This window comes from Diabrotica virgifera, chromosome 1 (genome assembly GCF_917563875.1).
Source record: "Diabrotica virgifera virgifera chromosome 1, PGI_DIABVI_V3a".
NCBI lineage: Eukaryota > Metazoa > Arthropoda > Insecta > Coleoptera > Chrysomelidae > Diabrotica > Diabrotica virgifera.
The window spans coordinates 59,905,396-60,034,902 of record NC_065443.1 but is presented as its reverse complement, the minus strand read 5'-3'; the positions used below and the strand labels follow the sequence as shown (position 1 = coordinate 60,034,902).

Here is a 129,507-nt window from a genome sequence, read left to right as displayed (position 1 = left end):
TTAAAGATGTTCAAAATTGTAAGAGTTCCATAACAATATATTATTAAAAAATCACTTTAACACTTTTCCTCTTTTCTCGATTGAGTATTAGTCTTTGTTGTGCAAATAAATTATTACAATCACTGAATACATAGTTAGTGAAAAAATTATCACATTTATTAACTGAATTAATAATTTGCAATTATAAAAATAACAGTTATCCAAGAACATTCAAAACCCATCTCTTTAAATGAATGATGACATTTTCAAGTAGAATGACATTCTAGTAATGTTTACATATCCATACCAGTGTGAATTTTACTACACGTAATTTGCCGTGTAAAGACAGAAAAAGTAGGGTTACACGTAAAATATTTGCGAATTATGTACCCATAGCCTTAAGAATATCGCTGTAACAATAGTGTTGCTAGACAGGTAAATTTTCATTGTATACCGGTTGTACCAATCAAACTGTGATTTTTTCTCAAAGTTCACTTGATCTTGTGGAATATTCTAGCAACATTCTGTTTTTTTTATTCATTCGCTTATGTTGGATAATAAAAAAGTTAGGTACTTTAACAACTAGCCTTGTTTTCGTCAATACAGGGTGTTTTTAGGCACAAAGAAAGAACAAAGAATTGCATTTATAAAATACCTTGTGAATGCGAACAATTTTATTTAGATGAAACATCAAGACCATTAAACGTTAGAATAAGTGAACATCAGTCTTATATTAAAAATAGAGAATTCGATAAATCTCAAATATGTCAACACGCATGGGATAATGAACGTAGAGTTCAGTGGAGAGATTCAAGTATAGTCCTGAAATAATCAGATAGTAAAAAGAGAAAAATCAAAGAAGCGGCTCTAATTATGCTAAATGAAACCAATTGTGTCACAAATTCCTCGGTAGAATGCAGTAGGATGTGGTTACTCATACTGAAAGAGGAAGTCAATAGAAAGAAAAGACCACGATTAGTAAGTCAATAACAAATCGAGTTAGTGCAAATTTTATATTTTAGTATTACTTATTGTATATCTATGTATTATTAATATTTATAATTTAAACATATTAAAAGTCAGAATTTGGTATTAGTTTTTTGAAAGTAAATTAAATGTAAGACCAAATACTTACGATGCGTGATGTCGGGATAGTATCACGAGGTTTTTTCCTGGTTTTCCCTCGTGATTTACTATGGAATCTCTAACGCGAGAATTTTACTGTCATCGTTGCATTTGGTTGTCTTTTTAAAGACATCACATGCTATGATATTTTTTGTGACAGATATTCTTGAGTTGGGATTGATTTCATGTAATCGAATGAACTATCTTTTAGTAAAGTCGTCCCAGGAACGCAACTCATAAATATTGACGATATCATTTTAAAGTGTTCTACTTTAAAATTTGTAATATACGTCTGAATTGCCAATATAAATGAGTCAGATTAAATAAATTATTGGAAGAATTTTTTTTACTTAGCAACAACATTTTTGTTATTTTAGTAATATTTTGTATTTTGACAACGAAACCCGATTTGGGCTTCGAAACGTTAATAAAATCTTTTTTTGGTAAAATTGTGGATTATTTCCCATTATAAATAGTTGATTATAAAATTGCCACAAGGAAATAGCTTCAGAACAACATGGTTTTATAGTTCATTTCGTATACAGGGTGAGGCATTAGTCTGACAAAGTCCAATCACTCGTTTGTCGTAAGAGATACGAAAAAAAGTTATTTAGGTAAAACGTGGGGCAAAGAGAGGATCATAATTTAAAAATAGTTTCTAATATACAGGGTGACACAAACTTATGTTTTTTAATGGAACACCCTGTATATAATTTTAAGATTCCTAAGATAATTTTAAGACAATTTAACACAATTCACATAATCCAAAAATGTTTCCTAGGGGAGCTAGAGCTCTGTGAAGATGGCGTCTTGTAATTTGATTTTTTTTATCTCCAGAACGCTTCCATTTCGATAGACAAAAACTGGTCCGCCTTTTTATCTTCCAGAGATAAATCGATTCCATAAATTGCGAATCTCTAGTACCGATCATAGGAGTCCGTTTTGGGCAGGGCAACGGTTATTTTATCGCATAACTTTTTGTCTTTAACTTTTAAGCATTTTTGACACTATATTATTAAATTGTGAGGTATTGTAGTACTAAACTCTTGCCTTAAGTGGGTAGGATGCTTTTTTAGAAAAACCAATTTATAAAAATTTTTCGTATTTTGAATTTAAGAAAAATTTGAAAAAAAAAGAATAAAAAAACAGGTGTATTTACCGACTTAAAGAAAGAGTAACTTTTAGTACTAGAATACCTCATAATTTAATACTCTACTGTCAAAAATTATTAAAAATTAAAGCAAGAAATTCACAATTGATAAAATATTCATCTCTGGAAGAGAAATAAACGTACCAGTTTTCGTTTTTCTGAATAGTTTTTTTTTATTTTTTTTTTCAAATTTAAAAACCGAAAAAATTTTCAAATCGATTTTTCTAGAACACGGCTTATCCTACCGACTTAAAAAGCAAGAGTACCTTTTAGTACAAGAATACCCCATAGTTTAATAATCCAGTGTCAAAAATGCTTAAAAGTTAAACACAGAAAAGTTATGCGATAAAATAATCGTTTCCCAACCCTAAACGGACGCCCATGACCGGTACTAAAAATTGACAAATGATGGAATCTATCTCTGGAAGATAAATAGGTGTACCAGTTTTTGTTTTTCTAAATCGAAATGTTCTGGAGCTATTTAAAAAAAAACTAATTAGAATACGCCATTTTTAAAGAGCTTAGCTTCCTTAGGAAGCATTTTCGGACGAGGTGAATTGAGTTAAATTTTCTTAAAATTATCTGTGGAATCTCCGGGGTTCGATTGTTAGAAGAGTTTCTGGACACCCTGTATAATAGGTACAATTCCTACTATATATTTACAATTAATTGTAAAATTATTGATTTTCTTCCTATTACTTTTATTACGTTTACTTAGATACAAATATGATCTAATCGCTTAAAATAAATATGTTACAGTTTTAGGTCTGCATCCCGCGTATAAAAAAAAGTTGATTAATAGCAAGCTGAAAATTTGTTAATAGCTTAAGGGTGTCTAGTCGGATAAACTTTGATATATGGGAACACTGGAACAGGGGCAGTTTTAATTGTGGAACAGGTTAAAAATTTGGAACGGTTATTAGAACACGAAAACGGCACATTTATTTTGTCCGACAGAATAGACTTAAACTCTCCGAACAGAGATTAAACTCTCATGCAAAAATCAGACTGCTATTTATCACCTGTCATAATTCCTGTCATTTGACATATTCTACATGTTCCACTCATTAAAACGCCCATTTTGTGATAAATAGCAGTCTTATTTTTGCATGAGAGTTTAATCTCTGTTCGGAGAGTTTAAGTCTGTTCTGTCGGACAAAATAAATGTGCCGTTTTCATGGTCTGACCGTTCCAAATTTTTAACCTGTTCCACAATTAAAACTTCCCCTGTTCCAGTGTTCCCATATATCAAAGTTTGTCCGACTAGACACCCTTAAGGTATTAACAAATTTTCAGCTTGCTATTAATCAACTTTTTTTTCATACGCGGGATCCAGACCTATTTGGTGTTAGATTTGAAAGGTGTGTAAAAATCCCAGACATTACTCAGGAAAATAATATTTAATACCGTACGATTCTTTTAACGATATAAAAATTAATTTTTATGTATTAAATATCTTTGCGGTTATCCTGCCACGTTGTAAACGGTTTTAGATTAGTGTTTTTTAAGCACACTTGACATGGCATGCATGACTCAGAAAATTGTGGTGATATGAATATGTTTGTATAACAACCTGCAATAATTTTACTAACTTAAAATTTTATTTTTATATACGAAATAACTACCTGCCTATTTGTAAATAGCTTTATACAGTAAAACCTGTGTTAACGGCCACCTGTCAACGTCGGCCACCTGTCCTAACGGCCAGTTTAAAAATTTCCCAAACCAATTATATGTAGACTACAAAAACTGTCAATAGCGGCCTCCTTTCTATATCGGCCAATATAGTCCTTTCATTTTTAGTGGCCGTTACTGACAGGTTTTACTGTATTAACATTCTTGAGATATGTCGAAAATGGCATGACTCAGAAAATCGTGTAACTTTCCACGAATTTTCTTACACATTTTTTAACTATGTATAGTAAAAAAGGTGTAACTAAACATCCTGCCATTTTGAATAATGTCTACTTAAATTATTTATTTTATAATAAAATTTATTTTATGACTCAGAAAATCACGGAACCAGGGTGAAAATTTTTAAGTGCCCAGTGCAGTTAAACATTAGTAGACGTCATGCCAACATTTTTTTCGATCATTTTTAAATAATTATGTTTAATTTATTAAGTTGGCAGGACTCAGAAAATTATGAAAATTGCATTATTTTCATTACATGTTCGTATATCCATATACTCCCTTTGCAACCCTCCTGCCCAAAAAATTTTCTTCATAAAATTGATAGTATCCTGTCATTCTATGGATATGGCAGGACTCAGAAATTCATCGCAACTCCCCATTTCTTTCCTCATGGAAAATCTAATTTTCACAAGAAAATGTCACAGGAAACCCGTGGATTTTTCCATAAATTGTAAGTACCTTTTCTAACCTTCCAGTATTGCAAAGAGCAGGACTTAGACAATCGTGGTTGAAGTTCTGTTAATATCTCCCGGTTTATAATTGTTAATAAATGCTTTAAAAAAATATTACTAGAATATTACAAATAAAAATTTTAACATTCAAAATGTATAAACATTTCAATTTCGTTGCAACCCGAAGATGCAGCAGCATTACATCCCAGTTCAATCAGAGAGTGCAGCGAGAGTCTACACCGGTTTCGGGGCTTTTTTCCCTTCATCAGTAGACACATATGCTCTTCTCTCTGACTGAACTGGGATACTCCGAAGCCTGCCGTCCCGGATTACAACGAACGAAATGGCTGGGATGTCGTAGCGACATCTGCTAAGAAACAAACTAAGTTTTCAATCTAATAATACATAAAACGACAATAAATATTCTACATATTACCAGATTGAAAACAGTGGGAACCTTCTCTGGTAACAGCCTCCGAGGCTATTAAAAATTATAAGCCATGCGGATGTCAAGACTATCAGAAGATGAGGGAATTTTAAAATTTGTAATTCACGTCTCATCTACTCAGCGTGGTAAAGCTTCAACGAGAAGGTCTCCTACGTACTTCAAAAAGAGTAAATAAATTAATCATTACAAATGTATAAGGTACATTCCATGTCAAATCACTCGGGCAAAAACTTTTGGATCTCCGATTTGTCTGAAACTTGGTGTATAGCTTCTGTGGGACGTAAAAATAAGATATATAAGGTCAAAAAGTTTTCTTCTTTTATTTTCTCAAAATGTTATTTTATGCGATTTTACAGTAATTTGGTGTTTATAAATAAATTTGCATTTTCTATCGTAAAGTATCAGTGGAAAAAATAATATTTTAATAGAAGGGACTCAAAAATGTCATTATATGGCAAGTTGTTTTGATTCAAAACAAATACATCATAATAGATGTGGCTGAAAATTTGCCCACAGATAGCCCAAACATAGGACTTTCAGTGGTTAAAAGGATTTGAATTATTATATTACAATAACAAAAAAGTTACATGCAATAATATCAGACTCAAAAGTATAGTAAAGTCGGGATAGCATTTGACCTTGCATGCCGAGCTGCCCAAAATTTTATTTTTCTAATCTTTAGGAGGGTCAATAGTAACCTAAATTTATAATCGCGAATGAATTCCTCCGTTACGTTAGCCGCCATCTTGATTTTAAAGGAGAACCGTTTTTGCTCAACATCTCTGCCATTTTTAACTTTTCGACAAAAATGGTAGGAATTGAAGTTGTTCCAAGTAAATCGTATTTACAATATTACAATTTCTTTTTAACAGTTTTTGTCGTGAAGTCGATATTTTCCGAGTTAATTTTACTTACAGTAGACGCCTATATTTTTGACTATGATATTGCATGTAACTTTTTTGGTATTGTAATATAATTCAAATCCTTCTAACCACTCAAAGCCTATGCTTTGGCTATATGTGGGCAAATTTTCAGCCAAATCGATTATGATGTTATTTGGAAATGGAGGAAAATGTAAAAACGGTATTTTAACGTTTTCTACACTATAAAATTTGCTCAAAAACTTGTTTTGAATCAAAATAACTTGTTATAATGCCATATAATGGCATTTTTGTGTCCCTTTTATTATTAGGTTTTCCATTGATGCTTTATGAGAGAAAATGCAAATTTGCTTAAATAAATACCAAATCACTGTAAAATCGCTTAAAATAACATTTAAGAAAAAAATAAGAAGACAATTCTACCTTACTTTTATTTCTACATCCCGCAGATGCTACATACCAATTTTCAGACAAATCTGAGATCCAAAATTGAGTGATTTGAAATGAAATCACCCATAAAAATGCAGCAGCATTATATTCCAGTTCAGAGAGTGCAGTAACAGTCTATACCGGTTTCGTGGCTTTTTTATAACTTTATAATTTATAACTTTAAGAAATTTTTTTAAATATCAACTGAAAGTCTATTAAAAAATGACCTTTTCAGTAATTTAAAGGAATGTTATACATAATTCATGTAATTAGTTACTAAAACACAATAGTGTTGACAATCTATTTGATTTGGTACTTTTGGTAAGTAGATCACAAATGTGTTAATTGATTGTGTTGAATGGTTAATATATACAAGTTGTGTTGTGGGTCATACCTATATTTAGATTTTATAGTAAAGTTTTTTTTAATAACAGTTCAACCTTTAATAGTTATTTATGATATAAGTGTTAAAAGTACACGTTTAAGGCACGCATGTGAAAGTTTGCAGAATGAGCGATAGCGAGTTCTGCAATTCATGAGTGTCTTATGGTAGGGGAGCCCAAGCGAAGATTTTTGCAGTTACTCGAGCGCGTCAGATTATCATATGGGGAGAAACCTGGTTCCCTGCAGATGTACGTCTACCATATATTGGCTCTTAACACAGGGGAGTTCGTTAAGGGGGGCCCGAAAAAAAATATATCCTTAAAAAACTCCACATTGTCAGATTAATTGTCAGATATATTTCAAAAATCTGACGATTTGAGCCGGGCGTAAAGAAATGGGCGAGTCCCAAAATTTCACAAGAAAAAAGCGAATATTTCGCGAAATAAATGACAGATCGAAAAACTAAAACATTTGTGCTCAATATTTTTTAAAAATCTATCGAATGATACTATACACGATCTCCCACGAAGAGGGGTGGGGGGTAAATTTAATATTTTAAATACGAATCCGGCGATATTTCGCGAAATGAACATCAGATCGAAAAACTGTTAAATACACTTATTCAATATTTTTGAAAAATCTATAGAATGGCACCACACACGACCTCCCACGGAGGTGGGTTGGGGGGTTACTTTAAAACCCTAAATAGGAGCCCCCATTTTTTATTGAAAATTTGGATTCCTTACGTAAAATTCCTTACGTAACTTTTATGCGAAACATTTTTTCGAATTATGGATAGATGGCGTTATAATCGGAAAAAACGATTGTTGGAAATGGAAAATTAAATTAAAAAATGGCAAGCGCCCACTAAAATGGAAAACTTTACTTAAGTTTTTTTGGTTTTGGGACCTACTTTTCACAATAACCCAATATAGGTTCCCAAAGCGCTCGAGTGACTGCACATTTAGCATACTTTGCTCCCCTACCATTAAAAATGTACTTTTTAACACGCATATTATACAATATTTTTCTACAAACGTAATTACAGGACAATATCTACAAAAACTTTTACTTGAACTTGACTGACATTTCATTTTTATATTTTTTTTACATTACAACAAAATTGTCTATACGGTCAATAAGAATTGCAGTGCCATAAAAATTTTAAAGCACTATAGTTGATTTTTTAACCAAGAGGAGTAAACTAAAAAGACAGATTCACACCCAAGAAAGTTACTAGAAAAGTCACCAAATTCATCTTCATCTTCTTTTTTCGTTGATTATATCAGCTTTCGATGACAATCCATACCTATTATATTATACTAACGCATCGCTAAAGAGTTCTAAAAACAATTGTTTTTATATAAAAATAGACTAAAAATCTAAAAATTAAAGGAATAATGCAGAAAACACAAAAAATCGCCGATATACTTAATTAACCTATAAAATGACAGAAGTGCTAAACTTTCATAAATGTCATTAGTGTCAAAATTTAATAACAGTGGAGTAAACTTGTCTGCGGTTGGACCAATTAGAAACATGCATTACGGCGCGGTAAATTTGAATCACTCCTCTTGTTTAAAAAACAAACTCTAGTTCCTTAAAGTAGCATTTTTAACGCTCGTATGGAGTGCTAAAAATTGCATTTTTAACACGGTTGTAGAAAAATTAATTTTTTTATCTCAAAGAAATCAAACAGTGGTTTAATATCTCAAATAAATATATCTAGACAAATTATCTTTCTTCTTTAGGCATTCATTAAGAGCGCAGGTGCAAAATTCCGGGTCAATGCTTTTTAAATGCATTCATTTTTATCGAGTCCTGAGTAAACTAATAAGATTTTTTTTTTAATTTAAACGCAGAATGAGAGATTACATTATTACCAAGCGCCAAAAGTCCCCGAGAATCTTTATTAAGTTACAGGGGTGAAAAAAAAAGAGACAATTGAGTGGGATTTTTAATTTCAAATATCTCATTCAAAAAAAACTTTCTGTTTATTCTAAGGGACTTTCGGCCCTCGGTCTCGGTAATAATGTAGTCTTACATTATGCGTTTAAATTTGTCAAAAATATTTATTAATTTTTTCAGGATTCGAAAAAAATAAATGCATTTAAAAAGCATTGGACCGAAATTTTGCGCCTACTCTCTTAATGATATTTCATATTATCACATCAGTTTTTCCGTGGATGTCGATTCTTGATTTTTATGAAAAGTTAAGTAAACAATATCGGTACCTACGAGTGTCAGTATCCAATACTGCCATAGTCCGTCCCATAGTCCTTATGAGAGTTTTTAGCGCGGTAATACCGATTTTATCGAAAAGAATTTGTAATCAAACATTAGAGAGATTAAATTAAAACTGTTTAAAAAGACAATCTACAATTTTTCGAATTCGTATGCGTTTAAGTTTATTTAATATACCTACTTTAGTTATTACGCATATGAATCCTAAAATTGTAGATTGCCTTGCTAAAACAGTTTTAATTTAATCTCTCTAATGTTCGATTACAAATTCTTTTTGATAAAATCGGCAACACCGCGCTAAAAACTCTCATAAGGACTGCATTACCTATGTTCCCTATACTGTAAAGTCAAGGTGGGACGGACTATATAGGGTCCTAGCCCCTGCCTGTCGCAAGAGGCGAATAATAAGATGGAATGAGAGGTGGCAAGCCATCTACAAAGGTGTCGAGACCTTAGAAACTCAGAAACGTAATCTATCACTTCAATGCATGTAAGAACAGTAACGTGGACGACGTTTAAGGTGTCCTTAGTCCATATGGAGGCCACTAGAAGCAAGCCGAGATTAGTCTTACTAGTCACCGGTCCGCGCTCTTAATATCCGAAACGAACTCACGTGGGACCACTCTACTCTCATTCCACATAACTTCTGTGCTGAGGACTTTCATATGTCTAATCCCAAGCCGGACGTAGGTACACTTGCAGGACGTACCGCACTTTGGACATGAGTGATAGAAGAGTAGGCTCCTCGGCGGTGACCTGCCCAACGTAGCGGTCGGGACCTTTATTCCTACATGCGTTCACCGCTTTGCATAAACAGGGATACCGAGCAGGTATTCATGTCGCAACAATGTCAGACAAAACTCGCTCTTATGCAGTGTTCTACCCAAACCTGGGCTTGTCTGCGTTCATGAGATATCACCGGATGGGGGATCTTCGTTGACAGGTTTCTATTCTTGTTGACACATATTTCTTGAATGGGGAGAAGGTCCGCACATAGGTCGGAAAATCGCGTAGTCATACGGGTCTTAGCAGCTCTTGGAAATGCAATCTTAGCAATTATCGCCTGATCTTTGTAGTTAGATTTATACACTATACCTGATTTTTAAAAAATTCCAGTTTATGCTTGAACGAAATATAAAACTTTGTTGCAGGTGACGTCTCCAAAAGCTTTGAGGGCTTGAATGCCACATTTTGGCTTATGCCGTACCATTAATTAATAAAAATTAATTTCAATACATGGTTGTGTTGGTATTAAATAAATGGTACCTACGCATGTTCTTTGGCAGTTTTCCCATATTTTTGTAGCAGTTTTTATTTATTCTGCGTAGTTTTCTAACTAAACAAATAAAGATAATTTCTATTATGCATTCACAGACAAAACAAAATAAATTTCAAACTATAGCACAGCGTAAGGTCCTAGGTCCTAGACTCTAGACCAACTGAATCTGCTAGAATGTACTATGTCACAGTGATCATTCCTACGAGAAGTTTGCTGAATATTTCAAGATATTTCTGGACGGTTCTCATGGATTATTATTATGAACGAATACAGCTGGGGAGAAATAGGCTAGACCAAAGGTGATGCATTAATAAAATATAACAAAGAAGGAGACATCCCTGTGCAAAATTATTTAAAAATAAACTACAAATTAGATGGACCTGGACAGGATATAAAGAAGCAATTAAACATAAAATAGGTTATATTCTATCCTCAGCAAAATAATTCACAACAGACGTAAAAGAACGTAATTTTTCATCTATGCAAACAATTTTTGAACTTGTAATACAAAGTTCTTTCGTGTACCTACTTATTCATTATTATCATTAATTATTTATTATTCTCATATAATTATACTTTTAGACTGTTTTATTAGTTTTGCATTAGTTTCTTATACTTTAAGCTTTATTCACTTGGCTATATTTTTGATATCTCTATAAACTATCCGTTTTCCTCGTCTATATTCTCCCAACAATTTGTTGGTAGATCTTCCAGACAGTCAGGTATTAGAACAGTGTCATCTGTAAATCGTACATAGTTGATTATTCAAACTTTTACGTTTTTAATCGTCAGTGATTATTTAATTAAATTACTGTTCCTGGATTATTTCTTATAAATATAAACGGGATAAGGACAACTCAGTCTGATATCTCTTTTAAGATATACAGTCTGGAATTAAATGCCGTAACGCGCCTTATTATCACCAAAATCTTATCAGTTCAGTCTCAGTCAGTAGATTTACATATTTCATGGTAGATGAATCTAAAAAATTATTGTTAGTTTGTTGTATGAAAATTATAAAAAACGAAATACGGAAAGTGAATTTGTTACTTTATTTTATAATATATTCGACTATCAAGACAAATTTGATCAATACTTTAGAATAGGGAACTGAATAGCTCAATTTTTTTTATTAGGTATCTTAATAATGTTCAGTTTTATTTAAAAATGAGATTTCCATTTCACGATTCAAAATATCATATATAATAACTTAAAAATACCAATTTAAAATCATCTGCGATTTAAAATAGTTCATACGACCCGTGACGTCACATAGTTTTACTAGATTTTTATGTTCATGGTTATATTTATTCATCGTCGGGGAATAAGGGAAATTTTAATGCCATTTATCGTATGTCATTGTAATAATATATACCAGTTTGTTGAGATTGGAGTTTAATACAGTTTTTGAAGGAAAGGATAGAAGGTTTACTATGGAAAATAAAACCATTTTGTAAAAGTACAAGTTTTCTATGAATAGTTTAAAGTTTAAACGATCAAAATTACTTGTGACATCATATAACTGTATTTTCTCCTGACGTTTATAATGTCTAATTTAAAATTGTATACATACATAGTGCAGTCACTGAAGGTGGATATGAGCTATTACCTCCGATTTCGTTGAACCTCTATCGATTTTCATGAAAATTGGTGAGTGGTTAGAGAATGTCTCAAGAAACAAAGGTGACATGGCGCTTTTACCCTGAGGGTGGTTGCCACCCCTTCTCGGGGTGAAAATTGTTATCTTAAAAATAACCCCATACTTCGATAGAGGGACAAATTCTAAGCCAAATTGGTTATATAAAGTTATTAAAATAAATCAAAACTTTTTGAGTTATTAAAGATCAAAGTTTTTAATTTTTCGTGAGAAAAATGCACGTTTTTCATCGATTTTTGATAAATAACTCAAAAACTATAAGTTTTAACAAAAAAGTTATTATTACCAAAACTGAAACCAATAAAAAATAAAATAAAAACCTTACTGGAAAAACCTTTTAGTGTTAACAAAAAGTGAGTTGTAAATAACTGAATGTATATTTTTTTCGGCGAGTACCCAAATCTAAGTATTCAAGCCTAAATAACGGGAAAATGATGCATTTTATAACATAAACTTATTAAACATTTGTGAAAGTACTTAGAAATATCTATCAACTGAGCCCCCGAACAAGTTGATTGCATTTAAATGTATGCTCCAAAATTTTTTCAAAATTTATCATTTAAAAATTTTTCCAAAAAATGTTACATATTGTGTTTTTTTTTTAAATAACTTCATTAATTTTTATGATATCAGGTTCACCTGAAAACCATTTGAAAGGTAATTCCAAGGGCTATTAAAACGCGTTAAATTAAATCTTAAAACTTCTTTACTTTTTTAAAAATAAAAGGTTAAATGGCCCCGGTTACATGGTTCTCGCAGCAAAATTTAAACTTTAAACGTTTCTATGTCTAAATATTAAAACTGATAAAACATTCAATACAGAAAAATCTAAAATTTAGTTATATATTGTCCTTTTCATGATCATTTTTCAGTGCGTAACAAATGATAGGAAAAAGGGTAAGTCCGTGATAATACACATTTATGACATTTATTCTAACATGACATTTTAATTAAATCTGACAGTTGCCACATTTTATTTTCAATTTGGAATAAAAACAAATCAAATGTGTTTCTTGCAGTTATAAAATGGTATTTTCTTTGATTTGTATAGTCTTATAAATTATACAGATTATATTTGTAATATTATTATCTAATTAAAAAAAATATTTTTTATTATGGCGCCTTCTATCGACAACTAGAATAACTAGAAGAAATGTTATAAAAATGTCACCGACGAAATGTAATCACCGACGTGCCTTTTTTTCTGTCACATACAATTTAATGCGTTAGAAAGAAATCGAAAAACTGTGACGCACTGAAAGATGATCATGAGAATTACTGTATCATTTTTTACGTATATTGAGTATTTTTGGAAGTATTATGAAAAGAAAATGAAAATTACGATAATTTTAAAAATTCAGCTTTTTTTAAATTATACCTTTTTTTCAAAATTATGCATTCTAAACCGGTCAAAATTGTTGAAATCATTACTTATGCTAGTATAAAGAAATTATAGTAAGGATTACTATAAATTTTAATTTTTGTGGAAATGGCGTATGTTTTTATTTTTCACTTTTTCCTAAAAAATTCAAAAGCGTTCTCTTATTTTCATCATAACTTGCGTAATTTTAATGCTATTAACTTCTTCTGGAGCTGATTTGATAGGTATTCCGAAGTACTTTGACAAGTGTTTGGCAGGTATGTTTTATAAAATGCATAGTTACCCCGTTATTTAAGATTGAATACTTATATTAGATATCAGTACTCGTCGAAAAAAATATACATTAAATTACCCATAACTCACTTTGAATTAACATGAGTTTAGTTCTTCAAGTGAGGAGTTTATTAAATTTTTTATTATCTTCAATTTTGGTAAGAATAACTTTTTTGTAAAAGCTAATAGTTTTGGGTTATACGTGAAAAACAGCTTTAAAACATGCATTTTTTTACGAAAAAATAAAATCTTTGATCTTTAATAACTCAAAAAGTAGCGATTTATATTAATAACTTTATATGTATAACAAATTTTGCTTATAATTTTTGCCTCTATCCATTAGTGGTATTTTTATCCCCGGGAAGGGGTGGCAACCAGCCCCAGGGTAAAATCGCAAGTTGGTATCATGTCACATTTGTTCCTAGAGGTATCCTCTAACTACCCACCAATTTTCATGAAAATCGATGAAGGTTCAAAGAAATTGCAGGTGAAAACCTTCAGTTACTGCACTAACAGTTTTGTTTACTTTGTTGGTTCAGAATGTAAACATATAATTATATGACGTCACGACGCGTTTTGAGCTAGCTGCTTTAATTTGAATTTGGAATCGTCTTTAGGGGCCAAACGGAACACAAAAACAACTTTTTTATTTTTGATACATGTTTTAAATTATGTTCTGTTGTGATTTATAACATTTTTTTCGAATTTAAAATTTATGCAAATTCCCTGTTAAGCTAAAGTTTTACTATTAGCAAAATTAAAATAATATCAAAAACATAACTTTATTGGGCCAAGTTTCCTGGTAACACCTTCGTGGTCTCTAAAATTTGCAAACCAACGAATTGCTGGAGCAAAGAAGGCTGAGGGAGATCTAAAAGTGGCATCTCACTTCTCGCCTGTCCAGCAGTTAGGAATAAAACTAATATAAATAAATAATCATTTCGTTGTAAAACGGAACAAGAGCCGTTTTATATTTCAGTTCGTTCAGATAGCACCATAAGCATCTTAACCGGTAGCTATTACACGGGGAATAATACTCCTAGATACTTCAGTTTCTTGTTTTATTGTAGTTATGGACAAACTAAACTGATTTCATACTATTTATTTTACTTTTTTTGAAATATATTACGTTCCTCTTAGGGTTTGACAATTTAGTGAATATAATAGCGATGTGACAGTAGTGTGACATAAACAGTGACTTGTGTATATATTTTTACAAGTACCTACGTAACACAGGTTTTAAACCTTATTAGGTTATCATCAGAGATTGGTCATAAATTATACCACAGTTTCTGGGGTCAAAAATAGGTTGATTGAACCTGACTTACCTATATACAATAGTGCACACAAAAAAAGTTACAGCCCTTTGAAGTTACAAAATGAAAATCGTTTTATTTTCATATATCAAAAACTCTTTTCTATCGAGATTTTTGATTGAAAATGGACATGTGGCATACTTATAGCAGCAACATCTTAAAAAAAATTAAAGTGAAATTTGTGCACCTCATAAAATTTTTATGAGGGGTTTTGTTCCCTTAGACCCCCAAACTTTTGTGTACTGTCCAATTAAATTATTATTGTGGCACCATTAGTTAAACAGAATGTTTTTAAAACTTTTTTGCCTCCTAGTACCTACTTTTTCGATAGTTCGCCAGTGTTTATCGAGATATTTTGAATATTTGTCGAATCCACCACATATTTGTATATGGTTAAGTACGATTATAGAAACCTGTTAATAATCTGAAAATTTATTTATAATTTATATTTTTAGGTATATTTTGAAAAAGAAGCCACATCTCGATAAAAGGTGACTTTTCAAAAGACTAAGAGGCAAAGAAGTTTTAAAAACACTGTGTTTAACTAATGGTACCGACCGGGTACCGCAATAATAGTTTAGTTGGAACGTACACAAACATTTGGGGAGTTTAAAAGAACAAAACCCCCCATAAAATTTTTATGTAAACAAAAGAAGGCGCATCTCGATAAAATCTGGCTAACCGAAAAATACTAAGAGGAAAAAAGTTTTAAAAACGTTGTGTTTAACTAATGGTACCACAATAATAAATTAATTGGAACGTACACAAAAGTTTGGGGGGGAGGGGGGTTAAAGGGAACAAAACCCCCATAAAATTTTTATGGGGTGGACTAATTTCACTATAATTTTGTTTTAAGATGTTCCTGCCATAAGAATGATGCATGTCCATTTTTCATAAAATATCTCTAATAGTTTTCGATATATTGAAAAAAATCGATTTTCATTTTGTAACTTCAAAGGGCTGTAACTTTTTTTATGAGCATATTTGTACTAAGGTAAGTTAGGTTCAATCGAACTAGTTTGGACCCCAGAATGTGTGGTATAATTTATGACCAATCTTTTCGGGACACCCTGTATGATTATCTCTGGACAAACTAAAAATCGGGCTGCCAGTATCGATTCACAATGGAATAACATGTTGATAAGGATGTCGTGGCGACATATCTGTTTAAAACAAGCGAAGGTTTTACTTTTAATAAAATTAAAATAATATAAAAAATACAGGGTGTCCAGAAACTCTCCCGACAAACGAAGTCCGGAAATTCCTCAGATGATTTTAAGACAATTTAACCCAATTCATCTAGTCCGAAAATGCTGTTTAAGGGAGCGCTACAGCTCTTTAAAGATGGCGTTTTGTAATTAGTTTGTTTAAAATACCTCCAGAACGATATGGAGTCTTAATACAGAGGCGTGCATTGAGAGCACTCCATAAAAAATCTATCCTCAGAAAAACTCAAAAACGTCAGATTAAGACAAGGTAAGTTAATTACATAAATAATAGTGTATATTTCAATATTCTGACGATTTGAGCCGGGCCTAAGGAAATGGGTGAGTCACAAAGTTGTAAAAAAAACGTCATTTTTGAATACTCCTTTAAGAGGAAACAGTAGCGATTAACAGGTAGCGAAAACGCGTTCCAAGATTGCGGCTGTAATTTTGAATATTTTTTCGAGATATTTGGCACACGTATTCGTAATATAATAAAGAATGGCGGTACAGAGCCCAATTTGAAAAATATATTAATATGTGGAAATTACTCTGTAATTAAATACAATATTAAAAAAACGAGCCTGTACCACCATTAAGAAGAACAAAAAAATACACTTTCTTCAAATTAACTTTTTTATCCAATGCCTAGATTTTTATTTCATTAGTATTAGATTTTTATTTCATTAGCAAAATTTTTTATTTCATTAGTAGTTCCAAAATGACACAAAATCTAGTAGGCATCGGATAAAAAAGTTTATTTGAAGAAAGTGTATTTTTTTGTTCTTCTTAATGGCGCTACAGGCTCGTTTTTTTAATATTGTATTTAATTACAGAGTAATTTCCACATATTAATATATTTTTCAAATTGGGCTCTGTACCGCCATTCTTTATTATATTACGAATACGTGTGCCAAATATCTCGAAAAAATATTCAAAATTACAGCCGCAATCTTGGAACGCGTTTTTGTTACCTGTTGATCGCTACTGTATCACCTTAAGGATTATGGAAAAAATATAATCTGGCACTTTTCATAGGGTGATGTAGGGTGAGCCATATACAGTGAGCACGTAAAGGTTGGAATAAATTCATTTTTTCGAGAACGGACAATTTTGGAAAAAAATCCTGAAACAGCTAAATTTTATTTTTAAATTACGACTTTTTGACATATATATTATACTAGTGACGTCATCCATCTGGGCGTGATGACGTCATCGTTGATTTTTTTAAATGAAAATAGGGATCGTGTGATAGCTCATTTGAAAGGTAATTCAATTCTCTATTCAGTAATATAAACATTAACATAATTTTTTATACAGGGCATCCAAAAACAATTTTTTTGAATTAAATTTATTGACATAAAAAGAAGAATGTGTGTAATTTATTTAATTCAAAATTCATTTTACTGTTATCAGAAAACAGGAAAAAATGTTTATTTGGCAGATAAATATTGTTTTTTGCTTAAATTAAATATTAAAGCAGCCACCCACCAGCCTCGTGACAGTTTAAACATTTAATTTAAGCGAAAAGCCATGATTATTTTTCAAATAAACATTTTTTTCTGTTTTCTGAGAGCGGTAAAATGTATTTTGAGTTAAATAAATTGCATACACTCTTCTTTTTATGTCAATAAATTTAATCCAAAAAATTTTTTTTTGGACACCCTGTATAAATAATTATGTTAATGTTTATATTACTGAATAGAGAATTGAATTACCTTTCAAATGAGCTATCACACGACCCCTATTCTCATTTAAAAAAATCATCGATGACGTCATCACGCCCAGATGAGTGACGTCACTAGTATGATCTATGTGCCAAAAAGTCGTAATTTAAAAATAAAAATTTACCTGTTTTGGGATTTTTTTCCAAAATCGTCCATTCTCGAGAAAATGAATTTATTCCAACCTTTACGTGCTCACTGTATATAGGGTGAGCCCAAAGTAGCGGGAAGGTCGAATATTTCGCGAAATGAACATCAGATCGAAGAACTGAAAAATATGTGTTAAATATTTTTCAAAAATCTATCGAATGACACCAAACACGACACCTCAAAACACGACCCCCCACTTTGAGGTGTCGTGTTTGGTGGATGGTAATTTTAAAATTTTAAATAGTAACCCACATTTTTTATTGTAGATTTGAATTCCTTATTTAAAAATAAGTAACTTTTATTCGAGACATATTTTGTCTCGAATTGTGGATAGATGGCGCTATAATAGGAAAAAAGATTAAATTTGTACCGCTGCTCCCCCCGTCCCCCAAGTAAAAGGGAAAACTTAACTTCCTTTTTTTGCTCTTAAGACCTAATCTGCACAACCCAATAGGGTCCATGACGCTTTAGTAACTGCAAATTTAACATCCCAGACTCCCCTACTGAAAAATTATAAACTTACTTATAGTAGTACTTATATAAACTTACTTATAGTAGGTATTGGAAAACATTTATGTATTGGTCAAACTCGTCTTAAAGTAAACTATTTTTTATATCGGCAAAGTACACTTTGCTACTCATAACAAAATAAGTAAACTATTACAATATTCTATGGCAAGTGCTCCCAATAAAAATATAATTCTTGTATTTATATTAGAGATACAAAAGATGTTTCTCTTTACTGTTATGTTTATTGAATTTTTAAATTTCTTGTACACTTGATACAGTTGGATAAATATAAGATGAAGCCCTTAATACGAAACAGTAAAGCAGTTATAAATTTGTTAAAAAAATCAATTATAAAACGTTTTCCAGGTCTTGAGGTCATTTCACCAGTTCGACAAAATGTTTTGAATCATCTTTTTCACTCCCAACGGAACTTTCTCTTACACTCTTTCAAAAAACTACGTAACCAGTACGTCTACCACATTTTCTGGAAAATCCTGAAATATCTAGAATATATTTAGATGATAAAGGGTATATCAATACCTCGATTAAGTTTGAATTTTATCTGTTTTCTTTGAATACGTATTTGGGTACCGCTGGTGTCGAAGACCGTACAGCTTTGAAGGAAGAGGTAAGTGGGTCATGTATATAAACTCAAGTTCAAGGTATTTAGAAGTCATTTGGTAAAGATTTCTTTTACCGTGAGTACTAGTGAGAGAGTTAAGAACGGTTTAGTGACATCTTCAATTTAAATTTCGAAAAGTAAGTGCATTTAAAACATTTAATTTTTTTTTGTATTTTCAGAAATATTTTTAAAGAAAGAAGAAATAACTGTTTCACGGTTTTTAAGAAATTTTTAACAGTTGCGTCACTTTTCCGGGTGCCCTAATTATTTTTGTATGATGCACCATTTAAAAGTTTTGCTTTTTAAGGAAAGATAAGACTCATGTATTAAATTGACGCATTGGAAAATGCAATAAAATCATATTTTGTTTTCTCGATTTTTTATTTGATGCAAATATATTTACACAATATTTCTTTGATATTGTTGTGAAACTCGACCATACTTAATAGTTAAGGTACCAAGGGTATTATAAGGTTAATAATAACGCTTGAGGTCAATGGGGTAAAGACCGAGGGCCTTCGGCCCGAGGTATATACGTTGACCGAAAGCGTTATTATTATAATACCCGTGGTGCCTTCAACGTTTAATGTCCGACTAAATTATTCTTTATATGCAAAAAATTTGAATGAATTTTGAATTAATTAATTTTCAAATAAGTACATTTACCAGAAATAGTCGTAACGTAATTGTGGTAACCATAGTTTTACTTAGAGTTTTATTTGTCAACTTGACAGTATTTAACTCTTTATTTAAATTTAATAGGCCCTAGGTCGTTATTTTTCAATAATACGCCTTTGGGCGTTATATCGTACTTAATAGACTTCGAAATAATGTCATTATTTGTCAAATAATAGACCAGTCGGACATTTAATAGGTACATCACGACCAAATTCACTTTATATTTGAGATTTGGATGCGCACTGTTGTTGACGTTCGTTTTTTCCACATTTTCTGAATTTAATTTGATGAGACGTTACCAAAATTAAATTCAAAAAATTTGAAAAATCCGAACGTCAACCCCAGTGCGCATCCAAATCTCCAATAAAAAGTGAATTTGGTCGTGCTGTACCTACTTCATTTAACTCTTAGGTTTTCAGATCGCAAGCCGGTTTTAAAATGCATTTTTTTCGGCTTGCATCGATTTACATAAAAATGTGGGATTAGGATCATCTCACCCTGTACTTCATATTCTATATCATGCTTAAGGGGGTTAATTATTTTTAGGGGTGTAAACTACCCCCTATTGTCAAAAATTATATAAAAACATTGTAAACTTTAATATGGATAAAATTTGGTTTTGATTGGTTAAATAATGATTGTTTTATACTTTAGGATATAACATCATAATATTTCAACCCTTAAAAATCACCCTTAATAACATTACAGTTTTTACAAGTAGACATTTTAATAGATTATACAGAAAAAAAAGTAGAATTAAAGAATTACAAAAACATTTATTTACACAAAAATACGAATTTACAAATATGTGCAAATACAAATGCAAATAGTTTTTAAGTCATCTTCCAGTATATGAACCTTTTCTGTGGTATTATACATACATTGAAAATTATCCATAAGGGGACTATCCGAATTTTTCGAAAAAAAAATCATTTTATAAACATAGCTCCTTCATTTTTGGCGATAAAAAGTTTTTTAAAAATGACTTTGTAGGAGTTTTGAAGAGTTATAAGACTGTGTAAATTAAATTCCGTAAGATCCCTTAGTTTTTAATTAGGGTGGGTTTAAAGGGCTCGAATAAGGGGGTGTTTGCTCGTAAATAGAGGTTTTAAATAGCTATATCTCACTAACTGTTCACTGTAATGAAAATCTATGCACAAGGAAATTTTGGTTATTAAAAAAGCTACAATTTAGTAGTCCATCATTTTTTTCGTATCTCCAGTATTTTCGGAGATATTTTGAGGTAAATGGTAAAAAATGGGTAATTCCAAAAAATTAATTTTTCTTTACACTCCAATTTTTCTAAAATTAGCCCTTTTAAATAGGTCAAACTTCTTATGTGTATTGATAATACAAATATAAAATGAATTACAGAAAAGTGAAGACCAATTTTTAATTAGGAGGGTAGTTAGGGAGTTGTTTTCACTAATTTTTTCATAGAGAAAAGCAGGTACCGACTTTTTTTGATCATAAGTCGCTTAATTTTCATGCTAGAAACTTTTAATTATTATTTTTTAAAAAGTCTAACTGTATGCTTGAAAAAATATAATTTACGTTTTCCTCGAAAAATGCAAAGTTTTTCCGTTATTTTACTTTGAATATTTCAAATTATGCATTTGACGAAAAAAGCTAACTTTTAACATGCCGTATCTCGGTTTCTATTGGTCTTCAAAGATATAACAGAAAAATAATTTTGGTTTGTGTTACTAAGAGATACAATTTTGATATCTACAGTTTTTGTGATTAAATGCATATTTTTCGAGGTATTTTCAAAAACCCTCTAAAAAAGTCGATTTTTTCATCGAAAAACTGTTATTTCAAGCGCGAATAACTCGAAAAATATAAGTTGTACGAAGAAAATGTAAAAAACATTTTTTTCTTAGAATTACTTTTTACATCGATTTACATGGTTAAAAAATAATAAAAAGTTCCCGCCCCCGAGATGGGGTGGCAACTACCCCCAAGGTTTTAGCGTACAGCGGCATGATATAGAAAATGATCCTTGGACTATTCCCTACCTTCTGTGAAAATTTCAAGTAATTCCATGCTGGACGAAAAAATTGCGAGCCAAAATGCTTAATTTCCTCGACTATTACATTTGAAACAAAAAATAAATTTACTATTCTAACTGGGAAATAAGCCACAATTTAACTTAAAAAACGATTTTATTGACGTTTCGGCTTCCACCTCATAATAGTAAATTACATAAATGCCACAAGAAAATAACTTCAGAACAATATTAAAAAAATAAATGTTCTGGTAAATAAACCTTTCTATCTCAATTATACTGACAATTTAAATATGTTGTTAAATACATTTTAAAGTATAGGATATCTGGATAAAAGAAAGACTTTCTGGCTCTACTTTATTTGATCATAACAATTGGTTTGACCAATTAGTTGGTTTAGATAAATAAGATTAATTTTAACTTATACGTCTATCGGGCCAACTTTTGGCCTTTATTATTTCTATGCATTCTGTAATATCCATTCACGCCATCAAAACCCTATTGTCCAGTAATTTGATTGTAAACATTGTGGTTTACAAGAAACCCCGGAAATCTCATGATACTATCCCGAAGTCATGTACCTATAGAAACTCAAGTTCAATGTACTTAGAAGTTATTTGGTAAATATTTCTTTTCCGTGAGTACTAGTGAGAGTGAAGAACGGTTTATAGACCAGGGCGCATCTGTAAAAATATGAGTACATTTGGACGTTGAGAGGTGACTCAAATTTTTTTGCAGAAATTGCTTGAAAATAACTCAAATAATAATATTTGAGTTATCCTCCCTCTCAAAAAGGTCCGGAACATTGTTTAAATAATCAAAATGTCAAAAAATGAAGGAAAAATCGATTTTTTCTTCGTTTTTTGATTATAACTTTAAAAGTATTCATTTCCGGGAAAAGTTGTACTAACATAAAAGTTGCGAAATTAAATTTCCTACAATATAGAATTAATTCAAAATTTAAAATATGGTCACCCTTGTTGCAAAATAGCAATAATTGCGAAAAAAACATGCAAAAACAAGTATTCGCATTTTACGTTTTTCAACCATTTATGCTACACTTAGGACCTTCATATTTCACCCAGAAAAACTTTATGATACAGTAAAACAATATTGTAAATTTCATTAAGATCGGTTCAATAGATTTTGCAAAATAAATTTTGCAATCCAGCTTTCGCAAAAAAAAATCATTTTTTCAAAATGTTACAGGACTGAAAATAAAGCAGATAGCAAGTTGAATTTTTTTTTACTTATAGAAGTGTACTGTACCTTTCATTTGCAATTTGCAAAACTAAAATCGATTAACCATCACGGCGTCAGAAATTTTTTAAAATAAACATTAATTATTGGTGCTACGCGCAGGACAGCGGATAGTTTGCTCTGATTGGGCATTCCAATGACCTTTGATATTGATTGATACATTTTATTTTTTATTACATTTCGATATAAATAAATAAATTTGTTTATTGCAAAATAAAAACACATACTCTATCCTTTGAAATAACACTTTTTTAGCAAAAACTTTCTTTATTCATATATTTTAACTTAAAGAATAAAAGTTTATTAATTTTAAACATATGCAATTGTTTAAACAATATTTCACAAACAATAAAAAAATTAGTTTGATTTTTGTGGAATTAAAATATTAAAATACAACAGCATATAGAGTAAGAAAATAATATATTAGATAAAGATTCGAAGAAATTTTGGTGGAAATCAACTTGTGTGAATCGAACACCGCTGTCCTGCGCGTAGCACCAAAAATTAATGTTTATTTAAAAAATTTCCTGACACCGTGGTAATTAATCGATTTTAATTTTGCAAATTGCAAATGAAAGGTACAGTACACTTCTATAAGCAAAAAAACTTCAACTTGCTATCTGCTTTATTTTCAGTCCTGCAACATTTTAAAAAGTTAATGAAATTTAAAAAAATGTAAATGTAAAATGCGAATACTTGTTTTTGTATGTTTTTTTTTCGCAATTATTGCTATTTTGCAACAAGGGTGACTATTTTTTAAATTTTTAACCCATTCTATATTGTACGAAATTTAATTACGCAACTTTTATATCAGTACAACTTTTCTCAGAAATGAATAGTTTTAAAGTTATAATCAAAAAACCAATAAAAAAATCGAATTTATCCTTCATATTTTGATATTTTGATTATTTAAACAATGTTCCGGACCATTTTGAGTAGGAGGATAACTCAAATATTATTATTTGAGTTATTTTCAAGCAATTTCTGCAAAAAAATTTGAGTCACCTCTCAATGTCCATCTCAAAACAGATGCGCCCTGGACTATTAGTGGCATCTTCAATTTAAATTCCGAAAATTAAGTGCATTCAAAACATTTAGAAAAAAGCGTATTTTCAGAGATATTTTTAAAGAAAGAAGAAATAACTATTGTACGGTTTTTAAGAAATTTTTAACAGTTGCGTTAAGGTCTGGAGAACGAGCAGGTCATTCTATGAATCATCTACGACCAATCCATTGATTTGGAAAATATGCATTCAAAAAATTTCTAACCCGTCGATAATAGCGGGGAAGCGCTCCATCTTGTTGAATCCAAAACAAAAATTTTTAGTAAATAGTCATTCTATTGAAATGCAGTAATAATCTGGTTATTTAGTAAATATAAATACTTGTCACTACTCAAGTTTCCGTCTACGAAGGATGTGCCTATACGCCTATTTTAGACAATTTTCATCCAAACATTCAACTTTTTTAGATGCTGTTCTAACACGATTATCCTAACCGATCATTACTAATATTTCAATACGATATTTTTCACTTAAATCAGCCATTTTTATTCTACAACTTATTAATGTTGTGTGGTATATTGTGTTATATCTTTAATACCATCAAAACAAGAAAATTAGAATATCTCGGATATACTACACGTGGAGAGAGATACAACTTGATCCAATTGATTATGCAGAGAAAGATTCAAGGAAAAAGAAGCATAGGGAGGCGCAAAATATCGTGACTGCTCAACCTGAGAGTACGGATATAAAGTGTGCACGTAAAGGTTGGAATAAATTCATTTCTCGAGAATGGACGATTTTGGAAAAAATCCCGAAACAGGTCAATTTTTATTTTTAAATTACGACTTCTTGGCATATATATCATAATATCATACTAGTGACGTCACCCATCTGGGCGTGATGACGTCATCGATGATTTTTTTTAATGAGAATAGGGGCCGTGTGATTGCTCATTTGAAAGGTAATTAAATTCTCTATTCAGTAATATAAACATTAACATAATTATTTATACAGGGTGTCCAAAAAAAAATTTTTTTTACTAAATTTATTGACATAAAAAGAAGAATGTATGTAGGTTATTTAATTCAAAACACATTTTACTGCTCTGGAAAAACAGAAAATATGTTTATTTGAAAAATAATCTTTGCTTTTCGCTTAAATTAAAGGTTCAAGTTGTCACAAGGCTGGTGGGTGGCTGCTTTAAAAAAAAAACAAAATTTATTTGCCAAATAAACATTTTTTCCTGTTTTCTGATAGCAGTAAAATGTATTTTGAATTAAATAAATTACACACATTCTTCTTTTTATGTCAATAAATTTAATTAAAAACATTTTTTGGACACCCTGTATAAATAATTATGCTAATGTTTATATTAATGAATAAACAATTGAATTACCTTTCAAATGAGCTATCACACGACCCCTATTCTTATTTAAAAAAATCATCGATGACCTCATCACGCCCAGATGGGTAACGTCACTAGTATGATAAATATGTCAAAAAGTCGTAATTTAAAAATAAAAATTGACCTATTCGGGGTTTTTTTCCAAAATCGTCCATTCTCAAGAAAATGAATTTATTCCAACCTTTACGTGCTCACTGTATAATCGGATGTACGGATGTATAATGTTATACATCAAATGAACTTTTCAGACCACTCGTCTCTAAAGTCTGTATAGGTATGATGATTGTCGACCTCCGTCGCGGAGATGTCACTTTAAGAAGAAGAAGGTAATGGAAAGATCCAAATGAAAGAAGCTTCTTGCCGAAGAAAATCCTCATGGACGACATGGCAGATGTTTCTGTCTGTGCTGGACAGTTTCATGTAGATATGCTCGTGTATCTCGAAACAATTCTTGCCAGACGTCCAAGAACAGTTCTAGGACATTCTGGTCGCGCTAATAAGTAAAGAATCTGAACACGCATCTTTTAAGTGCGCATCCACCAAAAACCACCATTTTTTGACCTGATTTTTTTGCATGAGGTTATCTAAATCCACCTGATTACATTAGGCGTTCAACATGTTACCAGGATTTGAAACAAAGAAATATTGATGAATGTGAACTAATACGTCTTGAAAAGACTAACTCACGATCACGAATTCAATACTATGCTTGCACATTTTCAGGAGGTGAAAAGCGAGCATTTTGAACATTTGATATTTTGGTATTTTGTAATATTTTCTCACTTTAACAATTTCGATCGACGTTTAAATGTACCATTTATTGTCAAATTATATAACCTTGTCTAATGATAACAATATCATAGTATCTATTTATAAACCTAAACATAAATTTACATATTAAATATATGAAGTTTCTCGAAAAAAAGTTCATTTACCTTTATCAAAAGAATTTAAAAGTAGAAATCGTCAATGGATGAATCATTTCTGTTACACGAATAATTAAATAAAGTCTCGTAAGTTAAAGGATGTAAGTCTGATTGTTTATACGGATTTCAGTTTAAACATTGTACTTTGTAATTACTTTATACTTTATACAAGGAGTACTTTGAGCTATTTTTGCTACAATTTGTCAAAATTTAAAAATAAGGTTCGATCATGAATATTTCGAGTCTCAAATGGAATAAGACGAAAATGTAGCTAGATAAAAGAACTATAAAAAACGCATGACAACTTCAATCAGCACAAGAAACAGAAATACCATACAGACACAGAAATAACAATATTAATTATCTATTATATTTAATGGAATAAAACACAATTTTAATTAAAATTATATTATATTTGACATTTCGATTTTCACAAATCGTACCATCTAAACAATTCTTCTAGAAAAATTTCCGAAGTTGGAATCGAAAGGTCACATCACAATAATATTATCCATTAATCTGGTATTGGATTATACTGAATGGATATTATCCATTCGTCTGGTTCTTAAACTGATAACGTCAATGTACGTTTATTTTGACGTGTAAGTTTCCACTTCGGACTTTCGGACATCGTATTTTAAGTGGAAGTCGAAACTTCAAAAAAAAATAATTTATAGAAAAATTGTGGTTAGTTTCCATTACAAATAGCAAATAATAATTTAAAAATGCCACAAGGAAATAGAGTCAAAACGAGATCAATGGATAGTACTGTAAGAATAATACTGAACGTACCAGGACCTGATAATTTCCATTCAGAACACAGAACACAGTCAATTTGCCGGTTACGCTATATATATTATGTAGTGTTATTAAGGGACCCTGCTGATCTATTTGCTCTTTGTACTTGATATCTTACTTCTTTTTCAGCGTCTCCATACCTGGACAATGAAATCCGTAGATACTTATAGCTGTTACTTGTTCATTGCTAATTACATGAACTTCCAGTTTACATCTTATTGGTCCTTCACTGTTGTTCTAATTTTCTTAGTTTAAATCGTCTTGTTAGTTAAATCTGTGAACTAGTCTTTGAAGGCTATCTTCATTTTAGGTTATCAATATTGCATTGTCTGCGTAAGAGAGAATTTTAATTTCATTGTTTCCTATTCTATATCCTCCTTCTTTCCTTTCTTGACGCTCTTTATTACTTCATACATGATAAGATTGAATAGCACAGGGTTTGAATAACCCCCTGTCTTATACCATTGCATGTATCTATAGGTTCCGTAAGTTCTCCATCTATTATATACAGGGTGGTTGAGTAATGAGGTAAAGCTCCGTAGATCTGTTATAGTAATAGATAGCTATAAAAGTTAATAACAAACATTGTAGCCAACCTTAAGCTTTATATTACACAATTAGTTAGAATGTTACAGTGTGTTCGATAACATATTGGCAATATGTTTTTTTTTTTAATGGAACACCCTCTATTTTATTTTATATTCGAAATTCTGTTAACTTTTCTATCACACAAATATAAAGGATGGCTATGTTATACAGGGTATTTACAAAGTTATAACCAATTTTATATGAAAATCGTAACAAGTTCAACTCCCTGTATAAATAAAAATAAGAACAATGGCAATGGTTTATTGATGCCATATTTTTTTACTTATTGTCAAGACTTTAAAACATGATTGATATTGCTAATTTTCTTTATATTGAATACAGGGTGAGTCAAAACGCACGTACATTATCTTCTCAGTAATTTTAAATAGAACATCCTGTATTTTATATCACTATCGAAAAGTATTATTACCGTACTTTAATTTTTATATAACATTCCCTATGTCTAAATTTATTAGTTTTCTAGATATTTTTATTTTTCAGGGCAAATTATTAATTACGGGTCTAAATCTTTCCAAATTTTCAGTAAGCCATGACTGAATTGTCTAAAACTGACAATTTACGATTACTGATTATCAATCCGGTAATAAATTTAACAATGTAGCAAATAAAGAAAGAAAAATAATTTATTAGTAATAAATTTTACAAAAAAAACACAACCACAACATACATCATTTTTGAAACATTTGGAAACTACTTTTGTAGGTAAATGTAACAAATAAAGAAAGAAAAATAATTTATTAATTATAAAATTTACAAAAAAAACACAAACGCAAAATACAACATTTTGTGAAAACAATCAAAAACTTTGTATTGTACGTTGTTTGCTTTTGTACGTAAATGTAACAATGTAACAAATAAAGAACGAAACATAACTTATCATTAAAAAACTTTACAAAAAAAACATAAACACAAAATACAACAATTGTGAAAAAATTAAAAGCTATTTTTAATAAAATATTTTAAATATTTAATTATATGAAGTGTTCAAAATGACCTCCTAACACATATATGCATGTCTAAAAACGGTCATTGAATGAGTTACACTACGAAGCATTTGTAAATTAACACTTCGAAATACACTTTGTATTATTCTATTTTTCATCTTATCCCTTGTTGTTTGAGTAATTTTTTAACCTTCATTCTTAACGTAACCCCAAAAAATCAGTCCAGTTTATTAAATTCTGGTAATCTGGGTGGCCACGCTACTGGTCCATTTAAAAATTAAAAATATGTCGAAAACTAATAAATTTAGACATAGGGAATATTGTATTCAAGTCTTAAGTACGGTAATGGTATTTTTCAATAGTGATGTACTTGGGTTTTAACTCACCCTGTATTAGATGTAAAGAGAATAAGCAACATCAATCATTTTTTAAAATTTTGACAATAAGTAAAAAAATATGACATCAATAAACCATTGCCGTTGTTCTTATTTTTATTTATACAGGGAGTTGAACTTATTACGATTTTCATATAAAATTGGTTAAAACTTTGTAAATACCGTGTATAACATACCCAACCTTTATATTTTTGTGATGGAAAAGTTGACAGGATGTTAAATATAAAATAAAATAGAGGGTGTTCTATTTAAAAAAAACATAAGTTTGGTCTGCCACTATGTTATCGAACACCCTGTAACATTCTAACTAATTTTGTAATATGAAGCTCAAAGCTGGCTACACTGTTTGTTATTAAATTTTATCGCTATCTACTACTATAGCGGATCTACGAAGCTTTACCCCACTAATCAATCACCCTGTATATTCTATATTGAATAAAAGGATTAGCTCGATTGTGCTCCATTTTCTGGTATTTTAATGTACTATTTCTCTTAAATACCTTCTTTAGATAGTCAATCCATACATTCTTTCGAAGTGTGTCGGGTCTATTATTGGTTCATTCACCTGCAGGGGTCTAGAATAGGTATATTAGATCTCTTATAAAGCGCCATAAATATTTTTGTAAACCCTAAAAATCAGGATCTAGGACATCTGGGCGTCGCTGTTTCGGCGGGGCCATTTGGGCGTCGCCGTTTGGGTGTCGAGCCAAGTGGACGTCATCCGTTTCGGCGTCGGTCATTTTGGCATCGGAATTAATTGGTAACGTTATAGATTACTTCTATCAGTTGTTTTCACCCAATTTGGAAAAAATGTGAAAACTTTATTATTTACGTCCGTCTGTCTGTCTGTCTGTGAACACAACTCCTCAGTCATTATACCAGGTAGAATGGCAAATGAGGTGTCAAATGAAAGCTTATAATCTAAGGATGGTACTAAAGGTGAGAAATTTGACCTAGACTGTCTGTCCGTCTGTCCGTCCGACCGCGAATATAACTCCTCCGTCACTATACTAGGTAGAATGACAAATGAGGTGTCAAATGAAAGCTTATAATCCAAGGATGGTACTAAAGGTGAGAAATTCGACCTAAGATGTCTGTCCGTCTGTCCGTCCGACCTCGAATGTAACTCCTATACCAGGTAGAATGACAAATGAGGTGTTAAGTGAAAGTTTATAATCCACGGAGTGTACTAAAAGTGAGAAATTTGACAAAGGCTGTCTGTACGTCCGATCCCGAATATAGCTCCTCTGTCATTATACCAGGTAGAATGACAAATGAGGTGTCAAATGAAAGCTTTTAATCCAAGGATTGTACTGAAGGTGATAAATTTGACCTAGGCTGTTTGTCCGTCTGTCCGTCCGAGCGCGAATATAACTCCTCCGTCACTATACCAGGTAGAATGAAAAATGAGGTGTCGAATGAAAGATTATAATTAAAGGATGGTACTAAATGCGAGAAATATCGACTTCTAGTTCTACTTTTGGTTACATTGGGTGAAAACCTAGGACTTACGAAGTCCAATTACTTGTTCAATAATTAAAAAGTTTATTTGATCTCTATGAACATTTCATTTGTAGTGCGGCAGATTCGTGCAAATAATTATAAGAATTGTGCATTTATTGATAGAAGCATATAATTTGGACCACATATACTACACATACAAAGGTTCAAATTTAGATAGAAGGCCATCTCAGATTTTGCCTTTTACAAAAATGGCTGGGATTCAAAATGGCGACTATACATATGTGACTAATAGCACGATAACTTTTGAACGAGACTTCAGATTTCAACCAAATTTGGTATATAGGTTCTTTTTTTGATGTATAATATCGTGGTATTGAACAGGAAGAATAGGTTTACCAGAAGTTGTGTTTTCCTGGTTTTTACGTAAAAATATGTTGTTTTTTTTCTCAATTCTTTCACCCTGTATGTATTAATTTTTCAAAAAGTTAACACTGCCATTAAAAAGAGCGTAAAAATAGTTTTTAGAAAATATTTGTATCTTTTTAGTTATGTTAATTACCATTTAATAAATGCAAAACGTATCTTCACATGTACCTATATGCGGCAGATTGGTGCAAATATTATAAGAATTATTGTGCATTTAATGGTAGAAGCATATAATTTGGACCACATATGCATACTACACATGTAGAGGTTCACATTTAGATACGAGGCCATCTTAGTTTTTGTTCCTTTTATAAAAATGGCGGGCATTCAAAATGGCGATTATACATATGTGACTAATAGCACGATAACTTTTGAACGAGATAACAGATGTAGGTTGGATATACACACATAATATTCTGTAATATGTGTAATACGATATTTACAAATAAAATATTTTTTATAGTGGTACTATTTTTTGTTTATTTAAACAACGCTGTAGAGTGCGTAAATCGAGTTTTCTAAAACGCGCGTGTTTTAAAGTGACAATGCTGACATCAGTAACCTTAGAAACGTAAAGTCTAGAGTCAACTTTTTTAATTATTGAAGTGACAGAAGTAACCTATAACGTTACCAAGTAATTCCGATTCCGAAATGGCCGACGCCGAAACGGCTGACGTCCATTTGGCTCGACGCCCAAACGGCGACGCCTAGATATCCCATCCCCTAAAAATCATATTCCAATTCAAAGAAGCATTCCAAGTGTTCGTCTTTAATTTTTCTTACAAATGTATGTGTTTTTTTATAATTCCTCTTATTTACTAATAAAGAATAAGAAAAAGAAGATGACCAGATAATAGCTGAAGAAGAACTGTGACAAGAGTTCATGAAATAATTGGCCTAATATGGAGAAAGGTCTACCAGAGAGCTAGAAATAGAGAGAACAGTTGTAGAGGAAATTGCGAAGGAACAAAACAGAAGAAAATGCGCTGCTCCAGCCGATCGGCCATCTTTCACTTTTGGATAAGAAACGCAAAAGCGACCAATACTCCATAAGAAGGGAACACAGTAGAGAGAGACGATTTTACTTATTAGTCCATTTCATTTTTTTGTCGCAACACACATCTACGGACAGAAACAAAGACCAAGATTTATAGGACAGTAGTTAGGCCTATAATAAATGCCTGAATGGAGAAAAGATACCATCCGAATGGAGAACTGCAAGCATAAGCTCCATACACAAGAAAGGGAGTAAACATGACTGCACAAACTACAGAGAACTCAGTGTTATAGCTTCCGCAGGTAGACTGTACGGCAGAATACTACGAGATAGAATAGAAAGTCAATATGAGGACTGGGAGGAACAGAGTGGTTTTAGAGCAGGAAGATAGTGTATTGATAACCTGTTTCGTATAAAACAATTAACTGAAAAATCACTAGCATATGGGATTCAGCTACATCTAGTATTTATAGATTTGAGGAAAGCCTATGACAGTGGACCGGTAAATAAACTTTGAGAATCTCTAATAGAGAACAATGTACAACCACAGTACATTAATGTGGTGAAAAGTTTTTACCAAGGAAACAGTAGTTATATAAAAATGAGAGATGGACACTCAGAATACTTTCAGGTTAACAAGGGTCTAAGACAGGGATGCTGCCTGTCCCCTACCCTCTTCAAAATTTATATAAACACGGCTCTGAAAAAATGGTTCAGAAAATGTAAGAAAATGGGAGTACAAATAGAAGAGGGTAATCTGATTACTTTGTTATTTGTTGAAGATCAGGTGGTTCTAGCGGAGGATACAGAGGACGCTGCTTATATGGTTCGAAAACTGATAGAGGAGTATGAAGATTGGGCTCTGGAAATAAATACAAACAAAACAGAATATATGACAATAGGCTGCACAGGCAAAGACCTAGACTTAGAAGGAAAAATAATAAAAAACACTAAAGAATGTAGATACCTGGGAGTTACATTGACGGAAGATGGAAACGACGAAACAGACATACAACCAAAATTAGTTAGAGGAAGAGCCATCACAAGTCAGATAAACTCATTACTATGGAGTAAAGATATACGAGAAAGTACAAAAAAACAACTATATAAAACATTTATTGAAAGTACAGTTACATATGGCTCAGAAATCTTTACAATAAATAAGAAAATGCAGAACCGAATAAACGCAGTAGAGAACAATTTTTAGCGAAGATGCTGTAGATTAACATTACCCGATCATGTAAGAACCGATAGAATAAAAGAAATGATGAAGGTGGAAACAACATTAACGGATACGATAGAGAGAAAGCAACTATCCTGGTACGGACACATGAGAAGAATGAATGATAAAAGATTACCGATTAAAACCTGGAGGTGAATCCCAAAAAGAAGAAGGAAAAAAGGAAGACCAAAAAAGTCTTGGGAAAAAGGGATCAATATTGCCATGAACAGAAGAAATATAGAAATAGATTTATGGCAAAACAGAAAACAATGGCGTTCGAATTGCGATAAACGGTCTATGATGCTGTAAAACGGTCGCTATATACAGGGTGTCCCGAAAAGATTGGTCATAAATTATACCACACATCTGGGGTCAAAAATAGTTCGATTGAACCTAACTTACCTTAGTACAAATGTGCTCATAAAAAAAGTTACTGTCCTTTGAAGTTACAAAATGAAACTCGATTTTTTTCAATACTTATATCGAAAACTATTAGAGATTTTTTACTGAAAATGGACATGTATCATTCTTATGGCAGGAACATCTTAAAAAAAAATTATAGTGAAATTTGTCCACCCCATAAAATATTTATGGGGATTTTTTTCCTTTAAACCCCCCAAACTTTTGTGTACGTTCCAAGTAATTCATTATTGTGGTACCATTAGTTAAACACAACGTTTTTAAAACTTTTTTGCCTCTTGGTATTTTTTCGATAAGCCAGTTTTTATTGAGACGCGGCTTCTTTTTCAATATATTTACGTGAACATTTTATGGGGGTTTTGTTCCTTTAAACCCCCCAAATGTTTGTGTACGTTCCAATTAAACTATTATTGTGGTACCATTAGTTAAACACAGTGTTTTAAAACTTTTGCCTCTTAGTCTTTTTTTCATAAGTCACCTTTTATCGAGATGTAGGTTTTTTTCAAAATATACCTAAAAATGTAAATTATAAATAAATTTTCAGATTATTAACAGGTCTCTACAAATCGTATGTAACCATATACAAATATGTGGTGGATTCGACAAATATTCAAAATATCTCGATAAACACTCGCTTATCGAAAAAGTACTAAGAGGCAAAAAAGTTTTAAAAACAATGTGTGTAACTAATGGTGCCACAATAATAATTTAATTGGAACGTACACAAAAGTTTGGGGGGGGGGGGGTTTAAGGGAATAAAACTCCATAAAATTTTTATGGGGTGCACAAATTTACTTAAATTTTTTTTTAAGATGTTGCTGCCATAAAAATGCCACATGTCCACTTACAATCAAAAATCTCTGAGAGTTTTCGATATATGAAAAAAAATCGATTTTCATTTTGTAATTTCAAAGGGCTGTAACTTTTTTGTGTGCACTATTGTATATAGGTAAGTGAGGTTCAATCAACCTATTTTTGACCCCAGAATCTGTGGTATAATTTATGACCAATCTTTTCGGGACACCTAATATATAGTTAGGCCAATTATGACTTACACTGCGGAAACAAGACCTGACACCACAAGGACAAAAAGACTGATGGAAATGTGTGAAATGAAAATAGTGCGAGATATCACAGGAAAATCATTATGGTAAGGACAACGTAGCACAGACCTCAGGCAAAGCTGTAATATAGAGAACATAAATGACTGGACACTGAAAAGAAAAAAGAATGGTATAGCTATATAAGTAGAATGGGAGACGGAAGACTGGTAAAAATACCACGAGACAGATCACCAAACGGTCGAAGAAGTATAGGAAGGCCTAGGAAGAGATGGAGTGACAACCTGGATATCTGATGAGGAGGCATCTGAAGATGGAACAGGCGCGAGCCTATTAAGGAAGCAGGAAGAAGAAGAGGAATATTTTTTTGTCAAAATGTATGTCGCATACGTTAATTTGGCTATATAAGATTTTTAGTACCTAAAAAAGTACGTAATTAATAAATAAAAAAGCATGGTTGAAAATATTACTAAATTACTCGACGATGCAATGACTGCAATTTTTGTTTCCTATATTTATAGAACAATCGTGGTATTATATATAAAACAATGAATTCTGGTTCTGCTACAGAAAATATTGTATAAGCTGCAATAGGAAATAGTCGAACAATAAGATCATTTGGCAAAAAGTAAAATTCGAATAATATGATGTGATATTTAGTAACTTAGTCACCAAAATTCATCATTATCCTAATTAAATTCCTCCTGCTACCTGCAAGACAAACTAACTTTCATAACCTATCATATAGACAGACTTGGGTCGATAAACTTTCCCCTTCTTGCCGATACTGATGTCAAAAAATTTCACATTTCACCATATGTAACACAAGAAAATTATTTAAAATAAACGATGTATACGCCTTCTTTAAGATGCTAGTTTTAGCTCAAAGGCATGGTTGCGGTTTAATTTTTTTTAATGACAAATAATTATACAATAAAGAGACATTCGAGAGGTTTGTAGTAGCATTGTAATTCATTAGATAAAAGCTGAATGGGCGAATATTGTTAATGAGTGAAGTTTGTTCATCAATGGTCCTCTATCGCGTGTAACTCGGAACTTTTGGCATTCTTTTTTTTCTTGTTAGAAATAATAATAGGAAAGGCGTAATTTACTTATCTAAAATAATTCCAAAAACTTAACAATTTGAGGACATTGAGGAGAACTATTTGAGACTTAATGATTAAAGTGTAGGAAGTCCTCATCTCACTAATTAATGATTCTTTTGAGAAACGTAATTTTCCAGAGTGCCTAAAGACAGCCATCATTAGTCCTCTTCATAAGGGTGGTGAAAAATCTAATACCTACAATTATAGACCTATTGCACTACTACCGGTACTCTTCAAAATTATTGAGTGACTCATAAAAGCCCGACTTTATGTCCTTTCTCGTTGAAAAAAACATTTAATCACAAAATCAGTTCGGCTTTTTAAATAATAAATGCACCACTGATACCATGTTTTCTGTACTACATGAGGTTTATCAAACACTGAACAATAATCTTCCTTCACACTGCCACAGTTTTTTGTGACCACGCCAAAGCTTTTGATTGTGTAAATCACGACATTGTGATAAAAAAACTGAATTTCTACGGAATTCGAGGCATTTCTTTGAAGAGGTTCCAATCTTACTTGGATGATAGGAAGCAACTGGTTAGAGCAAATGATACAGACTCTAGTCTCAAAACCATTGTATGTGGCGTACCTCAAGGTTCAGTATTGGGTCCTCTACCTTTCCTTGCCTTTATTAATGACATCAATAGTTCAAAAATAGATGAAAAAATCTTTCTTTTTGCTGATGATACCAGTATCACTTGGATCAACTCAAATATTGCAACTTTTCATTCTACTATAACTTCTGATCTACTTACAATAAAAACCTGGTCCGACTTTAATTTACTCTCGTTTAACGTAGATAAAATGTAACAATAACTTATAAAGGAGCTCTTCAACCCTTACCTCTTAATAACAGCCAGGTCAGTACCGTTGATTCTGTAAAATTTCTTGGTATTTTTTTAGACAGCAACCTTAAATGGTCCCTTCATATCGATTTGTTAAGGAAGAAACCATCTTCAGCTTGCTATGCTATAAGATCTATTTCGAAGGAACTCAATTTAGCATCTTCCAAAATAACGTATTTTTTTTTGTTCGAGTCACATCTTCGATGTCTTACTTTTTTTGGGGTTCTGGTACAGCTGCCCAATCCGATGTTATTTTTAAATTACAAAAAGAGCAATAAGATATCTGTTTGGCCGCAGAAGAATAACACATTGCAGAAGCTACTTCAAAGATCACAGGATTTTAACACTTGCTTCTTTATTCTTCTTCTTCTTATGCAATCCACTAATGGATGTTCGCGATCACGTTTGACCATTTTTCTCTATCGCTTGCAGTATGTATTAGGTCTCCTACGTTTCTTATTCCTGTCCATTGTTTGACATTACGGAGCCATGACATTTTCTTCCTGCCTACTCCCCTTCTTCCTTCGATCTTTCCTTCAATTAAGGTTTGCAGAAACTGGTATCTTTCGTTTCTAATTAGGTGCCCAGGTATGCCGTTTTTGTCTGTTTAATTGTGTATAGCAGTTGTCGTTCTGTACCAATTCTTCTCTATATATTCTATGCTTCTTTATATATTTTAGAAACTGTTTGCTTAATTCGTAAACATCTACATGTCTTTCCAGCAAGACCTAATCATGACTATTCCACCAGAAATTCTACTTTTGACGTCAATTTACCGACCCCGTCCTCTGAGTTAGTAAAGAAATCTATATTATATTCCGCAAAAAAACTGTACAACCATCTCCCTCTTCAACTTAAAGCTTTCCTTTCCCCAAAGCATCTTTCCCCAAATTCCGTAAAATGACAAAAGCCTACCTATCTGAAAGACTTATTAGTTACTAAGGTAGATTATATAGTTTGCAATTTATTTAAATTTTGCAATTTATTGTTTCTGTTTTACTTCATTATTATTTTTTTAATTATATTGACAATTTATGTAATTTTAGTCAATTGTTTTGTTCTTTTTCATGAGTTTTTATAAGCTTTGCCGATAAAATTGTACAATTTTCCATGACAATAAAGCATATTTATATCTATCTAAGTGACTCTTTGTGTGATTTTATTCCGAAGAAAAGATACTTAAAGTCTGATAAGATATAATGTTAAGATTTCATACTATGCATTTCTGTTTTGTTTTTCCCCTATGCAGATAATCTCACCCCATTACATTGATAGTGTCTCCAATGGTCTGAATTTTGCAATACATGAGTTTATTAGGTCCAACTACCACATTTTAATCTGAGTTAGGATCATAAGAACAACAGCTATTTGGCTTATTAATAATAATAATAATTAACGCGTCGAGCCTATAGGCACATGTATTGATTGACCATTCTCCTTCATTGCTTTTATTCTCCAATTTGTGATGTTGGATATTTTTAGATCGTCTTTTTGACCCGTAACAGTTGGTCAGGATGTCGATAAAAATGTTATATAAACAAAAAACTTGCAAAATTACATTATTCTAAAAGCCATTTTGCGCAAAACAAAATATTTGTTTGTATTTTTTGGACGATTCTAAGCAAAAAATGTGCTTACAAGTTTTTTCGTAGGAGGCATAGTTTTCGAGATAATCGCGGTTGAACTTTAAAAAATTGAAAAATTTCAATTTTTAAACCCGAATAACTTTCGATTATAAAATAAAATAGCAATTCTGCTTACAGCATTTAAAAGTTCAAGTCAAAATATACCGGTTTTGATTATTTGCATTGCTAAAAATTAATTTTTTTATTGTTAAACAAAGCTATAAACAAATAGTGTTTGAGCGTTTTGACGCATGTCCGCTATGCATGCTACGCAGAAATTGCCTGTTTGCGGGCGCTTGCACTTGTACTACTGAGGTTTATAGATTTTAAATGAAAGTACATTATTGAGTAAATTGTTATAAATTATGGTTCTATCATATATTTAATTGTCAATTATTTTACAGACTGCTCTCCATTTAATATTGAAGAATGCAGAAGAATTTCTAGTTAATATTACTAAGACTGTTGATTGCGATTGTTAATCATTCAATGAATTGAGAGTTTGTATTTATAAACACAAAAATTAATTAACAGAAAATTTGCCACCCACCTCTAATTCAATGAAACTTCATATTTTGATAGTTTTTATGTTGTTTACATTTAGACAAATGTTTTGAATACATATATGGATGCATTAGATCCGACATCATATGGATTTGTTATAGAAGATAATTTATTAATGGCACGGAAAATAAATATTTTAATTCCTCTACCTGAAAATTTACCAGCTGCGTGTAATTGTTCATTTTGCGGTCCAAGATGTAACTGCCGCAGGTGCGCGACCGCGTAGAGTACAAGTGCAAGCGACTGTAAACAGGCAATTTCTGCGTAGCATGTCTAGAAGGCACGCGTCCAAACGCTCAAACACTATTTGTTTATAGCTTTGTTTAACAATAAGAAATTTAATTTTTAGCAATGCAAATAATCAAGACCGGTATAATTTGACTTTTATTACTCCAATTTATTTAACAATCTGTTCCGTTAGGAACAATCAGTTAAAGTTATGACTTTCTTAGGCTATGACATGTAGGTAAGAATTCCAATGAAAACTTTCCTTTCTAAATTATCAACAAATGTATAGATAGTACTACTAGTAAAATAAAGTAAAACTTAAAATAGTTCTAATTTATCTAAAATCTATTTGGTAAGTCAGTTGGTTTATAACGCTTAAGTCTGCGAACTTCACCCTCCATGTTTAATAATTCACTCGCGAAATCATTTTAATGCGCACTAAGTCTTTCTTCATACTTTTCACTGTATTTGCTGATTTCTTCTTTGATGCTGGGAACTTTCAGGTCTCTTTCTATTATTGCGTTGGGGACGTACAATGGAGCGTTTACTATGGTTCTTAATGCCTTATTTTGAAAACGTTGTATGATTTCCAAGTTAGAATTGCTGGCTGAGCCCCATAGCTGTATGCCATAGGTCCATATGGGTTTAAGTATGGCTTTGTATACCACTAATTTATTTTCAATTGACAGTCTTGAATGTCTACCCAGAATCCAGTACATTTGTTGAAGTTTGAGTCCAAGTTGCTTTCTTTTGGAGAAGATGTGTTTTCTCCATGTTAGTCTTTTATCTAGATGTATGCCCAGGTATTTGGTTGTATCTACTTGTAATAATTGTTTGTTGTTTATGTATACTGGTGGACAGCTCTCTCTTCGCATGGTAAATGTCTTGTGGGTCGATTTTGTTTCATTAGCTTTTAGTTTCCATTTTTTAACCATTTTTCTATTTTATTTAAGTGGGCTTGTAAGTTATGCGAATCTCTTTGGGGGTCTGTGTGAGATGCGATAATACCTGTGTCATCTGCGAATGTTGCGATTGTTGTCAATATAGTTGTAGGTAGGTCAGCAGTAAATAACAGGTATAGTAAGGGACCAAGTACACTACCTTGTGGGACACCGGATTTTATTTTAATTAGTTCTGAGCGAGCATCTTGTTGTTTAACTAATGAAAAGCGATCTGTCAGATACGATTTTATAATTAAATAATATTGATATGGAAGATTTTTCTTCAGCTTATGAGGAGTCCTGTATGCCACACTTTGTCGAATGCTTGGCTGATATCTAGAAAAGCTGCACTATAGTACCTCTTGTTTTCTAGATCATTGCTGATTTGTTTGACTATACGATGTGTTTGCTCTATTATTCCATGTTTGCTACGAAAACCAAATTGGTGTTTTGGAATTAATCTTATTTCTTCTATTATTAATTCTAATCGATGTAGAAACATTTTTTCAAATAGCTTAGGTAATATAGGTAAGAGACTAATGGGTCTATATGAGTTCAGTTCTTTGGGGTCTTTTCCTGGTTTTTGTTACATTATGATCTCTGCTACTTTCCACTGATTAGGAAAATGTGCATACGTAAGTATTGCATTAAATATATGTGTTATTGCCATGATTGTTTTCTTAGTTACGTTTTGCAGGATTTTTCCAGTGACGAGGTCATTTCCAGGAGCCTTTTTTGGATTGATTTCATCCATGATTACCATTCGGATTTCTTTAGGTTTAAATTTTTTGATTGGGAGATCCATTTGAAAAGATATATCAAGAAAATTTAAGATTTCATTATTATCTTCGTCGTTTTGGTCCATGTTGTAAGGTTTAAAGACGTTGCTTAGGTGTTCAGCAAAGGCCTTTGCCTTTTCATTATTACTTCTGGCCCATGTTCCCGCAGAGTCTCTAAGCGGAGGTATTTGTTGTATTGGTCTTTTCATTTTCCGTGTAGCACGCCATAGAGAATAATCTGTTGCTTCCGTAGGTGTTAGTTTTTCGAGGTACTCTTATACATTCTGATTCCTTATTGTGTGTAGTAGTCTTTTTAATTCAGATGCTGCTCTGTTATAATTCCTTTTATTGATTTCAGTTCTATTGTTTTGCCACTTTTTACGAAGTCTTCGTTTCTCAATGATTTTTTCTTTTACAATAATTGGATTATTACCTTTGGATTTATTATCGGCAACATTGGGAGTTGCGTGCCAGGCTGCTGTTTGAATTCCTTTTGTTAGATTTGCGACGGCTTCATCAATGTTCTGTGGTGCCTTGAGTGGAACGTTTAGTTCAATGTTCTTTTCAAGTTTTTGTCGAAATAACTCCCAGTTGGTCTTTAGGTTGCATAATTGAGGTTCTTGGTATTTTCTTATTAGTTTTGCATGTAACGTCAATAGGAGAATGATCTGATGAAAGATCATAGCTGCTTTCAATTTTTAGGTAGTTTGGGTTAATACCTTTTACGATGAAGAAGAAATTTCAAATGCTGCAAGCAGAATTGATATTTTAGTTTTTAATCGAAAGTTATTCGGGTTCAAAAATTGCAATTTTTCGATTTTTTAAAAGTTCAACCGCGATTATCTCGAAAACCATGCATCCTTTGAAAAAACTTGAAAGAAGTTTTTGCTTAGAATGACCCAAAAAATACAAAAAAAAATGTTTTGTTTTGCGAAAAATGGCTTTTTAGTAATTTTGCAAGTTTTTTGTTTATAACAATCTTATCGACATCCGGACTAACTGTTACCCAAAAAATTCGTGTCTACTGGTCAAAATACATAAAAAAAACTTGGGTAAGTTCATCTAAATAAAAGAGGCCATTGTATCCCCTTGGCGACAGCACTAAATGTGTGATGTTTAAAATATTCCTAGATTTTACATCAGGCAACGTAGGACTCCCCACAACCAGTGGCGGATCCAGAAATATTTTTAGGGGGGGTTATGGGTCTTGATTGTCTATATACTTGGTATACTTGTCTCTGATGCTAGGTCAATTAGTCTTACCAACCCTAGGATAAGTGGGTATAAAATTTGGGGGAGTCATGACCCCCGTGACACCCCCCTGGATCCGCCAGTGCCCACAACACGTGGGTTGCTAGTTCTGAGAGTCAGAACCTCACATTACTGACTCTATATAGCAACTCAGTTGATTTATATACAGTGGAACCCCGATAAGTCGGCCTCCGATAACCCGGAAGTCCGGCTAACCTGGGCCGATTTTCATCAGACAAAACAAACATTTTTTCAGTTTGACTGAGTGTTTTAATAAGAAATGAACAAAACTGTAGTGTAGTATACAACTTACGTATTTTAGATGTACTGTGCATATGTATTTCAATGTTTTTGCAATTATAATGGAGTTTATCTCGAAGTATAGTGTATTTTATCAATTCTTACCACATTCTCCGGCTAACCAGGATTTTCGATAACCCGGATCGGCCGCGGTCCCGATTAATCCGACTTATCGAGGTTCCACTGTATAGATTTTGTGTACAGTAGCCAACTTTTTTAAGTGGAACTAAAGTGTAAATGTCATAATCGAATAAGTAGAAGAGGAAACCAATAGGAAAAGTTCGTGTACCATTAAAATTAACACATTGAATGAACAATTATCACGTTAAAATTCAAATTCTTTCCACACAATTGACCAAACATGCTCTCATTTAATCTAGGATATGTAACGGAGAAATTATAGGACTTCAAGCACGACGCAACGGACAATATTTTCATTGCAGTGTTTACCAGAGTATAAACAGTATAAAGATGAAATGTTTAATCTTATTTTTTAGATTTTGAAATAAATTTTGTAGAAAATAGGAAGTTTATATGAAGGTGATGATCACAATTAGCTTGTTTATGACAATATAGTAGAGCAGAGATCACCAATTATGTTCCGTGAGGGTCCGTTTCGAAAACCTATGACACTTCCGGAGTCCGAATTTAATGCTGTCTGTTTCTGGTTGTTTTTTTTTCTGGAACTATAGTGTTTAACAATTTTATGGAATAAATTTGAAAAACAATACATTTAAGTGCGCCATTAAAAACGCACGTGACAATTTTACATTACAGTTTACTACTTAAATTCAAAATTAATGGTCAAAGTTTTCATGTAATAAAAATATTTAAAAATATTTTTAAAATATATTTAATTGAAAGCTTAATGGACCATTTTCCTGGTAACACCTCCAGATATTAATTGCACTACAAGCCTTAAAGTCCCTTGCCGTCGATAGTCTTGACTAATTTCTTCCACTTTTTGTGGTCCTGTACTTGTCCTCTCCAGTCTCTTGTATCCATTTCTTCTAGGTCAGTCCGGACGGCATCAAACCACTTCCTTCGTGGTCTCCCTCTTCTTTTCTTCCCTTGTTCTCCTGCTGATAAAACTCTTAGGACGTTTCTTTCTTGTGGCATTCGTAAAACATGACCCAACCATCTAACTCTCTGTGCCTTGATTTTCTGAGTTATTTTAGGTTTCTTATACATCTCCATGAGCTCCTGGTTTGTTCTTCTGCGCCATTCTCCGTTAGCCTCCTTTATACCACCAAAAATTTTTCTCAATATTTTTCTCTCCCAAATCTCTAGCTTTTTTCTTCTTTCTGGTTCATTGTCCAAGTTTCACATGCATACAACACCGTTGGTCTCACTATTGTTTCATACGCTCGGATCTTGGCTGTCCTGGACACGTTTTTTGCCTTCAACAGTGCGTTTAATGAACCTACTGCTTTGCTACCTTTCAACAACCGTTTATCTATCTCTCTCTCTCTCTTCGTCTCCTCTATTTGTAACTGTTACTTCAAGGTACTCAAATTCAGTTACCTTCTCAAATTTATAATCTTTGGCATTTGCCCTTAGAGTAATCCACTTATTTTCTTCAGCATTTTCTCCTCTCATTTCCATATACTTGGTTTTTCCTTGGTTTATAGTCAGGCCATATGTTTTTGCTTCTTCTTCAAATTGCTTGAACATTTTTTGAAGTTCTAGTCTTGAACGTGTCAGAAACACCAGGTCATCTGCAAAACCTACACACTGTTGTCTTCTGTTAAGAATCGTGCTGCTTGTCTGGATATTGGCTCCTCTAATTATCTTTTCTAGTACTAGATTGAATAAGTCTGTTGACAGGGGTCCCCTTGTTTGATCCTCTGTTGACGTTAAACTGCTTTGAAAAACTGCCTTCTATCATGACTTTATTGACTGTGTTGGTTAACTAATCGTATAAGTTTCTCTGATATCCTTAGTGCTCTCATTGCTTCGTATAGCCCGTTTCGTGAGATGGAGTCGTAAGCCTGATTAAAATCGATAAAAAGCATATGCAAGCCTAGATTTTGTTCATAACTATTGTTTTGTAATAATTTTAGCAAAAAAATTTGATCGGTTGTTCCTCTTCCTTGTCTGAAACCAGCCTGGTATTCTCCTATTATCTCTGATTCATAAGTTTTTAATCTAGATCTTTGCTAATACCTTATACACCACTTCTTCCTCTGTAATTTTCACATATGGTCTTATCACCTTTCTTGTGAATTGGGCAGATGAGTGCTGTGTTCCATTGCTCCGGCATTTTTTCGTTTTCTCATATTTTCGTTATAATTAAGTCGAGCTATTTTTTGCTGCAGTATATTTCCTTCTATCTTTAATATCTCTGCTGGCACTCCGCTTTCTCCGGCACTTTTATTATTTTTAGGTCTTTTATTACTGTTATTATCTCCATTTCTGTCGTTGATTGTGTTTGTTGTGGTTCCGCTTCTTGTATTTGTTGTTATTCTATTTCTTGCCCTCGCTGTTGCATGTCTGTTTCTGTTTGGTTTTTATCTTTTAACAATTCTCCGAAGTATTCTGCCCATCTATTCAATTTTTCTGTCTTGTCTCCCAGCAACACACCATCTTTATTTCTGCAAAACATTGTGCATTTATTTTGAGTCCCTCGTGTTTTTTTTACTCCTTGATAAAAATTTTTAACTTCTTTTTGGACATAGTTTTCTTCTATTATTTCTAGTTGCTTTTCCAGTGATTTTCTCTTCTTTTGCCTACATAATCGTTTAGCTTCTCTTCTTTTGTCTTTATAATACTCTTTACCTTTTTCTGTGTTGTATCTAATATTTTCCATTTTTGCGCTGTTTCTCTGCTCTAGAATTCTTTTGCAGTCTTCATCAAACCATTGTTCTCTCTTTTCTTTTTCTGCTTTCCCAATGCTAAGGTCTGCCGCTTCTCTCACAGCTGCTTGTATTAGTTCCCATTCCTCTTCTATGTTCCCCGTCGTGATTCTTTCCCATCTCTTGTTTATCTCTTCCACTGTTCTTTTTGCTACCTCTGGAGCCCCTCTAATTGGTATTTCTTCCGTTGTGTTCCTTTTCTTGGTAGTTTGGGAATTTTTTGCTTAAGTTTGACTATTGTCAATATATGATCACTGTCCGCGTCTGCTCCTCTGTAGCTTCTACAATCAGTCACAGATCTGTTGTGTTTTCTTTCAATGAGAACATGGTCTATTTGGTTTATCGTTTTCTCATCAGGAGAGATCCAGGTTATTTTGTGTATATCTTTATGATCAAATTGTGTACCTACTTACTATCTTAAGGTTATGTTCCACTGAAAGTTCTATTAGTTTTTTGCCATTGTCATTGCTTTCTTTATGTAGGCTTTCACCCCCTATTATATTCTTATAAATTTCTTCTCTTCCTACTTTCGCATTTATATCTCCCACAATTATTTTTATATCATATTTTGGTATTTTCCCAATTAGCTCACTGAGTTGTTCATAGAACTCATTTTTTCTTTCCATGTCTTTCTCTTCTGTAGGAGCATGTGCATTAATTATGTTGATTTTTCTATACTTCCCGCGCAATCTTAAATAGCACAGTCTTTCTGATATTGCTTGGAAGTCAATTACTACTCGTTTTATTCTGTCTGACACCATAAAACTCATCCCCAGGTATCTATTTGGCCGGCCGCTTTTAAAAAAGGTACTTTCCCAACTTTTACTATTTCACTTCCTAGTTGCTTGGTTTCTTGCAAGGCCATTATTTCGATTCTATATTTCTCTCTTATTTCACCTAAATCTATTAATGCTCCCTCATCGTAGGTCCCTCTTACATTCCATTTGCCCACTTTCAATACATTTTCAATTTGTTTATTTCCTATCTTATCTTCTTTTCCTTTCGCCGAATTCATCGTCCTTATTGTAGCCATATCGTTCCCATTTTTCCATGTTGATTATTATGTATTAGTTTTTTGACCGCTCTTGTGTAGCTTCTCCTTTTTTTATTTCGTATAGCTGCTCCTTCTCTTCATCCCATGTCCATTCTCTACCGTTTACTGTTAACTTTTTGTACCCAATTCTTGCCCTCTTTCCTTTTTCTCTTTGTTCTTTCGCCACTTGGCTTATTTGTTTCTGTATTTCTTGTTCTTTCATCGTTAGGTGTTTGTTTATGTAAATGCATTCGTTGTGTTTTTTAACTTTCTCTTGTTTTTCAATATCTCCATTTTTTCAGTCATTGTTTCCGTTTCTATAACGCAGAGCTTCTCCCCAATTTTTGTGGCGTTCCTTAATTTCACTTTTGGAGAACCTGATGTCTATAGTCACTCCTAAGGAACGTCACCTTCTGGAGTTTCGAAGGTTTTCGGCACCGAATGCATTCAAATCGATTATTAGACTTTGTTCGGGGTCGCTGAATATGAATACATCATCAGAACTGACCCCCGGACCACTTGGTGACCAGGATCACTGCTAAGGCATGTTATCTTCCGAGTTTGGAGAGTTTTTGGGCACCAGGTGCACTGTTTGCATCAATTTAGTGTCGAAAAACCATCGAAACTCAAGATGTCGTGCCTTCACTCACAGTTAACCTGGCCACCAGGTGTTTCGGTGGTCGGTTCTAATGGCGTATTCGTCTGCAGGGACCCCAAAAATCCCCCAGTAACAAAATCTGGTCCTTAACACGTTCAGTGCTATTATAATACCAGTAACTTTCCAGCCGGCCTTATACATATTTTTGAAGTTTTTGTTCTGCATTGTTATTAATTTGTCTTATTATACGAGTTAAATGTTAAAATTAAACAAACAATTGAGTAATTTTTGTGTGACGCACCGGTGCGTTATCAGCACGACAGACCGAATATTGATCTAGTATGCGCATGACGCACCGGTGCGTTATAGATAGTAATAGTTTATTATTGCATATTTTTCTTCTTCTTCTTCTTCTTCTTTTTGTGTAGACATGACTCTGTCTGTTTTTCAATGTTGCATATACAGTAGTTGTTGGTAATATAAAAAAACTAAGAGGATTGAATAACATTTATTTAAATAAAATTGATGAACATAGAAGAGAAAATCTTAAAACATAATTATAAAGTACATATATAAATAAAAAATTAGTTTGTGCAAAAACCTAACCCTTGTGGTATTCTTCTAAACATTTTCCAATACACAAACCTGGCTGATCAGCACATTGAATACAATGGTAAGCAAAGTCTTTCCTTATTTTTTTGCTCCAACAAATTTTGCATCGTTTTCGCATAATTCTTCCATCTGCATTCCTTATTTTAATTTTCTCTAGCAGGTGATGTGTAGTTTTTTTTACAATAGTAGGTTTAGTAGTACACCTTTCAGGAAGAAGTTTTTCGAGAACTGACATACGATACTCGTAATAGGACAGTCGTGTTTGGAAATGTTTTTTAAAACTTTTTATACTATCTAAGTCAAGTGCTTTTCGGATTATCAGGTAATATGCTACCATTTGGTCCATACGATCACGATCTATACCAATCATATTTATGTCGATTGTACTCTGCGATAGGTAAAGACATTTTCTTTGTTACTCCTTTTCTGTTTTCTACGTCAATAATGTTGTTTTCAATCACTGTCGATATATACAACACATACCTCTTATCCCTCCATTTCTCGATCATTACACCATCCTTGTAGGCAACTGTTGTATAACCTTTGTCCAATGTTGCAGATTCGACATCTTTAAGATTTTCCTTTCTTCCTGTCCTGGGTACCAGTGCAGTAAGTTTGTGCTTCTAGCAGTCGCTTTACTAAAACAAACTGTTGTAGAAATTATCCATAAACACGGCATGCCCTGAATTTGGGTAATTTCTCATTAGGCGCATAAAAATTTTTCAGTATGTCCAGTCCAGCACTTCCAAGCTCATCTGATTATCCTGAATAACATGCTTTCATATTCTGCATATTATATAAACAAAAACATAATTTTAAATCCCACATTATTTTTTGAGACGACCTTACCACAAGTGCTATCACTCCTACGATACTCACACTACAAGTGCTAGCATACAATTAAAAATTATATTCGATAAGGTATATGACGCACCGGTGCGTCATCCGCCCCTCTACAATAAACAGCTTGACGCACCGGTGCGTCATCAGCACTGAACGTGTTAATACACTTATTTTGACATGTTTACCTATGCACCTTTGGATGCATTTAGTGCACTTTGGATGCATTTTATACTCTTTAAAATGCAACTATGCATTTCCACCCATTTTTTTATTGTAGACTTTTTTCTTAACATCATCCTGAACATAATGCAAAAAGTTCTAAGTTTCCAAGTGCTGTATTTAAAAGTCTATCTATTTTGTGCTAAATAGCCGTGGTCTACTGGTTCATATTCATCAATTCATCATCATGTGTTGTCAACAGGCGCGGATCCAAGGGGGGGTCAATGGGGTCAAATGCCCCCTCCTTGAGACTTCGCCTGGTGTCGCCTTTTTTTAAGAAAGAGATAATTACGATTAAAAATAAATAGTGAGTTTTGTGTCCTGTTGACAATTGAATAACGGGAATAACGGAATGAAACATAAAACAGAATTCCTTCTCCAAAGTACGTGTTCTCGGTATTACTGTATGGTGTCGAGTCTTCGACAATGAATAAAATCGATCTACTTACCTAAATCGCCTTGAGGCTTTCGAAATGTGGTTCTATAGAAGAATTTTAAAAGTATCTTGGGTGAAGAAGATTCGAAACTCCACAATACTAGAACGTCTCAGCAAGACTAGGTACTGAGATTATAGAAGGCATCAAGAAGAGAAGTGGAGTATTTTGGACATGTAATGAGAAGTTTACTACAAAATATTGCAAGTGAAAAAAGAAGGCAAACGCAGTCCAGGACGAAAAAGCACTTCGTGGTTGATTTAGGGTGGCAGTGAATAAAATTAAGATAGCTATGATAGTAACCAACGTTCTGAAAGGACATGGTACATGAAGAAAAATAAAGTAATAGCCCATACCGAAAAAGAATCCTGCGTACGCGAGTGACGAGAAATTTTTTATCTCATTGCCCCCTCCTTGCAAGGTTGCTGGATCCGCCGTTGGTTGTCAATCATAAAGATGAATCATTTTAATGAAAATTACATTAAAAGAAATCTTGAATAATAAACCAAGAGCATCATTAAAGAAATTCAAAGTAAAGATTTTATCTTTAATAATAAACCAATTATATATAGTAATCAGTAAGGAAAGATTGCAATGAACAATAAATACGGGCTCCTAATGTAACAGCTAACGGCCACCATCTCTCGGTTCGTTAACCCGATAATTTTTCCACCTGTTACTGTTATTAGCTCACATTCTGTTAATTTAACTGTTTAACAAGATTTTAGAGATATTATTCTTTCGATTTTATTATTTTTTGGTTGCTTCTCAACTGGTTTTTGCGTCCATTTTTATTTTTGACCTACTTACATAAGTTGCAACGTTTATAGCCCAGGACGATTATCCTGCAAAGTCAAGTTATGCATTAAAAAATAATTTGCAGCCGAACCAAAGCTATACCGGCAGAAAATCGCCTTGACCTTACTTTCTCCGTTTTTATTTGGCTCAAATTATAACGGATAATTATAAAAAAAAAACAAAGAGAGCTACATACCGTTAATATACTGTGTGATACTGAAGATGCAATACAACAAACCAGTGTTGTACTGAAAGTACAGGACCGATAAAAATTTGGTTTTGAAAGATGAATGAATGAATTCCACTTTTTGCGAAATTTTTACAGCTGGTGATGATTGTTTTCTACTTACATAATATTAGGAATTTTTAAAATGATTTAGCTTTAAAATGATGGTCTATTTGCATACATAAATTATCATCATCATCATCATCATCATCATCAGTGGCTCTACAACTCATGGTGGGTCTTGGCCTGTTCCAGAATCAGCTTCCATTCCCTCCTAGACTTCGCCTTGGTTTTGCAATTTCGCAGTCATAACACTCGCAAATCGTCTTTTACCTGGTCCTTAAATCGTGCTGGGCCTGCTCCTTCTCCTCACTCTATCCGGTCTTCTTTTTGCAGTACCGTCTCCTATCGGAGGTTGGCTACCATCACAGCAATCTTAACTTTGTTGGCTGCAGCTCTGAACAACTGTATTGAACTGCACCCATACCACTCCCTTAAATTTCGCAACCAGGAAATCCTCCTACGTTCCACATTTCTCTTTCCCGAGATTTTTCCTTGGATTATGAGTTTTAGCAGAGAGTACTTTTCTCCTCTCATTATGTGGCCTAGATATTCCAGTTTTTTCGTTTGTATGGTTTTTATGACTTCGCATTCCTTCCCCATCTTCAGCAAAACATCTTGATTTGTTACTCTTTCTGTCAATGGAATTTTCCACATTCTCCTTTAGCACCACATTTCGAATGCCTCAATGTGTTTGATGTTTATCTTTTTCGGTGTCCAAGCTTCCATGCCATACAGCAGAACGGAGAAAACATAGCACCTTAACATTCTCGTTCTGAAGTTTATATTTATGTCCCGGCTGCATAGGAACTTTTTCATTTTGACAAACGATTGTCTCGCTATCTCTATTCGCCTCTTGATTTCTCTTGTCTGGTCATTAGTATCAGTGAACCAAACCCCTAAATATTTGTAGGACGTAACTCTTTCAACTGGCTGATCAATTAAGTTCACATTGGTGTATAGCTTCTTTGTTACTATCATGAATTTAGTCTTTTTGATGTTCAATTTTAGACCATATTTATTGGTAAGAGTGTTTATGTTTTCCATCAAATACTGTAAATTTGCTAGGTTATCTGTTACTATTAGCGCGTCATTAGTGTATCGTATATTGTTAAATAACTCTCCGTTAATGTTCATACCAATGTTTTGCTCTAGGAGCGCTTCCTGACATATTGTTTCGTTATATATATTGAATAGTAGTGGAGAAAGCACACAACCCTGACGCACACCTCGACGAATCTCAATTTCATCGGTTTACTCATTATCAACCTTGATTTTTGCTGTTTGTCCCCAGTACAACCTGGATATGATGTTAATGTCGCGACTGTCGATGTTTTTGCTTTTTAGGATTTCATACAGCTTTTGGTGTCTGACTTTCTCGAAGGCCTTCTCAAAATCTATGAAACCTACGTAGAGGTCTTGGTTTACATCCAAACATCTTTGCATTAACACACTCAGACCAAACAAAGCTTCCCGTGTTCCCAGTCCACTTCTGAATCCAAACTGTGTGGCGCTTATATCCTCTTCTAATTTATTAAATATTCTTTTGTGAATTATTTTTAAAGATACTTTTAGTGTGTGGCTCATCAATGCTATAGTTCTGTGGTCTGAACACTCTCCGACGTTATTCGTCTTCGGGATTGTGACAAGAGTAAAGGAGAGCCATTTCTTTGGTATGATGCCTGTTCTATAAATTGTGTTAAATAGGTTCACCATAATTTCAAGTGTGTCGTCGTCTATAAGTTTCAACAATTCTACAGGAATTTCATCTGGTCCTGCAGCTTTACCCCCTTTAGTGTTCCTTATAGCATATTCTATCTCGCTAAATTATGAGAGGGCGGCATAAATACTGTACAAAAAAATATTTGTATATAAAAATTAAAATCGAATAACATTTAAGTAAATCCATCAATGGAATAGAAGTGGGGATTCATTTTTAGAAAACAGTTAGTGAAACTAGGTGGTCCGCAAGGGCGGACGCAACTAAAGCGTTATACACTGGCTTCAGCGAAATAAAAAATGCGATTTTTAATATCTCTAACAATGTCAAACTGCAGCTGTGAAACATCAAGCACTTTCTATATTTGAAAAAATGGACACTTTTGAAATGGCTTTATTAGCTGTCATTTTGCAACATATTTTAGAAAGAGTGAACCTATCCAATAAGTATGTCCAGTATGTCCAATAAGCTCTTTCAAATTAATTTACCTCAATCAGAAATAATTTTGCCATTTATGAAGAGGAAGCCAAAAAATTGTGCCCAAATAAAACATATAAAGAAATAAGAAAGAGAAATAGAACAATTCAATTTGCCGAGGGGGCCGATGATGAACTAAACTTTTCAGCTAGTGACGAGATGAAAATCCACACATTATATATTATAATCGACACTCTGATAAGAGACCTGAATAGACGTCTGGAATCTTATCGATTTATTTATCAACGTTTTCATGTTATAACAGATTTAAATTAAACAATGAAGAAATTATTAAAGAGGCTGAAAATCTGATACAAAATAAAGACGACCTAGATACGTCATTCATATATGAATGCATTCGCTTAAAGGGTCATTTGGATACCACAATAAAATCACCAATTATTGACATATCTCAATTAGGTCTGGATCCCGCGTATGAAAAAAAAGTTGATTAATAGCAAGCTGAAAATTTGTTAATAGCTTAAGGGTGTCTAGTCAGATAAACTTTGATGTATGGGAACATTGGAACAGGGGCAGTTTTAATTGTGGAACAGGTTAAAAATTTGGAACGGTCAGACCACGAAAACGGCACATTTATTTTGTCCGACAGAATAGACTTAAATTCTCCGAACAGAGATTAAACTCTCATGCAAAAATCAGACTGCTATTTATCACCTGTCATAATTCCTGTCATTTGAAATATTCTACATGTTCCACTTATTAAAACGCCCATTTGGTGATAAATAGCAGTTTGATTTTTGCATGAGAGTTTAATCTCTGTTCGGAGAGTTTAAGTCTATTCTGTCGGACAAAATAAATGTGCCGTTTTCGTGGTCTGACCGTTCCAAATTTTTAACCTGTTCCACAATTAAAACTGCCCCTGTTCCAGTGTTCCCATATATAAAAGTTTATCCGAGTAGACACCCTTAAGCTATTAACAAATTTTCAGCTTGCTATTAATCAACTTTTTTTTCATACGCGGGATCCAGACCTAAATATTTAAAGAAGAGTGGATTGAAAGATATTTTCCCTAATTTTGACATTGATTTGTGCATTTATTTGTGCACCCCAGTTGCCAACGTGTCCGCTGAAAGGTCATTTTAGAAAATGTCAAGAATTAAAAATAATTTCCGACAAGTATGACACAAGAACGTCTTAACAATTTGTCGATTTTGTCCATAGAAAGTGGAATGACAATATTTTCTGTTATATGTATTTGGAATTGGATTTGGAATGACAATATTTTCTGTTATATGTATATAAGCATCGTAGTTTAAATCCATTTTTAGTGTATTCTTATTTAAATAAAAAATTCTGCTTGCAATTTTTTTTTCGCAAAATTCTTTGGGGATTGTGCCAATCCTATGTATGAAAGCCTCCTCTACACATCGGCAGACGCGTCTGCGGATGCATCTGCCGATGTACCGTCACACGCTGACCACACATCTGCAGGTACACATCTGTAAATCGTTCAGTCTTTGTTAATTCTAGGGCGACGCAATATCTACTTTGAATTTACTGCGAAAAAGAGGTCCGAGGCCAGACAACAGACGATCAAATTACCCCATCTACACATCTGGGGATGCATACGCAGATGCCGTCCGCGGACACGTCTGACGATGTGTAGAGGAGGCATTAGATCAAAACCAACAACCTCAAAACGTTCATCCGCACATAAATGACATTAAAATACTTTTTTAATTGCATGGGCTCGTCGTCTGGTTCAGTAGCCATTTTTTGTATTTTGAATGGCAGATATTATGTCTTCTTGTAGTATTGGTGATCTGGTGTCTTCAGGCAGTTATACATTTAATATTGTAACTAAAGTACCGAAAAATGCGTTTAGAATTAGTAGGTACATTCGATTTTTATAGAATACCGTTGATCTATGCAACATTTATGGAAATTAATACCGGCTGTTCAAAAATATCGTCAAAACTCAAAATTCGGTAAACATTAAGAAAAAAAATATATATACTTTAATCTTTCGGTGATCCTCTAATTTAGTGAAGAATTGTACAACGTAGTTAATTTCCCCTGTAACGTAAAAAACTGAATTTCTTCTGTTTACAATGCATTTTGAAAGAAAGTTTATCAGTATTTTCACTTTAGAAGAATTCTAGATAATGGTCTAGTGTACAGACATAAATTCTCGAATGTTAAAATTCTTCAAGTAGGTCAATCGTACACTTTTCATCAGTGTCTTCTCATCGTCGCCGTTAACTAGTTGATTAATACATGGTCGAACTGGCTGGTTTTGTTGTAAAGGTGATGTGCACTGAATTTCTTCGTGTTATACAGGGTGTTTCACTAAGAATTGTCCATATAGTAACTGGAGAAACCTTATAGTACGGGATCCGAATATAGGTCGATCTGTTATTAAATTTCATAGATAGACAAATATACACGGGTTGCCTATCAAAATCGTGTCATAGCTATCCTTAAGGGGGGGAGGGGTTGAAATCAATATTTCAAGCACATTTTTTTGAAAGTATGGTAGAATTATTTTATTTTTAAATTAAATAGGCATATTCAGTACAATTCATAGATTGTTCAAGAAAAAATTCAATGAAAAATATTGAAAAACAAGTCAACGGTGGCAAATTTTTAAAGACACCTCAAAAAAGAATGAATTGCGGTGGACATCAGAACTCATCGTTGGATCATGGTAAACAAAAAATTCAAAAAGATTTAATTAGATTATGAGTTTCTTGAGATAATACTGTTGAGTTTTTTAGTTTTATCGAATTTTGACTTTTTGCTATCACTCAGAGGTCAAAACAACGAATTTTTTTGCAAAAAGGGGAAAAATCAACATATTTATTATTGTTACACAAAAAATAAGCAAAAAACAAAAAATATCTCGACAGCGTTAGGTACTTCAAGGAATGTATAAAGAAAGTATATACAAAATTCCAGGTGAGGGTGAGTTTTTGAGTTACAATGTCTACAGGCTTTGAAAAAAGCAGTTTTGAGAAAAACGCGTTTAAAGTATTGTCAACTTTTATTTTCAATTTCTTTTTTGTCTGCCAAATCGTAAAGTGATGCACACCGGAATATATTTTTGAATCACGGGATAATTTACAAAAGAAAATGAGAACAGCTATTGACCGTCTCTCACTACGCTCAAGCGCGCTGGCACCAACTTGCTGCAAAGCGAGTCGAAGGTAAGGAGGTAGGGAAATAATGTTGAATAGCCCTACCTTCGACACGCTTTGCAGCAGGTTTGCGCCAGCACGCCTGAACGTAGTCAACAGTCAACAGTTGTTCTCATTTTCTTTTGTAAATTACTCCGCGATTGAAAAAGATATTCCGGTGTGCACCATTTTACGATTTGACAGACAAGAAAGAAATTGAAAATAAAAGTTGACAATACTTTAAACGCTTTTTTCTAAAAAACTGATTTTTTCAAAGACTGTAGACATTGTAACTCAAAACTACTTGACCGACTCACCTGGAAGTTTGTATATATTTTTTTTAGACATTCCTTGAGGTAACGCTGTCGAGATCTTTTTTATTTTATGCATATTTTTTGTTTCTTCTTCAGCCTTCAGTAATCCAACTTTGGACATAGACCTCCCCCAATTCAATCCAGTGTTGTCTATTTTGCGCCACCTGTTTCCAGTTGTGTCCTCCAAACTTCTTTATGTCATCAGCCCATCTCATTTGTGGCCTTCCTCTACTTCTTTTTCCTAACCACGGTCTCCATTGTTGTATTTCGTGATTCCATCTTTTATCCTTCAGTCGGGCATTGTGTCCTACGAAGCTCCATTTTAATTTGGCAGCATGTTCTCCTGCGTCTTTTACTTTGGTTTTGCTTCTAATCCATTTATTTGTTTGTTATCCTAGGGAATCCCCCCTGAGGGGAGGGGGAGGGTTACAACGGCCTCCTTTATTTAGATAGGCTTTATTTTTTATTATTTATTTTGACCCGTAAAACACGAATTTTTTGGGTAAAAATTGATCCAGATGTCGACAAGATGGTTATAAACAAAGAACTTGCAGAATTACATAACAGCGATTTTTCGCAAATCAAAACATTTTTCTGTATTTTTTGGATCATTCTAAGAAAAAATATTTTTACAAGCTTTTCGCAGGATGCATAGTTTTCGAGATAAACGCGTTTGAACTTTCAAAAAATCGAAAAATTGCAATTTTTGAACCCGAATAACTTTTGACTAAAAAATAAAATAGCAATTCTGCTTGCAGCATTTGAAAGTTCAAGTCAAATTATACCGATTTGGTTATTTTCGATGCTAAAAATAATTTTTTTTTTGTTATTAAGCAAAGCTATAAACACATAGTTCTTGAGTGATGTTTTCAATGAATCTCTCATTTAAAATCGAACGAGTAGGTATAAGTGGAAGCGCCTGTAAACAGGCAATTTCTACGTAGCATGCATTAAAGCACATGCATTTGGGCTCTCGTCAAAACGCTCAAACACTATTTGTTTATAGCTTTGTTTAACAATAAAAAAATTAATTTTTAGCAATGCAAATAATCAAAACCGGTATAATTTGACTTGAACTGTCAAATGCGGTTAGCAGAATTGCTATTTTATTTTTTAATTAAAAGTTATTCGGGTTCAAAAAATGCAATTTTCGTTTTTTTTTTAAATTCAACCGTGATTATCTCGAAAACTGTGCATCCTACGAAAAAACTTGTAAGAACATTTTTTGCTTAGAATGACCCAAAAAATACAAAAAAAAAATGTTTTGTTTTGCGAAAAATCGCTGTTATGTTTCATGTTATCAAAAAATTCGTATTCTAAGGGTCAAAATATATAAAAAAACTTGGGTAAGTCTATCTAAATAAAGGAGGCCGTTGAACCCCCCCCCCTGGCGACAGCAGTATCAGTAATAATGTAAATGTTAAAAAATGTTTTAAAATCGAAATTAGCTAATTCGATTCAGTCATTCTGGAGCTGTTTTAAAAAAGATATAATAAAATAAAATGACGTTTATTAATCGTCATTCAATGTTTAGATATCGAAACCGCACCGGACAAACTTAGTGACTTGTCGTATTAGGATTTTATAGGATTAGATATTCTAAAATGATTTTAGCCCATTGTTTTAACACCTTCCAATATTTTTTGTTCAAACTTGACAAACAGTTTACACATGTTAGGATAATTTAACTAGTGTTAAAAGATAGTTTTCCGCTGTTACCAGAGGCGTGCTATAGAGATAGATACTTCCTTTTCTCCCCTCACAATCTACGCTAGTGTCGTAATAATAATCATTTCAGCATGTTTTTTATTCTTCGTTACTTTTTACGTAAATATCATCCTTTTATCTTAATGCAATAGAGTAAGTAGTTTTCAAGCAATCAATTTTGATTCCATGAGGTAACTTTTCTTCCTCTAAAGTTCAATTTCATTTATTTCGTTATTTCAAGATCTAAAATTTCTTTTGTCTAAAATTTTGATGTGGGATGTTATGTAAAATTTACTATTTTTTGAATGATGAAAACGATTTTATCTTTGTTATGAAGATGCTCTTTGATTCTTTGAGAAAGCTTTCTCATTGTTCTACAATCCCCACAAGACAGTTTGTAACTTACGCCATTGAAATAAGGTAAAAATATACCATGTTCGGGACACTTGAGGAGCCAGATTGCAAATGGGTTTTTTGGGTACTACATACCTAATAGATTATAAATATAAAAATGCCCCAGTTCGGACGAAAATATTAGTTATTAACAAATTTGGGGTCAAAAATCGCAGTTTTTTCGTTTAAATCGCTAAAGGTAAAAATAGGGTAATTGGATATCTTATTTATAGTATTCTTCTTTTAGTAGATGATCCAAGGTTTAAGATGGCAGTTTTTGAATTTGGTTTCATCATTTTTTGCCTCGGAAATTGCAAAATAAAACTACTTACTTACTTACTTAGTCCTAAGCCTTTCTACCTTTAGGTGTAAGGCTGGTGGAGTTGAGTTTGGCATTGTAGTCTCCATGCTTTCCGATCTTGCGCTAGGTTTCTTGCACTTTCCAATGTCAATCCCTTCTTCTCGACTTCTTTCCTGATTTCATCTACCCACATAACTCTTGGTCTCCCTCTTTTGTTTTTCCCCTGCACTCTCGTTTCGAACACTCGTTTTGTTAGCCTCTCGTTCGACATTCTACACACGTGCCCGAACCATCTAAGTTGTCCTTCTACTATTTTTTCATTGATTGGTTCTAGTTTTAGGTTTTGTCTAATTGTTTCGTTTCGTATTTTGTCTGTCCTTTTTCTGTTTGCTATTTTCCTCAGGAACCTCATTTCCATAGCATTGACTCTGGATTTTTGTCTCCCCGTCAATGTCCATGTCTCGCTGCTATACATGATTGTTGGTCTAACTACTGATTTAACGACTGCCGTTTTTACTTTTTCCGGTATCCCTTTTTTCCCAAAAAATGTTGTTTTCATAGTGTTAAATAAGCTTCCTGTTCGTCCCATTCTCTCGTTTATTTCCATGTCTTGTTTACCATTTGATTCGATTATTACTCCTAGGTTTTTAAAATATTCCACTTGCTCTAGTTGTTTCCCGTCTAATTCTATTGCGTGTGTCTTCCTCGTATTTGAAATTATCATTGTTTTTGTTTTCTCTGTATTAATTTTCATATTTATGTTTGATAGTTCTTCTTCTAGGATTTCAAGATTGTTCTGTAAGTCTTCTCTGTTTTCTGCTATCAATACCATGTCGTCTGCAAATAGTAGCTCCGATAGTTGAGTCTGTTTCATTTGCCAGTATCCTAATGTTAGTTTTCTCATTCTTCTCTTGGCTTTCTTTATCGCTTCATCCAGTACCACTGAGAATAGCAGTGGACTCAGCACGCATCCCTGTTTGACGCCTTGACTTGTAGAAAATTCTCTGGATTCCTCGTTATTGGTTCTTACTGTATTTGTATTATTTTTGTACATATCCTTTATTACTTCTATTATGTGTCTGTCGACTCCCCTTTCTGTTAGTGTCTTCCAAACGTCCTTTCTTCGGATTCTGTCAAACGCCTTTTCCAGGTCAATGAAGCACATATGTATCTCTCTATTTTTCTTGATTACCTTCTCACTTACTTGTCTTAATGTGAATATTAGGTCTTGCGTGCTTCTGTCCTTCCTGAATCCACACTGTGTGTCTTCCATAGTTGTTTCTATTTGTGTTTTTATTCTTGTCTCTAGTATTCTTGCTAATACCTTCCCAGGGATACTTGATATGGTGATACCTCGGTAATTATTACAGTTTCTCTTGTCTCCCTTTTTGTGTATTGGTAATATAATGTCTTTCTTCCAGTCCTTTGGTAATTCTGCTCTATTTATGATATCATTCATTAGTTCTTTCATGCTATCCATTCCCTCTGTCCCCATGAATTTTATCATTTCCGGGGTGATATGATCCTTGCCTGGTGCTTTGCCCAGTTTTACTCTTTCTATTGCTTTCTCTAATTCCTCTCTTGTTATGGATTCCACTTGTTGTTCTTCATTCCTTTCTTGTATCTCCCCTATGTTGTCCTTGTCTACATGAGTTAGCTCTTTGAAATGTTCTCTCCATCTTTCCATTATTTGTTTTTCTTCTGTTAGTACGTTTCCATTCTTGTCTTTTATATTCGGCATCGTGTGCTCTTTCTTTTGTCTGAGTTGTTTTAATGCGCCGTAGAAGAGTTTTTGGTTTTCCCTATAATTTTTTGTCATTTTTTGTCCAAATATCTCCCATGACCTTTCCTTTCCTGCTTTCACCGCTATTTTAACCTCTTTCCTTTTTTCTTTATATGCTTCGTAATCTTCCGGGTGTTTTGTGCTTAGGTATCTTTTCCATTTGTCTTTTTTGTTCTTTATTTTCTCTCGTATTTCTTCCGTCCACCATTCTGTTCTCCTCATGTTAGTGTTTGCTATTTTTGCTTTCCCGCAAGTTTCCTCAGCTGCTTTGATTATGCTGGTTTTTAGATATTCCCATTTTTTTTCTATATTTGTATTTTTTGCCCTACCTTTCAAAGTATTATCTAATTTTTCTTGGAATTTCTTCTTATATATTTCCTCTTTTAATTTGTAACTTTTTATTTTTTCATTTACTACCTTTCTTCTCTTTTCTTCTTTTTCCTCTGTTGTTCTCATTCTCATTATTACTAGATGGTGGTCACTGCCAATCTCCGAGCCTCTTTTCACTTTCGTATCCTGTACTCTTTTCCATTTGTTGCTGCTTACCAAAAAGTAATCTATGATTGATTTTTCGTTTCTGCTGTCTTGTACTCTCGTGTATTTGTGTACTTCTTTATGTTTAAATTTTGTATTTGTTATAACTAGTTTATTCTCCATACATATTTCTATTATTCTTTCACCATTTCTGTTTAGCATTTCTTCTCCTTCTTTTCCCATGCACTCCTCTATTCCGCTGTTGTTGTTTCCGACTCTACCGTTTAGATCTCCCATTACAATTATGTTTTCTTCCCCATTATCAATTTGCATTTGGAGCTCCTCGAAAAATTTATCTTTCTCTTCCTTTCTTGCATCTTCATTTACTCCGTAGGCTGTTATTATTGTCCATATTTCTTCGTCCATCAGTTTAATTTTCACCGATAATATTCTCTGGTTAACATATGTTTCTTCTATAACGTGTTGTAGTCTATTCGGTGCAATTATTATCCCGACTCCTTCTTTTGCTCTCTCTTTTGTATCCGCTCCTACCCAAAGTAACCAATATCCTTTGTGTATTTTCTTAAGACCTTTTCCTTTCATCTTCGTTTCTGTTATTCCTAGTATTTCTATTTTTTGTCTTATCATATCTTCTACCAGTTCTTCCTCTTTTCCATTGATGCTTCTCACATTCCATGTTCCCATTTTTATCTCTCCTTTTTTCTGCAATCTAGCTTTCCCCTTTTTCCTATTTTCATCCTTGTTTACCTTTGCATCATCTTTTTCCCTATCGCTTTTCCCATTCATTGCCTTGGTTGTCATTGTTGTGGGTCCGGTCTCATTATTTTCTTTTAGTTTTTTGAAGTCCCTTCCCCGATATTTCTGTGAGTTAGTATAAGTTTCTCTTTATTATGGTCCCATTTCCACTCCTTTCCATTAATCTCCAGTTTCATATATCCTATCTTCGTAGTATTACCTTTGTCTTTTTCTTCTTTTGCCATTTTCCTAATTTTTGCTTGTATTTCCCTTTCCTTTCTTGTTAAATCTGATTCTATATACACCTTTTGTCTTGTCCCTGTAGATTTTTCAGTTTTCCTTTGTTTTTTTAGTACACTCATCTTATCCGTTAGGTTTTCCATTTCTGCTACAAAGATTTGGTCGCCGATCTTCACCGCTCCTCTCAGTCTGACCTCTAATTTCAGATTTCTTCCTATGAAGTGTTCTACTGACTCCTTTACAGGCTTTCCGTCGGTAGCATCTAGTGTTAGGCCTTTTAATACTATATTATTTCTCCGTCTATCTTTTTCCAATTGTTCTATTCTATTGTTTGCCATTTTTAAACCTTCTTCCAATTTTTCGTTTTTTTCTTTCAGCTCCTTAATATATTCCATCGTTTCTTTTTGGTCTTTCCGTATGGTTCTTATTTCTGCCATCATTTCATCATTTTTCCACATAACTTCCCGCATCATTTTTATCATCTCTTCATTTGTGTCGTTGCTTTTATTCGGTGTTCGTCTCGTCAGGTTACTCTTTTCAAAATATAATTTATCTTCTTTATATTTTTTCTTCTTAGATTCTTCGTCGCCACTATCAGATAGTTCTTCATTCTTTCTATAGGTTTCCTTTCGGATTGTTCCTGTTCCGCCACTGGCCATTTTAAATTAAATGTTAACCTCAGCACTAATATAAATATTATTATTATACACTTAGAAGTTTATTTTTATTTCGCACAAGAACGCTTTTTAAGTTTAACGATTATCGATAACGATAGGTCTTTTAAAAAACCGGTGTTTTTATTGTGATAGGTTTCGAATTCGAAATTACCTTATCGCCAATACACCTGCCACACGACCTCTCGCCTCGCTTGCCAAACTCGAACTCCGCAAAATAAAACTAAATATTTCGAAAATTAAAAAATTGCTATATCTTTTGTGAAAATGACATTAAGATTTTCATATTGCACGAAAAGTTGAGTCAGACTCCACATAATGCACAAAAAATTTTAAGACGATTCGTCAATTAGTTTAAATTTTATTCAATTTGTTTATCCCAAAGAGCTTTTTTTTCGCAATGTTATTGTTCAAAAAATAATAATTATATAGCAATTCTGTGGAAATCACATGAAAAGAGAATAGTCATATTTTCAATGTATTTAAAAAATCATTAAAATATCATTCACATCAATCCGAAAGCATTTTACTAAAGTAGAGTCATTTTTGGCTTATAAACAATTTGAATAACTTTGTTAATACTGACTGCAGGCTAAAGCTACAATGGGATTTGAAAAGCTGGTATTTTTACACAAATTTTTAAAAAATAACTTTTCGCCTAGGTTCATTTCGGTCAAAGTTAGCCACTTTTTTATTTAATTGACGGCTACTTTGTTTATAACAATTAAGCAACCTTACTAGAACAATTTTGAAGATGAAGGTATATAGTTTATGTGTAAAAGTTTGAGTAAACTTTGAACTTCAACAGAGTGGTTAATAAAGCTTTAAACATGACGTTTTAATGAAATCGATTCGTGGTTGGTGGAGAGGAATTATTAAAATCCGTGCACTCAAAAATTGAAGCTGATTCTTCAAACGTATATGCCTCTATTAATATCTCCGAAGCTTGTTGATGGATTTTGATCATAATTTTTTTAACTTGTATGTACTCGTAGTCTTATAGAGTACGTTATGTACACATATCCTCACCTAACATTACAAAATGTTAGGGGGAACCCCCCTTATAACTCAGGGATATAAAAATATATTACGACCGATTGTAAGAGCTACCAAATATACAAATATAATTTCATAACAATAGGTCAAGCGGTCTCGGAAGAGTATGGCCACTAACACTGTGACAGGAGAATTTTATAGATGTAAATATATAGATGGCTATTAAAAAATAGGGGTTGGTGATAAAAAAATGAAAATTAAGGGTTGTATGTATTTTTTAATTATACATCATATAAAATTAAAGTAGACAATTTTGCCAAAAAAAATAAAAAAATAATGTCAGGGGGGCAACTAGTGCAATAGGTCTATAATTACAGGTTTTAGATATTTCATCACCCTTATGGAGAGGAATAATGATGGCTGTCTTTAAGCACTCTGGAAATTTACTTTTCTCTCAAAAGAATCATTAATTAGTGAGATGAGGACTTCCAACACATGTTCTGGGAGATTTGAAAAAATTTAATGTTTGAATTACCTTGTAGAGCATCCATTGGTTAGTTTTAACCTATGAAAGTGAAACTCACACACTAATTCATAGAACCATGACAGCGATTGGGAACACATCAAGTATGCCGTGGAATGTTGGGTAAGGAAATATGTCGCAGTGGAACAGTGCACCGTTATCCGTCAGATAGTTTATTATTAATTATGCAGCCATTCTAGGCCAGTTAATAGCGAAAAAGAGAATAACAAAAACTGTGATGGCAAGGTTCTGATACTGTAATTTTCATTACACCAATAATTGTGGCTAAATCTCATATAAACACAATACTTGAAAAAACTGTGATAAACTTTGTTCCCATACATTATAATAGTGTTCAAGAGTTTGATGTAATAATTATTGTAGTGTTCGTTTAATATACTCGTAATAGGTGCATGGGAACTATTTCAAGTTGCATTCAAGAAGTTTGGATAATAATTCATGTTTTTCTTTGGTTTTGTTTGAAAATATTTAATTACCTGCACGGAAAATTGACGGAAATTGGGAATTTTCAGACGATGATATAAAATGTAATAAGGAGATGTAATTTTGACAGCTGGTACAAAAATAGATTCAAAATTGATACTTTGATGAAACCAAAAAAGTAAGACAGAGCTTCAGTAAAAGGAGGACTACGGCAAATACAGAAAAAAACACATTTTAATAAAAATAGTATGGACTACTAGACACTAATAATTTGTTAATATTTCAAAATCGTTAGCATTATTTTTCAGTTTTTCACGATCTAAAGAAATTATTCTTCTTGTTTCTAATGATACTGACCTTTGACCTTTTAATACTGACTAATTGTTTTCATTGCAATCACTTTTTTAAATTATCCTTGTAGTCTTATATTCTCCAAATCATCTTGCACCCCACATTGCGTTATTCATTGTTTCTTATGTGGTCTCTTCTATTTTTACCCGCTATGCTTCTTAATAATATGTTTATTTACCCTATTCTAAGCATACTTTGGTCACAATAGTCATAATAAATCTATTGGAAGTCATGTATATTACTATTTTCGCGAAACGAAGATTCGCTTTGCTTTTATTTAACTATACTAAATTTAAAATGTAAATCCCAAATTATGATTTCAAGAGTTTATACACTGTAAATTATGATCCGGGAGTGCTCCTAGTAGTATTTAACGTGTCTTGGTTTGTTTATTTCTACTGCATCTTGATTGTAAATTTAGTATAAAAAAGTGTCATTCTGTCTGAACCTAACGTTAAGTGCGCATTTCATGCGAGATGTGCCATTTAAAATCAAGTACCATCGGCATTCTGTATTGAATTTTAAAACTTTTTTTGCACTTTTAAAATACACACTTACCCAGATTCCATTTCTATTGATTCATGGCTAAAAAATAAATCGTGTACCTACTACGGACATAGTTTAAAAAAATTAAAATATGGTGACATCATTGCCGTGGAAAGTTATAAAATGAAACAGTTGTAGGTAATACATATTACAATATTATATTAAAATATTAGCTTCAAATCTTACTTGGTCTCAAAATGCGGTATGTAAATATACTAACTTTTAATATTTTGCTATAAGTGCGCACCCTCTAGACATAAATATAATTCAGGTTTATGCTCCCACATCTGAGAGTACTGATGAAGAAATTGAAGAGTTTTACGAACAATTAGACGAAATCATAAAAAACCTAAAGAAACAAGACATAACCATGGTAATGGGAGATTTTAACTCCAAAATAGGAAAAGGCGAAGTCAGTGATGTAGTTGGCAAGTATGGGTTGGGAACAAGAAATGAACGAGGTGATCGACTAATACAGTTTTGCCAGGAGAAAAACTTAATTATCACTAATACTTGGTTTAAGTTACCATTAAGAAGATTGTACACTTGGAGGTCACCACAGGACAAGTCTGGGTACATCAGATAGACTTTATAACAATCAACAAACGATTCCGTAACGCAATAATATCAGCCAAAACATATCCTGGAGCTGATATAAACTCTGACCATAATCCTCTTGTAGCCCAATTACGAGTCAGACTAAAAACCTTAATCCAGAAACAGAATAACAAAAGATTAGATATGGATCAACTTAGAAATCCCGAGATAAAAGTCAAGCTTACAAATAGCATTAATAGTAATGTTGCTTTAACAACAAATACGGATGATATTGAAAGAGACTGGATCAACTTAAGGGACGCTATATGCAACGGTGCGAAAGAAGTAATTGGTGACTACGAGCGGAAGAAGAAGAACGAATGGATGACAGATGAAATACTACACCTCATGGACAGAAGGAGGGAAAATAAGAATAATCCCGAACAATATAAAGAACTGGATAGAACTGTCAGCAGAAAGATAAAAGAATCCAAAGAGAAATGGTTACAAGAAAAATGTCAAGAGATAGAAGAGCTAGAACGAAGACACGATAGTTTTAACATGCATAAAAAAATTAAGGAGTTTTCTTATACTCACAAGAAAAAACAGTTTGGTAAGTTAATAGACGAGAACAACAAACTTATTGTAGATAAAGAAGAACAGTTACAGACTTGGGCAATTTACATAAAAGATTTGTTTACGGATTATCGTCATATTTCTACGAACTCTCTTGATCTGAATGGACCAAAAATATTGAAAAGTGAGGTGATAAAAGCTATAGATCAAACGAAAGATGGGAAAGCAACAGGATGCGATGAAATACCAGTCGAATTTTAAAAAGTTTTTAACGAGAACAACATGAATGTAGTATTGAAACTGTTCAATAAGATATACGATACTGGTCAAATTCCATCGGACTGGCTGAAATCTACATTTGTGCCCCTTCCCAAGAAATCCAATTCTAAGACGTGTAGCGAATATCGCCTTATAAGTTTAATGAGTCATACCCTTAAAGTATTCTTGCGTATTATCCATTCCAGAATACGAGCAAAATTAGAACACAGCATAAGTAAAACACAGTTCGGTTTTAGATGCGGTTTTGGAACTCGAGAGCCCCTATTTGCAATACAAGTCTTGATTCAAAAATGCCTGGATCAACAGAAAGATGTTTACGCCTGTTTTATCGACTATGAGAAAGCATTTGATGCTATCAAACATGACAAACTCATAGAACTATTACATCTTTCAGGACTTGACACTAAGGACATCCAGATTATAAAAAATCTATATTGGAATCAAACAGCCCACATAAAGAATGGACATATGGTGAGTGAAAACATAACCATTTATAGAGGGATTAGACAGAGCTGTATTCTTTCGCCACTGCTTTTCAACGTGTACACGGAACAAATATTTCTAGAGGCACTAGAAGAGTACAATGAGGGCATCAAGATTAATGGCGTACCAATAAGTAATTTTCGATATGCAGATGATACTGTTATACTAGCCGATAACATCGAAGATTTACAGATGATGCTAAATAGAGTAAATACAACTGGCAACCAATTTGGACTGAAGATCAATAGAAAGAAAACTAAATTTATGGTGATCAGTAAAAAGAACATTCAACATATCGACCTGAATATTGAAGCCGAACGTATTGAAAGAGTACACCGATTTAAATATCTGGGATATACAGTAAATGATAAGTGGGACCCAGACGTAGAGATTAGGATCCGAATTGAAATAGCAAGATCCAAATTCATAAAAATGAGAAAGCTCTTAAGCAACCGCAACCTAAGCGTTAACCTCCGATGGCGCGCCACAAAATGCTATGTACTCTCTACGCTACTTTACGGAGTAGAAGGGTGGACGTTAACAGCAGCAACTATAAAGAAGTTAGCGGCTCTAGAAATGTGGCTGTATCGACGCATACTGAGAATTCCTTGGACAGACAGAGTGACCAACACAGAGGTATTGAGACGAATGGGTAAAGAGTTGGAATTGTTAACAACTGTTAAAAGGAGGAAAGCGTCATACCTGGGCCATGTGTTCCGTAATGATAAGTACAGTCTGCTACAGCTTATCGTCGAAGGCAAGATTGAAGGTAGAAGAGGTTTGGGCAGGAAGAAGAAATCCTGGCTGAGAAACTTGAGAGAATGGTTTCAAATACCAGAAGCTGCGAACATAATACATGCGGCACAAAACAGAGAAACCTATCGTTTGATGGTCGCCAACCTTCGGTAGAAGACGGCACATAAAGAAGAAGAATATTTTGCTACACACTTACCCCACCTGACCTTAATTCTACATGAAAAATAATGACAGCTTGTTCTTAATATACGTCCGCAAATGCTTCGTTTCCGACATACGGGGTGTTGAAGTTTTTCTTATAAACTGACGACTTAGTTATTGCTTTAAAGCCGGTTGAGATATGCAAATGAAATTTGGTGGGTTTTAAGAGGTAGTTATTGCGCATCTTTGACATACCTACAATTAAGAGTTTTATAGTCATCATTGGCGCGCCTACGGGTAATGGTCTGAAATTAAAAAATATAGTACGCTACTGAGATATTTCAAATAAAAAATCATTTTTTAATTCCTCGTTATTCAATCTTCCCTTTTTTTTTCATTCGACGCGCCGTTTTTATGCAAAAAATAAAACATCTTAACGCTTACAAAGTATTCGAAATAAATTTCTATACATTTATGTAGAAATATAGATTATTCTCATTTATGTAACTTATTATTATGCGAAATATTATTATTATTATATAGAAACGTATGTCGAATACATACTTTATCTACTCTATCTCATATTATGTATAAGTTTTTAGTTTGTGAAAACTGTCATTATAGATAGCAGTGCGTGAAGGATTTAAAGTGTGCGTGAAGTAACAATGTATTTTAAGTGGGATTTACTTTTTCGCTCTGTTTTTGGCACAGTTTCATATAATCAAATATCCTTAACTTTCGCGTTGGCATGGTGATGACATGTGAGCAATAAATTACAACAAAAGTTTTGACAGTTTTGTAGTTTGAAAGAAGTTAGAATTTTTAAATGTCAAAGTTTTAAAAATTGTAGAATTACAATGAATTCCAGTGACGAAGAGTTACAATTTTTTATTTGTTTATGGTAGAGTAGATAAAATATTGTATGAAACTGTGCGTGAAGTACTTTTTGCGAACTTACGCGATGTATAGCACTCGCTCCGCTGTCGCTCGTGCTCTAAACATCGCGTGCGTTCGCAAAAAGCATACTTTACGAACTGTTTCATAAATAACTATTTTAAGCGTTAAGATGTTTTTTTTTCATGAAAACTGCGTCGTATGAAAAAAAGGGAACATAGATTTTTGTCACAAACTGAACGAGAAATTATAAAATAATATTTAATTTGAAATATCTCATTGCCGTACTATTTTTTTTTCTTTAATAAATTTCAGACCTTTGCCCATAAGAGCACCAATGGTGAACATAAGATTCTTAATTTGTATGTCAAAATATGCGCAATAACTAACCCTTAAAGCCACAAAATTTCATTTGCATATCTTAACCGGTTTATCATACACCCCGTATGTAATTAACTATTTCTAATTGGGAAATAAGCCACAATTTAACTTGAAAAAATAATTTTATTAACGTTTCGCGTTGTCAAAATACAAAATATTAATAGGTGAATTAAACAAACATGTTGTTGCTTAGTAAAAATTTTTTCTAATAATTTAATTTAAATCTGACTCATTTATATCGGCAATTCATAATTTTTTCAAATTAAATTGTGGCTTATTTCCTAATTAGAATAGTTAATTACAAAAATGCCACAAAGAAATAGCTTCAGAACAACACCCCGTATGTGTACATAGGAAACGAAGCATTTGCGGACATATGTTTATCGAGCAAACTGTGACTATTTCTGCATGTAGAATTAGAATGTAGAATTACCCCTTAAAATGTGTCATACTTATTTAGAAACACCCTGTATATCATTGTCACCTTGTAAACGTTATCCAATTATTGGTTTTCATTTCTACGTCGGTTATTGATATCAAAGATGAATGCAAAAATTGATAACAACAGTATTATCTATTCCATTACATCAACCATCTGCATATACATAAATATTCATTAATTTCAAACTATTGAATGTTGAAACCCGCAAAAAATTATTTTGTTACCTACAGAAACCAACAAAAAGTTTATTGATAATTAACACTTGTGTATTTCTGAATACCTACCCAAACAAGATATTATCAATATACAGTTATCAAATTATAAGGAACAAGATGCAGCATCTTTCAGACGTGTGTATGTATTTAAAACCGCCGTTTACTGTTATATACCACATTATGTATTTGCAAATATCAGACTTGACCTTTAACGAACGGCGTGTATTTTAAACAGGTGAATAACATGCTATTTACGAGGGTCAATACTGTTTAAATAATTTACCTATGTCTATATACATATGTTATAGTCAAAGCCCGAATTTCAGGCACTCCTAGGTTTGACTAGGTAATCCTCAGGTCTGACTGACGGTCTCAGTCAAAGCCCGAAATAAATTACAGTTTCGGCCTTTGACCAGTCAAACCTAGGAGAGACTAAGTTTGTCAGGCAAAGGTCGAAATTTAATTTTATGAAATCGGGGTTTGACTAGTCAAACCCCGATCAGCTATTTAAATGTCGTAATTTGTTAGATTAGGTTCAATAAAACGTCATTTTTTAATTTTAATGTTTATTATTTTTATATTGTCGTAATTAAAATAAAAAAATATAGTGTTTATTCTCATATGTTGAGGCATTATGTCATTTAGATTTGCACAATACGTTAGATCTTTTTCCTCACATAATTTTGAAGACCATTTCTTGTTGCAGTAGGATTTTATAAGCCTTGTCCTCCAAATTTAGAATATTTTGTACTAATTTCTCTTAGAGACAGCTTAACGTCTGGAACATCTTCGAAAATTCTCTTTGCATTCTCTTATTTGATTTCCTAAAAACCGTGTGTTTATTTTTCCTTATTTCGTATCAACTCTAAATAAGCCGTCAATTGTTTTATCGTCAACTGTGAAAGAAGATATTGGAATCATAGACAAAACTAAGGATCACCATAATACTAACGAAGCCCATGGACCGTCGTCACTAGGAGAGGAAGACAATGGTCAAACAATTCAGATTACCTCTTTAGATATGATTTGTTGTATTGGCCAAAAAGAGTGCTCTGACGCACATACGTGCATAATTTGTAGTCAGGTGGTGCATATTGTATACGCACACATATTTTGACAGCACACTTGGTGCATACTATGAAGGTTTTGAAAGAAAAGCTACATGCATGCGTTGTGCACACACAGAAAAGATTAAAATAAATAAAGGAAAAGCGACTGAAGGTCTTTATGCTCAAGCTAATGCTATGGAACGATTAAGTGAAAAAAAATTCCTCCAATTTCGATCGGAAAAACTGTAACAATACTTATCCCTAGCTTTAATACAGCCAAAGGAGATGCTCGAAATATTGTGGGTATCATACGATTGCAATATGTTCTTTCACAGTTGACGATTTATATAGAGTTGGTGCGAAATAAAAACAATAAACACAGTTTTTGCAAGAAATCAAATAAGAGAATGCAAAGGAAATTTTCTTAATTTCAAAGATAACGTTTCAGACGTTAAGCTGTCTCTAAGAGAAATTAGTACAAAATATTCTAAATTTGGATTACAAGACTTTATAAAATGTTACTGCAATAAGAAATGCTCTTCAAAATTATGCAGGTGTAAAGATCTAACGTATTGGGCAACTCTAAATGCCATAATGTCTCAACATGTGAGAATAATCACTAATTTTTTTTATTTTAATTACTACAAAATAAAATAGTAAACATTAAAATTAAAAAATGACGTTTTATTAAACCTAATCTAATAAATTACGACATTTTAAGCTAGATCGGGGTTTGACTAGTCAAACCCCGATTTCATAAAATTTAATTTCGACCTTTGCCTGACCAACTTAGTCTCTCCTAGGTTTGACTAGTCAAAGGCCGAAACTGTAATTTATTTCGGGCTTTGACTAAGACCGTTAGTCAGACCTGAGGATTGCCTAGTCAAACCTAGGAGTGCCTGAAATTCGGGCTTTGACTATAACACATATAGTGAGGGACAAAATTATGGAATAAATTCATCTTTTAGATTAGACAATAGGCGATTTTATGGAATATATCGACCTAAACTCACCGGCACAATTACCCGCACACTTTATATTTCTTTCAGTTTGCAGATATTGTCAATCTTGGACCCCATTTAATGAAAGATACAGTGAAAACTACCTTCGAGGAAAAGAAAACAATACAATTACAGTGGAACCTCGACAAGTCGGATTAATTAGGACCGCTACCGATCCGGGTTATAGAAAATCCGGGTTAGCCGGAGAATATGGTAAAAATTAATAAAATACGGTATACTTACAGATTAACTCCATTATAAATGCAAAAATATGAAATACATATAATACACAGAACATCTAAATTACGTACAGTGGTATACAGTACTGTTTATTTCTTGGTAAAAAACTCAGACAAAGTGATCAAATGTTTGTTTTGTCTGATGAAAATCGGTCCGGGTTAGCCGGACTTCCGGGTTATCGGAGGCCGACTTATCGGGGTTCCACTGTATTGAAAAAAATCGTTTATCACGGGATGCTTAGCAAACATGCAATGCTTAAAAATCTTCAAAGAAAATTCAAGCAAACATAATTTTGAAAATCATAGTTTAATTAAAAAAAATTCAAAGCACTCATGGGAGTGCCGACAGAAGTGAAAACTTCTTATCTTATAGTATATAAATTACGAGCTCAATGCTTTTTCCCCATCCAAAAAGAAGTGCTATAGCTATATTATATACGCGTTGCGTACGTTCTATGCTACTTATGTATACATAACATACCCATAATAAAATGATGTTGAATAATCTAGTACAAACATAAATATATAAGCAAAATTATTGCCTAATACTCGTAAAGTGAATGTGGAAATGGAAATATATAAAATGATGAAGGGCCATCATTCCATACATTTCTGGGCAACTATATGGGCAAATATATACACGTGTTTCGGCCTAATTGGATCTCATCAGTATAGTGTAGCAAGTTAAAAAAGTTGTATGTTAACTTGTAAATGGATCACTACAGGAGCAATGTTACCATTTTTGGTCATATTGTTAGAAGACCCGCATATCGCAAGGCTACAACTAACACTGCCAAGGTCCAATTAGGCCGAAACACGTGTATATAGTTGCCCAGAAATGTATGGAATGATGACCCTTCATCATTTCTGCCCATCCAAAAAGTGCACAACGTCCCTAAAGAAGTTTTCATTTCAAAAATTTATTTCGCCGAAGCGGTGACGGTCGCTAATTCAACACTTTTTCCCCATCTAAAAAGTGTATAAGGTCCCTAAAAAAGTTTTCGATTCAAAAATTTATTTCGTCGAAGCAATCACGGTCGCGATGACGGTTGCCAATTCAATACTTTTTCTTCATCTAAAAAGGGCACAAAGTCCCTAAAGAAGTTTTCACTTAAAAAAATATGAGTATTAATAATGGGTGTTGCCGCCTCTGGCCCTTAGGACTTCTTGGAGCCGGTTTGGCAATCCATTCATGATAACCTGGATATCAAATTGGGGAATATTGTGCCACTCCTCTATAGCAGCCGTCTTGAGCTCTCCGAAGGATATAGGACTGGTACTCTTGCTCTTATCCGTTTTTTTGAGGTTGTCCTAAATGTGTTCAATTGGGTTAACATCAGGTCTGCATGCACGCCTGCACTGCAATTCGAGATGAGCAGCTTCATTGTCAGCATCGCGTTAATATTTGTCTATAATAAAATTAAAACTAAGGCTTTCTGAAATATTACTAACCCATCATAAATGAATTAATAATTGGCTTAAAAAGTTGACATAATTTAAATAATTTATCGCATTTTAATTTTTTTGGGAAGGGGGTAAATTCGCCTCAAACCCTTGGCGCCCTGTTCGAGCGCACGGCTCGCACGGCCCTCGGGCCGGCTCTGGATAATATTTACAGTCGGAAAAATTAAAGATTTCCCATGAACGATCACATCAATCACATATTTTGTATTTGCTGTCTTTTTCCACAAATAAAAAACGAGACAGACAGAGATAGATTATTATTAATATGAATAATATGTGATTGATATAATAATATGATCGTTCATGGGTAATCTTTCATATCTCCGACTGTAGAAACCTTAACTGACACCACTTCATGCTCATGCCTTTATAGGTAAAACAGAGTTGGTATACCGTTGTTGTCTAGTCCTTTTGCATCTATAATTTCCATTAACTTAGAGTGGTTAACACTGCGCAATCTTTGAAGCAAATGTATACTATCTTTATTACCAATCTTTTGGTAGTTGTCCTAGTACTTATGTCTATAAAACCTGTAGGTAATTTTTTTTTTATTTGTGAGCTTTTAATTTTCTCGGTATATTCCAACTGGTGTTACTACTTTGTCCGTATTGATTTCTTTTTGGAAAACTAATAAGTATTTTTGAAAAATTTAAACGCAGTCCTTGAAAACTTATATTATGTTTATTTTAATAAGTTACAGGGGTGAAAAAGAAGAGAAAATTTAGTGTGACTTTTAATTTCAAATATCATATTCAAAAGAAACATTTTGGTTATTTTAAGGGACTTTCGGCCTTCGGTAATAATGCAATCTTTCAATTTGCATTTAAATCTTTCAAATATATTTATTAGTTTTCTCAGGATTCGAAAAAAATGAATACATTTAAAAAACATTGAACATTTTGACGACATTCTGCTCCTATTATGAACTTAACTTGTTTGTATTTCCTCTAATTAATTATTATGTTTCCTCTTGTAGTTTTTCTTCCTCCTTCCTCGCTCAATGATGTCATCAGCTTCTTAATTGTGCGCCTTATTTATATAATGTTAATTAAGGTAATAAAAATATTGTTCCAACAATAACATAATATTTTTTCGATTACATCGAACACAATAGAAACTTTCTCTGTAAATGCCATTGAAAAAATGTGTTTGTTACCTACTTCAAATAATGTCGCATTTTGGCATCATAAAATTCAACGATATTCCGGACAATAATAGGCTTCAAATCCATTAAACATGGATGCATGACTTCCGAAAGACAAAAGACGAAAGACAGGCCAATTTTTAAAGAATTAATTTAAATGTGCGGATGTTGCATATTCATGCTTTCTAAATAGTTATTTTAAAGTGTGTAATGAATCTGCAAAACTTATATAAACAGGATAATTCAGTTTTCAATATTAATCGACAGTAATAATATTATCATGTATGTATGTTCTAAAATATCTATTATCTGTATCATCTTACTTTTAAGATTGGTTATCATTGTAATTATTTCGGTGCTCAAGCCAACCCCCCAGAGGAAAATTCTGGGTACGCCACTGATTTTACCTCTCCGAAATACTCTAGCTTTCTGTTGTTGATGCTTTTTATAATCTCAGTTGTCTTGCTGAGACGTTCTAGTATTGTGGAGTTTCCAATCTTCTCCACCCAAGAAACTTTTAAAATTCTGCTCTAGCACCACATTTCGAAAGCCTCGACAACCAAGACTCGACACCATAAAGTAAAAAAGTCTTAAGACAGACAACACGTAGCAGCGAAGTAGGAGGATCCTCAATACCAATTTTATATCTGTCACTTAATACCTTGGGCATCCTTTTAAAATAGGATGACCAAATCATAAACTTGAAAAAGCGGGAGTAGTAGCGCACCTAGAATTTTTCATTTTTCTCTGGGGTGGCTTAAGCACCAAACTTTTTTTTGTAGACAAGTTACATTTTCCTACTGTTCTTTATATATTTTTCATATTCCCTGAGATAATGGGTTTTAACCCCCCGTTGGAGCGATACCTTATCAGGTAGGGGTGATTGAAACAACATGGTCTTTTAGTTAATTTGGGACCTATAAATCCTTTCGAATTTACCTTTGAATATGCAATTTAGGTACGATCAAGACAGAACAAAAGAAAACTCTGCGAGAATGACATGGATCAACATCAACAACCGATCAGAACAAAACAGGGAAGAATATGAAATAGCGAGAAACAAAGCCAACTCAACAAATTAAAAGAAGAAAAATGACTGCTTTGACTGGAGGATATTGATAAAGACAGAGAAAACCATAAAATAAAAGAAGTTTACAAACAAGTCAGAGCAACAAAACAATAAGAGTAAAAAACCATAAAGGAGAAACCGTATTTGAAGACAAACAGAAAAATATGAGAAGAATATTATGAAAAAATGCTGTTCACTATGAAGGAAACACACTGCGATGAAGAAATGAGGCCGTACAAGATAACGATGAAGTAGAAATTTTCACAGAAGAAGTACAGACTACCAGATGACTGGAACACAGGTACCTATAGATATATAAAAAGGAAATCGGGAGGAACTTTATTAAATGCCACATATAACATTCTAGCAAATATACCTACTAAACATGAGACTTAAATCATGCGCTGAACGAATATTAGGAGAATACCAGAATGGGTTAAGATCGGGGAGGTCAACGATTAATAATTCCATACATAGGTACAGTGGAGCAAATAATTCAAAAATCGAGAGAATGCAACAGAGAAATGCACCTAATATTCATAGATTTCAAAAGCGCTTTTGATACAATCAATCGGACGAAAATGATAGGAGTTAGAGAATGTTGGAATACCAGAAAAATTAAGGCAATATGCTAACAGTGCTCAAAGGAACAACTTCTAAGGGGATCAATGTAAACAAAGGCGTGAAACAAGGTGACCCTATCTCCCTGAGACCATTTAATCCGATTTTGAAAGTAATCATAAGGAGGACAAACTTTACAAACAAAAACATTATTACATATCAACTTTAACTAGTAGCATATGCAGATGATAGCGAAGACGAAGAAGATGACACTAATGAAAGCAGTTGGAAATTAGATAAGGAAGCAAATACAATAAGACTGGAGATAAACCAGTACAAAAAGAATACATAACGATAGGGAAGGATGACACTCAGAAATAACTAATAACACAGAACCATAAATTTGAAACTGTATCCATCTTTAGCTACTTGGGAGTAACAATAGGAGAAACCGGAAATATAGTACAGAGGAAAGAATTCTGAAAGGCGGAAAAACATATGGAATGAATAGAAATCTGCTGAGAATCAAGACTCTAAGTATAATATCCTATATAAGACCTGTTGTAACGTGTGGGATGGAAACAACGACGATTGACAAGAAAGAGGAAGATAGCCTTCTGAAATTTAAAAGAAAAATAATGAGAACAATTAATACTGGACCACAATGTAACAAGAGAGGGAGAAATAAGAATGAAAACAAATTCCGACATTGAAGAAGAATTAAAGAGAGAAAATATAGTCAGATAAAATCAACCTAACGCAAATACGGGACATTTCGGGACAGATCGTTAAAAACGGGGCAATCCCGTTTTTACGGGACGTTTGGTCACCCTATTCTAAAAGCGCCTCTGGCCTGCTCTATTCTGGATCTAATTTCACTGAGATATTCTGGATATAATTTCACTCTCTGCATTACTATTTAACTGATATCCATGGTAAACAATTTGGTCAACTATCTCAAGTTTGGTATTTCTAGATATACAATGTGGCAAAGCCAAATGGAATAAATTAATTACTTCGTAAATGGGCGATTTTGGAAATAAATCCTGAAACAGCTCGATTTTTATTTTTAAATTATGATTCTTTGGCATATATATCATACTAGTGACGTCGTAATCGATGATTTTTTTTAAATGAGAATAGGAGTCGTGTGCTAGCTCATTTGAAAGGTAATTCAATTCTCTATTCAGTAATGTAAACATTAACATAATTATATATACAGGGTGTCCAAAAAATTTATTTTATTTTAAAATGCATTTTACTCCTGTCATAAAACATAAATAAAATGTTTATTTGAGAAATAAACATTAGGTACGTTTCGCTTAAATTAAATATTAAAATTATCAAGAGGCAGGTGGGAGGCAGCTTGAACTTTTAATTTAAGCAAAAAGCAATGTTTATTTGTCAAATAAACATTTTTTAGGTTTTCTGACAGCAGAATTAAATAAATTACACACATTATTCTTTTTGTGTCAATTAATTTAATTAAAAAAAAAATTGGACACTCCGTATAAATAATTATGTTAATGATGAAAGGATTGCCAATGCGAGTCCATTATACAATTGGATATAGTAATTGAATTAATACTCGCAATCTTAAGTTTGTATTTTATTAGTTGTTATATAATCATGGGGCAACCGGTTTCGAGTCTTACAATATATGACTCATCTTCAGGCCCAGTACAAAAAGTCTTCACAATACAAACTACAAGCTAAAATCACAAAACGAGAGACATGTACATATACATATATAAAAAACATAAAAAACAACTTTGTCTTGGTTTTAATCACATAATAAAGCCAAACAACTGTATAGTATTGAACTCAATAGTCTATAGCATGTAAACTGAGACATTTTGCCATTGGGAGCGACCAATCTGATGAGAATTGCAATTATCATGTTGCCCCGGTTGTCTCACCGGTTGTATAACAACTAATAAAATACAAACTTAAGATTGCGAGTATTGACTCAATTGCTATATCCAATTGAATTATGTTAATGTTTATATTACTGAATAGAGAATTAAATTACCGTTCAAATGAGCTAGCGCACGACCCCTATTGTCATTTAAAAAATCATCGATTATTTCATTACGCCCAGGCGGATGACGTCACTAGTATGATATATACACCAAAAAAACTATTATTTTAAAAATAAAAATCAAGCTGTTTCGGGATTTATTTCCAAAATCGCTCTTTCACGAAATAATGAATTTATTCCATTTGGCTTTGGTTTACTTATTATTATTATTATTATTCGCATTTGGCTACTTATTACGAGTATTTTGGTTTTCCGTATGTTCAAATCCAGACCTGCTTCCCAAGCTCTCAACGACACTATCAAGTATCTAATATTTGCAGATTTTCTTGAGTAGAAGCTAGGAGTATTGTGTCGTCCGCATATCGCAAATTATGGATGACTTCACCATTCACAATTATTCCTTCTTGTTTTTCAGAAACTGCATTTCTAAAAATTCTTTCGGAGTAAACCTTGAAAAGTAGGGCCGACAAGATGCATCCCTGCCGTACTCCTCTTTTAATATTAAGAGCTTGTGATTCCAAACCGTCTACTAAACTGATGTTGTTTGATTCCATTACAAATTTGCAATTATGCGAACGTCTCTGCCGTCCAAGCCAATGTCTCTTAGAAAGAATAATATAGAGTGCTTAACACGATCAAATGCCTTTTGGAAGTCAATAAAACAGTATATCTGTATCCAGGGGGTCCGGACAAACAATCCCGGACAAAAAATCCCCACAAATTATCCCTGGACAAAAAATCCCCTGACAAAAAATCCCCGGGCAAAAAATCCCCACAGAAAATCCCGGACAAATAATCACACATTTTTTTGGACAAAATATCACCACAAAAATCCCGGACAAAAAAATCCCCAAGAAATATTTGCTGCCGAATAATTCTCTAAAAGTTTTCCCGAAATTTTAACAAATTTCGAGTTCCAATTCCATGCTCAAAACTTCAAATTTTACATGACAAACGAGTGTGAGTTTTTTCAAAAATCGTGGAAGATATGGGAATGAGCTAATGCCCCATATTTTCCACGATTTTGGAAAAACTCACACTTTTTTGTCACGCATAATTTAAAGTTTTCAGCATGGAATTGGAATTCGAAATTTGTTAAAATTTCAGGAAAACTTTTAGAGAACTATTCGACAACAAATATTTCTTGGGGATTTTTTGTGGGGATATTTTGTCCAAAAAAATTTGTGGGGATTATTTGTCCGGGATTTTTTGTGGGGATTTTTGTCGGGGGATTATTTGTCCTAGCTTCGTATCCAGATATGAAGCTAGGACAAATAATCCCCGGACAAATAATCCCGGACAAAAAATGCCCACAAATTATCCCTGGACAAAAAATCCCGGGACAAAAAATCCCCGGACAAATAATCCCGGACAAAAAATCCCCACAAAAAATCCCGGACAAAAAATCCCCAAGAAATATTTGCTGTCAAATAGTTCTCTAAAAGTTTTCCTGAAATTTTAACAAATTTAGAATTCCAATTCCATGCTGAAAACTTTATTTGTGTTATATTTTTGTTAACTTTATTTGTTTATACATGACAAAAAGTGTGTGTTTTTTTCAAAAATCGTGGAAAATATGGGAAATGATCTAAGGCCCCGTTTTCATGACAGGCGCTTTGATAACACGCGATTACGACTACATAAATACATTTTACTTGAGACCGTTCACATGCCAACGCGCGTCTTAATGACCTAAAACGCACGTTAGCATGTGAACGGTCTTCAGTAAAATGTATGTAGTTGTAACCGCGCGTTATCAAAACGCGCGTTATCAAAACGCGCGTTAAGCGCCTGACATGAAAACGGGGCCTTAGCTCATTCAACATATGCTCCACGATTTTTGAAAAAACTCACACTCTTTGGTCATGTAAAGTTTGAAGTTTTCAGCATGGAATTGGAATTCGAAATAGGTTAAAATTTCGGGAAAACTTTTAGATAACTATTCGGCAGCAAATAATTCTTGGGGATTTTTTGTCCGTGATTATTTGTGGGGATAGTTTGTCCAAAACATTTTGTGGGGATTATTTGTCCGGGATTTTTGTAGGGATTTTTTGTCCTGGGATTTTTTGTCCGGGGAGTTTTTGTCCAGGGATAATTTGTGGGGATTTTTGTCCGGGGATTTTTTGTCCAGGGATAATTTGTGGGGATTTTTTGTGGGGATTTTTTGTCCGGGATTATTTGTTGTTTGGGAGCGTTTATCATCTTTCTACATCTTAAATATCGATTAAACCTAAGCAACAACAAATTTTCACAAAAATAACAACAGTTATGACTTTTGACTATTGAGGTCACAAAAACCATCAGAAAGTAAAATACCTCAACCATTTTTGATTTAACTATTTATCTCTAATGTTATCCGAACATAAACGTCAATAAAACCAACAAAAAATTAGGCAAATTAGACGCTAATCGATAATAATTCAGCTAACGGTTCCCTATGGCTTAAGCAAGTTGACTTAACTGACACCAAGTTGACCTAGATCCTCTTTAGATGCACTGCACATTGATTGCGATGTTGTGGAACAGACGCACGTAGCTGGGTGAAGGTCGTTGAAATTCCGATTTCCTTCCAATGTTCCGTTAGGATTTATGTACCGGAAAGAAGTAAACAAATAGTCCGGTGAAGTAAGTAAACCAAATGCAAATCAAAAAGTGTTACATGTCGTGGTTTTAATGAGCAAATATCAGAAGAATATCTTTTTTGGAACAAAAACAGATATCTTTATCACTCTTTAAGATATGAATTTCTTAATGGTGCCACTAAAGTATACGGTCTGAATTTCTTAATGGTGCCACTAAGGTATACGGTCTACCGTCGCGTTTATGCTATAGCTTGCGGTCTACCTGTGCGCCTAATCAACACCATAATATTTTCTCAGAAGGATTTGCACACAATAATGAAAGGCAGCAAACAGTTTGTGGGCAAAATGTTTATTGCTATGTAGTAATAAATATTGTATATAATATCATAAGAAAGAAAATTTTACCGGCAATATTTTCGACTGGTATGAAAGTTTGTTGCCTCGCAATTTTCAGGAATTAAATTTTGACAGTCTGACAGTTAAATCACGAGACATCAGTCGAGTGATTTTATCAAAATTTCATAAGCGAAAATTGCCAAAAGGCAACAAACTTAAATAAAACCAGAAGAAAATTTTGCCGGTAAATAATTTTCTCTCGAATGTTATTCGACAAGACTATTTCACGAGACAATTAATGCATCATATTAACGAAACATAATCTTTATTTATTTGTTAACAATATTAAATGTACAATTATTATAAGATATAGTAGTTTGTCCATTATTTTCTACCAAAGCATGATTTTGTGTATTATTGACCTGTGGCATTTGGGAACTCGAAGGTCCAGCTTCATTTGTTGTTCTGAGATTTTCGATCAACTTCTGGTGGTGACTGGAATCCAGCTGCAGATATGGTTTTAGAGAGCTTGCATTTGAGTGACCCGTTAATTTAATTAACTCCTGTTCAGAAACACCTTGCTTGAACAAGGCTGACACAGCTGAAGATCGATGAGAATGGTTTGTTATTTTATGTTTTTTTGTGTCTATTCCAATTTTTTCAGCTGACATTTTTGTCCATTTAGATACGGTGTTGATTCCAAGTGGACAGTTTTTGAACCAAGATCGATCCTAATAGTTATGGTGAACGGCAAGAAAGAGTCTGCCTGATAAAATCTTTGGTCCCCTTTTTTCCATTAATTTCAAAAATATTCTAACTGCATACATTTTCGTTTGATGATTTTCTTACCAGCCATTTGCTGCTTGCCAAACTTTCCGAACCGCTTTAATTTGTTTTGGAAAAAATGATTTTGTATTCAATTCGGCCCGTAAATTCTCCCATAACATCAAATTCCTTCTGGAAAAAGTGAATCTTGCAGTTTACTGCCTCATTGCCTCTCCAAGCAAGTTCAAATAAGTTGCTACGACGTTTTATCAGTTAAAAATAGTCTAGTGAAATAGTCAGGAATATACCATAAACTTATTTCTTTACTATCATATAAATAACACTATAATCCTCTTGGTTAAGGTGTCTATATGACTGTTTTAAGCGGGAATCATTGACTGCCTTTCTCTCTTAAATTAAGGTTCATGAATCTTTTCTTTAATAATAATTAGGCTGTATCGTTTTGTAAATAATTAGGTTACATATCAATTTTTTGTAAATTGTTTGGGAGAATTTTTTAGTAAGTTATTAGTCCCTTTTCAATTTACATTTATTTTCCTCCAAATGTTTATTAGATACATGTGAATAAATATTTTTTCTACAAGAGTTTTCTTGCATTTCATTAGTTTGTGCAAATCCTTCAGACATTTTCAGATTTCTATCGGTACACCGCACAGATAGACCGCATCCTCGGGGTAGACCGCATAGCATACTAGCACCTATATATCAACCCTTTAATAGAATTTTCAAAATACATTTTTGAGATTTTTGGTAACGATTTCTGAAATAGAAATCGAAACGTCAAAATTAACATATTTTAAAATAAAATTGTGCTTATTTCTCAATAAAAATAGTAAATAATTCAATAAAGTTACTACCACAAAACCCCAGTGTAATTTTAAGATGTGTCTCAGATATGATAATATCTGTATCATCTTAGTCAGTACATATTGGAGGATAATTAAAGAAAAGTAAAACACACTTTTCCAATGTTCAAAAAGGCATGGAGGAATGGAATATAAATTGTTTATATTTTTTTTGTTTTTTGTATTTTGACTAAACAACAATGTAGAATTCACCAATTAATTCCAATGTTCTGCCGAGAAACAGCAGATCACATTGAAATCACATCACATTGAAAAAAAAGTTACTATTTTTCTTAATAAATATTACAATATTTAATAATCTTTTGTTGTTTCAGAATGTACAGAGAAGCAGTAGGTTGGGCTTTTACCGCCCTTTTGGTCTCCAGTTCTCTAGTAGGAACATTCTCTTATCCAAATGTCCAAATTAACTCCAGGCCAGTATCTTCAGACGCAGCTGCATCACCGTCAGAACCACGTAACTTCTATCCAGTGAAAGGCCCCAGAGACGTGCCACAATTCCAGAGAGCGGAAAGAAAATTCGCAGAAAAACCAAATGCAATTAAAAAGGTGGCTTTGGATCGACTGGATGATGTCGAGAGTAATTCCATTGCAGAGAGCAGCGATAACGGTCTTGCCAGTGGAGGAGGATTCTCTTGGTCAAATCTCTTAGGTAAGTTGGTTTTATCAAAGGAACAAGTTACGTGGGTGGCCCAATAAGTACTTAGCCTCTTCGTACGATGGCGCCTCTATCAAGAGAGATCTACTATTGTGTAATACATTCTTGTAGACGGCCTATGATAAAATCTCAGACGAATCGGACTCGTAGTTCGTAGTTTTATTTTGAACGGGTGTGGAACCGGGGGTGTGCAAGCGGGCGTGTCTGAGGATTTTAGAAAAAATGAAAAAAAAAGCAATATCTGTCGGTGATTAAATTCTTGATTTTGGAAAGAAAATCGCGCAACGAAATCAAAAAGTACTTGAATGCTGTATAGTCCTGTCGCCAGGGGGGGTACAACGGCCTCCTTAATTCAGATGGACTTACCCAAGTTTTTTTTATATATTTTGACCCGCAGAATACGAATTTTTTGGGTAACAGTTGATCCTTATGTCGATAAGATTGTTATAGACAAAGAACTTGAGGAATTACATAACAGCGATTTCTCGCAAAACGAAATATCTTTTTGTATTTTTTGGGTCATTTTAGGCAAAAAATATTCCTACAAGTTTTTTCGTAGAATGCATAGTTTTCGAGATAACCGCGGTTGAACTTTCAAAAAATCGAAAAATTGTAATTTTTGAACCCGAATAACTTTTGATTAAAAAATAAAGTAGCAATTCTGCTTACCGCATTTGAAAGTTTAAGTCAAATTATATCGGTTTTGATTATTTGCATTGCTAAAAATGTATTATTTTATTGTTAAACAAAGTTATAAACACCTAGTATGTGAGTGATGTTTTCAATGATTTCTCATTTAAAATCGAACGAGTAGGTAGAGTAGCTACAAGTGCAAGCGAGGCAATTTCTACGTAGCATGCGTTAAAACGCATGTATTAGGTACGGGAAACACTATGTGTTTATAGATTTGTTTAACAATAAAAAAATTAATTTTTAGCACTTCAAATAATCAAAACCGATATAATTTGACTTAAACTTTCAAATGCGGTAAGCAGAATAATAATTATTAAGTAGCAATTATTGCTACTTTATTTTTTAATCAAAAGTTATTCGGGTTCAAAAATTGCAATTTTTCGATTTTTTGAAAGTTCAACCGCGGTTATCTCGAAAATTATGCATTCTACGAAAAAACTTGTAGGAATATTTTTTGCTTAATGACCCAAAAAATACAAAAATATGTTTTGTTTTGCGAGAAATCGCTGTTATGTAATTCCTCAAGTTCTTTGTCTATAACAATCTTATCGACATCCGGATCAACTGTTACCCAAAAAATTCGTATTCTACGGGTCAAAATATATAAAAAACAGTTGGGTAAGTCCATCTGAATTAAGGAGGCCGTTGTACCCCCCCCCTGGCGACAGGACTAGTATACGGTGATTCTTCTTCCTTCAAGGACAACACACGATCACCGTTTTCTGGGGTCCACAAGGTGTGATCTATGTCAATACTATGCCACATGATGGAGCCAATTCGGCGCCGAGTTGCAGAAAAAACCGACCTAATTGGGAAAGAAAAAAGTGTGCTTCTACCGTGACAACGCACCGGCTACACATCTGCCGTCGCCATGGCCAAATTGGTCGATTTGGGCTACGAAGTGCAATCCCATCCACCGTATTCTCCAGATTTGGCCCTATACGACTTCTTTTTGTATCCAGACTTTCCAGACAGAAATTTAAGTCGTTTACCTCCGCTGCGGAAGTCTACTTTGCAAACCTCGAGAAAACGTATTTTTCAGACGGTTAAAGAAGTAAGAGCATCGCTGAGTCAAGTATATTAGTGCAGCCGATATGTGAAACAATTGTGCATTTAATAATAGAAGCATATAATTTGGACCACATATACTACACATATAAAGGTTCAAATTTAGATATGAAGGCCATCTCAGATTTTCCCTTTTACAAAAATGGTGGGCATTCAAAATGGCGACAATACATATGTGACTAATAGCACGATAAATTTTGAACGAGTCGTCCGATTTCAACCAAATTTGGTATATAGGTTCTTTTTTGATGTATAAGATCGAGGTCTTAAACGGGAAGAATCGGTTTACCAAAAGTTGTGCTTTTCCTGGTTTTTATGTAAAAATATGTTGTTTTTTTTTCAATTCTTTCACCCTGTACATTTTATTTTTTCAAAAAGTTAATACCGCCATTGAAACGACCGTAAAAATATTTTTTAGTAAATATTTTGAATTTTTTAATTATGTTAATTACCATTTAATAAATGCATAACGTATCTTCACATGTACCTATGTGCGGCAGATTCGTGCAAATATTATAAGAATTATTGTGCATTTAATGGTAGAAGCATATAACTTGGACCACATATACTACATATATAAAGGTTCAAATTTAGATATAAGGCCATCTCAGATTTTGCCTTTTACAAAAATTGAGGGCATTCAAAATGGCGACTGAACTTATATGTGACGATAACTTTTGAACGAAAAGTCCGATTTCAGCCAAATTTGGCATCAATGTTCTTTTTTTGATGACTAAGGTCGAGATCTTGAACCGGAAGAATAGGTTTACCAGAAGTTGTGTTTTTACTGTTTTTTTATGTAAAAATACGTTGCTGTTTTTTCACTTCTTTCACCCTGTATATATTAATTTTTCAAAAAGGTAATACCGGCATTGAAAAAAACGTAAACATATTTCTTAGGAAATATTTTGAACATTTTAGTTATGTTAACTACCATTTAATAAATGCATAACGTATCTTCACATGTACTATGTGCGGCAGATTTATGTTGAATGCCCGCCATTTTTGTAAAAGACAAAATCTGAGATGGCCTCATATCTAAATTTGAACCTTTGGATGTGTAGTATGTGTGGTCCAAATTATATGCTTCTACCATTAAATGCACAATAATTCTTATAATATTTGCACGAATCTGCCGCACATCGGTTCATAGGTGCATGTGAAGATACGTTATCCATTTATTAATTGATAATTAACATAACTAAAGAGTTCAAAATATTTCTTAAAAAATATTTTTACGCCCTTTTCAACGCCGGTATTACCTTTTTAAAAATTTATATATACAAGGTGAAAGAATTGAAAAAATAAACAACATATTTTTACATCAAAAATCAGGAAAAACACAACTTCTGGTGAACCGATTCTTCTGGTTCAAGACCTCGATCTTATACATCAAAAAGAGAACCTATATAGCGAATTTCGTGGACATCCGACTTTTTGTTCAAAAGTTATCATGCTATTAGTCATATATGTATAGTCGCCATTTTGAATGCCCGCCATTTTTGTAAAAGGCAAAATCTGAGATGGCCTCATATCTAAATTTGAACCTTTGTATGTGTAGTATATGTGTTCCAAATTATATGCTTCTACCATTAAATGCACAATAATTCTTATAATATTTGCACGAGTCTGCCGCATATAGGTACATGTGAAGATCAGTTATTCATTTATTAAATGTTAATTAACATAACTAAAAAGTTCAAAATATTTCCTAAAAAACATTTTTACGCTCTTTTCAATGCCGGTATTATCTTTTTGAAAAATTAATATATACAAGGTGAAAGAATTAAAAAAAAACAACATATTTTTACATGAAACATCAGGAAAAACACAACTTCTGGTAAACCGATTCTTCCGGTTCAAGAGCTCGATCTTATACACCAAAAAAAGAACCCATATACCAAATTAGGCTGAAGTCGGACTTTTCGTTCAAAAATTATCGTGCTATTAGTCACATATGTATCGTCGCCATTTTGAATTCCCTCCATTCTTGTAAAAGGTAAAATCTAAGATGGCCTCGTATCTAATTTTGAACCTTTATATGTGTAGAGGAAAGTAACCAAATATGGAATAGTGCCCTAATATGGAATTCCTTGATTTCTCCGAAAGTATAAGTTGGAAGCGCACTACAATATCATCCTCTATTTCAGTCGCTCTCTTTATTTTCGTATTCACACCTCTGTGTCAGATGCGCGAACGATACGTGTCTGACAGGTGCGTTTTGTTTTATCGTCTTGCAGAAAATTTCAAAGGTAAATATATTCAACGAGTATTATTGGTTATTATGCATGAATACAGACTTGTTATGTTATTGCATATATCAATAGTATCTTTATTTTGATATTTTATGACCTTCTGTAATTAAAACATTACGACTTGAAAAAATGTTGATACTAGTTTGAACTAATGTACAAATCCAAATGTGGACAGTCGTTAGGGCCTAATTATGGAATAGTGGATTAAGTGTAAGTGGGCTCATTATGATTGTGCTGGTCCAGAGTTTCATACATGGATCTGTGATGTGTCTGCAAGTGAATTAAGCTTCTTCTTCTTCTACGGCACTACAGCCCAAATTGAGCCTTGGCCTCCTTTATTTTTTGCCTCCACCCTTGCCTGTCTGTGGCTGCTCTTCTCCATACACGGACTCCTAAAAGGGCTTGTGCGTCGCTGTTTACTGTGTCTTCCCAGCGCTTTCGTGGCTTCCCAACCGGTCTCTTTCCTTGCATTCTAGCATTCAGTGCTCGTTTTGGTAGCCTATCCTCTCCCATTCTTATCACATGTCCGGCCCATTGCAATCTTTGTAATCTAATGAAGTCTGACAGGGGCGTTTCCTTATAAAGTTGATAAAGCTCGTTGTTGTATCGACTTCTGAAGATTCCATTTTCCCTCACAGGTCCTAGTATTCTCCTAAGTACTTTCCTTTCGAATGTGTCGAGTTTGTTTTTGGATGTTTCTTTCAGCACCCAGACTTCACTGCCATAACATGTTATTGGTCGAATTAAGGTTTTATAGATTCTCATCTTTGTATTTCGGTGGACACTTTTTGACCGAAATATATGGGAGAGGGCAAAATAAGCTCTGTTTGCCTGCGTTATTCTCTTCCTTATTTCTCCATCTTCTGATCCGTCGGCATATATTTCTACTCCCAGGTATGTAAACTTTTCAACCGTTTCAATGTCATCTTCATGTATAATGTTTTCTGGGACTATATTTCTTCTCGTCTGAGTCATTATTTTTGTTTTTTCTGTGTTAATTTCCAGACCTAGCATTTTTGTTTGTGTTTTTAACTCTGCATATGTTTCCTGTGCTCCTGTTGATGTTCTACTCATAATATTAATATCATCAGCATAAGCGGCCAGTTGAACCGTTCGGTTGATCAGTAGATTTCCTCGTCCAGTTTGCATTTGCCTAACCGCATACTCCAGTGCCAGGTTAAACAATGTTGGGGCCAGCCCATCTCCCTGTTTTAGTCCCTGCGAAATGTTAAAAAAGTCTGTCCGGTGGTTTTGTATTCGTACACATGCCTGAGTTTCATCCATTGTGGCTTTAATGAGTCTTATTAACTTGTGTGGTATTGCCAATTCAGCCAATATATAGTATAGTTTGTTCCTTTTGACTGAGTCGTATGCCTGTTTGAAGTCTACAAACACGTTGTGAACATCAATATCGTGTTCCCATGCTTTGCTCAAGATCTGTTTTACTGTGAATATTTGATCCAGTGTCGATCTTCCCCGTCGGAAGCCCGTCTGATACTCTCCAATAATATTTTCTGCTAGTGGTTGGAGCCGCTGGTTTATAATATACGTGAGGACTTTATATGCTGTACATAGTAGAGAGATTCCACGGTAGTTTTTGCACTGGAGTTTGTCTCCTTTTTTATAGATCGGGCATACTATACTTTTCTTCCAGTCGTCGGGTATTTTCTCTTCTTGCCATACGTCTCTGATGAGCGCGTGGATGTGACTTGCTAGGTGGTCGCCACCTACCTTATATAGTTCTGCTGGTATTTCATCAACTCCCGGAGCTTTATTGTTTTTCTGGGCCTTAATGGCTTCGAAAACTTCCTCTATGGTTGGAGCTTCTACTCCATTCTCTTCTACGTAGATCATACCCATTTCATCTTCCATGTCTACTTGAGTTCCAAGTAGTGTCTGAAAATAATGCTTCCAGGTTTCTGTGACTTTCTGTTGGTCACTGATTATTTGCCCACTTTCATCTTTACATAGACTTGTTTGAGGTTTATACCCACTTTTTATCTTTTTTAGGTATTCGTAAGCCCCTCTAATTTCGTTATTTTTGAAATGTTCTTCCATTTTTTCTATTTGTCCATTTTCATAGGCTCTCTTTTTATTTCTACATGTCTTGTCTGCTTTCCGTCTTGCGACTTCAAATAATGTTCGTCTTTCCCGTGTTCTTCTTGTTATGTACATTTTGTGTGCTTCATTTCTTTCCTCGATTGCTTGTCTGCACTCGTCATCAAACCATACATGGATCTGTGATGTGTCTGCAAGTGAATTAAGCTACTTCTTTCATTTTTCACAATTTTCTTATTTAAATTTATTTGATCTCAGATGTTTATGTCTATTTTTGTTATTGATATGTTGGTTTATGCCTATATTCCATATATGGGTACCTATTCCATATTTGGTTACTCATTTGGGATTTTGTTTTTTTGTTCGATTTTTTTTTTGTTAATTAAGATATTTAATAGAAGGCTTTTAATTACTACATAAAAATGTATGACTGATGTGTCATAACATTAAATTGTTTTCATTTCTATAAAGGTATTATTTTATATCCCCAAAATTAAATGGTATTCCATAATTGGCGACTTTCCTCTAGTATTTGTGGTCCAAATTATATGCTTTTATCATTAAATGCACAATTTTTATAATATTTGCACGAATCTGCCGCACTATATCGAGCTAAATGGAGACTAAATTCAGAAATAAATCACCACTTGCAAAATTTTCCTTCTTTTGTAGGCTAAGTACTTATGGGACTGCTCTAGTACGCTGAGTAGGCTTCTTTGATATTGTTAAATGTGGTATTTCTTCTGCAGAAATACTAGTGTCTTCCTACTAGTAATAAATATGTCTTTATCTAATCTTTTGAACCTGAACTGAATAGCTGTTGTTGTTGCAAGGTGTCTTTACTTTCGTTAATATGGAAACATTCCAATGACATATCTGTTAATAGCATAAAGATCTGTTGGTCATATCCGGTTCTTAAACGATCTCGTCGTTCATAACTATGTTAAAACTGCTGATCACTTATTGATATAGTTTCTGTAGGTACAGGTACAGATCAAACTTTTTTATAATATAATAGTTACTAGCTTATCCTCTCAAATAGCTACTATTCCTCCCTCTGCTAATAGTTTCAATATTAATTTTAGTATACTATGGTGATCCTGTTTTGTAGAATAACTTTTCATTTATAGTTTAATACTTTAAGCTAGTATTTTAGTCAATACCTTAAAAAGTATGCTCAGTTGAGTATCTACAACTGAACATACTTTCGAGTTTTAACAATTTCGCATAAGTTAACAACTTTACTAAACTCATAGTTTTGAAGTGAATCGCCTATAAAACTCCAAAGATATATTTGTTTATTAATACTTGGGTTTTTTAAATTTCTGTAAGTAATTTGGATTCAAGTTGTATTATAATGTGATTTTTCTATATTTTTTGCCACTTCCTTATTAATGTTTTTCTGTTTAATCGCTTTAGTATAATAATAATAATACAAGTCTTTCTTTGGGTTATAATAGTGAATGTGGATTTGCTTCTATTTCTATTAAAATTATTAGGTCTTCAGATTTAAGATCGTTACGGTCCTGCAAGACCATTTATGTCTTCCTTTCGTTACGCTATATTTTTTGTTTTAGCACCGGAGAACTATATTGGTAAGTTGCCCCTATCTACTTCCTTTATTCTTTAGATTCATCGGTAAGTTGTTTTTATGCACCTATCCTTTCTACTTTCTGTTCTAATGTATATATTTTTAAGTCGTCACAGGAAGGACACCAGACAAGGATGTATTATGTTGAATACATATAAAAATGATAATGTACACATACAGTATAAAGTAATGAGAGCTATGTATGAAAGGGTGAAAAATAAATCCTTAACAACCAATATCTGATGACAATTCACAGATAAACAAATATGCAAATGTTTACGTACGCAATGTACCTACGTATTGGATTAAGAATATGGTAAAATATATAAATATATTGTATGATATTTTATAAGATTCTTTGGTCATATATTTTTGCAAAATATTACCAAGGTAGCCATATGAACAGGCAGGTTTTAGAAAAGGCTATTCAACTTCCGATCACCTGTTAACCACAAAAATACTAATTAGTCCTGTCGCCAGAGGGGGTACAACGGCCTCCTGTATTCAGATGGACTTACCCAAGTTTTTTTATGTATTTTGACCCGTAGAACACGAATTTTTTGGGTAACAGTTGATCCGGATGTCGATAAGATTGTTATAAACAAAGAAGTTGAGGAATTACATAACAGCGATTTCTTGCAAAACAAAACATGTTTTTGTATTTTTTGGGCCATTCTAACCAAAAAGTGTTCCTACAAATTTTTTCGTAGGATGCATAGCTTTCGAGATAAACGCGGTGGAACTTTCAAAAAATCGAAAAATTGCAATTTTTGTACCCGAATAACTGTTGATTAAAAAATAAAATAGCAATTCTGTTTACCGCATTTGAAAGTTCAAGTCAAAGTATATCGGTTTTAGTTATTTGCATTGCTAAAAATGTATTATTTTATTGTTAAACAAAAGTATAAACACCTAGTGCTGGAGTGATGTTTTCAATGATTTCTCATTTAAAATCGAACGAGTAGGTAGAGTAGGTACAAGTGCAAGCGAGGCTATTTCTACGTAGCATGCATGTAAACGCATGTATTAGGCACGGGAAACACTATGTGTTTATAGCTTTTTTTAGCAATAAACACATACATTTTTAGCAATGTATATATTCGAAGCCGATAGAATTTGACTTGAACTTTCAAATGCGGTAAGCAGAATTGCTATTTTATTTTTTAATCAAAAGTTATTCGGGTTCAAAAATTGCAATTTTTCGATTTTTTGAAAGTTCAACCGCGTTTATCTCGAAAACTATGCATCCTACGAAAAAACTTATAGGAACATTTTTTGGTTAGAATGGCCCAAAAAATACAAAAACATGTTTTGTCTTGCGAGAAATCGCTGTTATGTAATTCCTCAACTTCTTTGTTTATAACAATCTTATCGACATCCGGATCAACTGTTACCCAAAAAATTCGTGTTCTATGGGCCAAAATACATAATAAAAACTTGGGTAAGTCCATCTGAATACAGGACCCCCTGGCGACAGGACTAAATAGAAAAATGTAACGAATACAAGTTTCCAGTTTTTATAGCATTTGTAGACTACGAAAAAGCTTTCGACACTATAGAACACACGGCCGTAATAAACGCAATGCAAAATTGTAGAATATATTAACTTAATAAAAGAAACTATGAACCAAGCCACAGTTACATACTACCTAAATGAAAATTAATACACGAACCATGTACTATTAAACAGGGGAGTCAAACAGGGAGACACTCTATAACTTAAACTGTTCACATTAGTGTTGGAGTTCGTGTTTAAAAATCTAAATTGGAAATATAAGGGAATAAACATCAATGGCCGCTACCTCAGTAATCTACGATTTGCGGATGACATAATCCTGATAGCTACAGACCTACAAGAACTGCAAACCATGCTTTTATACCTACACACAGAATCTTCTAAAATAGGACTGAAAATGAATTTAAACAAAACAAAAGTCATGCACTCCGATGAAACCGTGACAATAATAAACGAAAAAGTTATAGAAAAGTTGAAGAATATATATACTTAGGACAAAATAAGGATAATATTTACTTAGGACAAAATAAGGATAATACTTAGGATAATACTAAATAGGGAAATTCAAAGAAGAAGAAAGTTAGCATGTGCAGCATTCGGCAAACTGAACTATATACTCAGAAATCAGCAAATTCAACTACATCTTAGATCTCAAGTTTTTGATGCATGCATTATTCCGATATTAACATATGGGGCACAAACATGAACAATCACAAAAAAGAATATGAACATACTCAGAGTCACTCAACATGCGATGGTAAGAGCAATGCTTGGCATATCACTTAAGGACAGGAAAACATACACATGGATAAGACAGAACACCAAAGTCATCGATGTGGTACAAAAATCATTAAAATTGAAATGGGAATAAGTACTCTGAACATGTAGCTAGGAGCGATCTAAACAAATGGCACAGAACAATTCTAACCTGGAGACCATACCAACACAAAAGACCCAGAGGCAGACCTCCTATGAGATGGACAGATGATCTGAAACGAACTGCCGGGAGAAATTGGCTACAAGTAGAGTACAACAAAAAACAATGGAAAGGAAGACTTGAAGAGGCTTATGTTCAGATGTAAACGTGAATGGCTAAACGAAGAGGAAGAAGAATTACCAAAGTAAAACAAAACTGTAATGTAAGAAATAATCAATGACCTCAGTAAACCGGATAACAGGTGGATACAAAGAATCCGAGAATGGAAAACAATGGAAAGTGGTCGACGAAGAAAATAGAAGAGCGCAGTAAACCTGTAATAGGAGAAATAGTCGATGACCGAAGATGAAGAAATATATCTTCAAGGTGCTCTACAGATCTGAATTTAGTTGTGTTTGATATAAAGGAGATACCAACCACAAGATATAAATTCTCCAGGCTTGAGCTGGAGAAGAGAAACATATTTAAACCTATTTTAACAGTACCATATCTTTTTTTAATAATCCACACGCTTGATAGCACTTAAAAAGAAATAAAATTTTCGCACCAAAAAAACTTCTGAGAAACAATAAAGCTCTAAAAATGATGCAATTACTGACATTTACCAAAGATAAAATACAAAAAAAAAGAAAACAAATTAAAGATTAAGGCTTCCTCCTAAAATGTTTACAACTAATTGCATGATCGTCTCTGTATCTACTGGTAGTTTATCTACTGCTGTATGACTCGAAATAGTGATCTGGTGCTAACTCCATACCATTTACAATAATTCTTTAACCACGATGTTTTTATTCTATATCGATAAATAAAGCAGCTATTTATAAATTGAGTTTGATTCTTATTTTCCACATCCATTTTTCTTTAGCTTTGTTAATTGTCACAAAATCCTAACAGTTGCCATCAACTACTTACAGAGTTTACACACAATAACGGCGAAGATATACAACCTTGTCTTACTCCTTCCCAAAGACTTATATCTTCCGATTGTCTTCCAAAACACGAAAGTATTTTAGTTTAACACAAAGTTGTAATTATACGAGTATTTCTTCTGTCTCTTATTTTTTGCTCTCGTTAAGAACTTTTGCCATTGAAAACTTTGTTAAAAAAAATCTATGGAAAGTTTTCTTTTTCTATTTGTAGGCCCGTCTTTTATAGAAGGTTTTTTTCCTATTTGTTGCAATAATACATATTCCTTATTTAGCATTATATATCAAAAATTTCCCAGTTTACTTGATTTTATGTAAAACAATAGCTCTGTCCGTATCCATTCTTCGAAGAACTTCCTCTTTCTTCCCTCCATGATACTTTTAACATTCTGCGAAATATTCTGACCTTTAATACCATGTATAATTTATTCTTCCTGAAATATTGAGTGTCCATGTTTCGACGTCGTACTAATGTGGATTGTGTATAACTTTTAATCATTTTAATCTTTTTTTTAATCACAGAATTTCATTTTAATAAATGCGCCAGTACCTAAAGTGTGTCCGCTATAACTTTTCTCATGCGGTACGATTCATTTTCAATCAAATTAAGTCAAAACAGAAAGTGAAACGTACGCCGATGTGTGTAGTATATAGTATACAGTATACAAAATGTATATACACATCGACGTTCGTTTCAATTTATGTTTTGACTTAATTTGATTGAAAATAAATCGTACCGCATGGGAAAAGTTATAGCGGACGGACTATAGCTCAATGGGCATTTTGATTTCTACAATAGGAGATATTTTACTGTGTGAGATATTTTACACTGTCCACATATTTATATCCCAAAATCTGGCATATGCAGATGACGTGGACCTAGTTGCCCGCACAATACGCAAACTAGAAGAAATGTATACCACCTTCTCAAATGCCTCAAAAAATATGGACTTGAAAGTAAACGAGGATAAAACTAAGATGATGGCATCAACACCCAACAATAGAGCCAGAAACATCGGTCACCAATTCACTGTTGATAACTCTACCTTTGAAGTGGTGGACAAATCCACATACTTAGGCTCCCTGATCACCAAGGAGAACGTCATGATGGAAGAAATCAAGCGAAGGATAATCCTAGCGAACAAATGCTATTTTGGACTGAGTAGACATATTTATGAGCAGCAGAAACTTAAGCCAAAAAACAAAAATAACCATATACAAAACCCTTATACAACCAGTGTTGATATATGGATCGGAGACATGGACCGTCTCCAAGGCAGATGAAAACCTTCTGCTTATATTTGAACGAAGGATCCTGAGAGGAATATTCGGTGACATCTGTGAAAATGGTATTTGGAGGAGGAGGTACAACTACGAGGTATACCACAGATATAAACATATATTTGGTGGTAAAGACGTAGTATCTCTTATAAGAATAGGAAGACTAAGATGGGCAGGACATCTAGCAAGATCACAGCATAACAACCCTCCTAGAAGAATCCTTATGTCACAACCTGTGGGAAGTAGAAATAGGGGTAGGCCAAAACTTAGATGAAAGGATGGTGTAGATGACAATGGGAGAAAAATACGCGCAGCAAACTGGCAACGGTTGGCAATGGATAGGACTGACTGGTGTAATAGACTTGGGAAGGTCGAGGCTCTTTCATAGGGCGGTAGCACCATTGATGATGATGATGATGATGACATATTTATATTTATCGACTATGTTTAGCTGTCGACTTTAGTTTTATCTGGTGGTCTGATAAGTAACATTCTTCGCCTATTAGGGCATAGCGATCTCAAAAAACATTTATAGGCATATTTTTGACAGCTGCATTCTCCTGCCGATGGGCGCCACCTTTGCTGACCATTGACCAAAAACGTAATCGAGTGATAATTTCTCAGCAATGTTTGGGCCTTAAGAAGAGCAATTCGGTAAACTTTTGCCGTGGATTGGTCACTATTGATGAAACCCAGATCCACTATTGCACACCATAGAACAAAATGAATGCACAGCAGTGGACTTAAGCCGACAAAAGTGTTCCGAAGCTGCCAAGAGTCGATCAATGGATCGAAAAGATCATATCCACTGTATTTTGGGATTACAAAGGTATAATTTTATTTAAAAAAGATAATAATCGTTTCGTTTTGATTCAATTCGAGTATCTTGCCATCCTCTAATACTTGAAGTTTTGGAATCTATTCCTTGTCCAAGAGACTTTGCAAGTAGGCTGAATTGGACCATAACGAAACGAAGAAGAAGTGCAAATATTAAAATATTTGCACCGGAGTATGGTTAGACTGTCTTCTAACGGGGAATGATGAAATAAGTGAAAAATAATTTCGACCACGAATCAAGTAATCTGTTAACCGAGGTACACAGATTACTTGATTTGTGGTCGAAATTATTTTTCACTCATTTCATCATTCCCCGTTAGAGGACAGTCTAACCATACTCCGGTGCAAATATTTTAATATTTGCAATATTTTAATATTTGCACTTCTTCTTCGTTTCGTTATGGTCCAATTCAGTCTTCTTGCAAAGCCTCTTTGACAAGGAATAGATTCCGAAACATCAGGTATCAGAGGATAGCAAGATTCTCAAATTGAATCAAACGAAACGATTATTTTCTTTTTTGTCATGCCTTACTCGGTTTTAGAGTACAAAATGACCACGTTTCATATAAGTAATCTGCGAAGCATTATTTTTCACTCATTTCATAATTTTATTTGACTATCTTTAAAAAAGGTAAAACTATCAATAGCCAATATCATTGTGCATTATTGGATAAACCGAAGAAGGAACTTCGTAAGAAACGGCCCCATATGCAGAAGAAAACTGTGTTGTCCCTCCAAGATAATGCACCGATTCATAAGAGGGCAAAAATTGGATGGGCTTCGAATTGCTTTCTCATCTGGCTTCTCCTCCTGATTTGGCCCTCTCCGATTATTAAGACATAGCTCGTACCTAAATAAAAAATTCGGCTCGAATGAACCGATAATTGACGAAATAAACACCTATCTTGGAAATCCTCCAGAATCATATTATTGGGACGGCATAAAGAAGTTGAAAAATCGTTGAAATCGTTGTATTGAGCAAAAAAGGAGTCTACATCAAATTAAGTAAAACAACTCTCTGGAAAAACATATTCAATTTTTAAATCAGCACTTAAGGTCTTATAATATAAGATAGTCTATTATATAGGGTGTCCCAAAAGTAGTGGAACGGTCGAATATTTCGCGAACTAAATATCGGATCGAAAAACTGAAAATTACGTGTTCAATCATTTTCAAAAATCTATCCAATCACACCAAACACCAACCCCCACTACACCCTCTGGAGGTGGGGTGGGGGTTAACTTTAAAATCTCAAATGGAGACCCCTAGTTTTTCTTGCAGATTTGGATTCGTTACGTAAAAGTAAGCAACTTTTATTCAAGACATTTTTTCGAACTGTGGATAGGTGGCGCTATAATTGGGAAAAACGATTTATCCTGATACCATAGGTAAATTATAGAAACGGTCTAATATCTCGAGAAATACACTTCCAAATGAGAAACCAAAAAACAGGTTTTTAATATTTTTCGAAAACCTATCGACAAACACCAAAAATTACCCTCCAACCCACCCCCAGGAGACGGGGTGGGGGGTAAATTTAAAATCTTAAATAGCAACCCCCACTTTTTATTGCAGATTCGAATTCGTCATAAAAAATTAAGCAACATTTATTCGAAACATTTTTTAAAATTGCTGATAGATGGCGCTAATAAATCGTATTTTTCCAATTAAAGCGCCATCTGTCAACAATTCTAAAAAATGTTTCGAATAAATGTTGCTTAATTTTTCACGACGAATCCGAATCTGTGATAAAAAGTGGGGGTTGCTATTTAAGATTTTAAAGTTACCCCCCACCCCACCTCAAAGGAGTGGGTTGGAGGGTCATGTTTAGTGTTATTCGATAGGTTTTCGAAAAGTATTATAAACCTTTTTTTTGGTTTATCATTTGGAAGTGTATTTCTCGAGATATTAGACCGTTTCTATAATTTACCTATGGTATCAGGATAAATCGTTTTTCTCAATTATAGCGCCATCTATCCACAGTTCGAAAAAATATCTTGAATAAAAGTTGCTTACTTTTACGTAACGAATCCAAATCTGCAAGAAAAACTAGGAGTTTCCATTTGTGTTTTTAAAGTTACCCTCCACCCCACCTCCAGGGGGTGTAGTGGGGGTTGGTGTTTGGTGTCATTGGATAGATTTTTGAAAATGATTGAACACGTATTTTTCAGTTTTTCGATCCGATGTTTAGTTCGCGAAATATTCGACCGTTCCACTACTTTTGGGACACTCTGTATAATATAAGGACATTATTATTGTCCTATATTAACTGTATCATCAGTCAATAGAACATTAGAACAGGTTTATTCAATTTATTTTTATTCCTATTTGCATGTCTTTTAAGGCCAACAAAGAAATCATTTCAGAAAAGATGTTAAATACTATAGCAGATGATAAAACGGAGATTTCTATCCTTATATTGGCTTTTGTTTTATCCAAGATTTTTATGATCCTTGTATCATTTTTAAATAGTCTTATGTTATTCAATATTTTCCTTGGGATTTGATAATGAACTCAATCGAGGGTTATTTCGAAATCCACAGAGCATGTAAATACAGTTTTTGTTGGTTCAAACATTTTTTTGCTAGCATTTGAAGGTAGAACATAGCTTCCCCAGTTTCCTTGTCTTTCTTGAAGTCTTCTGATCCTAGTTTGTCTGGATGGACTTTGTTCCGTTCTGAACAGAAATCTTAAGTAATTTGCAGAATATTATTTGTGTTTGTTTTAGTATTCCTATCTTTACTTTTAAACATAGAAATGTTTTTGATACCTTAGATAGTTCATTTTAGACGGCAACTCTTTTAGACTTTTGTTCTCTTCCATATCTTTGCGCTACATGGCTTCAAATCACCGCATGCTTTCTTCATAACCATTCATTTACGAAATAAAAATTTTGCATGTTCATTTTTTCATCCATTGTTTATTCCACTATTGTTTTTGCACTTAATTATTGTCCAAGAACTAAAGAGTTTATGAGTTGGAATATTATGCTGATTTTTTTCGAATATTATTAAAATGTTCAAGGTTGTATCGCTTTATATGCTTTTCATACATCTTGGAGCATTAAAAATATTTGTAAAAGCATTTTTGAGAATATTGGAATGATGTTGATGGTAATTGGGACGCATATCATCGAAGATGATAAAGAGGTATTGGACATTGAAATTTTGATATCATTCATTTTGTTCAGAAATTTATACGAATAAATATGTATAACACTTTAATTTTGTATTAGGTATGTTGATGCAGATGATCTTCAACCCCGGTGGCAACCAAGGCCCCAACAAATCTGACGATCTGGACACTGCTCCCGTCCCAACATCCCCATGGGCCAACTTGCTCTCTGTAGGTCTTAAAATCCTCACTGCAATATTGGGAGGTGGAAACACCGGAGGAGACGGTATCGACAAAGTAGATAATGGAAATTCTCCAATGCAGGTGAGTGATTTTTAAATAAATATAATGCATTCGCAACTAAAGGACCCATAGGAAAAAGGAGGAATGCCGGTTGTTATAAAATATTCAAGAGCACATTTTTGATTTCGTAATTCTATAGTCTGTTTTAAAGGTCTTGTACCCAAAATCAAATTATTGAATATTTTGACGTTCCAAATTTTCCTATGTGCTATTCAAATAATATAATTAATAATTTTTATACTGTGGTACATATCCTAATTTTTTTAAGTCTCATAATCAATCATTAAAAGCATGTTGAAGTGATATGGAGTACGTTCTTCAAAATTCATGTACAAAAACACAAAATCTAGATTTTGCTACAAAAATCTGTTCAATCAACTAAAATTTCACATATTATATCAGGCTATCTAGAAAGTACGTTACGTTTTGGAATAAGTAGAAATAAACAAGTATGTACAAGCAAAAGATTTTATTATATGCATATCAAAGAGACACTCAAATACTATTTTTCTACATAACCTCCCGACAAATTCAGGTACTTATAATCTTCTTATAATAGCGGCAAACTAGCTTTGAAATATCATTGTCATAAAATGTTGCCGCCTGAGACTTCAACCAGGTGTTCAACGCCGTCCCATAGTAGTCCAATAAGGATTTTCTCGGGACACTCAAAGATCCAGGTAGCTGACTACTTTTTTAGTTATTGTAGACCTATAGGAAGAAGCTACCTGTTTCCTGCCTAGAGTACCCGTCCGTTTTTTAATTATTAACAATTTAGTGCAAAAATCGCGATTTTTTCGATTTTTTTGCACCCCATTCAAAAGCTAAATAGTTGACATAAAATTACAAAATTCAGTTTTTTAGAACATTGAAAAACCTTCAAAATGCCGATTTTTGAAAGTTAAAAAGTTAATTTGTTGCTACGCAAACTGCAAAATAAGTGAAAATCGTTATTTGTTAATAACTTTTACTAAAACTACATTAGAACTTTAGTCTTTCACCCAAAGTTGGGTATTGGCGTACTTAAAACCTTCAAAATTTGAGACCGATCAATTAATTAGTTTAAGAGTTATTCTATTTGTTTATCCCAGGGACCTTTATTTTGCAATAATATAAGACAGAAAATAATGAAGATAAGGCAATTCTGAGTATGCCAAATGAAAGTAGAAGAGTGATAGTATCAAAATGTATTAAAAAAAGATAATAATAATAGTCTCCCGTTTTATTCCGCTCACGTGGCTTTGGGAGTATAGCAGGGTAGTCTGCTATATCTAGGGCCTACGGTATACAAGGAAGGTAACAGGGACAGTGCTACGCTTCAACCGCCTATTATTACCCCTGGTTTTACCCAAGGTACTCATTTTATTCAGGCTGAGTCGACCTGAGGCCTATAAACATTTTAAAAATGTCTAGTTGTTCTTGCCGGCGCGCGGTAGGATTTGAACTCCGGACCACCGGCACGCTAGCCTAGCACACTACCACTCGGCTACGCCGGTCCAAAAAAAGATAAAAAAATAATTAATATAGTAAAAAATCCTAATGCCAAATTTTTGAAATTTTGTAGTTTATAATCATTTAGAATAATTTTAAAAATGTTGTCCATAGAAACAATCTTTTTATATATTCGAAAAGATAGTATTTTAACACGAATTTTCAAAAAAAATTAGCCTGGGTTCATTTGGGACAAAGTTAGCCATATGTTTTTTTTAATTCACAGCTAATTTGTTTATAATAATTAAGGAATCTCATTAATGTCATTTTAAAGAATGGGATTTGTATTTTTTCTTAAAAAATTTTCACAAACATTGTACCTTCACAGCCACCTCTACGATTTTTCAAAAATGTAGTTGAAACGATTACTAGGGGGAACCTACAAATCCACCGAGTTAAAATACCGAAAAAGCAATTTCAAACGAATGTAATTTTCTGTATCTCCGGATCAACTCAGTGGATTTTGATCTTTCTTTTTTAATTTGTATGTAATTTCTACGTAGGTACATTGCAAATATGCAAATTGTTTATAAATTTATTAATTAATAAACAGTCTAATTTGTTTAAACAATTCTTGAAAAAATATTTTTTTTACAAAAATCTATATTTTTAATCATAGTATTATTAATGATCATAGAAAAAGTTAAAGTACACTTTAATAAATAAATGGATTTTATTAGATAATTATTTATTAAAGATAATTTATTTATTAAAGTATACCTTAACTTTTTCTTTGATTAATAACGATATTATGATTCAAATCATGGATTTTTGGGAACAAATTATTTTTCCAAAAATTGTTTAAACAAATTAGACTGTTTATTAATTAATAAATGTCTAGACAAATTGCATATTTGTAATGTACAGAAAAATTACATACAAATTAAAAAAAGTACGATCAAAATATAGTCAGTAGATCCCGAGATATAGAAAATGATAGTAGTTTTAAGTTGCCTTTTTTAGTTTTTGAACTCGTGTATTTGTCTGCTCCCAGCTCCCCCTTCACTTACCACGACTAGTGACCAATTGAACTACATTTTTAAAAATTCGGGTAAAATACCAGCTTTTCTAATATGTAAATTGATTTTTTCTACTGACAATATTTTTAAAGTTATTCTAAATGTTTATAAACTACAAAATTTCACAAATTTGGCATTAGGATTTTTGACTACACATATTAGATAATTTTTTATCTTTTATTAGTACATTTTGATAGCATCAGTTTTCTACTTTCATTTGGCATACGCAGAATTGCCCTATCTTCATTATTTTTTGTCTTATGTTATTGCAAAATAAAGGTCTCTGAGATAAACAATTAGAATAACTCTTAAACTAATTAATGGATCGGTCTCAAATTTTGAGGGTTTGTTAAGAGTACCCCAATACCCAACTTTGGGTGAAACACTAAAGTTCTAAGGTAGTTTTAGTAAAAGTTATTAACAACTAACGATTTTCACTTATTTTTCAGTTTGCGTAGCAAAAATTTAACTTTTTAACTTTCAAAAATCGGCATTTTGGAGGTTATTTAATGTTCTAAAAAATTAAATTTTGTAATTTTATGTCAACTATTTAGCCTTTGAATGGGGTGCAAAAAATCGAAAAAATCGCGATTTTTGCACTAAATTGTTAATCATTAAAAACGGACGCGAACTCTAGGCAGGAAACAGGTAGGTTTTTTTTCTATAGGTCTATAATAACTAAAAAAGTAGTTAGCTACCTGGATCTTTGAGTGTCTCGAACATGGTCTATTTCTAGCTTATTACCCTGGAGTATAGCTCCGCATCGTCATTAAAGCGCTGCGTTGCAAGCTAGGTCTCCATTGCTCGAAACAGGTGGTAGTCGTTAGGTGCAAGATCCGGACTATACAGCGGATTCGAAAATACCTCCCATTGAATTGAAGAGACAAGTTCATCAGTCACCATGCTTGGTGCACATTGGTTCGTCTACTTCGTTCCTCATCGTGCGCATTGGTTCGGCTATTTTTGAATTTAATGCACCATTGACACTCTCCACCTTCAATGATCACATTGTTCCCATAAACAGCACAAAATTTCGCGATAAATTTCAATTGGCTTGTTGTTTTTAACCAACAAGAACCGTATTATCGCACCTCACAACTGGCGGGGGTTTCGATCGCAGCACACATTTCAAGCAGCTGTTTTAAAATAACGAGAAGAGACAGTGACTTCGCGCTAGCACGTATGGACAGCTACTGAACGAAGGAACGCGGAACGCCACGATGCTGAGATTGCCGCGCTAGGCCCGCCTCTAGCGGCTACAGATCAAAACGTAACGAACTTTTTGGATAGCCCTCGTATATTATGTATGTTTTTCTATATCCCTGAATAAAGCAACACCAATAACATATCCTAGCTGAAATCATGGTGAAAAACTTAACATATGATTATTCTGGAAAATATTAGGGATATTAGTAACTGAAAAATCAGCAACAAGGAAAAACTAGGAGAAATAAAAAATAATTGGACGATAGCAATAAACAACAATAGTGCAATGTACAATTAATTTAATAGGAGATACAATAAAATCTTACAAGTGATATTACAAGGAAAAATGATATAAGGACTGAGAAAAAATCCTGGTATTAGTTAGAGTTATCTGACGGTTCTGTTTTAAATACCAATAATAAAATAGAGATCCCTGAAATAAATCGGTTTTGGTAAGGGTAAATCATTATCTTTTTTACTTTCATCTCTATACGAGCTCGACCTATTTATTTATATTTTTTCGTAAGTTTCTATCCTGAGTAATATTAACATTAATCCTGGTAACAGCCATGTCTCGTCTTACTGTCTCTTTCTGTCACAAAACACACCAGTTGCCTCCTTCTATTTCGTTCATCCACCTCTAATTAGGCTAGTGCGCTAATGTTTTTGTGACTTTTTATATAGTCTCTTTTTGTAGTCTTTAGACTGTTTTTCTTGGATTTCATTAAACCACCATCAGATCTTTTTATTCTCAAATATCTTTTTCGAGGTTTTTCCAATTACAATCTTGTTGCAGTATCTCTAACAGTACCTACATATGTACCTACTATCTATATTTCTCCAACTTTAAGATTCCCTTTAATACTTTAACTAATTTAGTATCCACCATTTGAGTTTTTGTAGTCTACTCCCTAATTTTGATTTCGCTTCGCTTATTACCTTAATGTCAAGCAGAACAAACTCATGCTGTTGGCTTATAGTTTTACCAACTTAGGTACCTTACAGGCTTACATGTATTCTTTAAGAACATGCTACTGACAAAAATATGGTGTAAAGTGTAAAACATTGTTTTACAATTTTACAAATTTGTTTATATTTTCATAACGATTTCCAAAGTGGAAATCGAAACGTCAGATTAAAATGTAAACACAGAAAAGTCAATAAAAATATAAACTACCACAATAACATCATGAACAAAGCAATCTTGGACGACATTTTGAATACCACTAACATAAAGGTTCATAAAAAGACAAGAAAAGAACGATATAGAAACTAGAAAGCAAATCTAATAACCAATATTGGATAAAGTTGATGCAAATCTTTACATAATTTTATTATAAAATTGAACAATATTAATGAAACTAAGAAAGAGAAGTAAGCAAAAATACCTTTAAACATAGAATACTTTCCTTTTTTATATCCTTCTTTATAAAAACTGTGTATATAATGACAAACAACCAAAAGCTTTGCTGTTAGTTAATTAGTTTATGTAAATATATAGTTAAAAATGGCACTAGTAGTAGCTTAAACATTGCACAGGGTGTTCTGGCGGCCGTAGTAGAAGCTGTTGTGGGAGACAGAGATCCTGAACAAGTTAACAAGATTGCTAGACAAGCTGGTGAGGTACGTCATTACAAAACTAACCAAAGTTCTTTAATTACTAACCCAAACTTTGTTTTATCCGAAGAACTGTTTCATATTAAGTGATGTTAAGATGATTATACAGAGATTGATTCAAATAATTTAAGAAAAAAATTTTGCAGTTGATAGTTTCACTGCTTTTTAATAATACAAGTAAAAATATGGAAGCATTCTTACGTAGTTACTTCCGATGGCCATTCAAGCCTTTAAGAATTTTATCCTAGCCGCATGTGCCTCCACGCTTTACGGTCCATGACAGCTCTTTCCAATGGTGTAGATACATTGAGCTCCTGTATCCATACTCCCTGTAGCTCCTGTACTCCCTGGTCCCAGTAATGTTGTTAACCAGTCTTTGTCGCAGACGACCGGACGGTTGGGGCATTCCAATTGGCATCAACACAGCTATACAAACAACACAGCTACATTTCTGGTAGATCTCTCATTACCACTTCTCAGGACATGACCCATTCATACAAATATCCTGGATCTGACTATGCTTGTTATTAGGGGTTGTTTAGAGAGGTTTATAATTTCTGTGTTTGAGCGAATGTTATAAATTACCTTCAAAATCTTACTTGAGCCCTAGAATATTTCTTAATATTTTGTTTGAAAAGGTAAGGAGGCTTTGTTGTCCTTTTAGTGTAAGGTACCATGCCTAGCAACCATTTGCTGGTGTAATAATATAAATTTTTAGTTTTAGATTTTTGATGGTAATTTTGGTTTTAACATTTTGTTAAAGTTCCCACAGCCTTATTTCTCGCTGTTTTTCATCGCTAATATTTCTTTACCTTCATTGTTGCTATTCAGTATTGTGCTCCCACTTACAGTTCTTTCCTCTATCCAGATTTTCGGAGTTACTCCGGTTTTTACGTGCCACTTACCTACCTGAATTTGGTCTTGCCTATATTGCCTGTCAGTCCCATTTGATAATACATTGCTTGAATATGGTCTATTTTTCTGTCCATAATGTGTATGTCGTCATCATATGCCAATATTTTGTACTTGTTGCCACCCAATGGATTCCCCCTTGTGTCTATTGCACTCTAAAAACTTCTGTCATCTGATTATAGATTTTTACACTGGATTTAGAGTTCTCTGACGCATGATCTTTTCATATTTATCAGTTTTTGAGAGAAATCGTACCCTCTCATTATCCTCCATAAACTTTTTCTTTCAGTGCCGTTGTAGGCTTGTTTAAATACACGAATAGGCTGAGAACATCTAGATTATATTCCCATCGTTTCTCCAAGATAAGTTTATTGCAGTTTTTTTAACTTATTGTTGACGTACACTATATGCATGTCTATCATGCTTTCCACAATAGTATATTGTTCCTTAGTGAGTGTTTATTTCTCCTAATTCCGTCTAGCGACTTTCTGTATATAGCACATAAATGTAAATTTTTTCCTGGACAATTCCTTTGTTAACTGTTACGCTACTCCAGGTTTATGTAGTGATTGTACATTCCATGTTCCATGTCGTAAATCATTTTTCGTTAGCAGCTTTCGTCTCCATTTCTTCCATCCTTTGGTCGAGGTATGTTTGGGTTTCACAACCAAATGTTGTACAAAAAAGGCTTGTTACTTCTGCTCTACACCCACCTCCTTTATCTGGACTTGGAACCAGCAGTGGCTCGTACGTACACATTACATAATTATAAATAAATATACCTACTATACTTAATTAGTAGGGGAGACCGGGACAAAACGAGGCTCGGGGCAGAACGGGAAATTCATCGGTGTGCATAACTTATAGTCGTCATAATATCGGCAATAGCACTGTTCCTGGGTTGACTCACTTCAGTCGTTAGAAAGAAACTTCTAGTCGCGTAGTGTGCTTCTTTACAGACATAAAATCAGTTTTCTTTTGTTTTGTTAAAAAGTTTGGTGATATTTATAGAAGTGCTATAAGGCGAGTAAGCAAGTTTTATCACGTTTTCCATTCAAATATGATAGATATGTTACTGATTTTTAAAATTGCGTGCTATGAACCATTTTATACCTTTTACGTTAGAAGTTACTAATTTTATTTGAAATGATGTCTGTTGGGGCAAAGCGGTCGAGGAAAGACGGGATATTATCCCATCTTGTCCCGCTCTCCTATACTGCCACTACTTTACAGCATTTAAACTTTGTAAGAAGAATCTGACTAAAACTGAAACTAATAAAAAAAATCAAACAAAACTAAAGAAGAAAACGAGATGGACTCTGATTCATCAGAAGATGATGAAGATTGTGGTTGCATCTACTGTGGATATTGCAGATGAACTGAAGGATAGGTAGTGTGTAGTGTCTGCCATGTATGGGCTCATAATTCATGTGCAGGTGTTGAGGATGAAGGCGAAGGTACTCATTTTTGTGAACTCTGTCAGCCTGAATAAAATACATTCCCATTTTGCCCCGTAACCGGGGCAAAATGGAATTTTCTAACTAAGCAATTTTAATTATAAATAAAGTCAGTTATAGGAAGTTTAATAGCAAGTGATCATGTCTGACTTTGTTGTTTTTTAACACACAGTTTAGTTTTCTTTCTTAAGTGTCCCGTTTTGCCCCGGTCTTCCCTACACTAATACTACTCTGTCAGTACCTTTAGGTCGGTACACATATGCGAGCCGAACTGTTTGCGAGCTCTATAGGTTCGTTCCAAGACGACACATTTGTACGATCCCTTGAACCGTCACGAAATCGATTGGACTGTTTTAATGCGCAGAATCGCCCTTGAACGGTTTTCTTTCGATCCCGAACCGATTACCGGTACGTTACCCTCTTGGAACGTATTTGTGTACCATTTCAATTTCGAGTTGCGCCTGAGCCATTTTCAGTACGAGTACCACAGTACCACTAGTAATTTGCTAGATGGTTAGAAATTATCATTTCTATTAAACATCACTTCAACTTCAAAATCTTCCTCAGGATCGATATCTGACATTTATGTCGTACGCTGTCTTCTATGAAAAAAAAATAAATTATCCATATTTTTAAGATTATTTTGAAAAAAGGAAAGAATTAATAATTATTTAAACGAAAATCAAGATATCACAGGTACTAATAGCGTGGATTGTGGATTATTCTATTATTGAATCATCAGCTGATCTCATAGCAGTGGCCAGTAAAAATGAAAACAATCCTAACTGCGCAAGTCAGTACAAATAGTTTCTGCTTGAAGGCATGTAGCAAAAGGACCGTTCAGATACCGATTTCGAAACGGTACATGGATCGCTTGAAACAACACAGTGTACGATACGAATCATCGTTCATGTTTGCTTGGAACGCATTTTTTATAATGCGCATGACGAGGGCAGTACGAAGGACGGTTTTCATGTCACTTGGAACGCGCCTTATATTCGTGTAATTTGCACGGCGGGACAAACCGCTTGCGAGCCGTTCGTTCGTGGCTCGTCACGAGCCACGGTCTGCCGGTTCTTGGGACGAACACAAAGAATATTCGCAGTTCAATTTCGAACGCGTACGCAGCGATATTGTCTGTACGTGTCGTCGCATCGAGATTGTGTGAATGACGTGTTCCTTCCTGACTAGAAAAAAATAAGAAACGAGAGAAACGCACTGTAATTAATACCGAAATTAAATGAATGATTTATATAAAATTCGCACAAATGTTGGTTCATCGCTTTCCATGGATCGTGATGAGTTTGCGATGAGTTCGCTGTAAATATATTTTTAATGAACTATACTCGAGAAGTTCGTGAACAATTTGGCTCGCATATGTGTACCGACCTGCCAGGTAATTCATTCTTGGGATATTGACGGTTTTGTGCATGTCACTTTTTTAAGAAAAATTACATAACTTCTGTTAGTAGTTAGTATTTAAAGTTTGTACCTACTGTTAAAAGGCGAGAAAGAATGTGCATCATGGGCAAAAATAGAATGAGCTGAAAGATGAAAATGAAAGCGAGTCCTAATATAATTTAAAGAAATATGACTAGTGTTCTTAGAGATACTAATGTAAATCAAATACTTGAACAAACCATACGAAAACAATTGAGAATACTGCTGAAACACGGTGGTAGTCAAGTAGAGTCCAAAAAATAAAAAGAGAAGATGAAACTGTATAAAGAAATGCAAGGAAATTGCCCTGACAATAAATTTCAAAAATTATTGTAAGTTCGACTAAAAAACAGCGGAAATAGTTCCATTAAAAACTTAAGGCTAAGCGTATAAAGATACATATATAGGATGAATTTTAAGACTAAGAATGTAAGAATGTATGAACACCTTAAAATAAAAATATCCAAAAGAAGGTAAAGAAAGTTGTTCAAGCACTACAAATAAAAAAATATGAAAAAAATATTTTTAAGAAACGCTTTTCTTTAGTTACGAGTGACTAAAATTAAACATATTATTATATAAAAAAAATTAACTAAAAAGCAAAAAATAAAAAAAAATTGAAAAAATCTAACACATTCGCCAAAGAAAATCGTGGCACGTCTTCATCGAATAAACGGTTTTCGCACCACGCTTTTCTTTAACGAATGTGTTAGATTTTTTCTTTTTTTTTGCTTTTTAGTTGATTTTTTTTATATGTTTAATTTTAGTCACTCGTAACTAAAAAAAAGCGTTTCTTAAAAATATTTTTTTCGTATTTTTTGATTTTTACTTTTTAGTCTTACACTTTTCAAACATTAACATATATCGTCATGTTTATTAAAATATGTATAAAACATATCATGTACAAACATGTCATGTACAAACATATGTACAAAAGTAGTCGGAATCGGCAAAAAATTTAAAACTTTATTGTTTATTTATGAAGCATAACGTAAACAATTAACGTAAAAAGTGAAAATATGTATAGTTCATATAATTAGCTACAATCTGTAAAAGTTTCAAGTTTCTTCATTGTAAAAAACAAGAGAATTCAGGCATTTTCCATTAAAATAGTTTTTTTTATCGACTATTCGTGTATTGTTCCTGCGAATGCATATGTCTGCAAATTTTTATTCATTTGCATTGAAGAAAAGTCAGTCAGATTAACGTCTAAAGATTTGATGCAAACTATTGAAGTAAAGAAATGCGTTTAAAAATAAATAAAGGTTGGATCTAAACTAGTTGGATAAGATAATATCCCTGAATAATTACGACAGCATAAGGAGAGGCAGTTTCAATGATGTTTATTTGACTGGTGGTATCTCTGAAGATTGGTTAAAGTCTGAATTCATAACCCTGCCAAAAAAAAACAACGTCCGAAAAACTGTAGCGATTATAGAATGATAAGTCTTATGAGCCACACTTTGAAAATCTTTCTACGTATCATCCACAGTAGAATCAGAGATAAATGTAAAGAAGACCAGGATGAAACACAATAATTTGGCTTCAGAAATAGACCAGGAAATTTGGAACCAGGGACGCATTCTTTGCACTAAATGTATTATTGTAAAATGCCGAAATCAAAGGAAAGACGTCTTTGCTGTATTTATTGACTATGAGAAGGCATTTGATCGAGGACAACATCACAAATTAATTAAAATATTAAAGGATAAAGGAGTCGATAGTCAAGATGTACGAATCATAGAACAATTATACTGGCGTCAAACTGCGACAGCTTGCATAAATGGAAAATCAACAGAAATATGCAAAATACACAGAGATGTCAGACAGGGTTGTATACTGTCCCCACTGTTATTCAATTTATATTCAGATAGAATATTTAAGGAAGCGCTGCATAATTTGGAATGGGGTGTGAAAGTTAATGGAATTCTGATAAATACAATCAGATATGCAGACGATACAGTTATTTTAAGTGATGATATGAATGGATTACAACACCTTTTAAATGCGATTGACATAGTGGGAAGAGAGTTTTTCCTAAACATAAACTGTTCAAAAACAAAATACATGGTATTTAGCCGTTTGGCCCATCAAGATTCACGGTTATATGTTGATGGTCATATAATTCAAAGAGTACCCAGTTTTAAATATTTTGGTTGCCATATTACATATTACTGAACAACTAGATCCAGATAAAGAGATAAAATGTAGAATCGAGATATCCCGCACGACATTTTTAAAAATGAGGTCATTCTTCTGTAATGATAACTTACAACTTCAACTTCAAAAGCGCATGATTCAATGTTACATTTGGTAAGTCCTCTTGCATAGTGTCGAAGCATGGACATTAAAAGTATCCACCATTAATCGTTTGGAGGCCTTTGAAATGTGGCTGCATAGACGTACACTGAAAATACCATAGACGGCTATGCTGACAAATGTGGCAGTCCTTAACCCTTAAACGCCCAAGGGTGGGTAAAAAATGTCCACCGAATGCGTATTTCCTTGTAACATATTTATTACGTGTTTAAAAAGTTTTAAAAAATTATTTATTGTTAAAAGACAGCCCTTTATCGAATGTTTATTTGGTTCTACCGATATTTTTGAAAATAAAAGTAGCATCTTGAGTTAAATATGGGTGGGCATAAAAAGTACACCATTGGTAAAACTTATTACTAAAGGTTTCTATATAATTTCTCGTTGGTAGGAAAATAGTCCATATAACTATCGACGTATAATTACATAATTTACATAATTATCCGCCAATGAGGAGGTTGAAAGGAAGAATTTGGAGAAAATCGACAAATCGGAATTACTGGCTTTTACTGCTATGTTAATTTTGATGTACATTGTAATTTTGTTGTAAGATTTGTAAATTGTTTATATTCATATTTTCTAAGATGCTGTGTTTATTAAGCATAAGATTCTTCAGTTTATTCAATTTCCAACAACTCTCAATAAATATATTAGCTATTTTCGAGGTGGACATTTTTTACCCACCCTTGGGCATACATGGAACCTAAAAAAGGTTGGGCGTTTAAGGGTTAAGAGAGCAAATGCTGCCCGCGAGCTGCTTGATAACATCAATTATAGAAAGATGGCCTATTTTGGACACGTAGTAAGGGGATACCGGTATAATATTCTTCAACTTATTATGATGGGTAAAATCAAAGGACGCAGAGGAATTGGTAGAAAGCAGGCCTCTTGGTTGAAGAATATCAGGGAGTGGATAGGAATAAAGAAAGCAGATCAACTATTTAGAATAGCTTGCGACACAGATAGTTTCGCTATGTTAATCGCCAACGTCAAGGGGACTTGATAGATAGGGCACGTTAAGAAGAAGAAGGAGAGGCAGAAATAAATAAGACAAATGGCATATCAATGGAAAACCAGTATCTATAACAGATACAATTGTATTAAGAGGTTTTTTAAAATCTAAGAATAGGGAAACAAATGCTGATATGGTACATCTGGGGATTATGTGGTTCTCTGATTGTGAGAGTAATGTAGAACGAAGTAGCAACTAGTAATTATTGTAAGGGAGTATTTCGATATTACAGGATGGAGATTACTACGAACTAGATGGAGATCCATGCAGTGTAATTAGAGCAGGATGAATGAAACGAAGGAGACGATTGGTGTGTTGTGGTGATAGAAAGATTCCCATGCAACTAAAATGCAAATTCTATAAACCTGCCATAAGGCTTGTTATGATATACGATGCATTTACTATGAGTTTTTGATATATTGTAGTACTTACTTAAAACCAACAGAGACAAGCACATGACAATGTATTGTTCAAGGAATATGTGATTCAAACCACCATATAATATAAGAAAATTTGGATAAAATATATTTTAGCTATAGTTAAAAATTACATTATACATTAATTCTTTGAAAATAATAATAATATGTACATATACATACTTCTTAAATTTTCACATTTTCTTAAAATCATAACCTAATATTACCCCTAACAGTCCTATTCAGATAAAACATTAATATTCATATGTTCAGTTCATAAACATCGTGGTCAACCTTTTGGACGCCTTGAAGACCTCATTCTCCCACCGTTCCCTCCAAGCCAGAAGTCTAGGCAAGAAAGACTCAGTCAGTGATGCCGCAGTAGCAAGTCTTTCCATGATGAAAGGTTACATGAGGTCGTTGTCAACTGGAGACACCAAATGTATGGAGAGATATGTATGCCAAGCCAACAGTGAGTGTTCAAAGAACGTCGGACAGAGCTCATTGTACTGTCATCTTGGAAGGTAAGAAAACAAAATTTTTATTGTATTTTTATAGGAAGTCCAATTACTCGTTTGTCGTAAGAGATACGAAAAAAATGTATTTAGGTAAAAGTGGGGCACAGATAGGACCACAATTAAAAAATAAATTCAAATATACAAGGCCACCCGTATTGACAGGGTGTATTGACAAGCGTATGTTTTTTTTAATGGAACACCCTATATACTTTTTTACATTTTTGAACATCGTACATTGGAGACCACGCGAGCACAGTCGTAGTAGAGTAAGACCACAAAAACGATGGCTAGACGACATCAAAGCAAAAGTTGAGAGAAACTGACACCAAATAGCACAAAATAGAGAAGAGTGGAGAACTCATGGGGAGGCCTTTGTCCAGGAGTGGATGCAGACAGGCTGAAGAAGAATTATCTTTTAAACTAATTCGTATAATATTGCAAAACCTTACATTTTAGGAAAGAAGACATCGAGAAGTATCCAGAAATGTAAAAATATATAGGGTATTCCATTAAAAAAAAACATAAGTTTGTGTCACCCCGTCCATACGAGTGGCCCTGTATATTTAAAAATATTTTTAAATTACGGTCCTATCTGTGGTCCAAATTTTACCTAAATAAGTATATTTTTTTCTATCTCTTACGAAAAACTATTAATTTGACTTCCACGTACCTACTAACGCCCCACCCTGTATAATAGAATGGAAACTAAATTAGCCAAAATAGGTGCAAAAATATAGAGGAGAGGAGGGTATTATAGAATAGTCGGGAAATATGGAATACCGAGTTTACAGCTTTGTTAGGTGCTACCATATCTTGTGAAAATACCATGAATTACCGAATAATACTGCCATTACATTATGTATTCAGAGTTGGCCGCTTGTTATTGCTGTACAACGAGCTACAGAAAAAAATTGTATTGTGACCTTCAAAAGTTTTTGCAGGCCATTTTTAATAGTTATTTAATCAACAAGTGTATTAATAAGGGCGATTAACAATTGAGATATTTTAACGCGTGAGCGGAGCGAGCGCGTTAATGTTCGAGATTGTTAATCGCCATTTTAATTCACGAGTTCGTTACAAAACTTTTCCGTCGACCGTACTTTTCAGAAATAAAGATATATCCATCTTTTGATTTTTCAAATACACAGAATTTTAAACAATAAAGTAAATAATGACATACAATGACAGATAGTACTAACAGCGGCTACTTGATTTTAAATTTTTTAGTGGGAATATAAATAGGTATATGTTTGGTTGCCTACACCACAGGTCACTGCCAATCACAGAGCGTTTCATTAATTTATGCAAGCAATGTATGTTGTGTTGTCTATAATGAAATCGTTCATTAATATAAAATCATTCATTAATAGGGGTCATTAATCAATGAATTTGTGAATGTTAAAATTGATCATAAATGGACGGTCGACGGAAAAACATTTTAATCTACTACTATACATTTGATTTAAACATTGAGGTTAATCATAATGTAAAGTAGGTGAAAGAAGTGTAATTTTTCATAGCTTGGTCGTTTGTTAGCTAATAGTGTTTTGTCGATCAGTTTAAAGGTTATTTTTCCAAGATGGCGTGTCGGTTATTATGGAATAGTAGGCATTTCTAGAAGAATGGCTCTAGGGAACCAAAAAAACAAAGATTCTGAATGTATCTTCTGTAATGGAAAATTCTCCGAAGATGAACGAGGAGAGATTTGGATTCAATGCTTAAACTGTATTTTGTAGGCCCCCCTTGACTGTACCGGAACAGATAAAAACGAGTATACGTGTGATTTTTGTAAATAGAGTAGAAGTAGATATTGTTTTTATAGTTGAAAATATTTCTTTTCAGTTACCGTTTTATAAACTCTATTTTTTTTTCAATGATTATAACATGTATTCCATATTACCCGACTATTTCATATTAACCTCCACTTGTAACTTTTTTTGTAATAAATATTTTTATAAAAATCAAATAAATATTTCATCTCTTATAAGTGATAGTTTATTGAAATAAGTTGTAGTATGGAGTCATGATGATTTTGGAAATTTTTATTCCAAATTGAGTAGGTACCTATCTAAGTTATTTTTAAAAATGTAAATAGTATTCCATAATACCCTCCTCTCCTCTACATATTCTAAGACCAGAACCCTTTTGCGCTAATTTTGTGACAATTTTATGATGGAAGAAATGGAAAGAAATAGTTTGGAAAAGATCCAAAAATCGGACCCACGACTTAAAAGGACTACGATAGTCAAAAATACTTCTAGGGAACCAGAAATATGCATAAAATAAAGAAATTGCATTCAAAAAAATACATTAATGTCCGGTTCACATTATTCCAGCCCAGCATTTCAGAACAGCGGTAGAATGCCACTGGAATAACGTGAACTTGCACTGGAGTGAACCATTCCAGTACATAAAAAAATATGAAAAAAATATTTTTAAGAAACGCTTTTCTTTAGTTACGAGTGACTAAAATTAAACATATAAAAAATCAACTAAAAGCAAAAAATAAAAGAAATTGAAAAATCTAATACATTCGTCAAAGAAAAGCGTGGCGCGTCTTCATCGAATAAACGGTTTTCGCCCCACGCTTTTCTTTATCGAAAGTGTTAGATTTTTTCAATTTTTTTTATTTTTTGCTTTTTAGTTGATTTTTTAAAAATATGTTTAATTTTAGTCACTCGTAACTAAGAAAGCGTTTCTTAAAAATATTTTTTTTATATTTTTTATTTTTTACTTTTTAGTCTTACACTTTTTAAACATTAAAATATAACGTCATGTTTATTAAAATATGTATAAAACATATGATGTACAAACATGAAAAGTAGTCGGAATCGGAAAAAAATTTAAAACTTTATTGTTTATTTATGAAACATAACGTAAACAATTAAAGTAAAAAGTGAAATTATGTATAGTTCATATAATTAGCTACAATCTGTAAAAGTTTCAAGTTTCTTGATTGTAAAAAACAAGAGAATTTAAGCATTTTCCGTTAAAATAGTTTTTTTATTTCAACAATTAATAAACAAAAAATTTTTTTATAGTCCAGGAACCGAAGTATTTCACCTCGAAATTTTGACAGAATGGATCGATTTGCTTGAAAATTTGAGAATAAGTAGTGGATAGTTCAAGGGTCAAAATCTATATGATGCCGAAAGGCGCTTTTACCATGGGGTCGGTTGCCACCCCATCTTAGGGGTGGAAATTTTTTATTATATTTTGACTGCAAAAGTTGATAAAAACATTCATTCTAAGCAAAAAATGTTCTATACATTTTTTGATAAAATGAATACTTTTCGATTTATTCGATATCGAAAGTGTTAGTTTTATATAGAAAAAATCAATGTTTTTCAATATATACTCATTTACCATTCACTCAATTTTTGCCGTAGAAAAAATTTTTTCAAACCAAGTTCGTGGGAATTAAATAACCTAAAATTTCATATAAAAACATTTTTTTGTATATCTGATGCTAATCTTTCTATTTTGAAGAAAATGGCATTTTTTTTACCAAACTACAAAAAGTCGTTATTCGCTTTTAACTCTAGTTTTTTAAAAATTAATCATTCTAAGCCAGTCAAACTTTTAAAATCTATTAATAATACATAAATAAAGAAGAAATAATTGGGCCAATGACTAAAAGCAAAGCTAACTTACATTATTATGCTTCCAATTGGATTTCTTTTTTTTTGAAAAAAATATATTGATTTTTTAACCGTAACCTTTTTAATTTTTATCTTAGAAAGTTTGTTAAAAAATAATGTTGTAGGTTTTTACAAGATCTATAAGACTATTAATACCAAATCCTTTTAAAATCCTCAGTCGCAAAAAGTGGTGACTTTGAAAGGGTTGGTAAAGGTGATTTTTGCATGTTATTACAAGATTTAATTGTCAATAGCTCACTTAATTTTGACTGTAGAGAAAATTTTTGCAAATCAAATTCTTGGGAATTAAATAAGCTACAATTTTATATTTAAATATTTTTTTGTATCTCTGATGATAATCTTTCTATTCTGAAAAAAGGGAATTTTTTACCAAACTTCAAAAATTCGATATTTGCTTTTGACTCCATTTTTTTTAAACTAATCATTCTAAACCAGTTAAGCTTCTAGAACCTATTAATAATACATAAGTAAAGAAGGCGAAATAAGGTCAATGACTAATTTTAATCAGGGTGGTGATTAGAGGTTTGCTTTCGATCACTTTTTCGCTGAAAAATATAGGGTCTGACATTCTTTTCATTATAAGCCACCTAATTTTTGAGCTAAAGACTATTTTTTTTATTTCTGAAGATATATATTTTTAAATACTTTAAATTAGTTTAAACAAGTGATCCTCGAAAAATGCATAGTTTTCCCGTCTTTTGACTTTGAAACTACAATATTTAGAATTTGCCGAAGAAGACCTAATATATAATAAAGTATAGCTCGATTACTATTGGTCTTAAAGAAAATTTAAAAAAATGGTTTTGTTGATTTTTTCAAAAGGTACATTTTTGTTAAGCAAAGTTGTTTTGATAAAACAAAAACTTTTTGAGTTATTTGCAGAAAACTGATTAAAAACATTAATTTTTTTAATATAAAACTAACACTTTCGATAGCGAATAAATAGAAAACTATTAATTTTATCAAAAAAATGTATAGAACATTTTTTGCTTAGAATGAATGTTTTTACCAACTTTTGCGGTCAAAATATAATAAAAAATTTTCACCCCCCACATGGGGTGGCAACCATCCCCATGGTAAAAGCGCCTTTTGGCATCATATAGATTTTGATCCTTGGACTATCCACTACTTACTCTCAAATTTTCAAGCAAATCGATCCATTCTGTAAAAATTGCGAGGTTTTGTCCTATTTTAAGCTTCATTACTTGGACTATTATTGATTATTCGTGTATGTTTCCCTCGAATGCATATGTCTGCAAATTTTTAGTCATTTGCATTGAAGAAAATGCAGTCAAATTAACGTCCAAAGATTTGACCCAAACGATTGAACTAAAGAAAAGCGTTTAATTAATTAATACGACAAAACGAGTTCTAATGTTAAATTGTAGCACAAAACGTCTCTACCGGTGGCTTTTCTAAGACTACGATAAAAACACGAATTTTTTGAATTCGAGTTTTGGTTGAAGTTTTGTTTCGTATCGAATTGAAATTTGACACGAATAAACGCCGATTTATATATAAACAAATATATGAGCGGTCAAAAGTTGAGACTTTATTGTTTATTCATGAAATATAACGTAAACAATTAAAGTGAAAAGTGAAATTATGTATAGTTCATATCATTAGCTACAATCCGTACAAGTTTCAAGTTTCTACATTGTGAAAAACAAGAGAATTTAAGCATTTTCCATTAAAATCGTTTTTTTATGTAAATAATTAATAAAAATAAAAAAAAATTTTATTGACTATTCGTGTATTGTTCCCGCAAATGCATATACCTGCAAATTTTCATTCATTTGCATTTAAGAAAAGTCAGTCAAATTAACGTCTAAAGATTTGATGCAAACTATTGAAGTAAAAAAAAAGCGTTTAGAAAGCGTTAAAAAAATGATAAGTATCACATTCTTCAGTGTATAATAAGAAGTAAACCAAAACAAGCAAATTATTGGGTAGTCAATAACCTCATGTTCGAAAAGTATAAAAAGTGAAGAGATAAAAAAGGCATTGAAACTGTTCAGAGCTGCTTTAAACGAAACAAAGATAATCACCAACGTCCAATAGAATATGATACTCAAAAATAAAAGTTGTTGTAAGTAAAATAAAAGTTCTATACAGAAACAGACGACTTTTAGAAAATCTTAAAACAAGTCAACTTTAATTTTTTAATGGCCAATTAGTTGAATATTTATTTCTATCAGTTTAACCAAAACGTTGATTAATACGATTTACTTATAATAAATGTTTAGTAAAATACAATCACATAAAAAAATGTTGAAATCATAAAAATCTCTAACGAGGTCAAATCTGGAGACCTTGGTGCCCATTCAATAGATCCCCTTCTACCCATCCACCTACCGTGGAAAACGTTATTTAGAAATTTCGTACCTCAAAGCCATATGTGGGGGAGACCCATCCTGCTGGAACCACAAATCGTTTTTGTTTGGAAATAGCTGATTCAGATGTGGGATCAGATAATCCTAAAGAAATTCCAGATAACGAGGAGCAGTTACGTTTTCATCAAAAAAATATGGTCCTATAATATGATTATTTTAATGCCGGTCAAAACATTCACCCTCTCAGGATACTGCGTCTTATATTCTTCTATCAGATGTGGATTTTCACTTGCCCTGTATCGATATGTCTGGAGGTTTACGTGACCGTTTAGAGTAAATCTCTTTTCATCCGAAAAAAGTAGGTACAGTTTCTATGAAACTTTGATCTCTGTTACATAATTTCATAATCATAATGCTTTCACAGAAATCGATTCTTCTATCAAAGTCATATTCTAACAGCTCCTGAAGCAGATGTACTTTATATGGATGCCGCCACTTCTCCTTTTTCCGCACAAGTAGTTGAGTGGTGAACATTATTATCTAGTTCGACCTGCCCCGAACTGGTGTGAGAATTTTCTTGAAACATCAGTACAACGTCTAGTTTCTTGGCTTTGGGTATTGGTTTTTTGTCACTCTTAGAAAGATCTTGAACATGGTCCGTTTCTTGATTTTTTTTTCAATTTCGCTAATTGTTAATAAAAATCTGTAACAGTCTGTAAAAATAAATATTCCAATAATACATCGTTGTAAAGGCGATTAAGAGACCTTTCAAATGAGGCGTCCCGTGACCTCGGTTTGTATTTAACAAAATCGTCGATTAAGTCATTAAGGCAACACTGATGACGTAATGTCCAACACATATAGCAATTATTGGCCATTCAAAAATTAAAATTCACGCGTTTTAAGATTTTTTAAAAGTAAGTTTTGTGAATTTATTCCATACATTTGCACCATACTGTACAAAAATCTTATACATAAATATGTATATGCTTTTTCTCATGAGGATCTTTCAGTGCGTCACAGAAAATAAAATAATTTATATTTATATAATATATCTACGATTATAATCTGAACCATTTATAAGACTATACAAATCAAAGAAAATACCATTTTTAGTGTGGCCGATATGTGAAACAATTGCACATTTAATGATACAAGCATATAATTTGCACCACACATACTACACATATAAAGGTTCAAATTTAGATATGAGGCCATCTCAGATTTTGTCTTTTACAAAAATGGCGGGCGTTCAAAATGGCGGCTATACTTATGTGTTTAATAGTACCATAACTTTTGAACGAAAAGTCCAATTTCAACCAAATTTGGTATATAGGTTTTCCTTTTGATTTACAAGAGAGATATGGTGAATCGGAAGAATCGGTTTACCAGAAGTTGTGTTTTTACTGGTTGTTTATGTGAAAATATGTTTTTTTTTCAATTTTTTCCCTCTGTATATATTAATTTTTCAAAAAGGTAATACCGCAATTGAAAAGAGCGTAAAAATATTTTGTAGAAAATATTTTGAACTTTTTAGTTATGTTAATTATCATTTAATAAATGCATAACGTATCATCACAAGTACCTATGTGTGGCAAATTCGTGCAAACATTATAAGAATTATTGTGCATTTAATGGTAGAAGCATATAATTTGGACCACATATACTACACACATCAAGGTTCAAATTTAGATATAAGGCCATCTCAGATTTTACCTTTTACAAAAATGGCGGGCATGCAAAATGGCGACTATACATATGTGACTTATAGCACGATAACTTTTGAACGAAAAGTCCGATTTCAACCAAATTTATTATATATATTCTTATTTTGATGTGTTAGACCAAGGTCTTGAAGCGGAAGAATCGATTTACCAGAAGTTGTGTTTTTCCTGATTTTTATGTAAAAACATGTTGTTTTTTTACCAATTCTTTCACCCTGTATATATTAATTTTTCAAAAAGTTAATACCGACGTTGAAAAGAGCGTAAAAATATTTTCTAGGAAATATTTTGAACTCTTTAGTTATATTAATTACCAATTAATAAATGCATAACGTATCTTAACATGTACCTATGAACCTATGTGCGGCGCATTCGTGCAAATAATATAAGAATTATTGTACATTTAATAGTAAAAGCATATCTATAATTTGGACCACACACACTACACATACAAAGATTTAAATTTAGATATGAGGCCATCTCAGATTTCGTCTTTTACAAAAATGGCAGGCATTCAAAATGAATCTACCGCACATAGGTACATGTGAAGATACGTTATGCATTTATTAAATGGTAATTAACACAACTAAAAAGTTCAAAATCTTTCCTAAAAAATATTTTTACACTATTTTCAATGGCGGTATTACCTTTTTGAAAAATTAATATATACAGGGTGAAAGAATTGAAAAAAACAACAACATATCTTTACGTAAAAAACAGTAAAAACACAACTTCTGGTAAACCGATTCTTCCGGTTCAAGACCTCGATCTTATGCATCAAAAAAAGAAACTTGATACCAAATTTGGCTAAAATCGGACTTTTCGTTCAAAAGTTATCGTGCTATTAGTCACATATGTATAGCCGCCATTTTGAATGCTCGCCATTTTTGTAAAAGGCAAAATCTGAGATGGCCTCATATCTAAATTTGAACTTTTGTATGTGTAGTATATGTTGTCCAAATTATATGACTCTACCATTAAATGTATAATAATATAATTCTTATAATATTTGCACGAATCTGCCACATATAGGTACATGTGAAGATACGTTATGCATTTATTAAATGGTAATTATCCACAGAGAACGACAGTTCTCACCAGTGGCGCACAACACCCCTACAAGCGACACTATATATACACGAAATTTTCGATTTTCTAAACCTGACTGAATTGAAAATTGGGCCAAATCCCATCTTAAAGTTTAGGAAAAGACTCGTCCATCCATATGTTACCTCTCCATTTTGGTCCAAGGGTGTGGATTTTACGGCCCTTCCCATTTAAAGCCTGTTTTTCGTTCTCGTCCCCAAAACTCCACAAAAATTTCAAAAATTTAAGCCCGACCTTTGCGGCTTCTGATAGCACAGATCATTACCTTTCCAACGCATGTTTAATTTTGAAAATCGGTTATACCATTCAAAAGTTATCGAGCTCAGAAATATGACTCAATTTTTATTTAAAAAATTAGAAATTTTTGTGGATATGTATGTATGTATGTATGTATGTATGTATGTATGTGTGTGGAAAAGTTACACCGATCTGAATTTTTTTTTCTGTGTTTCAAGAAGGTGTGAGGGCCGATTCAGAACCGGTCTAATTTTTGACTTCTGACTACCCGTAAGCCAGCTAGAGGACTAGGTAGATACAAAATAGCATATTTTTTGGGCGTATATATCTTAGGTTCAAGGAAAGACAGGAAAACCGCAAATACACCAAATAAATAGGGTTGAGTTAAGCTTTCAAATAGCGTATAAGCGATCAAGCTGAGACATACACACTGCTCACCAGAGCCAAAAAACTGAAAAATTAAACTTTGAAAATTTTGGCTTTTCGACAATTACTCAAAATTTCAACCTACGAATTGCGCCAATAACTGAGCGTTTGTAGAAGGACTCAGGACGCGTCTAACGGTGTATACCTCATATCTGGGAAAATTCGAATTTTTAAGTTATAGGCTTCATAAGTATAATCAAATCTATTTCTTATGGGAAAAACAGTTTTTCAAGCACAATAATTCCTGTAATACGTTCAGCTATCATACTTGATCTTGGATGCGTCAAATACTACTTGTCAATACGTTTCAAATTCATGTTTAGTGATCAACATCAGGTAAACCGTTCAAAAGTTATAGAGCTCCAAAAGTATAATTAGTCCAGGAACTGAAATCTTTCACTTCGCAATTTTTACAGAATGGATAGATTTGCTTGAAAATTTGACAACAAGTAGTGGATAGTCCAAGGATCAAAATATATATGATGCCGAAAGACGCTTTTACCATGGGGTGGTTGCCACCTCATCTCGAGGGTGGAAATTTTTTATTATATTTTGACCGCAAATGCTGGTAAAAATATTAATTATAAGCAAAAAATGTTCATTATACATTTTTTTGATAAAATTAATAGTTTTCGATTTATTGGTTATCGATGCTGTTAGTTTTATATCGAAAAAATTACCAGAGAACGGCAGTTCTCGCCAGTGGCGCAGAAATACACCCCCCTACACGCGACACTATTATATACACGAAATTTTCAATTTTCTAAATCTGACTGAATTGAAAATTGTGCCAACTCCCATCTTCAAGTTCAGAAAAAGACTCACCCATTTATATGTCAACCATCGATTTTGGTCCAAGAGTGTAGATTTTACGGCCCTTCCTATTTAGGGTCTGTTTTTCGTTCTCGTCCCCACAACTCCCAAAAACTTTAAAAATTTAAGTCCAACCTTTGCGGCTTCTAATAAAACTGATCATTACCTTTCCAACGCATGTCTAATTTTGAAAATCGGTTATACCATTCAAAAGTTATAGAGCTTAGAAATGTGACTTAATTTTTATTTAAAAAAGGGAAAATGTTTGTGGATATATATGTATGTGTGTTTGAAAGTTAAACCGATTTGATATTTTTCTTCTGTGTTTGAAGAGGGTGTCAGGGCCGATTTAGAACCGGTGTAGTTTGTGACTTTTGACCACCCATAAGCCAGCTATAGGACTTGGTAGGTACAAAACGGCATATGTTTTGGGGGTATATATATCCGGATCAAGAAGAGCCAGGAGAACCGCAAATACATCAAATGAATAGTGTTGACTTAAACTTTCAAATGGTGTCCAAGCCGTCAGGATCAGACATACACACGGCTCAGTATAGCCGAAAAACTGAAAAACTAAACTTTGAAAATTTTGGTTTTTCGACAATTACTCAACATTTCAACCTACGAATTGCGCCAATAACTTAGCGTTTGAAGAAGGACTCAAGATGAATTTAACGGTGTATACCTCATATCCCGGAAAATTTGAATTTTTTAGGTTATAGGCTTCATAAGTATGATAAAATCTATTTCCTGTGGGAAAAACGGTTTCTCAAGCTTAATATTTCCTGTAATAGCTTCAGTTATCATACTTGACCTTAGATCCATCAGATACTACTGGTCAATACGTTTCAAACTCATGTTTACTAATCAAAATCGGTTAAGCCGTTTAGAAGTTATTAAGCTACAAAAGTATAATCCAATTAACGATTATTCCCGAAATGGTTTATGTAGTTGTAGTGGTTACGACGCTAAATTTGATCTGGCAACGGGCAATCCGACTTCATTTACCGGCCATCTCAATATTTTTTTTTTCAATCTATTTCGAATAAAAAAATCTAGTGTACATTCGATGGACACTAGATCATTTGGGAGATAATGCAACAAAGGTGACCATTTATAAAGCTTGACGTGTAATAGAGGAACATTGTATTCAACTTCATACATTTAATTTATAAATAACTTTGAAAAACTCCTGATACAAGAATAAAAAACCGCTAAACGCCGTAAAAATGAGTGGCGCATAAAATATTCCAGCTACAAAAGATCTGATATGAATATTACGTGGCGCGAAAATGGATTTTCATTTGATGCAAAACAAAACTCTAGTTTTATTTTAAAAGATTTTTCCATAATATTTGCTAAATTTGAAGTAAACGCGCCACAAAAGAGTTTCAAAATTCAAACTGTATCAAAGTTACTCTTTTGTGGCGCGTTTACTTCAAATTTAGCAAATATTATGGAAAAATCTTTTAAAATAAAACTAGAATTTTGTTTTGCATCAAATGAAAATCCATTTTCGCGCCACGTAATATTCATATCAGATCTTTTGTAGCTGGAATATTTTATGCGCCACTCATTTTTACGGCGTTTAGCGGTTTTTTATTCTTGTAATTAATATAACTACAAAGTTCAAAATATTTCCTAAAACATATTCTTACGCTCTTTTCAATAGTGGTATTACCATTTTGAAAAATTAATATATATATATATAGGGTGAAAAAATGGAAAATAAATTATTTACATAATATAAAATAGTTTTACATAAAAAACCAGGAAAAACAAAACTTTTTGCCATTTTTGTAAAAGGCAAAATCTGAGATGGCCTCATATCTAAATTTGAACCTTTATTTGTGCAGTATATGTGGACCAAAATATACGCTTGTATCATTAAATGTGCAATTCTTATAATATATTGCACGAATCTGCCGCACTATTTATAAATGCAATAAACACAATTGATTTGTTTTTTTGCCAAATTGCAAATAAAATGTGACAACTGTCAGATTTAACTAAAATGTCATGTCACTAAAATGTATATTATCACGGACTTACCTTTTTTTCTATCATTTGTGACGCACTGAAAAATGCTCATGAAAAGAAGCATACTACATAATATATTAATAAAATCATTTAGGTAAAAAGACTTGTATTTATAAAAATTTAACGTTTTCAGTTACGCTATTAGCTACGTTATGGAAAAATCACTGGGATCTTCATTCGACGTCTTCTACGAAGCGGGAAGAAGAGGAAGATACGGTGATAACTGCCAGGAGAAGTATTTAGAATGTAACGAAGTATAAAAACAAAACAGCATTGGACTCAGAATAACATTTTCGCGAAAAAACCAATAGATAGGTACTTATTTAAACTGAACAGAGCGACTGGGAAACAACAGTTGTACAGATTTTTAACCGTAGTAATTATAAGAACTTTACAGTATATTTTAGTATTAAATTAATCATATATATGGCACTGTTCTATGGTTGTTTCAACTGTTAGAAACGTAGAAGGTGCGTAGTCATTTGAGTCCATTTAGTCGCATGACATACCTCTTTCAAAAATAAACACTCTGTATATGAAATTACTTTATGAAAGAGAACAAAACTATATTTTGTCTTCATTTTTGATCAAATTTTATGTTTATCTGTTTGTGTTAAAAATCTGATATGTTGTTTCCGAAATTAACAAAAAAAGGTGTGCAAAAGCAAATGAAGACAGAGAATTACTTAAGTATACAAAAAATTTAATTCAAGTACACATTATTGTTTACCTGAATTTTATTTTTCACTTTTAGTTGACATATATTCTTGTAATATATGCGTGCCTAACCATTGATTTTTTGTTTTGCGTAATCATTATGATTTTGATTATAGTCCTACAATCTATTTAAGAGACTCAAGAACATTCAGCTCAGCGGGGTGCTATTGTTCGAAATGTGTACTTACATAAACAACGGATCATTCCATAAAACAGGTAGATCCCTTGTTTGTGGAATTTCACACCTCGAACAATATCATCCCGCAGAGCTGAATATTATTGAGTATATTAAATAGATTGTAGTACTATAGGATATTTATTTGCATAGCTTGTTTTGTTGTATTGTAAAATGACTGGAGTTAAGAAGTGGTGTTAGAAGCCACAACGGTTTAATTTATTCGTGTTCAGTTGGTGTATGAATGTGATGATTTTAAATCGAGTGATAGACTTTTTAGTTATTTATTTTAATGTTTTTCACTTTTTTGTGTTTGTAAAGATGTTTTGTTTTAAATATTTTGCAAATGTAGGTGTATTTATTTTAATATATATTATATTTATTAATTTGCTTACATTTACTACTTCCCTCCTATTTGCTTCATTTTCCTACAAGTAATTAATATGCCCAATCCACAAGAAGGAATACAAACTCAGCTACAAAAACTATAATAGGCCACGGTAATAAGACAAAAATATACCCTGTTCGTGACACTTCAACAGCCAGGGTACTGAAGCGTTTTTTCGACAGGTAATACCTATAAGAACAAATTGTAACTATTTCCTGCGCAGGATATGGCGGCCATTTTTATTTATAAACAATTTAGTGTCAAAAAAAGCATTTTTTTCGAAATTAATGGAAAACAGTAGGTCTTATGGTTTTCTTAGTACATACATCATCGAGAGAATGGAAAAAGCTTTAAAATGGCGTATTACAAAGTTTAATACTCACTTTTTAATATAATTGCGAAAAAAGGTCGAAATTTCAAAAAAATTAATTTCGCAAGAACTATTGTTAAAATAAGTGTAGGTACAGCTTTAAAATTTTTGTCAAATGAGGGTTCTTTAGTGCTAAATATGTGACAAAAATTTCAAAGCGATTCATTCAATTGATTAAATTTTATTCAAATTGTTTATCCCAGAGAGCTTTTTTTGCAATAACATAAATCAAAAAAAAAATAATGCTAGAACCATTCTACAGGTGTCGAATGAAAGAGCATGAACTAAACTTTCAAATTGTTTTAAAAAAGGTGAATAAAAAATGCATTTATTAGAAATAAATATGTGTGCAAAAGCATCGTCAATTTTTCCTCATAAATTTTTTGAATAACTTTTTTCGAAAAATCATTTTTTTACCGTTTTTTAGGTGCACAACTACCCAGTACATAATGTTATGTATATGATAATTGATGAAAAATTGTAATAAATATATGTAATTTATTGTATAAAAAAATAAAAAGTTTATAAGGAGAAATTTAACATACTTTTGCATAATTATTTATTACTAATAGATGCATTTTTTATTCACTTTTTTTAAACCAATTTGAAAGTTTAGATCATGCTCTTTTATTTGTCACCTGTAAAATGGTTCTGACATTATTTTTTTCTGACTTATGTTATTGCAAAAAAAGCTCTCTGGGATAAACAATTTGAATAAAATTTAAACAATTGAATGGATCGCTTTGAAATTTTTGTCACATATTATGAGCACCAAAGAATCCTCATTTGACAAAAATTCCAAGGCTGTACACTTAGTTTTACAAAAGTTATTGCGAAATTAATTTTTTTGAAATTTCGACCTTGTTTCGCAATTATATTAAAAATAAATGAGTGTATTAAACTTTGTAATACGCCATTTTAAGGCTTTTTCCATTTTCTCGAAGATATTTGTACTAAGAAAAACATGTCTTACTGTTTTCCATTAATTTGAAAAAAAAAAAAAGAAAAAAGTCCGTTTTTTGACACTAAATTGTTTATAAATAAAAATGGCCGCCAGATCCTACGCAGGAAATATTTATAATTTGTTCTTATAGGTATTACCTGTCGAAAAAACGCTTCAGTACCCTTGCTGTTGAGGTGTCATGGAAAAAACCTTATTACCCTGGACTATAAAGGCATATCCTTATTCTGTGTGAGTTATAATGTGTTTACGTGGATCATGAACCGGAGATTAAGTCACTTCATAGAACCAATCATAGGAGAATATAAGGCCTGATTCAGACCAGGACGATCTACTACTAAGCAGCTATTCAACGTAAAACAAATATTAGCTAAAGACTGGGAGCACGACATAGATCTCTACCAAATCTTTGTAGATTTTCGACAAGCTTATGATAACACACATAAAGGTAAAATATATGTAGGTACCTAATTATACAAGAATTTGGTATACCAAGGAAATTGGTAAAGTTAGTTCAAGCCACCATGACTAGTCTAGTCGCAACATAGCGGGTCCCGTGGACACTTTTGGGTCGCCGCGATTTGATGGTGGTATTATAGATTTTTTGGGTCGCTTAATCCAATGAAAGTGGTCTGGAAGCCCAAATGTGGTGCGTTTAATTGTTATTAACAAATTATGGTAAAATTAGGTGGTTTTCAGGAATTATTAGAAGCCCTGTAAATAAATTGATAGTGTTAAGGTCTTCTCTGGTGTATTTTTGGTCACTGAATCAAATGCAACTAGTTGCGATTACTCAAAATGTGTTCTTATTTTGTTAATAACAAAATAATTGTTCATTCGCCGAAAAGCTCGAAATGCGTTATCTACAGCAAGTTTATAGTCTTTTTCATAGTATTTTTATACGCTAAATCTATTGTCACTAGTCGTGATAGCTTAAACCACGTTCCGACTTTGTTATTAATAAATTATTGCAAAAATAACGGTTTACAGCACGTTTACTCACAGTTTTTGCTCTAAATTTTAAAAAACCACTTGGAATGACTTAAAATTTGGCATGCACTATTAGCTAACATGTCAAACAAAACAAGTGATATTGTGCTGATGTGTGCTTTTACCCTGGGTGTGAGTTTCACCCCGTTTCAGGGGTGAAAGAAGAAACCTTTAAAATAAGT

General features: G+C 33.0%; 1 protein-coding gene across 4 annotated transcripts; it reads left to right on the top strand.

The window, feature by feature from the left end:
* The first annotated feature begins 19,173 nt into the window (after positions 1-19,173).
* LOC114331353 (uncharacterized) lies at positions 19,174-127,002 on the top strand. Of its 4 annotated transcripts, XM_050656607.1 has the most exons (7): positions 19,174-19,260; positions 83,059-83,393; positions 91,051-91,068; positions 99,797-99,999; positions 105,234-105,317; positions 113,138-113,388; positions 125,858-127,002. In XM_050656607.1, the coding sequence occupies exons 2-7, from the start codon at positions 83,060-83,062 to the stop codon at positions 125,982-125,984; spliced, it is 1,017 nt and encodes a 338-aa protein (XP_050512564.1). In that variant the 5' UTR covers positions 19,174-19,260; position 83,059; the 3' UTR covers positions 125,985-127,002. The 4 variants fall into 4 exon arrangements, with proteins under 4 accessions (XP_050512564.1, XP_050512569.1, XP_050512571.1 ...); XM_050656612.1 differs by lacking the exon at positions 91,051-91,068; XM_050656614.1 differs by lacking the exon at positions 105,234-105,317.
* The last annotated feature ends 2,505 nt before the right edge of the window (positions 127,003-129,507 follow it).

Coding starts and splice junctions, on each gene's coding strand:
- LOC114331353 (XM_050656607.1), top strand. CDS start 83,060: ATGTACAGAGAAGCAGTAGGTTGGGCTTTTACCGCCCTTTTGGTCTCC. Junction 100,000..105,233: donor ATGGAAATTCTCCAATGCAG/GTGAGTGATTTT, acceptor AACATTGCACAG/GGTGTTCTGGCGGCCGTAGT. Junction 113,389..125,857: donor TTGTACTGTCATCTTGGAAG/GTAAGAAAACAA, acceptor TAACGTTTTCAG/TTACGCTATTAGCTACGTTA.